Source organism: Oryza brachyantha, chromosome 1 (genome assembly GCF_000231095.2).
Source record: "Oryza brachyantha chromosome 1, ObraRS2, whole genome shotgun sequence".
In the NCBI taxonomy this organism is placed as follows: Eukaryota; Viridiplantae; Streptophyta; class Magnoliopsida; order Poales; family Poaceae; genus Oryza; species Oryza brachyantha.
In genome coordinates, this window is record NC_023163.2 from 4086988 (window position 1) to 4223189 (window position 136202).

A 136202-nucleotide genomic window follows, 5' to 3' on the forward strand; every position below is an offset into this window, starting at 1 on the left:
TACGCCCTGCAGCCTAATTACGCTGCTGCCTGGGCTGCATCTTCGATCGATGCAGACTAGCACCTCGTGGTGCTCCGGGATTCAGAGTAAAGGATCCACCTGTTCCTTCTCTCTTTTCTTCTTTCAGTTCTTCCTCCAACTTGTTTCTTACCGCAGTGAAAAAAAGAAACAGCAATGCTGTAAATTCTCCATCTTAATGCAATTAGGGTGATCTGTCTTCGATCATCCTGGCAAAAAAGAACAAGGAAACACCAAGAAGATTCCGCAGGAATGCAGCGGAAACAACGAGGGATCAGTTGAACAACAGTTCGTCAGGATCAGATTGAAGATGGATGGATTATCGATTGCATGACCGACCATCAGTTTAGTTTGGATCGATTTCTCGTTCGGATTGAGTGAGCCAAATCGGTAATGAGAATGGAATGGACTGGCTAACCATATAGCCAATCAATCATCATACATGATGCATGGATCGATGCTGTTCCACGTACCTCGCCAACCAGCATTTTTTTTTTTTGGCTTTTGCTTATAAGCAAAGTTTAAATTTTTAATCTTAAATTGAAGTAGATTTTAGGATTTTTTTCACTGAAGTTTTTTTCAGCCTTACTTTTAAATCAGTAAGAATACGTATATAAAATTTTTATTTATAAATTATTTTTTATTTGTAGATATGTCGTTTGGTTTTTCCCACGAACAAACCAAAAAAAAACAACCCCAAGGTTTCTTGCCCAAACCTCCATTCGTGATCTTGTCTATCTCCAGCAGCATCATATCACAGAATCATCACGCACGAATAGTAAACATGCTTTGAAAATGGAATTTTTTAATCAGCTTTGGATCATCGTTACGTACAGGTGTAGTCGTACTTCGCCACGGGTGCCTTTGAAAAGTTTTGAGTATGATGAGACGCATTGAATTTCAGTTAGTGAAAGGTACATCATACATACATACAGAATGCTAGCTACTGTTTGATCAGATAATACGATAATGTGGCTGCATGGGTTTAAGAGATATAGGGTTAATTAGTTCCAAAATCAGAAAATAAAAATGAATATATACTAATCTGCATGGATTTCTCTGTGTATATATATAGTTTGTTAGGATATGGAAATGCATGGACACATGTCTGTTGGAGGAGGACTGGAGGAGATACGATAGCTCACTAGCTAGCTCGTTTTCAATCCCCATGAATTGTATATATCACCTCTTGTAGGTTATACACGTATTGCTTAGCTTGTTTCCATCCGAAGACTTTGAAGCTGGCTGTGTGCCCAACAAATGGGGCAACATACACATGCTGATCCTATGCTCTGATGCATATATAGTAGGACCCAAAGCATATAAGATCCACGTATCAGTGATATATAGGGTCTGTTTAGGAAAACTTTTCTCAGCTGCAGCTTCTCTCGAAAGTTGCTTCTGCCAAAAGCTGTCCCAAACGGTCCACAGCTTCTGAGAATATGTAGTTACAGATTCTGGAAAATAAACTAAGAATCCAGAAGCTGAAGAAGCTAGGTTTAGGAGCTTTTCTAGATTCTCAGAAGCTGGCTACCAAGCAGCTGCTTCTTAGAATCTAAAGCTCCCTAAACAGGCCCATAGTCTCTCTACATTGGTTAGTTCAAACCAATGTCATATATTTGCATATAGAGAGAGTACTATGTGTTACTATGCCTAATCGTACCAATCTCCTATAACTTCAACATTGAGGGGGGTTTTAATTTACTTTCTCATACATATAAACATGTTATTACTCATATATATCCATTGTGATTGTTTTACTGAAATCATATAAACAATTATGGTAACTAACACGTAATCACAATTATCTTTCGTTTGTACATATGTCGTTTGGCAATCACCCCTAGCATTTTCATATCCTCATCAGCTACAGATTATCGGATGATTGATCAATGGATCGAAGAAACTGTGCATGCACACTACTATGCGTGATCGGACCAATCTTCTATGACTTCAACATTGAGGGCGTTTTAATTTGCTTTCTCATACATACAAACATGTTACTACCCATGTATATCCATGGGCATTGTTACGGTACATTCGGTAGAAAGGGTACTAGTGTAGTAAAATTTAAATCTAACCATATATTTTTATAAGTATATTAATATATTTTATTTGAAATTTTATTAAGATATACTTAGCAATTTATCTATTTTAATATGAAATATTATACATAAATTTATTGCAATGTTATATATTTTAACTCTAATTTTATCTCAATAAAATTTTTACTACACTATTACACAACGTAGTATAAGAAAATCAGATCCATTGGATCTAAAGTAACGGACGGCTCACAGTTACGAAATGGTACCTTAAAAAAATTCATATCCATTGTAATTGTTTTACTAAAATCATATAAAGAATTATAGTAACTAACACGTAATTATAAATTATCTTTCGTTTACAAATATGTTGTTTGCCTTTTTTCTTAAAAATGCCAAACAATCACCCTCTAGCATTTTCAGATCCTCATCAATTCTCAGACGATTGATCAATGGATCGAAGAAGCTGTGCATGCAAACTACATCTCTCGTCTTTTCTCTTATATTTATCTTATAACCCAAAATTTAAATTCAAAAACTTAAATTTAGAATAAATTTAAGATTTTTTCATCGTAGTTTATATTCTCCTTTGGTTTTAGATCGCCAAGAACATGTATATAAAAGTTTTGATCATAAATTATTTTTTAATCAGCATATGTTTATTAAAAGCAAAACGATAATGCTATGTATGTATATACCATCATTAAACAACAGGACGTAGTGCCGTAAGTACTTCTCATTTGTATATAGAGACAGACTAGTTTTTATTGACTTGTACATGCGCGTGATCCATGCGCTCGTTCGTTATACAAACATGGATATTTGTTTTAGTAGAGTGCCCATGCATCCATTCATCATCATCATCAGAGTACAGAACAACATAATCCACGTGTCCTTTTATGGGCTTCTTCAGTTTGGAGAAAAAACATAAACGGTTTGAACTTTAAAGGCTTAGGCCCCTTCCAATAACAGGAATGAAAAAACGGAGGAATAGGAAAAACATAGGATTCTGACAGCAATGTAAGTGTAAAACAAATGATTGCAAAACATAGGAAAAATATAGAAATGACCATTTGATTAGATCATAGAAAAAACATAAAAATTTAAGAAGAGATAAAGACTCATAGTATTTTTTCCATGAGGTTCTACATCTTCTTAAATTTCCTTCAAAACTTGTATGGGAAGAGACATTCCGTTGGAATTTGATAGGATTTTATAGGGTTCATTTCTTTGATTCAAAGGGATTTGTAGAAAAAATTTATATAGAAATAAAATCCTCTAAAAATTCCTATAAATTTCCTTTGAACCAAAGGGGGCCTTTTCTATAAGTGCCACTTCCAATATCTTTCCAATCAGTTTGTAGGAATAAAATGTAAGTAGGAAATGAAAGGAAATTTTCCTTTTCTACAAATCGTAGAGAGAAACAGAGTACATTTTGCATCCACTCCAATATCTTTAAAAAAATCCTATAAATTAATATTATATTGTATTTCTATTTACTTTTCCCATATAGGTTAGAATTCATCCATTCCTCCATGCCGAACAAACCCTAATACTGTAATTAATTAATTAATTAATTAATTAATTAATTAATTAATGTGCAGTTGCAGGCCGTCATGACCCACGGCCCAGGCGGACAACCCTAATCCTGTAATTAATTAATGTGGGCTTGACGAATTGGGCCTGCAGCCGCCTTTACGGGCTTGCAGTGCAAATACCCTGGCCCATATAAAATACCAAAAATCAGTCCATGACGGCCCATATAGAAGTCTAAAAACGTGAACCAAAATTGGCCTTGAATAACAAAAACGGGGGTGCCAAAAAGGGTACATGTGGACAAGCTTAAATTTGGACGGCAAATGGCAAAGGCGACCTGTCACGTAACTGGAGTGGCAAAAATAACAAAATTTTCAAAAAAAAAATTACGGGCAAAATATTCTTCTGAACAAGAGCAAAAATACAAAATGTTGCCATCAAGCTTTAGTCCCTCTTTTAACTTTCCAAATCTTTAATTATTGGCAAGTGCTAAGCTATTATGAGATTCGTCCTCATCACATCGAAATGACAAAGATTGCTGAAATATTCACATTACCAAAACTTAGCATATCCAAATTACCAAAAATGTTTCTGAAAGAAAAGACAAAACAAAACATCTAGCATCGATCTCGTGAGTTTGAAAAGGAATGAAGAAAGAAGAGGAATACATCCATGATGTTTTTAAATATTTTTGTGCTCACAACGCCACATAATTCTGCTGCAGCAAAGCCGTTCGCAAAACGTACATGAATTTGGATTCGATTTAGGATACCACTGTTGTCCCGATCCAAAAAAAAAAATGGGGAAAATTCAGATTTAGGGGAGCATATATGCATTTGGATTTCATGTGCCGATTTGAAAAAATCCTCACTGATTGCAGGTGGATCGAGCCGGACGGCGATGGTCGAGGGAGACCCAGCAGGAGGGGAGCACTGTAAAATCTCGACAAGACGCCAAAGGCGATGATAATGCCGCTGATATGTACAGCCACAACAAAATTCTTTGGATTTCCTGCCTAGTTTTTTGATCGGTCAAGTAAAAAAAAATATCACTAGATTATTGTGGCAACTCACGATGGGTCTGTTTGGACCAAACACCGTGTTGTACTAGTTACTTGGCCTATTACACGTCGTAAGACTTTAATTTTACTTAAATTTATTTATTAGCACATAAAACATATATATTAATACATGGATAAATATAGATAAACTTAGAAAAATTTATAATACAGAACGGATGAAGCAGCAATTAAAGATACATACAAACTAATTACTTATTAAAAGTCGAAGATTTATTTTAGAAAAAGTTTATAAAAAGCCTTTTTTTTTGCAACATTACCACAAACCCCCTCATGATATTGCAACCTAAAGGATCGAGGCTATGTGCCCAGAAAAATAAAATCACAAGATTATTGCAACATACTAAGGCTGCGTTTAGTTGACAAAAAAAATTTTAGGAGATATGTCACATCGACGTGTACGGTTATATATTTAAAGTATTAAACGTAGTCTAATTACAAAACAAATTTTAAATTCCACTTGAAAACTGCGAGACGAATTTTTCGAGTCTAATTAATCTGTTATTAGCAAATATTGGTTACTGTAGCACATATGGCTAATCATATACTAATTAAGCTTAAGATTCGTCTCATGATTTTCTCTATAACTGTGTAATTAGTTTTAATATTCATGTATATTAATACTTTATTTAGGTGTCTAAAGATTCGATGCGATGTTTTTAGAAAAAAAAATTAGGAACAGCCTAAAGGAAATTAAAGTTTGGAGTTATCCGGTGCATGCGCGAGGGAGATTCGTTTCGTGAGTCGGATGCCGCCTTTGAAGCGCGTGCCTCTCGATCAGCCACCGGCGGGAGGCGCGTGCCGTTCGTACGTGTGCGAGCCGCCTCCACCAAATGCGATTTTAAACTCTTGTGAGAAAATTTCCTTCACCACTTACTATATGGTATTTAAATATGGTATTTAAATAGTTATAAAAACATTACGAAGATAAACTAATATGAGATATATTACTACATATATATAAATATGTAAATTCAAATATAAGTTCTAACCAAATATTACAAATTATACTCTGAACAGTGTACGTATACTCACCGTTATATTTGTTGTGGATTGTATAGGTTATATTTAAAGTTGGCATGTTTATGGAGTTGTATATTTATAAAGTAATTAATTTATGTTCATATTTTTTAAAAAAATTTATAGTAACTATTTAGATTTAGATGATATACAGTAATAAATACGAGGATGTCACGAGTTTAAAATACTTTCCCATGTACGACTTCTTCCTCGTCCCTGCATCCAGCCTCCCTCTCGATCGCTATATATAGCTCCAGCCGCGGCAGCCATTGCTCCTCACCACATCGAGCTACACACAAGCAGCAGCAGCAGCACAGGGAGGAGTTTCTTGGAGACTTGGGGCGCCATGTCGGACAAGTGCGGCAACTGCGACTGCGCTGACAAGTCCCAGTGCGTGTAAGTGCCTGCCTGATCAGCTCAGCTCGATCGATCGATCTGCTAGCTGCATGCTACCCTAGACTATACTGATCGATCCAACCAGGAAACCTCAGTTGATTAATTAACTAATCGTCGAACAGATGAACTGTGTTGTTGTCATTCGATCGCCTTGGACTGTCAGCTATCGATCTGCATGCAGGAACTGAAAGTACCTTGAATGATTAAACATCAGCTGCTGCTTAATTTGCTTTGCGGTGTGCATGCAGGAAGAAGGGAAACAGCTATGGTGTCGTCCTAGTCGACACCCAGGAGAGGTACATATATATCTCTAGCTTTGATTATCCATACCCTCTCCGGTGTTAATTGTGTGCTGATTATATATATAAATTCGCCGGGCGACGCCTTGTTTGATTGCTTCTGTACGTGCAGCCGCTTGGAGGAGATCGCCGGCGCCGGAGCTGAGAACGGCGGGTGCAACTGCGGCTCCAACTGCACCTGCACCGACTGCAAGTGCGGCAAGTGATCAAGCCGTCGTCATGCACTGATCCGATCCATGCACTACCTCAATTAATTAATTAACTAGTCTATATACACAATAAAATTCGCCCAATTATACGTGTATGTGGTTTTTGTGTGTTCATTGCTCATCAACTAGTTAATTAAACCCCTGGATCTATATATCGATCAAGGTATATATGCCTATCTGTGTGATGTGTGTACGGGTACCAGTGTGCCATACGCCGTGAAGACGTGAAGTTAATGCATATCGTGTATTCGTGTGGTTTGTCTCTAGTAAAACTAATTTTCTATTTGTCATACCTCTCCCTTCAAACACACGACACTTTTGGCACTGACATGTGGATCTACGATTTATATATCTCGGGTTTCACATGCCAGTGGTAAAATCACGTGTCTTTAAACAACCTGATTGATTGTCTCTTCACTAGGACGTATGGACGGTGAGAAGATATAAAAACCAATTTCAATCCCTTTGAACTAGAGAATAAATATTCTTAAATGTATCATCCTTCAATCTATCTACATGTAGGAACTTTGAGGAGACAAACTGTTGTCTACTCCCTTATGTCTACTCAATTTTGGATTGGCCAAAATAAAGAATCCGTTGGAGTTTCGTTTCACACTATCACTTAATGGCACTTGGCAGACGCCTTTGCCCATATAAATTGGGCTAAAACTTGATCGATGCATATACGTGGCCTTATATATATTGGGCCTAGCTTCAAAAATATATATTGGGCCTGACCGCCTGAACTAGAGTTTGCAATTTAGGTGCATAAAAATTGAAAAAAAAAGAGAGTACATTTTAAACAAGCCACGGACATGTGAAGATCATTTATTTGAACTACTTGGACAGTTGGGCTTGGCATTATCATTTATATTTTTCAGTTGAATTTGGTGAGAAAATGATCGTTATCGACATTTGGATTTGGAAAATATCCGAAATTCTCGGTAACCGGGAATTTCGCTCCCTCCCACCGGTTATAGAAGTGTTTACCGAAATTGCAAACCCTGCCCTAAACGAACTCATATGGCCCATATAGGTTGGTTAGGATCTAAAGAGAGCGCAAAGTGAAGTACTTAATCGCTTCGATTGCCATCTGACAGTGGTCCAAAATTATGCAAATAGGCCACACTATACTTAAGTCTTTTCGGTATTGTCTAAATTTATTTATGGATGAATGTATATAATTTATATATGTGTCTAGATTCATTAGTATCCATAGAAATCTAGACAATACTAGAAAGATTTATATTGTGAACCGGAGAGAGTACCGTAAAAGTGAAAAAAAAAGACTTTTTGGCACATCTGATCCTCAATCATAAAATCGTATAGTTAACCTCGTATTAATTAATATTAACAAGGCTCACGTGGTGGCGTTAATCCTGCGTGCTAGTAAGGCCTTGTTTAGTTTTTTAATTTTTTTTCTAAAAACATCACATCGAATTTTTAGACAAATAAAGCACTAAACATAGATGAACCAAAAAACTAATTGCATAGTTATGAAAGAAATCTTGAGACGAATCTTTTTAGCCTAATTAGTCCATGATTAGACATAAGTACTACCGTAACCAACATGTGCTAGTGACGGATTAATTAGACTCAAAAGATTCGTCTCGCGGTTTCTAGGCTAGCCGTGAAATTCGTTTTTTCATTCGTGTTCAAAAACCCCTTCCGACAACCGATCAAACATTTGACATGACACTTTTCCTAAAATTTTTCTCAATCTAAACATCCCTAAGAGCATCCCCAACAGCTCATCTATTCCATCCTCTATCTTAAAAATAGAGGATGAAGACTACAAATTGAGCTCCAACAGAACGGCTATCCTATTATTTATTTTTAGATGTCATCCATATTAGGAGAGAGAACCTTCATATTTAGATGAACTCTCTCCGTCCTCTAAAAAATATAGAGGATGTCATATATATGGATGATCTAGTGGAGTACATGGAGATATGAAGGATGAAACTAGTTTAGATGATCATCCAAATAAATTATGAATGACCAAATTTAGATGAGCTATTAGGATGCTCGAAGAATAGCTAGCGGCCTTGGAACGATCATCCAGGACGTACGTACGTCGACTCTGGAATAGTGGACGACCGGACACACGCTGTTCTTTCTTCAGAGCTCGTATGGTGGTACTGGGCTACTTGTAGCACGTATCGTGACCAGAAACTGCCCAAAAATAATACTTATAAAAACTGGTTTATTGGTACGTGCGAAATAGATGAAAAATTAATTAAGTATTTAAGAATGGAGGGAGTGGTACTTATGACCTGGCATTGCCGAGCACTCGTGATGAATGTCATATTTAACCTTTTTGTTGGAAATTATAGATTTAAATTTACATTTTTTTAGTGTGATATATTAAGTATTGACCTATTTTGTCCAATCATTTTAAAATGGTCTGTGGCTATTTGAATGACATGGAAGAAAAGAAAAGGGCATCTCATCTTAAGTGGAGAAATGATCTGGCTAGCTGGAACCAAAAAATTGAACCACACAACCGGCAAATGATCATTGTCCAGTTCATTTTTGCTATGAAGTTTGAATGATTTGGCTGATGTGGAAGAGAGTACCATCCGTCCCATGACACAAGGGATCTCGTCTCTTTTGTTTGTTTCAAAATATAAGATGTTTTTTAATACTAGTTTTATCAATTAATTCTAATTTATGGATAAGAGTGAGTACAATGAAATGATAAAAGCGGGTTATTAAGACTTATATTAGACTTGTGGTTAGGTGGAGTTAAGAGGAGAGCACATATAAGAAAAACAGAGTTCAATAAGCTACATGAGATAGATGTGCATTGTATATTAATAGTGTAGTATTACATCCTATGCTTAACTATTATTATATAAGTGAGTGATTACATTCACTTCACTACTCATGATGTATCGATTTTTAAAGTCTGCTACCAGTTGGATGTATTAGTGATCATGGTGTTACTTCTGTTTTATATTATAAAATATTTTTAGCTATTTATAGATTTACATAAATACTAACAAATTTAGACACATATATAAAAGGGGCTATTTCGTTTCTACCCCTATTTTAGGTTCTAATACTGATTTTACTCCTTCTTTTTAGGGTTTTTGTTTTGCCCTTACTTTTTTTAATTGAACGAACCAATTGCCTCTCCTTTGGATGGAATAACTAACGATGTTAAATGACACGTTAAAGGACTATTTTACCCCTGCACGAGAATATCATTTTGATTTTTTTAGTCATTTATATTGTTACCCTCTATTCTAAATCATAGAAATATACAAAAGCAATATATTATTAATTCAAATGACATGTTTAAAATCTTGTATTTTTTAAAAAATATTTGACAGAGTTTCAAAACTATGTCAAACTTTTTAAAAAATTATAAGTTTCATATAAATATACAAAAGCAATATATTATTAATTCAAATGACATGTTTAAAAACTTATAATTTTTTAAACAGGGGTAATTTTGTCATTAACTATTTCGGAAATTAAATCTTTTATTTTTTAAACTAAATATATTGGTCAACTAATAGCTAACATAACCTCCATCCAAAATAGGGGCAAACGATTTATTCGGTTTAAAAAAGAGGGGCAAAAACGAAAACACTAACAAGAAGTGGTAAAATTAATATTAGACTTGAAAATCAGGGCATAAACGAAATTGTCTCTGTATAAAACATAAATATTAATTTATTGATAAATGTAGATAGGTTTGTAACATCAAACGGAGTGAGTATAAAGAAACTTAAACTACTGGGAACAGGGAACACAAAGAAGCTTTTTTCAGTCGCTGCTGGTTAGTTGCAGGTGACCTTGGTTAGAGAGAGTGATCGCGTTGATAAGTATGGTTACATATTTAAAGTATTAAACGTAGTCTAATTATAAAATCAATTTTAAATTCTACATGGAAACCGCGAGACAAATCTTTTTAGTCTAATTAATCTGTCGTTAGCACATATTGGTTACTGTAGCACTTATAGCTAATCATGTACTAATAAGGCTTAAAAGATTCGTTTCATGATTTCCCCTATAACTATGTAATTAGTTTTAGTTTTTCATCAGTATTTAATATCTGTATAAAGATTCAACGTTATGTTTTTGGGAAATGATTTTGGGAACTAAACGGGTCTTACGCAGAAGCACGCGTGATAGCTAGATATATAGGGGTGTTTGTTTCTAAGGGCTAAAGTTTAACCCCTAGTCACATCAAATATTTGGACACTTATTATAAATAGTAAACGTAGTCTATTAATAAAACTCATCCATAATCTTGGGCTAATTCGCGAGATGAATCTAATGAGCCTAATTAATCCATGATTAGCCTACGTGGTGCTACAGTAAACATTTGTTAATTATGGATTAATTAGGCTTAAAAAATTCGTCTCATGGATTAGCTCTCATTTATAAAATTAATTTTTTATTAGTCTATATTTAATACTTTAAATTAATGTTCAAACATCGCTAAACCTAAACAACCCTATATATATATATATATATATATATATATATATATATATATATATATATATATATATATATATATATATATATATATATATATATCGAACTGCATTGTGCTGCTCCACGGCATGTGACCACCTACCTGTGTTCTTGTGCAGCCTGAGCCTACGCTACGCATGGCGCCATTGCGTTGCAGCTTCTCTCTTCCTCTCGTCTAGTCGTCGTCTGCGTCGGGACAAGAGCATGCTGTGCAGTGCAGTGCACACTGCAGACCCGATCAGAGCTACTACGACTATGCGAGTAGGTCGTCGCCCAAATCAACCCGTACCACCATTGCATGCGTTTGCTAGACTTTTCTCTCGGGCAACTGTGTATCTAATCCGATATATATATATATATAATCTCTTTAAAAATATAAACTTAGTCTGTTAGTCGAAAACTTAGGGCATGTTTGGATCACAGGAATGAAAAAACGGAAAAATAGAAAAAACATAGAATTCTGGTAAGAATGCAAGTGTAAAATATAGAATTGTAAAATTATCCAGGAATGTGTCTCTGCTATTCACTCGTAAACACATCCTTTTGCTTCTGCTCTTCACAGCATGTACTTACCTAGTTCAAATTTAAAATTTTCAATGTTGAACTTAGAGTAGATTTTGGATTTTTACATTATGGGGTTTATTTTCAACTTTGACTTTTATATTATTAATATATAATACGTATATAAAATTTTTATTTATAAATACGTCGTTTGACCTTGGCGTAAACTAAGTCCAACAATCACCCAAATGATCTCCGGTCAAATTAACCAGCATCGTATCTGTACGCACGTGCCATGCATACTCTGTTCATGTTGGGATTGCAGGCAGTGCTGTGATCGATACTAGCTCCAGTATATATTCCATACACACACATGATCGAATTCATGCTTGGAAACAGAAAAGAAATCAATATAAATAGCAGCTGAAACGTTCTCGATTATTCAGAATTCTTGCCCTTGTTATCTTTTTTGTTTACAGATATTACCTTTCCAGAATGAATTCATGTATACAATGGGAGATGTTTGAGGTAATTGTGATTTTAGGATTAAAGGATCATCATGTTTTTCTATAGTTATTTAAGGGTTTAAACAACTAAATTAACTATTATAGAGTGAAATTCTTGTCTTAGAAAGATCAGACGAGGAACTTTCTTATAGAAAATTTTACACGAAAAATATAGTTTAGAAGCTTAGGAAGCGTGTCCGCCAAAATCTACAATTGGATTAAAACAACCAATAAGAAGGGAGAATCTGTTTGAGTAATATATAACTATATGCTTCATCTGTTCTAAAACATAAATAATTATATAATTAGTCTAAATATTATACCGCAGTATAAGTACTTTTGCACTGACTTCTATGATTGTCATCACATCAATAATTTCCCAATTAACCAATCGGAAGCTTGGAAAGGGAATCCAAACCACTCAAAATTCAAAAGTTAACCACTAAAATAAATGACTAAAAAGATATCGTTCGATTCAATCTTAATATTTACTTAAACAATCTAAAAACAAAAATACTTATATTTTGGATCAAGGACAATAGTATACACAGGTATAGCGTACGTGCATTAATCATCTGGAAGCTAGGGCTACTCCAGCGGTGGTTGGCTAGATATCTACTTCCTCCGTCCCAAAATAAACTAATTTTTTATTTTTGACTTTTATTTTTTGATTCTTCGTCTTATTAAAAAAACTTTATGATTAATATTTTTATTTTTATTAGATGATAAATTATGAATAGTATTTTGCTTGTGACTAAATTTTTTTTCCTAATTTTCTAAAAAAATTTTAAATAAGACGGATGATCAAACGTTGAACACGAAAACCGAAGATTTCGTTTTTTTGACAGAGGAAAGAGCTTCTTGCATCAGATCCAACTAATCGTTTGCTCACGCATGTGCTCTGATTGCAGCAAGATCGAGCTAGAAACTGGTAGCAATGGCCATTCGTCGTCTATGCTGCCCTACCATACCTGTCCGTACACGCCACATGCAGACAGAACACGACACTGCCGATTAATCAAGGTATCAACCAATCAACCAAATCTTTCCGTTTTCGTTTATTCTTATAAGTTAACATTTAAAATTTTGACCTTAAATTTAATGGGTCTTTTTATCGCAGCTTATTTCTTGCACTTTTCTTATAAACTACTAATTAATAACACACGTATAAAATTTTATTCGTAAATTATTTTTCGTTTGTAAATTATATGTTTCGTTTTTTTTTCTTCAAAAGCTAAACGATGACCACCTGTATATACAGCCTACAGGTTTACAGGGGTGATTGCATGATTAAACCATCACACGCAAATTAAACCCAGCTGCTACTCGTGTTAATAATTAATTACCTGCAGCATGCATGCTTTGTGGTGTCGCTTCAGGTAACAGGAGCTTAATTAGCTAGCTAGAGGTTAGCTACTGTAACGATGAGTTCATCATCGACTACGGATGGACAAAAAGACACGTACGGGCCCAACTAGTTAGCATGGAGTATAGCTAGCTAGTAGGAGTACATATACTGTTGGGTACTTTGGCATATGCCTGTGTGTAATAATTGCGATTTGGACCTATATATATCTCGAGGATAATAATGTATGTAATCTAGCTGTTCAGTTTGTTTCATATGACATGAATGTATGATATGATGTATGTCCCTCAACCTGTTTCTTAATTAGGTCACCCGGCCAGTTGGATTGTCCATGCATGATTTGTTCTATATGTACTACTCTCTCAGTCCCAAATGCCATACTTGCATATTTAAAAGCTCCCTCGGATTAGCAGGTGATCGATCTGCTAGAGAAACACTATATAATAGCATCATTTGGTGAGATATATGAGCAAGATGCTTCAAGGAAACTTGTGTTTTTTTTCATAATCATATGAAGCCAGTAACAAACAAAAAAAATCCGTGGGTAAAGGAGGAAAAATAGCATAATCAAGGCACAAATTCTTTTACGTACTACTGATTATTTTTTGTTAAGTATTTGATCACGATCATATTTGGTCAAATACCTAACGAAAAAATCATAATTTCCTTTCATTAAGGTAAAGGGCTTTTTTATTCCACAAGAAAAGAATGAAAGCACATTTTTACTGTGTCATATACTGGGGGCTTTTGTTTGAAAAGACAATGTTCCATATTAAATGATTTGGGTTCATAAACACGAGTTCCACTGCACTAGATCTTGTAGCTCTTATTACAAGGCCCTATGAATAGACATATCGGACTTTTGGTGGTGATTTTCAAATGAATCATTGAGTACAAAAGTAGCAAAGAATGACAGAATTCATTAGACCTTCGTAGCATAGTTACTAAGACTGTAAATTAGGTAACTGAGTCAGATGAGAGTTTCATGGGGATGAAACTTCTCTCTCATCTCATGAAACTCCCTCATTTAATGACCCTGCCAAGTTATCAATTTTACTGATGTGACACCCTATTTAATATGCATGACACTCCATAAAACATGCATTAAGACTATCCTTAGTGATCACTCATGTGGTTTCCTCGATTTTTGTTTTATTATTGTGATCTTGCTTTTTATGGTTCTCATATCTGCACACGTTATTTTCGTGAGAGACCAAATTCAAGTTGTGAAGAAAAACAAATCCACAGACAATCTTATTCAATAGGACCAGGACAATTGAATCCATTTTTTTACATTATTTGACTATCCATAGTAGTATGGAAAGAGAGCGTGGAGGAAGAGTGGACTTTCTCACCGTTTGCAAAAGGATTATTTAGAGCATCCCTATAGCTCATCTAAATTTGGTCATTTATATCTTTATTTGGATGATCATCTAAACTAGTTTCATCTTCGTATCATTATACACTCCACTAGATCATCCATATATGATATCCTCTATATCTTTAGAGGATAGAAAGATCATTCAAATATGAAGTTTGCCTCTCCTAATATGGATGATATCTAAAATAGATGATAGGATAGCCGTTCTGTTAGAGTTTAATTTGTAGTCTTCATCCTTTATTTTCAGAATAGATGATGAGATAGATGAGCTGCTGAGGATTCTCTTAGTTCTCTTTGTTGAGGGGATGGAGAAAGGATATAACTCAGTATAGAACGCCACCTTGACATATATGGTGGAAGTCATCGGGTCAAGTCTCATTATCTCTAAACCCATTGAAACAGAAATATGAATTTACGATGGAGCATGTATGTTTTCACCGTAGTTTATTTTTTATATTGATTTTTAGTTCATAAAAATATATAAAAATATTTATAATTTTTTTAGTTATAAATATATCGGTTGATTTTTCTCTTGTAAATGCTAAACAATCACCCCATCGATGCTGCAAAGTTAATCGTAACTGATTAAAGAATGGAGTGGGTGAAACAAAACCTGGATTCTACGTGCAATCTCGCGTTGTCTCCCCGAATTCTCGTGAATTTTCTTTGGCATTGTGTTGACTACGCACAGTAGCTAGCTGTCTTTCTGTGATTTGTTGGTCTTAGAGAGGTAATAGCATGCTATAAGCCAAGCCAAACATATTTTAAAGAGATAAGAGATGAGAGAGAAGAGAAGTGGACTACTAATTTATAGCCAGCTGCACATCAACTCCAAGACACAGTGTGTATGACATGTGAGACCATGCACTAATATTTTATTGACAACTATTATATAAATTGACTATTAGATCGACTATAGATAAATTGGAGCTAGTATAACTTGCTCTTACTTTTATATGGATATCCCTGCTGGCCTGTAGAGACGACATTTCGAGCAGCAAGATGTCAGTGCCAGAAAAACAGACATTCTCTTACTTCCAAAAATACATTACGTAGAGTAGGGCTGTCTATAAAAGAAATCAGAAAAATGAGAAGGTGAGATTAAAACCCGTTCATTTCTAACTATGGATTTTGGATATTCAGTTGTACGCTTACAGAGCTTCTAAATAATACGATCCATACAGACATTTTCTATAAGAAGTTTTTGTTAATCAAATGGGCTAGGCTAATTAAGGTTAATTAAAATTCCACTAGCCTACCATGAATGATAGAGACAATAATACCACATTGGAAAATCAAAATGGAGAACTTCAACTTAAATAGAGAGGTAGAAGAGACTCTCTGTTGACTGGTTGAAACGGAAGGGAGACCGCCACACGCGCGCGCACCGGCCGTTTGACGGCTGGGAATTGAAGGAAAGAATATTCGAATCCTCGTGATTGCCTCCCATAAAGTCCATAGCGATAATTGCGCGATTTGATTGCGTCGGAATTGAAGGAAAGAATATTCGAATCCCCGTTATTGTCTCCCGTAAAGTCCGCACGTAACGTAATCGGGGGGCGTGGATTCGGATTTCCATATTCTTCTCCTTCTTCTTCCCGAGGCCAGAACAGTTCCTCTCCATTGTTTTTCTCCTCTCTCGCTTGCGCGTACGAGCGATCGAAACGAGCAGGCCTCTGGAACCCCTCTCGCCATAGTAACTGGGTAGGTAGGTGCTATTTTGAGGAATGCATTCGCACGACTGCTCGGATCATTCCACCATGTCGACTGACGGAAACGGCAATGGGAGTGGGAGCGGTGGCACGCACGGCGACGACGGCGGAGCGCATAGCGACGACAACGTTAACGGGAACAACAACACCAACGTAGACATTACTGCCTCAAACACCAGCGGAGGGCCATTTTCAGGGTACTGTATTCTTCTCCATTCTGTTCAATGTTTTAGAATGTCTGTTAGCAATGGTTTCATTGCTATATCATGATCAAATGGATGCTTGTGCTTATCATATATTAAGCATGCTGTCAAATGTTTTGTTCCTAATTTTTAGATTATTCCCTATGAATGTAATGCCTATTGTCTTATTATTTTGGATTAAAATATGTCGAAATGTGACCATATTTCCAACAGTTTTGTCGCCCGATTTTGATAGAATAAAATTTTTACTCTCTAATAGTTAAATCATTTATTTATATCCAATTATCACATAATCAGATAATTCTTCGATTCCTCGTCGATTTCATATCTCACAAATTGGGTCTAACTAATTAAAAAAATTCTCTGGGACATACACGTACAATTATTCCCCCGTGACAAATACTCCACTCCATATGCATATCATTCTCCACACGAGGATTGTCGATTAATTTGCCCTCGATCTCGATCCCATCGTGAAAAGAAGCTTTGCACAGCCACCTGCCAAATCAGCACAGTATCCACAATCATCCGGGCCCACCTGTCATAGGGCTCCGAACGCAATCCTGTGTACGCGTAGCAGCAGCGCCCTCCTGCGCGAGCCCAATTGGCAGCTAGCGCAGTTGCACAGTTTAACGGCCGGCGCCGTTCTCCAAGATCCACACCGGGAGGTCTACCCCCTCCGCCGCTGATTGTCTCACTGACAGGTGGGTCCCTGGTTCTGTGGAATGAAATGTCAGTGAGGAGTGAAGGGGTAGAAAGCGGTGGGAAAAGTTCCCGAGACGGTGCAGAGACACCCCAGCGAAGAACAGCTTCCGTATTTATTATAAATATATATATATATATTATTAAAGAAGTAGGTGCAGGAAAAGAATATGCATATATGTCCCCCAAAGCTAGACTATTCGGATTTAGTTTGTCCCAAGCTCCATGTGTTGGAGGTCAAAAAAATGTCACAGTAATTCTAAGCCCCTAAGATAAATAAGGACACGTTCTTTTTTAGTTGAAGATAAAATATTACTACCTCCGTTTCATAATGTAAGACATTTAATTTTTTTACAACGTTTGACTATTCGTCTTATTCAAAAGTTTAGTATAAATATAAAAAATGATAAGTCGTACTTAAAATTCTTTTGATAATAAAGTAAGCCACAAGCAAAACAAATGGTATTTTCATAATTTTTTGAATAAGACAAATTGTTAAACATTGCAAGCAAAAAAGTCAAACATCTTACATTATGGAACGGAGGGAGTATATGATTTTTATAATAGCTACTTTCTCTGTTTTATATTATAAGACTTTATGAGTTTATCTAAATTTATACATATATCATGTATATGTTTTGTATATATGTCTAGATTCATTACCACCCATATAAATCTAAGCAATGCCTGAAAGTCTTATAATATAAAAAGAAGAGGGTATTTTAATAGTGCAAACGATGAAATTAACAATTATAAAGTTAAAAATCTATATAAAAAATATAAGAACATAACATTCTATATAGAAAACTTTTGGTAAAACATTCGGGATACGTGTGAACAAAAAGTAAGAAAAACAACTGAGAATAATCTAGAAGAAGAACACAACCTCAATATTGTAAATTCTGATATATGTGTTGTTTGGTTGGTAATAGCAAATTATAAAGATTATGATTATACAAGTTGGATCAATATGGCATGCTGTCATAATTTTTTCCAATTAATTGATTTATTGCTCTCTCTGAGACGATCACTGCTCCTGGCCGACATTGGCAAGAAAGTTACTAAATATTGTCCTCATTTAGCAAACATTCAGGCTTCCAACAATATTGTTATTTTTTCAACAGAACTGATTTTGCAAGCTTTAATCTGACCATTTTGTCTATAGGTGGAAACTTATAAATGTGAAAATTGTTAAGGTTTTATGTTTCCTACACAATTATTGATAAAAGGCTCTTAGCCTTACTAACTAATCAAATTACAGGAACAGAGAGAGGAGCGGAGAGAAAAACATCCACTCTTAGCCTCTATTAGAATAAATTTTCCTTCGAAACATAGAAAAAAGTAATAAAATATATACTGGTCGATTAATTACCACACTTTCAACATGTAAGACAAATCCAGTTATTACCCCTAGCTGAAAAATGCAAAAAAAAAAAAAAAGATAACACTATAGTGAAGCCATTAAGCAGAAACACCCTTGCAAAAAGCAAATGTAAAAACACAAAATTACAAACAGGTCCCTCTAGTCTCCTCTCCTCTCGCTGTCTTCTTCTTCTCCTCTTCCTGGCCGTTGCTGCCTGCCACACTCGCTTGCTACTCTACGCTCCACTTCCGCCCCACTCCTCCCTCCCCTTCCTCCTCCAAACCCTAACCGCCCCCCAATTCGCGGGGACCGAACCCCACCCTACCCTGCCCAGGATATCTGCGGCTCCCGCATGCCGCACCTGTCCCGGCGGCGGGCGAGGTGACGACGGGGCCCCTGCGGTTGTGGAGGCGGCGCCATGGGCTGCGTCTGCGGCCGCCCCTCGGCGGTGGATGACGGGAGGTGCGGCGCGGCGCGGACGCCGCCGCCGCAGGTGGCGGCGGCGGCGGCGGCGAAGCTGTCGGCGTCGGGGGCGGCGATGGTGAGGAGGGAGGAGGAGGCGAGGAAGCACGCGAGGGCGGCGGGGAGCGGCGGAGGGAGGGAGGAGGCGGTGGAGAGGAGGAGGGCGGCCGCGGCGGCGGCCATGGCGATGGCAGCGTGCCGGGTGAGGAGCCCCGTGCCGAGGGCGGTGGAGGGGGAGCAGGTGGCGGCCGGGTGGCCGCCGTGGCTCGTCGCCGTCGCGGCCGAGGCCGTGCGCGGGTGGGTGCCCCGCCGCGCCGAGTCGTTCGAGAAGCTCGACAAGGTCACACCCTCGTCTCCTCTCCATCTCGTCCTCTTCACATCCGGCTCCTAGCTTTCAATTCATCTCTAGTTTGGAATCTCCAAACAGTAAGAATTTCTAACAATGCGCTGTAAATTCCCCCTTTTGGCATTACCCATTTGCTCCCCCATACCTAATGGGTTTATGGAGTTAGGAGAGGGAATGAAGAAAGGTAAAATCGTGCGTTTAAAATGTTGGGTATTTACCATTTTTATCGGGTATATACTGATGGGGAACGGTACTGTCTTGATATTTTTATCTGGGTTAATTAAGTGGATTCTTGGTAGCTAGGACGACTGGGAACAGTAAAAATCTGTTATTAGTGGGAGGTGCCTTTTACGTTGGATGCGGAAATGTGGTGGCATTTTCTTTATTTTGGATTTTTCGGTGGACCTTGGAACCTGGGAACAGTGGGCATTCCTAGCAAGTCATGTGCCCTGCTATTAATGGAGATGAACATTGTTATTCACTTATTCTGCTTTACCGCAATGGGATCTGAGAGTAAAGGTGGCAACATTCAATCTATAGATATTTTACCTGCAAAGTTGGTTTAAATTGCAATAGTAAAATATTCTACTGACAATTGATCCAATTTCTGTTTTGCTGAACCACTGGTTCTTTTAGATGTTAGAATAGAGCGGTGTCCTGTTTTGTGTGCTCTGGCTTTAATTCTTTCAACTTGAAGAAGATTTTAGGTACTGCTATTTGGTTGAGAATTATGTCCCCTTTGTTTGATACTAGATTGTGCGCTATTAAACTCTTACTTTTATCCTGGACTGATTGTGCCCTTTATACCATGGTGTGTTCAGTTGTTGTTATTTTGTTTCTACAGATTGGTCAGGGAACATACAGCAATGTTTACAGAGCTCGCGATCTTGAAAAGGAGAAGATTGTTGCCCTAAAGAAAGTGCGGTTTGATAATTTGGAACCTGAGAGTGTGAGATTTATGGCCAGGGAAATCCTTATTTTGCGACGACTTGATCATCCAAATATTATTAAGCTGGAGGGTCTAGTAACTTCAAGAATGTCTTGTAGCTTATACCTTGTTTTTGAGTACATGGAGCATGACCTAGCTGGACTAGCTTCTTTTCCTGGAGTGAAATTTACTGAGTCTCAGGTATATTGATAACCTCTTCTGAAATCTGTATTCATCTATTGAATCTTATTAGTTCTAAAGAAGACTAAATAAACTAAGGGTACTGTAAACAAATCTATACAGAATATATATGTTGCGCTCCGTGATAGTCCGTGAAGAAAGTCAGAGGTAGCTATTAAAAAACATGCTGACAATGTTTATACTATTTTTGCAGGTGAAATGTTACATGCAGCAGCTACTCTGCGGCCTTGAGCATTGTCATAGTCGTCACATTCTGCACCGTGACATTAAGGGTTCCAATCTTTTGATTGACAATCGAGGCATACTGAAGATAGCCGATTTTGGCCTAGCAAGCTTCTTTGATCCTGAACAACGTCACCCTTTGACTAGTCGTGTGGTCACACTATGGTATAGACCACCAGAACTTCTGCTTGGTGCCACAAATTATGGTGTTTCTGTAGACCTTTGGAGTACTGGCTGCATTCTTGCCGAGTTATATGCTGGCAAACCTATCATGCCTGGTAGAACTGAGGTATGCTATCAACCTCTCCTTCAACCGAACTACTCCCTCCGTTCATTTTTATAAGGTGTTTTAATTTCACAAAGTTTTTAAGACTAAACTTTAACCATTATTTTTTCATAAAATATAATCCTAATAGCTATAAAACCAATATTTTGTGACACTTTGAAGTGTGAATCTAATGGTATAAGTTTTATACACTAAATGTGCTTGTATGTTAACCAATTATTGGCCAAATATTTCAAATTTGAATTTCTATTCATCAAAGTACACCTTATAAAAGTGGGCGGAGGGAGTAAGAGTTATTAGAGAATGCTTTGAGTTTGGATTAAAAGAATGTCCATATTGTTATTTTTGTAGGTTGAGCAGTTACATAAAATATTTAAACTCTGTGGTTCGCCATCGGAGGACTATTGGAGGAAGTCTAAACTTCCTCATGCCACAATATTTAAGCCACAACATCCATATCCAAGGCGTGTGTCAGAAACATTTAAAGATTTTCCTCTGCCTGCTGTCGCATTAGTGGATGTTCTTCTTTCAATTGATCCGGCAGATCGAGGAACAGCATCCTCTGCACTGCAAAGCGAGGTATTCAAATTCCTTCTACTTTTCTTGAGCTGCAGGAGACATTCCTGTTTATTCCATATAGTGAGTTTTATCGAGAGAATCCATATGGAGATTCTATTTGATTATATGTTACTCCATTTCAACTCTCAGTTATCCCCTCTGTTTACAAATGTATGTCAACGTACTATGCATGCTGTGAACTCTCAGACAATGAACGTTAAACCCAAAGAAAACTATCATAATTAATCAGATGAAAGTCCATAACATTCTTCAAAAACAAATTTTATCATTACATGTACTGTAAAAACAATATTTTCAGAATATAATTTAAAAGTAACAGTCAAAGGTACACATTGCAGTAAGATTTTAAAAATACAGGAGATTTGTAAACGGAGGGATTAATGCACTACATTCAAATAGTCTACTGTTTGAAGTTTTAAAATAGCAAAGCATCACTGTTAAACCTTCATTCCATTTTCTTTTAAACTACAGATCAGCTGTATTTGTTTGGAAGTAAATACCTTTAACAAAACAATCCCCCCTGAACCGTTTCTAGTGTCTGCCAAACTCAACATTGCCTAGTTGGATCAAGACTTTGGATTTAGAAGCATGAACTATTCATTTCTGTGTGTACCACGACAGCCACTTGACGATATGTTAAAGGAGGTTGCTAAACTTTCACAATACATCACAAAAGTTGACTTTTGACCATCTAATTGTTGAGCAGAATATCCAATTTTGTTACACTTGTAGTACACAATCTTTAGGATATTAATAATGTGCTTATTATTATTTTTAGTTTTTTGCAACAAAGCCATATGCTTGCAATCCTTCAAGTCTGCCAAGATATCCCCCAAGCAAAGAGTTTGATGCAAAACGGCGAGAGGAGGAAGCTCGGAGGTACTTAAGACAAACTTTTTGTTTGCATCATTGCATCCTATCTTTGAATCATAAAACTTGTTACAGAACTTGGATCAGTGTTCTGCTGACCTATTGTCATACCTTCATAATAGAACTTAAAGGAAAACACAGTCGGTTTCGAAAAAAAGGAAAACACACTCTTGCAAAGAGGCAAGATTAGTATCTTTTCACGAGAAAAATTAGAGTTTTAAAGTCAACTAACAGGTGTATCATGAATGATGAATCTGACCTTATCAGTGATATTGCACCTGGCTTGTTGTAAGGTATCAGCTGGACAGATTTATATATGATTGGACCCATTCCTGTTCTGGTATTCTTCATTTCACACTGGAACCTTACCTCCCCCATTAGTTCGATGTACTTCCCTGTTTGTAGACATGCTTTTACACATGAATTTACTCTTAATTCCTATAGTTCTACTTCTTGCCTGCGTTTATTTTTATTTATACTTTAATTGCTTAAATGGAATAGAAAATAATCTTGTCGAATCTGCAATGCTTGCATTTGTTTCAAAATTGGCATTTGCACATTTCTCTAGGCAAGGTATTGCTGGAGGAAAGCAACACAAGTATGATCCTCAAAAACGGGCAAGAGAGTCAAGAGCTGTTCCTGCACCTGATGCAAATGCAGAATTAGTGTCATCTTTGCAGGTAATACCTTGTTGACTATTATTGAATATATTGTACTATTCGTATTTAGGTTGATGAGGTATATGGCTACATACAGTCTTATCTTTGTTTTAAGTTATCACATACATAGTGATCACTAGCCCTATATCCTGATTTTTCATATATGTCTAAGCTATTTTCTTTCTCTTTCTCACTCTCTCTCTCTCGCTCACATGCACACGTGCACACACACATGTACATGAAGTCTTTAAATGCCAGCAAGCATGCCGAGTGTATTTTTCCTCTACAATCATGCTATCCCAAGTTCTATTTTTCAAGATTAATAGAATTCATTTTGTGTAAATTTCAGAAAAGGCAAAACCAAGTCAATACCAAGAGCAGGAGTGAGATGTTCAATCCCAGCAAAGAAGATTCCGCGTCCGGATTTCCAATTGATCCACCCAGGCCAACCCATGCTGTTGAATCGTCTCAAGACTCTCACCGTGTCTACTCCACAAGAACCTTTCATTCTGGGCCTCTAGTTAATCAAAATAATCCTTCAAAGGCTGGACAGAGTGAAAATGGTGAGCTTCATCTTTCTGGTATTGCAAACACATTGAATTTCCGTTTGGTTGTATCAACAAGATCAAATCTTCATTCAGATAATCGCCACGGAACAGTGGTTACTCAAGCTGAAGCCTTTCCTCATGAACGGAGGCTGTCTGAATCTATAAATGAGCGTTTCAGTAGTAGCGGAAAGTATGATCAAGTATTTCAGCAGAAAGATGAAAGGAGTAGCAGGGTGGATGGAGCTATTGTAAGTATCTCCAGACCTAAGTAGCAAAAGGATGCAAACAGTTTGTTGTATCATTTAATTTATAGTTGTTTTTTTTTTTTTTGCAAATCTCAGTGGTCAAGGTATATTATGTGTTTTAGCAAATCCAATGTCATCAGGGTATATTATGTGTTTGGTCCAGCAGGTTATTATGAGGTTTACCTAGCATTATTTGTAGTTCACTATTATCACATTTGGAAAAATGTTCTAGTGCTATCTTTTGATGTCAGTTAACCTTCCTGCTTTCCCTGTCTAGATTTCTCATTGACTAGTTGTTGTCTGAACAGGGCTATGGATCCAAGGGTAACAAGATCCACCATTCTGGGCCTCTAAACTGCCCTTCAGGAAACGTCGATCAGATGCTGAAGGAAAATGACCGCCAAATACAAGAAGTTTTCCGGCGAACCCGGGTTGAGAAGTCCAGAGCAAGGAGGGGCCATGGGCACTCTGGGGATGGGCACCATCAATTTGGCCTAAGACCCAGCGACTTTGGTGCTGCCCCGGTCTTTCCTTCAAGCCGCTCCAGCTATCGGGCTGCGCAGCAGTAAGATCAATGCTCAGCCAGTAATTTGGTAGTTTAGGCGCAAATTCGACGTGATTTTGCAAGAGGAGTTCGATTGGCTTCATTTCCCCCATATTTTGGGGGATACATGTCACGCTATGTACAGGAAAGTCTAGCTGTGAAATGCCTTTCTTATTGGGAAAACTTTGGAGGAGAGGGAAGAAGGCTATTTGTTAATTGAGCGGTGATTTGGGCGTTCTACAGATGTTATTATCATCAGGCTGGCAGTTCTCCATGTTCTAGTTTCAGATTTGCTGAAATTATAGCTCAAATGTATATTTCAGATTGCTAGGTATCCTGTGAGGATTAGATCTTATGAAGTTTTGGGCATGGTTGGTTCCTTGCTTCTGTATAGTGTATACCCCATGATAGTGGGTTGCACGCACTGCATGTTGGCAAGTTATTGAGAAAAATCTTGCTCACTCCTTGCTAAGTCAGGCTGTGCTATGAACCAAACATGACCAGAACTTGTCAGGTAGGTAGGTTCCAAGTTGCATTCAGGGGTATTCATTGTCAGATATTTGCTAAAATTTAAGTGGACTAGCTCAGATCTTGTGCATGAATCCCTTGTAAAACCAGTTCAGCAACCTTGATGATCCAACAATTGATAGCTAGCTCTGGTTTAACTGTTTGATATTAATTCATGGGTAAATTCTTAATTAAACCTACTTTGGGCACACGGTTCTATTATGCTCGAGAACTGTTTACTACCACTTCAACGTGATTAGGTCGTCGTTAGTAGATGGAATGCTTATCGTTGCTGACCAACTGCTCGGGTTGACCTTAATTAGCCAGTCAAATTAAGTTCAAACTTGCTCCTCATCTCTTTTGGTGTTGCAATTTCGAATTAAAATTTCCGAAATTTCAGTGACTTCGGAAGCCAGCCCCCTCAATGGGAAAAATATTTCACCCATTTTAATTGAATTTTGTGAAATAATTTAAATTTGTTCAAATTTCAAATTATTTCAGATCGAAATATCTGTCGTATCGGAGACGCCCTTTGTTGCAAAGTGTCGCTTAGGCAACTTCCAATAAAAACCCCTTCAATTTGATGGATAATCTCGGACATTACACTATCGGAATAATTAATTTTTGTATTCTCAATTTTTGTTCTTTCGATTACACGAATACATGTAGACAAGAGGGTGGATGAACCTACGATGAGCCTTGCAGCACTTGTGCTCATTAATGCCCAAACATATATTCCCAACATATATATATGCTGATCTCTGAACGTTTGACCTGCAGAAGGAAGCAAATAAAATTTTAAAAATATGTGTTAGCCACAGTTTAAAAGCCAGCGTGGAGAGTATACTACAAGAAAATTAAAAAGGAACAAAATTTATGTGCTCATTTCCGGGCGGCTTTGAAGACTTTGGATTTAGATTTAGATTTAGATACAGCACATGTAGGCTCTGCATATGGCCAAGTTAATGAGAAATCTCGCTCACTTCCTGTTGAAGATTGACTGTGCAATGGAACCAAACATGGCCAGTATTTATCAACTAGGTTTCAAGTTGCACTTAGGATATTCATTTTCGGTGAAATTTGCCAAAGTTCAGTGGTTACGGTGAGTCCCAAGATGCTGAAATTGCGTGTCCAAGAAATCCAAAAGTTCAGACTAGACCTGCACGGTTACGGATCAGCTGCAGCTACGGATAGTACCAATAGCAATTCAGAGGTGTGAAAAAGTCAAACAACATATTTCCAAACGAAAAATAGTTTATTTCCAAACGAAAAATAGTTTATAAAAAATTACATACGTATTCCTAGTGATCTACTAGTGATCTAAAAGACAAGACTAAAAAATAATCTTTGATGAAAAAAAAAACTTTAAATCGACTAAGTTTAAAGATGAAAATTTTAAATTTTGGCCTATAAACCAAAACAAAGATACGTGTCAGATTAGCGTGGCACTGTAGCACCTATTTACTCTAGCGGAAGAATTAAGAATAGGCCTTTCTATCCATGAATCTGAACCATTTGATCCGAATTTTGATAGGGTGTAGAATTAAGAATATAAAAATTTTATTCACAGATTATTTTATTTATAAATATGTCCAAACAATCACAGCTTACTCTTGACTAACAGCGCAATGAGATAGTATGGTCGACCCCTTTCAGAAGGCAGCTTATGTGTCAAGCTTTTATGTGGATAATTCATAACTTGAGGTATGAAAAAAAAATCATAGCATAATACTGAAAGCTACTGTTAGTGATTTGAATTTTGAATATGACCATTACTCACCTGGTCAAAAGATGATGGGTTCTTTAGAATGAATAAGTTCTCTTAAGAGTTAAGACATTGAAGATGCAGGACATATTTATACTTAAAAACAAATTCATTGACCAATTTTCTTGGGTAACGAATGATTCAACGAAGCAAACTACTATAAAACTTGTAATAATAACTGTTCGAAGTTGATCACTCGCACGCATATTCGAGTATATTAGTTAGGATTAAATAGAATCCGAATGCTATGGTAGGATATGATTAGTTTAATTTCATCTTATTTCAGTGAATTACCGGAGGCCCAAGTCATGTACCAATTCAGACGAAAGCACACCCTAGATCTCACACGTTGGAGTTCACTTCTTTTTCTCTAATATATTGACGTTGGTATACAATAAACCGTAAACTTTACTATCTCTCTAGTTTAAATACGAAAGGGATTGTACTTAGAATTGAATTCTCTAAATATCTATATTATGTGAGCTACTCTTTTTTCTTCATTCTATATTATATATAAAACTTTCTCGTACAACATATATTTATATGACTACGTAAAAATAAATCTAAACACACACACATATATATGATCGACGGTTTTCATAATACTAATACGCTGCAGTCATATCGTGTCTATGGAATATGATTCCAATCTACACTGGATATTGTGAACCAATACATATATCCTTGGATCTCTAGTGGCTTATTGTTACACTATGAAGATCTCAAACCATTTTCTATAACATAATACAATGTATGTATGGATATAACCATCTCAAACGGTTTTCAGCGAGCCATTGGAGATTGTTATTTTATTTTAAGTCTCATCGCTTTGCTTTCAAAAAACATAAGCGAAACCATATATTATTGACTAAAAAATAATTTAAGAACAAAACTATACGTACGTGTTTCTTAGCGAAAAGATAAGAATGGTTTGTGTTTTTTCTTAAGCGGTGGATGCAAGTGGAGACGATCAGAGGAGCATAGAAGCTTGAAAAAAAAAACGTGTCTATACCACAATGATTGATTTGTGAGGAATTCAACAACACCCGTATCGTATGGCTGGTACAGTTGGGCAGGCGGCGTTTGACTGTAGCAGCGTAACCTCATCCGTCCGATGACAAGATCGGACGGTCCTGACGCCGCCTGACGCTCACCGCCGATCCGTAGAAGCTTTCCCATTTCGGCATAAAAACATCCCAATCGTACGCGCACGCGGGTACACGTACGCAGGAGGTTGGCCGCTGGATGACCACCTCGATCACAAGGCGGCCGGCTGGCGACGGCGACACGGGAGGGGCTAAGCGCCTACTCCTTCCGTACCATCCATCTTATTTAAAAATTTTCTAAATAAATTTAAAATAAATTAATTACATGTAAATTATTATTCATGTTTTATCATCTAATAAAAATAAAATTATTAATCGTAAAATTATTTTAATAAGACAAAGAGTCAAACATGGTACCTGAAAACTAAAAAGTTGATTTGTTTTGGGACGGAGGAGTTGTCTTTTCGTTTTTGATTAGCTTTATGATACAAATTTTAAATTTTCAATGTTAATTTAAAATTAATTTCAGATATTTTTTCACATATTTATTTTTTAGTATTTGCTTTTAGAACGATAAAAATACGTATATAAAGCTTTATTTATAATTTATTTTTATTGTAAATATGTCGTTTGGATTTTTTTTAAAAAACAAGTGATGCGACTAAGTTTCTCTCGACGGGTCGTCCTCAGCTCCAGCCATCCGGGATAATTCACCTCGTCTTTTGCTTTTATTTTTGTAATTCTTTAACTTTGAATTTGAATTTGATTTTCAGAGGTTTTTTATTATAGTTTATTTTACAAGGTTAAATTTTATATAATTATGAACACATGTATAAAAGTTTTTATTTATAATTTCTATTCTATTTACAAATATATTATTTGTTTTTACTGAAAAAAGCGAAAAGATGGTCCTAATAATTCCGGTGGTCAAAGAGCTAGCTTAGCCACCGTGCCATCGACGGCGCCATCGTTGGACGTACGTACGTACGCCTCCGTACGCGTACTGGAGCTGCTTCGCGTCGCCTCGCCGGAAGCTAGCTAGCAAGCTGACACGTACGGCATATATGCAGCGTACGAGTTTAATTTTTCTCCTCTGAATCTACGTTTTTCAATTCTACGGTCATACCTACAGTGCGTGCGTTTTGTACTCCCTCCCTTAAAAAAAAAATAGACACACATATTTGTATATTCGCCTTATTTAAGATCACGTAATACTTTAGTTTGTTTTATTACTATAGACGCTTTAAACTTAACCATATATTTTTCAAACTGTTTGCATATGATTCTTAAATAATAAAAATAATTAAATACATAAAAAATCAACAAGATTGTCTATTAAAAACCGGACACGATAGTAATAATAATCCTTTATCCTAGCACTCCAAAGGACACCACAACACGGCAACCTGACGTTTTTTTTAATCTTTCATAAAAGCATTTCGATACAGACGTTTACCAGACTAATGTACTATTAAATTCTCCATCCATTTTTAATATTTGATACGGTTGATATTTAATTTTTTTATCGCTTCATATTTAAAGTTTATTTAATAATAAAATAATTAACATTAAAGTAAATAATAATTACATAATTTTTTTTATAAAACGAATAGTCAAACGTAGATAGAAAAGTTAACAATCAAACATAAACCGGGAGTACTACACGTCTAAACCCGCTCCTATTTCAATGTTGTTTGGCAAACACTAAGATTTAGCCAAAAGAATAACTTTTAGTCACTTTAAAGGTTAAATTTTGAATTTTTAATTACTGAGATTCTCTTTTCAATCAACTGGTTGGCTGATTGGCTGTATAATCATTTGAATAGGGAAAATCGATCATGGGAATCAAAAATATATATTTATATTATGGTAAAACATTTAAATTCAATAAATGCTTATATTTTGGAATACATAGAGTAAGTGCTAAGCTACACTGCATCCGTTCACAAATATATACAAGGGATTTATACTTCAAAATTACCCGCAATAATAATTGATTTAATTTGGACCATATGATTTGTATGATTTCATACTAAATGTTTTAGGAGCTAGATGCTTAAATTTTTAAATTTTGGACCAAATAATATCAATATTATCATCATATACTACTTTTGTTTTATATTGCGAAACTTTTTAGTCTTGTCTGACTCACGAATTAATCCATGTACATATTTATATTTATTATTATCCATACGGTATAGATAAAGCTACAAAATATTATATCTAATAAAAGATGAAATATTTAAATATGCGCGTGGTAGAGGTAGCCACACTCATCGGAAAAGTATAGGTCCACACTGGGTTCGGACAAAATTAGGTTTCTACGAAACGTCGTGTTACCAACGCAGCTACCCATCTTAATTATCAGTTAGAAATATTTGCAACAACGTTAATTAGGCGCCAAGACCGGTAGAGACCGCTCACTGACACCCCATTGTTTAAGAAAAAGTCAAACAATATATTTATAAACAAAAAATAATTTATAAATATAACTTTTATATATGTGTTCTTATAGATATAAAAATAAAGGCTGGAAAATAGATTACGATAACAATCCTCAAAATCAACTTAAATAAGATTAAAATTTTAAAGTTTAGCTTATAAAACAAAAGCGAAAAGACGAGACCAAAGTCTCCATGCAGAGTATAAATATTAATCAAACATCGTTTGGACACTGTTAGACTTTTCTTAAGATACTCCAAGTTTTGTTTGGACTGTTTGTTAGGCATGGATCCAATGGTTGATAATATTTGTCTCACCCCCATGGAAGGTAAGGCCTAGTAATTAGAAAATGTAACAATGATTTTGCACCTAGTTTAAACATTACAGTGTGTTGTCAATATGGTAACAGTAACATGATATTGCATACCGTGTTTTACAATTCATATTTAATATTAAAACACCAATTTCCTAATGCTATAACCATTTTTTCAATTTAAAAAAGCATTTAAAATGTTCAAAGAAGCCAAATATTTGAATCATTTATTTAACTATCGCTTATTACATTTCCTTTTGAGGAAATCTCATGTCTTATAAACTTCAAAATATTGTAATAGTGACTCGCATACCTAAAGAGACTCAGTGCGTCCTTATCAACCTTGATCATAGACTTCTTCTCCAGAGCTCCGTTTAACTCTATTTTTTTAGATAAAAGAAGTTTTTATTTATCTCAGATGATTACATCAAGATGATATAATCACTCGAAGACCACTTCCGGCCTCTGCTCGATTTAACTCCATGCGGGTAGGTGTTTTAAATCAATCTCTACCATGGATAGTTAATACTATTTTAAATATGTTTGCTTGACAGAAATTAAAACAGACAGGTCTCTGTTCAATAATCTCCTCACGACTGAACCATTGGCATGCATTCACATGTGAAACGCATATGGATATCCTAATTCCAAATTTGTCTCAATTATAGAGCGTTTTTTAAAGCGAAATTATTATTCCATGTGCTTTATAGGTCAGACTCGTTTTTCGACATCCTCAAGAGTTTCCTCTTAGGACGTCAAAAATCGAGCATGACCTATATATCATTTAAGTTGAAATTCAAAACACAATTTAAATCAGACGGTCTGCTTTGCTGAGATCAAATTCTCAATTACACTAAACAAGAATATATATATCTAAGTAAATCTGAACCTTTATGTTTAGAAAAAAATTGCTATAGTGCTCTCTGCTTAGTATAAATCTAAACCATTATACTACCAGTAAAATTGATCTGGACCATCGGTTTATATGGACACATGTGTACTTCTTGGTGATTAGGGGTAATATTGATATTTAAGATTTTATCAATTATTTATAAGAGTTTTTATCCATTTATCAGATAGTATCCCGGCTTAGCACGTACTAGACGACACACCCTTCCGCACGCGGTAAATGCACGATTTTACCCCATGCACATATGTTTTTTCTTTGTTTCTACTACATATATTAAGTAAGGTAGTGTAAGAAATATATTCTGAACCTTACGATAAAATTAGATCAATGGATTAGATTTATTTCTATCAGTGGTAGAGAGGGACCATATAGTCAGTATTATAGCCGTATTATGATCTATATATACGGATGGAGAGTCTGAGTCAGGAGCTAACAGACGTTTGCACATGAAAAAGTCTGCCTAGCACGTGCAGGAAGGAAAATTTGTGAAGAGAAAGTCTCCTAAACATCCCCATCAAAAGAAAAAATCCGAGGAAACTTGTGCCAAACACTTCTTAAGCCAGTGTAGTGTCTATCAAATGTCCCTGTTTAGGATCGCTTAATTATTATGTCTTAACTCTTAAGGTGGTATACATAAGCGACTTGGGCAATTAATATTTTGGTGTTCGTATGAGTGTGAAGAGTGTGCTCATTTCGCCGGTACTAAAAGGGTGAGAGAGTTCCAGTAGCTTGGTACATGAGTATATACCAAAACACTATACCTCGTATTCCAAAATTTAACTTTTAAAATTTAAATTTAGAGTTGAATTTATAATTTTTTTAATCATGACATGTTTTCTACTCTTTTATTTTTAATCACTAAAAACTTGTATATAAATATTTTACTTATAAATTATTTTTTACTTATTAATAAGTTGTTTCACTTACGCTCAATTTCAAGGAAATGATAAAGGTGTAAAAAAGGCAGCCACCGCCCTAGGTTGACATGGATAAAATTAAAGCCAACAATTGACTTTCGTATTAAACTTGCTCTAATTAATGTGCGTTTTTATGTGATATTTCTTAGCTTTGGCAGAGGCGATAGTTAATTAGTTACATATTAACGCTCGTTTTGTTTTCAATATCGATGCTCTGAAATCGCTAGAAAAAAGATGGACTCTTCTCTAGTGCCTGTCTGATGTAGTACTTGTTAGGTTCAGTGGTGATGACGCTACATAGTGTTCATGCTCTAAGACGATTTCGTGTGCTCGTTTTCTTTCAACATCGATGCTCTAAAATCGATTGAAAAAGTTTGGACCCTGCAGGTGTCTGTCTGATGTAATATTTCCTAGATACAAATTGGTCATGCTCTGAGACAATTTCTTGGGCTCATTTTGTTTCAGTATTAATTAATGATCTATCTTGTTTGGTAGGTTGTTGTGGTTGCTTTTGGTTAGTGTTCTATTTCCTCCGGTTTGCCCTTCGGTACAGGAGCTTTAAGCCTGAAATTAACCTTACTGTTAATCGGTAATTCCGTTTTATATTATAAGATTTTTTAACCCTATTTATAGTAATCTATGAATTAATGTATATATTTTATATATGTGTTCATATTTATTAGCATCTATTTCCCTAACAGAAAGAATATAACATCTTAATTGTGAAAGGAGAGTAATATATCTAATATCTCTCTTGCCAATTTACGTAATAAAATAGTAGCATAACTTTGCGAGGTTCGGGTGACAATGGAGTTAGCTTAATTGCAAAACTGAGCAAAAGACGGACTTTTACCTATTTAATTACTTGTGTTTGGTTGGGGAGTTTTTAAGCAGGTTTGGGAGTTTAGAAGAACAAGATCATTGAATGCTTTGTTTGATAATCAGCTGGTTAGGAATTTTTGGCTAGAGAAAATTAGGAATTGAGAGGGAGCTCCTCTACTTTTTAATACTATGTCCACTCTACGTGATGTAGATAAATCTTAGCCATCTATTACCACTTAAGATTTAGTTTTCACTTAAACTCACTACTGATTCTCACTATTTATGGCACATACAAAGGTATTTATTATCTGATTTTTTTCTATCATCGCACAAACAAATACGATGATATGGAGGAAGAGAAGGTAGAAAAAAGAAAAAAAAAACCATTCTTATATCTGACAATGGCTTAGGATCGACTTTAGCATTTACTAAAGATTATTTTATACTACGAAGGTAGATATAAAAAGAAAAGAACGATAATAAAATTATTTTACTGTATTAATTAACAGACAATACTTGATTATACATGCTTTGTAAGAATGAATAGTCGATCCTAGGCTATACCTTTCAACACGCTAAGTATACATACGAAGAGAGCTGACAGTCAAATTCTCGTGTTCAATAATCTGCAACCCCCTTCCGTTCCTAAAGTTGCGAACACGCTGGAGTTTCAGACAACGGCGGCGACGATTAAAATACCATGATACACAAACCAAGCAGATCTTCTGGGCCATACATGGAGTCTTCCCATCACCCTCTCCAATATCGCTGTCACACACACGACAATTAACTTCCAGACAGTTGTACAATCCCGTGACGAGGCAACGAGATCATCGACCTAGTGTTGCCGTGCCTGCTCGATCAAGCTAGCTCAGGAGACCAATGGTGACCACACCACATCGCCATTGCGTACGGCGACGAGACAAAGTAGAAGAAAGAAGAAGAAGAAGAAGAAAGCATCCGTTGCTGCTGATTATATGTAAATTATAATTATAAAAAAGTATAATTAGTGGGGGATGAGGAGAGGTTATGTCCGTGTTAGCCGGGGAGTTCTCGCCACTTGTTCTTCTTCTACGACATGTCTCCTCTTCCTCTCTTCCACTCCACGCTATATATAACACCCGTTCCCCGGGTTATCTGCTCGATCTCCTCTCCTCTTATCATCAATTAATTTGATTTGATTTGATTTGATCGCCCAGTTCTTCTTCTCATCAATGGATCGATGGATCTCTTGCATTGAGCATCGCAAGTGATTGCGATGAATGCATGGACGACGGCCTGGCCTGCTGCATGACCTGTTCATGTGATCGATCGACTGTTTCTCTTCGATTCTGTCCCTTTCTATGTCCCGAGTTGTTTGATTAGTCTCGTCGTTTGAAGAGGTCGTGTTCTTTAATTAGTCTTTTTTTTTTATTTGTGATCGATCGTGTTGTCTTAATTCTCTCTCCCTGGATAGTGGGTCAAGGTGCAGTGTTCAGATCGCTTTGCCAATAAGGTGTTTAAGGTCTCTGTGTTGGTTGCACTTGCATCAGCATCGTCTTTGATTTCCACTCGTTTTCTTGGGTTAAGGTCGCGATCGATCTCTTTGATCGGGTTCTTTGCGCGATCTTGACATCAAAAATTTGAATTTTTTTTCCCCTGTGTTGGATTAGTCGCATATATATCCATCCATCCGCTTATTCGTGGCAAGTTCTTTGAGAAAGATTTGTTCTTTGCTGCATCCATAAAGAGTTTGTGGCGAGATCGAGCCATGGAGTTTGTATAGCGTCGTGGTGGTGGTTGTGTTGTGTTGTTGTGGTTTTATGCCGGCGAGCAGCATGCACGGGGGTGGCGGGAGTGAGCAGCAGCACTCGCCGACGACGTCGGGGATGACGCCGCGCGGTGGCAGTGACCATTACTCGCCGCTGGCGACGTCGACGCCGACCAAGCAGTCGCCGCGCGGGGGAGGGGTGGCGGCGTGGTCGTCCCTCCTGCCGAGCGGCGCCGCGGCGGCGTTGGAGAGCCGGGGCGCGCTGGCGGCGGCGTTCTCCGTGTTCCTCTTCCTCGCCGTCACGCTGACGGTGACCACGTCGTCGTCGCTGTCCGTCGCGGCGTCGCTCTCCGCCTTCTTCCCGTCGAGCCGCGGCGCCGGCTTCGTGGAGGCGCACGCCCAGCAGCAGCAGCAGGCGCCCCCGTCGCCGCCTCCCGGCGCCGGCGTGGCGCGGCTGGCGTACCTGGTGTCCGGCTCCAAGGGCGACCTCGACCGGCTATGGCGGACCCTCCACGCGCTCTACCACCCGCGCAACCTCTACGTGGTCCACCTCGACCGCGAGGCCCCGGTGGCGGAGCGGCTGGAGCTGGCGGCGCGCGTCGCCAACAGCTCCATGTTCCGCCGCGTCGGCAACGTGGAGGTGATCCGCCGCGCCAACATGGTGACCTACCGCGGCCCGACCATGGTCTCCAACACCCTCCACGCCTGCGCCATCCTCCTCCGCCGCAGCCGCGACTGGGACTGGTTCATCAACCTCTCCGCCTCCGACTACCCTCTCATGACCCAGGACGGTACGCACCTTCGCCACATTGTTCGTCAGTTACTGCAGTAACAGAGACTGATATATATAGCTCTATGGGATATAGAGCCCACATGTCAGCTACAGCTACTACATAGCAGTATCCGCAGGCAATCCATGTCGCTCAACACAACGCAACCGAGCTTGCTAAGAGCAAGTTTAACAGTACAGCCAACTACTAGCTCCAATTTATCTATAGTCAATCTAATAGCCAATTTATATAATAGTTATCTACAAAATATTAATATATGGTCTTACATGTCATACACACGCTGTATCTTAAAGCCCGTGGTATAGCTGGCTACAAATTAGTAGTTTACTTCTCTTCTCTCTTTAAATATGTTTATAGCTGGCTTATAGCCTGCTATTGTACCTGCTCTAATTGAAAATTCCAATTCCTCCAGATATACTCCACGTGTTCTCGTTGATCCCGAGGAACGTGAACTTCATCGAGCACACCGGCTACCTAGGCTGGAAAGAGTGAGTACAACCACAACCACACAACTGATAGTTTTGACAAAATAGTTATCATCATCGTATGGTCGTGTTCCGACAAACAGGACATTCGATAGTTTTGACAGAATAGTTAACAAATACGTGATGAAATGGGGGTGCAGGGGGCAGAGGGCGAGGCCGGTGATCGTGGACCCGGGGCTGTACATGGCGCAGAAGCAGGACATCTTCTACGTGGCGCAGCGGCGGGAGCTGCCGACGGCGTTCAAGCTGTTCACCGGGTCGGCGTGGGTGGGGCTCAGCCGGGACTTCGCCGAGTTCATCGTGTGGGGGTGGGACAACCTGCCCCGGACGCTGCTCATGTACTACGCCAACTTCGTCTCCTCGCCGGAGGGCTACTTCCAGACCGTGCTCTGCAACGCGCCGCGCTTCGTGCCCACGGCCGCCAACCACGACCTCCACCACATCCAGTGGGACACGCCGCCGCGCCAGCACCCGCGCGCGCTCACCCTCGCCGACCGCCCCGCCATGGACCGCAGCGGCGCGCCGTTCGCCCGCAAGTTCGCGCGCGACGACCCGGCGCTCGACGCCATCGACGCCGACCTGCTCGGCGGCCGCGGCGGCGGCCACGGCGGCAACGGCACGGCCGACGACGCCGACGCCGACATGTTCGTCCGCGGTGGGTGGTGCGTCGGCGCCGGAGGGGGATGCGACGAGGTCGGCGACGACTGGGTGCTCCGGCCGGGGCCCGGCGCCGCCAGGCTCGACAGGCTCATGGACAGGATCGTCAGGTCGGAGGCCTTCGCCAACAGCCAGTGCAAGTAGCCGAAAGCTAGCTTAGCTTAGCTGCAGCTCAAGCTCTGATCAGACAAAATCACCATGGTTAATCTGCATCGTGTAATCACTTCGCTTGCCGATTTCCTTGCAAGTTTGTACAAATCATCCAATTAAGCATACTACGTATAGAGACACAGAACAATTGAGAAAGAGAGTATATATGTACTTGGGAATTAACTGTAATCCACTCTGATAATCCGGTCTCAGAAAGGACGAGTGTTTTTGTGGTTCTTTGCTTTACACAACTCTGACGAACAACAGCTGAAAAATGTTAAATTTCGTACTAACTACGAGTCTGCGACTAGAGCAAGTATAATAGTAGGCTATAAACTGGTTAAATACTTATATAGAGATGGGGATGAGAGAGAGCTTAAACAGGTTGTAAGCTTGTAGCCAGCTCGGTCACAGGAACCAAGAAACTTTGTGAGAGTGACATATAGATTCTGCATTAATAATGAAGAGCTAACTGCTATATGAGTAGGCTAAGAGAAGTCTATAAAAAATCTTATAGCTAGCTTGTTGACTATATTATTAACCTTGCTCTAAGCGTACTCCATTCTGACGTCGACAAGCTGAAAAATTGCTGCACTCCACGTTGAAACGGTTTAACGTGGCCCCTATGTGCTGGATTAGATTTCTCCGTCAGACATGTGACTTTATCACTAACATGTAAGTCCAACGACACGTCAGTGACAAAGTTACCATATCTTTGAAGACGAGGGATCTTGATCCGTGCAGGATCAGTTTTGCTAGTTTTCGATGCTGATAGGCGCCTGAACCTGAATTTCTGCCCTTTTCGATGGTAACGGGCCACTGAAGAACTCCAACGGTTTTGGGCGAACTGGTGCCCAGTTTTTGTTCCCCCAAAGGTGCTGCTCTCAATTCCAGAGTTTTGGTCAGTTTCAAACAAAAATTCCAGAATCTTTGACTTCTAATTGGTGTGCTAAACTACTCCTTTAGAGCAAGTACAATAGCACGCTATAAGCGAGCTATAAACATATTTTAAGAAGATAAGAGAGGAGAAAGAAGAGGAGTGGGCAGAAAGGAGAGAGAAGAGGAGTATGCTACTAATTTAGCAGCTGCAGCACAGACTCCAATACACAATGTGTGTATGACATGTGGGATATGATGGTATATGTTTTGTAGGTAACTATTGTATGGGTTGGCTATTACATTAGCTATAAATAAATTAGAGCTAATAGTTGGCTATAATATTGAACTTGCTCTTAGGACTCCTCAAAAATGTCGAGGAGTTCCTCCAAACCAAGTAGGCAATTTCAGAGTAAAACTTTTCAGTGGTCTGAATATCCTACTCATCACGGGAGGGGCAACTTCAGACTTTCAGAGTAGAGCTTTACAGTGGGATAAATTCAGCAAACAGCTAATCATGGAGATATGTTTCTGAATAAAAAGGGCTTCATATGAACCCAAGTTATCATTTGTATCTGGGACACATTCAAAAAATCAACCCAACTTCCACATACCTACTTGTTTCAGACTTTAACCAAGGTTTCAGGTAAAATGCTACTGAACAAAAAACTACCTGAAACTGACATCAGGCTACAATCTTTTAACCAAGGTTTCAGGTAAAAAATGCTACTGAACAAAAAACTCCCAGAAACTGACATCAGGCTACAATCTTTCAACCAAGGTTTCAGGTAAAAAAAATGCTACTGAACAAAAAAACTCCAGAAACTGACATCAGGCTACAATCTTTCAAGAAAAAGGAACATCACAAGGATAACCCAGAATTTTAGCAAGCAGTGATGTTGATTTCTCAAAAGTAGCATCATACTTAGGAGGACATAATAATAAAAGGTACAATAATTGTATTAACAACGCCATTTTTCCTGTCCTTGACGGCCTGGAGTCAACTCTGCATAAGTTTGTTTTATAAAATCTTAATATAAATGAGTGATTACGATATATGTAGGCTAATAATGCTGCTTTTTTTAAAGTAAGGCACCTGAATGTGAATGATCTGACACTAAATTTAACAAAATAGAAAAGTAAAAGGGAATCACCATATACAGCTACTATAAACCTGATAAACATCTCCAAGCATCCTACTAGAATACAGGTTCACCCTTTCTATTCAAAAGAACAAAAGGTAAATCTCATGCTAAACTAGGGGGCTTACAGAACCTGATAAAATATCGGCATACAGGATGCTAGTCTACAAGAACTCAGGTGCTATGTGAGGGCTTCAGCTTTTGAATCCAATGCAGAAGTCGCTTTTTCTGATCCTGGCAGGTGCTGTTCTTCAGTGAGTCAAGGCAGCCACCTTGCAAGAGAACAGAATGAAATTCCTCCAGAATTTTAACAATCTGCCAGAAATCAGGCCTCTTCTCAGGCTGCAATGCGCAACATTGCTCAATCAACGGTCTGAGAGCCATTGGACATTCTGGAGGAATTACTGGTCTCGCATGCTGAAAAATTAAACAGAAGGAGAAAAGGGTCACATACGTTTTTAGACATCTGCTCAGCAACAAAATTACTCTTAGGTGTACTCAAATTGAGAAAGAAACAGTTACCCTAGTGGCAACAGCATAAGCCGCCTGGAGAGGGGTTAAGTCATCAAAAGGAATTCTTCCAGATACCATTTCCCACAGGAGTAATCCAAAGCTATAGACGTCAACCTTCCGGTTGTATGCCTTACGCTTGATCATCTCAGGGGCCATCCACCGGTAAGTGCCTTCATCCTCCACTAGAACATCGCACAATGCCTCCTCACAGGCAATCCCAAAATCAGCAATCTTTACACAGAAGTTCTCATCAAAGAGAATGTTCTCTGGCTTAATGTCACGGTGTACAACCCCTTGAGAGTGAATGTACTCCAACCCACGGGCAACATCAAGAGCAATGGATATGATTTTCTCCAGAGGGATAGGGTGATGCTCTGTGCTGTTTAGGTATGACCTCAGGGAACCTCCAGGAAGGAACTCAGTAATGATGTAAAAAACTGGCAGGCATTTATAGAATGCTACTAGCTGCATCACATAAATAAGATCATAAAAGTTAGTCACTATTAGCACAACAACAGTTATTTAGCATTGCAGAGGAATTATCTAGTGTTGTCAGGTAATGGCAAGTAATCAAGCCGACCAGATAAACAGAAAGAATACACTAGCACTCTATAAGCTGAAATATTGAATGAGTGTATGAGTTATCCAGTGGCTTTTTATCTATGAAATGGAGGCTGCAGTACTAATTTAACCTGATCACAGTATCAAACTACAGGGTCATTAGAAGTAATAAAAGTAAAACCAGAGAACGTACCTTGACATATTTATTCTAAAAAAGATTGCAATATATGGCAGATACAATGCAATATAAAAGCTGTTATTTGTTACCTTGATCACATTCCTGTGATACAGGTGAGATAGAGCATTGATCTCACTATTATACTGCTTTTCAAGTTTTGCAGCCATCTTCCCATTGTCGTCATCATCAGGTTGCCGAATAAATTTAATAGCAACCGGTTTATCATCATAGAGACCTTTGTACAGTCGGCTATATGCCCCACAAGCAAATCTGTGCCCAACGAGCAGTTTGGATGGATCGAGTGTCCAATCAACTGTAGTTTGAACTGCCTGAGCCATGCTAACCCCATGGTTTCTCCGAGCATCAGTAGGATCCACCGCACTAACTCTTCTCCTTCCACCATTGTCAAAATATCGCTTTGTCCATGAGCTATCCTTTACAGATTTGTGCTTATCAGAGGCCACTGGACTTGAACACAGATCAGGGCTTTGGCTAATATCAGACACTTGTCTACCAAACGATTTGCCATAGATGTTTCTTTCAGATCCTCTATGCTTTGGGGGAGGGCTTGTAAACCTCCTGCTACTTGCTCTTGCTTCTCTGAACACATCAGAAGGCACTACACTTGGAAGAGGTGACTTTGACCTCTGCTTGTGCTGAGATCCATCAGCCTTCTTGAGACTATAATCCCGGTTCGGGTGTGCCTTGTTTAAGTAGCTGAGTAGCATCGCAGAGCTTGGGCTCTTGACCAGACTCTTTGCCTTCAGGCCCTTCGAATTAACAGAGTTCACGGGAGGGCTTGAAGGAATATCGAAATCTGCCTTCTGCTTGTTGGCCTTATTCTTATCAAGCTGAAGCGAGGAGCGGGCTGTTGGCAAGCTCACAGAGTGCTTGAATGCAGCCTCTGCATCCTCGTCCCGGTTAACAGGCATCGACACAGACTTTCCCATACTTACAAATCTCTGCAGTTTCTGCTCCACATCCCTGCCAAGGGGAGCAATAGGTGACCAGTGGTGATCCAACCTAGTGTACACAGTGTGGGAGAACTTGGCTCTCCTCAGCCATGAATTCTCTTTCTCCATTCTGGCAAATACGAAAGCAAAGAGAAGCTATCTCACAGGTGATCAAATTCCAACTTTGGATGCCTGGATTAGCAGAAACCACATATTGAAGTAGAATTCCGCGAAGGAGAAAAGGAATCTGTCAGAGGAAACGCCTCCAAGAGACCTAAGGCCAGGAATTGCTGTGATTCCTTGGCCCATCTGAAGTTGAATTCTCACAAGTCACAACAGCTTGCTTATATGATGGCTGAACTACAAGAATCTATGGTTTGTGTAAATATCGAAAATTGGAACTTTAGAACTTGTCGAGGTCGATGAAGAACAAGCAATTGGATAGGCTACTCAAGAATCCTGAAAGATAAACAGAATAGGGTGAGCAACATGCAGTATTGTATTGGCAATTATTGGTCATAGAATATTTTTGGTTCAATGGACAGAGCCAAAACGAGTATTAATTATTATTAGACTGAAATGTTAGACAAACATATTTGCAATATACTAATAAAGACTTGACTTTTTGTTAGCAGCGTTGGAGAACAACTCGCATGAACAGTGTTACTGTTAACACGCTGGTTTTGACAAATTGAAGCGTCACAACAATGGCAGGATTATGACCAGATCGAGCAGGAAACATGGAAACAACAGTTGGATTAGCCTGACTGATTGGTATACTACACATATATCAATCTTTTTCAATAAAAATCCGATAGTTCTTGCACGAAATCTTTGAACAGAACCAGAGAAAGACATCTCTTCTTTTGCTACAATTAGCAAAACAGACCTACCTAGATTACGACTTCTCCTAACAAAACCCAAAAAAAAAACTACTGTTCATCTATTCAAAAATCAACATCCAACTCCTAAAATTTTCAACATAACAGCAGCAGGGAGAGGGAGACCAAAAAAATAAAAAACAATCCAAAGGATGAACCTGATGAGAACCTGGAACAGATTAGCACACTGATGGCATCAACACCTGAGGCGTACATATGAACACAAAACCAATCTACAACATAAAGGTCGATGCTTTAGCTCTAACCAACAAAAAAAATCGCAACCAAACGACAAACCATCCTCTAAAAAACTTGCCTTTTTCAACAGAAATCGATCTGAAAAAGAAAAACGCAACGCATAACACCAACCCATCCCGCAGAAAAGTCGAACAAGAAAACAAGAAGGAGATCAATCTCCGCAGCAAAAGCAAGAAGAAACGAACCTCCCAGAGACCGCTGCCGGTTGAATCGGGCAGAGAAGAGAAGGCGCACGGGAGCCGGATCAAAATGCCAACTTCTCTACCCCCGAAAGGAACAAAAAAAAATCCCGAGTAGCCGATGAAGCCGAAGTGAATCGAGAAGGAGGAGGAGAAGACGGGAGAGATGCAGCTGGTATCGGATCGAGATGGCATTGAAGGCTGCCACCGGAAAGAGGGCCCGTGCTACACCCTGGAAACGCGGCCGTGCTCCGGTGGCATCGGTCTCCTCCCCTCCCCTCCCCTCTCTGCGCCGCAGCCCAACCTCCTGCCCTGCTGCTGCTGCTGCTGCTGCTCTCTCTCTCTCTCTCTGTTCACTGCAGCATTGGAGGGTTTGGTTCAGAATAAGGATAGCTACAGGGGGTGGCGAAAATTCTGGCAGTAACAGAAAGGTAGAATTTTTTGGGGGAAACTGCGGATTTTTCTTGCCTTCTCCTCACGGGGTACGAAACCACCATACGTCTGCACACATTGGAAGGTGGTGGTGGTGATGCTACTACAGATGTGAACAGGTGCCTGAAAATATTCAGGTCAGAGATAAGGGCGTGGATGGAAATGCAGATAAATTCAGGGGTGTGAAGAAGTGATGAATCGGTTTGAGGTTGAGGAGGAAGAAGTCAATGCAGAAGGGGAGAGGGGAAGAGGGGTTGTGGTGGAGTGTGGGGCTGGGGCTGGTAGCATAGCATGCAGGCAGAGGTGGAGAGAGGGACAGCAGAATTGAGAATGTCAGCTTTGCACAAAAAAGTGGTTAGGGTTTTTTTAAGCCTACATGACCCTCTCCTTTTCCTTCTTTTTCTTCGTTCTTTTCTTCCATTATTGGTGCTTGGGATCCTCCATGGCTAGGTTTTCATGTATCACTTTCTTTTTTTTCTTTTTTCAACTATGAGCATGCATAAATGAGTTGCGGCATCAACCGATAGGCTCATCATTAGGCTTATATTAATCATAAATTGAACGACTTATTTACGATTAAAAAAATTATACATAAAATTTATATATGTGTTCTTAGCAAGACTGAAAAATAAAGTATGATAAAAAAAAACCTCAAAATCAACTCAAAAACTAAGCTTTTGGATTCAACTTTTGGCTTATATGCATTAGAATAAGTGAACAGATAAGGCCGTGAGTTTTTCTTTCTAGTAAAATTGTTGTTCTCTTCTGTATAGGATTGTATATGATGGTGAAATGTAAAATTCTCTCCCCTCTACTTCTCTAATATTTTTTAGTCGTTTGATTTATGTAACATAAGAATAATAATGTTATCAAAGTGGATAATCATAAAAATTGTTGAACTATTTCTATAGATCGTGGCACTAATGGGGCTATATACACAAAGATACCTGATTTTTAAAATACACCCTAAACATTGCATTAACTCTTCCATGACTAGTGTGATGATATCATGTGAGCCCATGGGCCAAAGAAGACATAAGCGTGCTAGGATATCGACGATATCGATAAAGAGGATTCAGGTCAAATAGGACACGGAAGCAACAAGTAAACAACCATACATGGTGACATAAAGATAGAGCCGTAGTAAAGATCCTAGTTGTGCCCTTCATGGGGGTGAAAATAACAAACTAATCAAGGATATGTTTGGAATGAAGAAAACACAAAGGATCTTGAACGTATAGTATTCTCACAATTCCATCATCCAAAACATATGATTGATGAATGCTATTCATAAGGAAAGGTTTTGAAGCATAGAAGACCTATATGTAACTAAAGGAAAATTCCATTGCTTGTGTATCAGGTTTTAATGTTTTAATACTCATGTTTTATCGTTACTATATAGTCTAAAAATAAAAGAAGAACAATATCTACCGATCATGTTCTAGGACATATGCTAGATAGGCGAAAATGATTTATGAGTGTCAAATATGAGTTTATGCATGGAGAGGGTAGTGATTTCTCGATTAGTTGTCTTCGATGGTGAGGGAGATTCATTCTCCCACTGGGTTCATCTTGTTATCATCATTAATGCATTTATGTAACACAAAGTAACGCTATCACACAGAGACAACAACATAATCTATTAATATTTTCGAAACCATAGAAAAGGGAAAACCATTGAACTATGAAATTGATAATCAGATGCACAAAATACCTTATTTTGAAGAGGAATTACTCGTCAATGTCCACTACTTGAAATAGGTTCTTAAGCTCACATGTATCAATATAGTAATGTCTCTTCCCCTTCCCCTCCTGGCTCGGCCTTATATCTTCCACAATGGATGGATGTCATCGTGTAGGTAGGAAGACACGTGGGAGCAGGGGTGATGACTAAGAGGTATCGGGTCAAAATTGGCGAGAATACCAAGAGATAGGGTGAGGATGCAACAAATATGTAGATACATGTGTTAGTGTCGACGACGTGACGTAGAGGATGAAATAAAGTTATGAGGTAGGTGTGGCCTTCAAGCATGGTAAGATCAACTAAAGAGGCGACAAACGAACAAAGTGTTTTTTCAAGAGATGTTTTCAATCAATCATGTGAATACTAGCCTCCTTGCCGAAAGGCCAAGATCCACCTCTTGACTTTCTTCTCACATCGGGTTCTCCTCTCCAAGAAAATTCCTTTTGTGACCGTCAGTTTTCACGCTATCCCTTCTATGCCATTAATTTTTTTTGTTATCCCTTCCATACAGTTATTTTTATTGCAAATTTAGAAATCAAAATTTCAATGAATTTTAATTGATTTTGACAAAATTTTAAATGCCCATCCCATTTCCATGTAAATCTCCTCAAACTATGGCTAAAGGTGAATAAAAATATATATGATTTGGTTTTGAATAGTCAACTAAAGGTCAATTGATGGGACGACGTAGAAGGAATCTCAATTGATGGGACGACGTAGAAGGAATCAACATAAAAACTCAAAAACATGTAGGGGATAAGGAAAAAAGCTTAGGGGCATAAAAGATACGAGGGCAAGAATTTGGAAGGGCACATAAGGAAATTTCTCTCTCATCTAAGCAAGGATGAAGCCATAGCCTTGTAAGAGAGCGAAACATTAATGAAAGATTTGGGTTGCTCGGACATTAACTAATGCACATCATGGTTTAAAAATGGCATCAAAAGATGGAAATTAAAAGGTTTTCTCCCACCCTTGGAGATGTATATACCTCCTGACACTTGAGATATAGTTCTTCATGAAAGGAGGTAACAAAATTAATCTGAATAGGATTGCATTGGAAACTCACCTTTACAAATGCTTCTGGTTTATCTACCTCTTTTATAGGTATTGCTGTTTGTATTATCTATACTAGCATATTGCCTATACATTGCAACGAGATTTTATCAAAGAAAATTATTATTAACATGTTATCACTATTTTTATGTACATAATCTCTTAATTGCTTTATATATCTATTACTGACATGTGGGGCCGTTGGCCCCACAACCTCTTTCTCTTCCTAAAAAAATAGAGCTAGTCAGGTGGTTGGCATTTGGGTCGTACAATAGTTTTTATTTTAAAATCAGGGAGTTGGTGGTGGGATGGGTGACAGATCCACTACAATTAACTTTTCTTTATAAGACTATAGATAGAGAAAACAAAGAGAGGAGGGGGGAGCTCGGCTCCGGCTGAAGCAGAGGAGGGAGGGTGCGGCCGAGCGATAGCGTGGCGGTGGTCAACGACCGGCGACGACGCGGTTAGCAGTGGCGGTGACTAGGCGGTGCGTGAGGGGGGAGAGGACGAGGAGCGGAGGAAGAGGCAGCGGCCTTGGCCGAGCGACAGCCAAGCGGGACGGCGGCGAGCACCGACGGTGGCAACGATGATCGACGGACAGCGGCGACAGTGGCGCATCTACGCCGGCGAGCGACGGCGCGAGGCAACGCTAAGCGGTGAGTGGTGGCACAAGACCGTCGCGCGCGACGGCAATGAGCGGCGAGGCGCAGTGGTGCGCGCGAGGCATGTGCACGTGCAACGGCAACGCGACATCCCGGTGGTGACAGCGATGGCTAGCACGCGACGGCGGCGGTTACGCAGCATGGCGGCAACCCGAGAGCGGCGGCGGCATGGGAGAACAGAGGAAGGGAGAGGGGAGTGCCCTACCGACAACAACGACGATGGTGGCAGCGCGAGAAAGAGGAGAGGAAGGGGGCAGAAGGATGCTCATCGGCGCAAGGGCGAGGGCGGCGACGACGCAAGACTGATGATGACAGCGCGGGACCGTTGGCGGCAAAGCGCGACGATGAGGCAGAGGGGCGCAGAGGGTGAGCGCGAGGGAACGACGGAGGGGAAACGATGGTGGCGACTAAGGGGGGATTTATAGGGGAGGCGGGCGCGACGGTGGTGCACGAATGGCAGGGAAGTGGTTGGCGACTGATGGTTGTGGCGCGTGTGTGCGGGATAAGTGGCGGGCTCGACTGCGGGCGAGCGATAGTGGTGGTGTCGCGATGCAATGACGTGGAGGCGAGGCGATGTGGCGGCACAGGATTGGTGAGACGAGGAAGACGATGAGGCGTGGGCGCGACAGACGTTGACACGGTGCGGTGGACGCGGGGGAAGGCGGCGAGAACGCGGAGGGCAGCCAATAGTGCGGCGGCGCGGCACCGTGGTGTGGCTCGAACATAGGTGGGCACGCGCGCGACGAACGGAGGGTGGGCCCCACCTGTCAGTCTCATGCGGAAGGAGAAGGAGGTAGCGTGGACTCTGGCGCGAGCAGGCCACGGCCCAAGAGGAGGGAGAAAAAGAGGGAGGGAGAGGGGAGAGCGAGAGGGCCGAGAGGGGTAGATGGGCCGAGCGAGGAGAGGAGAGGGGAAGGTGGCAGGCCCGCTGGGAAGGAGGGAAGGGGAGGTGGGCCGCCGTCCCAACCGACTGGAAAAGAGGAAGAAAAATAAAAAAGAGAGTAAGGAGGAGGGAAAAGGAGAAAAAAGAGAGTGAAAAAAAGAAAAACGGGAAATAGAAGGGGAAAAGGAATTTGCCTCCAATTTCGCCGATTTTTATTAACTTTATTTAAGCAAATTTTATTCACTAAAATTCGAATTTAAAACTTGTTAATTATTTTGAGCGCTTCCGGGACATTTTAAAATATTCGAAAAGATTAGGGATTTTTTCCTGAACTTAATTAAACAAATTGATTTTCGAGGATTTATTTAATTATTTTCGATAAGGTAAAACTCAAGATGTGATACAGTGTGTCTTGCACACCACTAACAATGACATGGCCAAAAGCTTTATATGATGAAAATATTTTTCTCCGAGGTTTAGTAATAAAATTATTTATTAAAGAAGTTTAAAAAATAAAAAAAAATGAAATCTGCTAGTTATAAAAGAAATTAATTTTGTGAGTTTGTCATGCCATTACCACCACCTCAGAATTTTTTGTACAGATACATACATGTGATTTTTTAGATCCAAACGCCAAAAAAAATGTAAATTTTGAATCATCTAAAATTGCAAATTGCTAAGCACGCATCTGAGACTGCAATTTACAGTTAACTGCAATTTCGTTGCTATATATGTTTTTGTTTTACTTTATCCAAGTGTGATTTTTCATCATGTATTTTTTTTCAAAATTTTCACATATTAGAATAATTTATTCTTCAACCATTGGAAGTAAAATGTAATAAATATTATGGCACCGATGATAACCATAGGTAATCATCCGAATGAAGAGAAAAGTGGCTTCTATTTTTTTTTTTAAAAAAAAAGGTGCCTGAAATCTAGACAGTTTATACGTATATTTATTATTTAAATAATCTCTTTTATATAGTTATATAATTGTGTATTTCTGGCTCCTAAAATAATTTATTTAGCTCTTGTAAAATACTAAATCTCTATCCCAGAATAACTCCATCTTTAGCGATTGGAATGCAAATTAAGGAGAAGTAAAAATGAACATAGTGTTTATTGTTAATAAGAAAATAGTACTGGTGGTTGGGTTGGTAGGATTTAAAACTCATCGAATTGCGACTAGAGTTAGTTAAAAGCGGAGATGTGAACTTAATTTGGGATCAATGTTGGATGCTCATCGCTAAAGATAGACTTATTTAGGATATAAAGGGCATTTTTCCAAGTACATAATTTATGATATGCTACTAAGTTTAAATCGTGGAAACACCACTATATTGATAAATGTAAAGTTTAAGTGAAATTTTGCAAGTTCGGCGCAAAAGTAGTACGGTGGTCGGTACATGGAACAAATTAAACTATTGATCATCCTCATGAGCGGTGGAATAGCTAATAGTTTCTGTAGGTTACAACATCTTTTCTATCCATCTAACACCATATAAATATGGAGTAGATATTGCATGTTGACTTGATGCCAGCAATAACCAAGACCATAATGGACTAATCACATGCTCAATCTCAGTGCTGACAAAAAAATGGAAAAAAAAAAAACTATTGTGTGCCTGACTTGCAGGAGCATGAACATGACACCTCACACCTGCAAGCAAGCCTGTTCACACACCTCAAGATCCATGCCATGGAAGATCACACAGCTAATCCAATTAGAACTAATTTCTTTTCCCTAATCTAACCAAGCATTTTTCCTATGTACTTCCCAGCTTTGTCTCACCTCTAATTGCATCATCCAAAAGGAGGAGGAAGATGAAGAAGAAGGATAAAGAAACAAAACTCTGCACACACCCCTTGCTTTGTCACCTGTCCCAGTGGCCACTATCCAATGCCAAAAGCTGATAGATCTTCAGGCTGAAATGAAATGGACATCTTCAGAAATGGACAGGTAGCAGCAGTAATACAGACAGAAGAAGAGCAGAAAAATGAACAAGTGAAATGGCATTTGGAGTGCAGAGAAACGTCAAGTGCCTAATTTGGCTGGATGGATGCACGTCGGCGTTACGGGAATCTCGTATTTTTTTTGTCTGAACTTTGCTCGGCGACAAAGTCACGGCGCCTGAAAATCGCCTGCCATCACATGTTCCCTCTGAATTTTCAGCAGCGACAATAATTCGGCAAATTTCGGTCAATTTTTCCCTTGTTTTTTGCAAGGCATTGGATGATGGTTTATTTGTAAAAATCTTGGAGAACACACCTGATACTGCATATGAACAAAAAAATTGATAAATTTCTAGTCATATGGAATTAAAACAAGTTGGAGGACCAAATTTTGAGTAGTCCCAGTTTGGGACGAAATCCCTTGGCATAATACCAGAATCTAAGAGGGATTATCAAATGCTTCACGGCACTAAGATTCACTTCTGTTTTCTTTAAAGAACACAAAATTTTAAGTTATCAATTGATCCCCTTCTCCAATCTCCATCAACCAAAGGACCGGCCAAATTAACCAAACGTGGGGACAAATGAAAAATTCAGTCCATGATAAGTTTGATAATGATTTATATTATAACAATAAAAAGACAGACGTCAGAAACAAAGTAAAACCAAATTATTATAAGAAGAAATTACCCGACTATCACTGTCAATCTGTCATGGTAGAATGAATCAAAGTAGAAGGAAACCGGGTGTAGAAATAGATCGCCCACAGTTTCATCATGTAATGATATGATATATAAAAATAATCTGCTCTGCTCGACTCCAAGTGCTCTCTGATGTATGCAGCAATTGCAATCTTTCTTTGCAGAGAGAGATAAAATTGTATTTATTGGATCATCCCACCTGAAGATTTGAAAAGAAAATTAAGGTTTGAGGCACTGAACTGAAGATGAACAGAAGAAGGTGCTGATGGCTCAAAAGAAGCCCACTAGGCCCATTTTTTCAGTCATCTTTATAGGCTTCAAAAACCATTACAATGTCGACAAAATCATGGGCCATAAATACATGGTACAGCAATGAAGGCCCAAAGATGAAACGTACCAAGCCCACTTGGATTTGCAGGATTTTTCACATAAAACCATTTCGAATCTCACTGTAATTGCATGGCAAAGAAAAAAAGTCAAACAGTGCTTAAACTTGCAGCCCCCTCTTTTCATTTTTGCTTAATACTTATAAGCCAAAATTTGAATTTTCAATATGAAATTGGGATAGATTTTGAGGTTTTTCATCGTAGTTTATCGCTAATAGCACATATATAAAAATTTTACGTATAAATTATTTTTATTTGTAAATATGGTTGATTCCTCCTAGACAAGCTGATCGAGGGTAACAGCTGCCCTCCATCATGATGATATGGCAACGAAACAGCAGTGTTTAGTGTGCTAATCAGCCAAAGGAGGAGAAAGGCTTTGATTTGACAGACGGCAGGTTAGTGACCAAATGGTAATCAAGCAGGCGAATTAGCTGCTGCTGTGCTTGTGGGGGGAAAGGCAATTAGGGACGGGAAGGTGGGTCACTCACATGGCACGGCACTTGCATTGGCTGCGTTGGTCCACTCCACTCCGGGTTGGACCCCCCCACACTTGGGTCAGGCTCCACACTGCACTGCACTTCACTTCCTCCCGTTTCTCCTCCTCCTCCTCCTCCTGTCATGTTTCAAATGGCTACTCTGCCTTGCCTGTCTTCTGCTAGCCTTACAAGATGACACAAACTCCTTTTTTTTTTGTTGAAATTATCATCATTTGTCATCCAATTGACATGTCTTTGAGGAATTGTTGCCTAGGAGGGGTTAAGGCCCCAAGCCCAGCTGTGAGCCTCTTGGGTTCGGAGTGAAAAATAAAGGATAAGGTACACAAGCTATGCGGAGGAGACGAGCATGGAGATACTCTATCTGTCCAAAAAAACGAATTCTTCGGTTTCCGTATCCAACGTTTGACCATACGTCTTATTTAAAAAATTTTCAGGAAATTAAAAAAAAACTAGTCACACGTAAAGTACTATTCATGATTTATCATCTAATAAAAACAAAAATATCAATTGCAAAAAAAATTAAATAAGACAAAGAATTAAAAATTAAAGGTAAAAAATAAAAAATTAGTTTATTTTGGGACGGAGGGAGTAGACACGAGTGTGCATAGTTAATACGTAGGCCGCAGTGGTGCATGGTGATTGGACTTGCCAACGGTAGGGCGAACTGATGGAGGGATGATGGGAGTGGCATCTAACAAAGAAATTCTCAAATTCGAATAACAATATGTGAAAGACTTACTGATTGACTGACCGTGGTAATTTAAAAAACATGTGAATTGAATGCCAAATAAGTGCAGTTTCTCTTTTTGGTGTGTGCCATAGAACCTTTGAAACTTTGTTGAAATTCTATCCGTAATATCGCTCGCTCATTTTTCACAAAATAAACCCGCTATGTTGTTGTATTATGCTATATATCAGACAGCCAACTCACAGCTTGGCTCCACCGCCAAGATTTTGAGAAATGATCAATAAAAGTAATGATGACGACTGCGAAATAATCCCTTCATATTTTTTATATGACGTACTTAACTTTTAGATTCACGTTTGACCTTTTGTCTTATTCAAAAAAAATTATATAATTATTAATTATTTTGTTATATATTATTATAGAAACTTTAAGTATGCTTTATAATTTTTTATATTAAGATATAAATTTTGAATGAGACAAACGGTTAAACGTAGATTCAAAAGTGAACGGCGTCATATAAAAATATGGAGAGAGTATAATTTATCATCAACTCCAGCAGCTGCGATGTGTTGTATATATTTGATTATAAGGTAACGATAACGAATTTATTCACATCCCGTATACATAATAATTAATCCATCCATTCACAACCGGTGTTTCTCTTTTCCCCCCGACCCGTGGTTAAAACATGCACATTTATGCAAACAAAACTTACACTACGTGGCAGTCAAATTGAGCCACCGACAGATGCTGTAGCAGTGAGACGAAGAAGAAAAAGCTCTGTTTATATCATCATCATCAAACGATCTACCGTTGAGATTTGAGAAACCTCTCATCATAAGACGTTGCAAAAGATGTCTTGAGGTTAATTTGTTTGGGGAGTTATAGATTCTGAAAAGAGCTATTTGGTAGTCAGCTTTTGAGAATTTGAAAAAACTCTTAAACCCAACTTCTCCATCTGTAACTACAGGTTCTCGTAAGAACCATTTGGGACAGTTTCTAAAAAAAAGTGGCTTCTGAGAGAAGCTGCCGTTGGCCGTTGGAACCAAATTAAAGAAAAGAAGAGGTGTTGGTAGAAGCTTGCAAAGGAGAGTGTTGGGTGTACGTAGGCTTAAGTGCGTTGCAGGGGTGTACGGGACGTCCTTGGAAAGGCGCTGCTCCCCGGAATTTATACCCCAAAACCCAGCCGCATTCATATTCATGTCATGTGCGTGCGTACGCTCGACCCAGTCTACAGGCCGTTGCTCCCCAGTTCTTCTAATATCTCAATCTAGTACCGGCATCCAATCTTCAATGTACTGTACATCATTTTCTTCTGAATGCTTCCTCTTTTTTGGTTTTGTTTGGTCTTAATGAATTTCGATTTGCGTCGGTTTTGTGTTTTTTTTTCTTTCTGAATAGAATTATTTGCTTGAGTTTCTTATGAACTATATGTATCTTTCACTTGAATAGATATCTAAATACGGCACATTGTTCGAGCTAGCTTATTCTTCTTTTTTTTTCTTCTGTTTTTACACGGACGTTTCTTCATCGGCTTAAATTAAATAGTATGTTTTTTTTGAAAAAAGGTGTTCATGTCCAAATTCATTATCTTACATTTATGAATTAACTTTTAACTTTATAGCGGTTAATTTCATTGTTTATACCTAATTTTCAGGAAGAAATAACACACCTCAAGTATCTCGTATATATGTTTGGTTGCTTAAATTTAAAAATATTAATTTTTGTATCTTTGTAATTAACTTTTATAAGTAACACAAGGCTCATACCGATGGATCGAGTCGAAGATGATGTAGCGATAACATATAAAATAAGATTATGCGGTAGATATTGATATCCTTTTTGGGACCACGTCACGAAGCTGCAAAAAATTCTATATATAAAACCCATGACTTGACATCAATAATAAGGTTGCTATTTATTCTCCATTAAACCCGTGCTAGCCATTTCATATGCATCACTAATGGTGGGGGATTCATGCATCGAGCTACCTAGTAAAAAGGTTAAAACGATGTGGAGATGTGGGCATATGCCTTAGCACTCGTATTGGCTTCCCTTGTTAAGTCAAACATATTGGTTATTACACATACAACAAACACAAGATTCTTACACCGTTGGCAACTCATAAAAAATATCCCCTTCGACTTACCAAAGGTATATTGAAAGGTGCAAAGACGTAAGACGAGCGATTAGATGGATCAAACAGAGGGTGCATATATATGATGTAGGTACTTCTAATAATCAATAGGCAATCTAAGTTATATAAAGAAATTTTAGCCTATCCTTGGCGTGATTTGATCGTCCGATCTTGATCTAACGGTTCAAAAGTGTCACGATTGAATCCAACCTACTGATATTGTTGGTGTTCTAAGGGCATATACGGTATGCCACATAAAGATGTGGCTACTAGTTTCACAGGGAAAGCCACTTTATGTACGTTTTATATTTTAGCCCTTGCATTTTTATATGTCAGTCATTCCCTTTTCTTTATGAGGCAAATCGATTGAATATTTTGTATTTAAACACCTGTGAGAAAAAGAGCAGGTATATACATGCCCTCATATCAAGCGGGCCCACATGTCAGCCCACTTATATTTCTCCCCTTTCACCTGCCCCCCTCTCTACCCTTAGCCCGTCGCAGATCCAAGTGCCGCTGCCACGTCCGCCGTTGTCACCGCGTGCGCGTCCTCCACCGTCTCCCCGTGCACGCCCGCCATCATCACCGCTTCCTCCACTGCCATGGTTGCTTCCTCCAATGCCGTCATCGCCATGGCGTGCGGATCTACTCGAGCACCAGCGAGATCGATGTCCTCAGTGAGCGGATCCAAGTGGGCGGCGACGGCACAGATCGGGCATGGCGGTGCAGCTCGGGTGGTGGTGACGGAGCTCACGCGGCAACAACGAGCTAGGGTAGGCCCTTCTGCTCCCCTCCATCGCTGCTGCACCACTTTCTTCTTGCGAATCCTAGGGCACGACAGATGATGTGGAGCTGAGGCTCATGTACACTCTGCAAGAGACGCTGAGCTCTGCGGGAGGCATGTCAGAAGCTAATCTAAAGATATGGATATGATGTGGCGACACGGAACCACTCATCGTATCATCGCATTGTGCATGCCGTAACATACAGAGCCAGAGGAGGGATCCCAGATGGTGGCATCTTTACCTAACCTTTTGGTCGTTTTAAGTTGTGCTTTATATGGCAATCGTTTCTGTCGCTGTGGGTGCATGCTGACATGAGATTCCGAACACATCTTCTGCTTTGAACAAAATTTCGTTTTGCATCCATCTCCACTCTCACCCTCTCGTGTAAACGGCATGTGGCAGCTTTAATTCTTATTTATTTATTTATTTAGTTTCTTTTTTTCTGCTGCCTCATTTCTTTGTGATGGGAAACAAGGATCAGATGCCACACTGTTAATTAATTAAATCGTACATCAATTAGAGAGCACCGGAGACTCGGTTGACCTCTCACAAGAAAAAGGGAAGGAGGGGAAAGACACCCTAGAAAAACTTAACATTGCAATGATTTGACCCATTTTCACCACAATCAGCTGCGCTTAGGCCATATTTGAAATAATTAGTGTTCGCTTGCTTTAAATTTCAGTGCTTAATTTTACAATTAACTTGAGCTTTTAATTTTCCGTTGTTTTTATCATTCAGCCGTAGCTTTTAAACCTGTAATGCTGCAGTGCAAATTAAATACAAAAACCTTCGAAACAGGCCCTTAATTTGTCTGCAGTAAAAAAAAGGAAGCGAGTATTTTTACCGTCGGTGACTAAACGGAGCAGTCGGTAACATCGGATCCCCGTAACGGGCACAGCAAGAGCAACGGCTTAATTTGCGGCTAGCTTAGCTCCGACCAATTTAATTGGACAGTACACTCTACTGCACACATAACACACGAAATTAACTGCTCCATCCGTTCATAAATAAACAAAAAAGTTCAATGCCTCCATCACTATCGGATACGTACTTATAAAGATTTTTCATGTATATATACCTGTTCAATTCCTCCCAAATTTCCATCAAATTATTCTAAGCTAAACATTGTTATAAATAAATAATTGTTAAGAGTGAGTGAACAGTTCGATCTAAAGAAAAGATAGAGAAGAAACTTAAATCAGACAAATAGTGCTACACAATTTCTTGTATTTATGGGCGAAAGTAGAGCCAAAATATATTGTAATCTATGGGTGAAGGGAGCACACCACTGCCTATTTCATTTCCTTGAAGTAGCTACGACTAGCAAGCTGATGCTATACTGGGACTCGTACATCATGGCATTCAAAATTCAAACTGTTTCTACAAGCCGTAGCAGCAGTGCAGCGACGAGGACACAGGGGGTGGGGGTAGAAATGAGTCAAGATCCATGGATTCTTTCATAACCCTATTTAATTTTTAAAATTTTTTAGCTCAAAACTTTATACAATTTTATTTTTAATATGTTTTGAACCTGACGCTTAAATTTTATAGGCAAAATAGTTAGGCTCATTACTACCCCTACGTACGCATGCTCATATATGCAGCGAAGCCATGAACCGTACGTGAAAAAGTCGGCTGCAATGCGCGGTTCTACCACCTCTCTAGCGCATGCGGAAGCGGGAATTTTCTAAGCCTATAACTTAACGAAATAGTATAATTTTTTTGATAAATTTTACCTAAAACTTAGAATTTTTCTAATGTAATTTTTTAGCCATGCTTAGGGCTTAAGCCTAAGGCTACCCCATAACTGGTTTCACTATTGCCCTGTAGGCTGCAGCGAGTGCTACAATATTTCTGTTGTGCAAGCTCGTGTCGAATGGATCGATATAGGATGATGAACTGTGTTGTGACGACAAGACGACAGGGAGATAAATAAGATATGATGCAGAGAGAGGAGAAAAAAATTGAAAATCTTGGCGGAGTTTTCCCTGTTGTTGACGGTGTGTGATGACGAAGAACATCAATCACCGCAACATGGTTGCGTTGGATTCCCGTGTTAGTGGTAACTTTGCTCCAGTTTACAGTTTAGTACTCTCTTCATTTCACACGGTAAGAGTTTCTAGTCTTATCTAGATTCATACAGATATTAATAAATTTAAACACATATACAAACTATATGTACACGAATCACCGGCAGAGTTTTCACCGTTGGTGATAGTGTTTGATGACAAAGAACATCAATCACCACAAGAGAGTTGTGTTCGATGTGCATGTTAGTGGTAAATTTGCTCTATTTTAGTACTCCCTTCATTTCATACCGTAGAACCTTTTAGTCTTATATAGATTCATATAAATACTAATAGAATCTAGACACATATACAAATATATATATAAATCAATGGATGGATGTAGGTAAGGGTAGAAAGTCTGTAGTTAAGAAAAATAGATGTAGGCACGTCATTAAGTGTATTACACATGCTAGATCATAACATGGAAATCTTTGCGAAATAGACTCCATAGGCAACTGTGTATCATTGAAGCTATCATATTTATTAACATTGAATAATTTTACAGTCCTTGAATAGATACTGAGATGTACTAATATTTTATTGTAAAATTTGGTATCTTTTAGTACTTAAGATACCAAAATTTACATAGAAAAAAGTTGTACCTCCTGGTACCTTCTCAAGGACGGACTGTAAAATTACTCATCAACATTTTAAATAGTCACTATTAAGTTTATCCATAATTAGAAACATATGTTCTATACATCAGTTTGAATTATGTTGGTATAGGGTCCACCTTGCTTCCTATCTGTTAAAATGCTCTTTGAATCAGAATAGAATGTTATGTATCAGAATATAAGCATTTCTGTCGCATGCAGTACTACCTTTGTCATCAACCACTTCTCATTTTACCCCTACTTACCCTGTCACCCCATTCATTCATTATTTTTAAGAGGCAACATAGTCTTTTCTTCTCAAACTTAATCCCTACTAAAAAAACCCTAGAACCACTTACATTTTGGGATGGAGCTAGTATTCCAAATCATCTAGTGAAATAGAAGTAGAATGTGGCTCTACGGTGAGTTACTTCTCTATGAATAATTCAGCGGGGACGTATTCAGTTATGACAGATAAAGAAGTCATATATGCTACGCTACCAAAAGGAAATATGTCTCCAAAATACCTAGGGATAATCAAGTATGAAAGTCAACTTAGAGAGTGGTCAAAATCACCTCGGGTTATCATTGTGCACATGTGATCCCCTACCCTTTTTGGAGGGCATTTCTGTAACTTCTATATGTACTTCTGAGACTATAAAAGCTAGATGAAGCCCACCGTAACAAGGGGATTATATTTTATTAGAAATATTACCGTGATTATTAAACATCGTACTCAAATTTACACCTTACATGGATAGACGGGAAATCTCCTGCTCGTCACCTATCCCATTTTCTTGCTTGTGACGTAAGGTCGCAACAAATTAATTTAATTCCGATTTAAATTTGATTGAAACATGAGCAAAGATGGTTATCACATGCATATACCTATTAAAAACAGAACTTATTTCTTACTCAATTTTCTATAAGTTTACTAAACTGCTAAACGGTGTAATTTAAAAAAAACTCTTTGCTAGTAGCATTTCTTGAAATATTTTTCCATTTTCCAACTTTATGATAATACTTAATTAATCTTAACTAATTAGTCGTTGAAAAATGTGCTTGACTAATCCGCTCAGCCGAGCAGCACAAGTTTAAGCATTTGCAAAACAACACATGCACGCATGTAGTAGACCCTTATGGTGCATTGGCGCTTAAACATGTAAAACAAATAAAATAATTAGGAAGGGCGACAAGTTTAAGCAGAGTGTGGATTAACGCCCTTAAATTCTATTGTTATGTCTCCACTGAAATAGTGAAATCCGAATAGCGATATCCGGAGACGAGGAGGTGGTGTTTAGATTCCAAAATTTGTTGGAACAAATGTTACGTCAGACGTTTGACCAGATGTCAGAATAGATTTTTGAACATAAATGAAAAACAAATTACAGATTCTGCCAAGAAACTGTGTGACGAATTTGAGTCTAATTAATCTATAATTAGCACATGTTGGTTACTGTAGTACTTATAACTAATCATGATTTAATTAGGCTCAAAAGATTTGTTTCACGATTTTTCTCGTAACTGCGCAATTAATTTTTTGGATGTGGTGTTTTTGGAAAAATTTTTAGGAGCTGAACAGGGCCTCATGAATAGGTTAAGCAAAGCGTTAGCCGAGTGATGAGTCCCCAGCTTAAGTGCGGCTGCGACTGCGAGCGACAGATCTGAGAATCTGAGATAATCCCCGCTCGATTTCTGACAGGCCAGAGCAGCTCCACACTGTTTCTGCTACAGTGCCCACACCCATGTAGGATTATGCATGCGTTCCCATTTGCATCCAATTGAACCTTTGGCTGCGTTATTAGGGCAGTTTTTTCTGGACTTTTGCACCTATGTTTTCAAACTACTAAACATGTACTTTTTTAATGAAAGAATTCCATATATAAGTTTATCAACCGACAATTATAAAATAGATTTTAACTTAATTTTATTATTTATATTATTAAATAGATCTTTTTGTCGATAATCTTCATAAGGACACGGACTGTGACAGGTGATGAAGATGAGTCCAGATCAGATGAGAGTGCAGTGTGGGCGCAGGAACTGAGCTCGGGAGACTGACGGGTGTGGGTCACCCCCATGCCCTCCAAAGGAAAATTCAGGCAGAAATCCCCCCCCCCCCCCCCAAAATCCAAAAGCTGTCACCTTTCCCCCCCAAATTCAGTTTCTTTTTCAGCAATGCTCCCCGCCTCCAATGCAAAATGGTGGAGCTCACTCGCCGCCGCCACCACCACCACCGGGTTTATGTATTGTTTTTCCTCTCCTCCTTTTGATCAAGTCTCATATTCCCCACTCCCACCACCACCATCACCAATAGCAGCAGCAGCAAAGATGATGCTTTTATTATCAAAAAGGTGATGAAGAGAAGAAAAATATATACTACGCAGCATTTGTTTTTCACTTTGTGTTTTGCATCTCCTCCTGCTGCTGCTGCCGCCGCCGCTTTTGGCGCACTCTCGAGCTGTTCTTTCTCAGGGCCACGACTGCGCAGATCAAAATGTCGCCGGTTTTTCAACCAGATTCTGCCAAGATTTCGCAGGAAGAAGGGAGAGCAATTATTGATGAAGAGCTGTGCTTCGGTTTCTGGAGCATCCAGCCTCCTGCTCCGATGAAGTGTCAGTGGGCAAGTGTGAGTGAGAGCCCTCTCTGTTCATCAGATCAATCTCCTGCCTGATCTTGATGAGAACGAGTGAATAATGCTGGCTTATTACAAACAAAAAAGATGTCACCTTTAGCACGTAGCAGCACGTTGAATTTGCCATGAATCTAAGCATTGTTCCAAATGAGACCAGTTCTAAGCAAAGTAAAAAAAGAGTTCGTGCCTGTGTGTACTAGTAGTAACTAATGCGCGTGAATTTTACCTGCCATATAAGAATGTCAACTTGGAGCATCCACTTGGCTCGCATATAACTCAATTAAGAGAAAGTTTAATGTACAAGATTTGGACTCTACCCAAATTACTCCTACTGTTTCAATTGTCAAAGCAAGCTTCTGAAGCAAGAGAAGGAGAGGAAAGAAAATGGCAAGCTCTAACCTATGGAAATCAAGATTGGGTGAAGAAACAGAAAAAAAAAAGGGAGGGGGAGGAAAGAAGAACAGTTTAAGCTCGGAGATCAATTAATCCCTCTTAAGCGCCAAATTTACTGTTACAAACACTAAGATTACAACATGACGACATACACGGATCCTCCCAGAGCTGGCTCACAGGAGACAGGGAAGATGATGCAGACAATCCGGAGATGAAATCATCGCGCTCCAGGAGCCAAAGTAATTAGAGCATCAAGCAGACAAGCAGAGCATACCATGGAGGAGGAGGAGATGAGCCTAGAGGAGGAGGAGGAAGAAGCGGAGATCACTGGGGCATGGTCACTGCCGGCCCGGCGACTGGAGAGGGAAGAGCGGGAGCAGCCTGGGCGGAGGCTGCAGCTCGCCGCCGGCGCCGGCATTGCCGCGCGGGGAAGGGTGGAGGTAGAACCCCTTCTCGGCGATGGCGCGGTCCTCGGCCGCGGCGGCCTCGTCCGACCCGGGCAGCGGCGGGAGCGGCGTCACGGGGCTCCCCAGCGCCAGCGACGGGAAGTCGAGCATGCTCGGCGACAGCACCTCCAGCCCTCGCGGGGAGAACCCCCGGGGGGAGAACCCGCCGCCGCCGCCGCCGCCGGGGCCGAAGGCGGCCGCGGCCGGGAGGAGCGGGCAGAGCATCTTGAGGCTCTTCATGCTGCTCCGCCGCTCGTACAGCTTGAAGGCCGGCTTCTTGGGCCCCGGCGGCGCGGGCGCCGGCTTCGAAGCCGGCGGGGACGCGGCGGCGGCGCCACCCGCCGCCGCCGCGGCCGCGGTCTCCGGCGTGCCGGTGAGGATCTGGACCACCTGCTTGAACGACGTGGTGTCCGCCTGCACGAAGGTGGTGGGGAAAGGATTCGAAGGGTCGGCGGCCGCCGCCGCCGCCGGCTGCGGCAGAGGCGGCGCGAGGGGGCGCTCCTGGGTGGAGGTGGTGGCCATGATAAAAATGTCGCCTTTGGCTCCGCGAGAGAGAGAGAGAGAGAGAGAGAGAGCGAGGGGACGAAGGGGGAGAGGAGGAGAGGGGGTTTTATTGGGCTTTTGGATTGGAGCTTTGGGATCTGGATTTCCAACTCTCCCTCCCTCACTCTCACTCTGAAATAATATGTTTGTGTGTGACTTGGCTGGCTATAGATCTGAATTCTGACCTGACCTCTTGAGAAATGTGGTCATACTTGTACTACTATAGCTTTGAGGAGATCAGTTTGTGCTGGGTGACCAAACAGGTCAGCTGGATGTGTGTTTGAATTCTTTGGTGTGGATCTTGTGCTCCTCAGAAAATGTGGACAATTCTAGGGTGAATTTATTGCCATATCTATAGTGTAAGAAGATTTGATTGTATTTGTGAGAGGAGGATCAATGGGCATCTATGTGGTCCTATAGTCATTTCCATGATGGTGGATGTAGTTTATCACGTTTTCTATGGTTCATTTCATACAAATTTTAAACTGAAAGTTCTTTTTTTTCCATAAAAAGTTTGTGAAATTTCAAGTATAGAGTTGTCCGTTTAGCTGGGACGGTTTTCAAAAGTATTATGTCGTATTACAAAAGATACAATGTATGAACGGTTTATAAACTCCTCGTAACGGCTACACCGTAGAACACGTCAAATTTTGTTGTTATTGGGTTCACAAGAAGAGTGTTCGTTTTTGTGGGTCATGTAAAGCGTGCTTCTTTTTCTTTACGTATGCATACAACTATTTTTAGAATTATTTATCCTTATTATTCTTCCTTTGAGTCCTGGAACATTGCATGGCATGAGTTTGATCTCCAGAGGAAAAGATAAGGTAACGTGTCGATTTTAAAACAAAGTATGCAAATTCTTTTGTTATTGGATTCACTCTAGAAGAGTGATCTTTTGTATGGGTTCATATGAAGCGTGCTCATTTTTCTTCACCACATGCGTAGGACGGTTTCTAATTTTTTTTCTCATAAAATTTCTCTTCATTTTATACACGATATCACGTGAGTATGAATTTTATGAGCAAAATATTAAACTTTATGGAAGAAAAATGGTGCACGGACGGTTTTGCAACCTTGTATGAATTTCCATTATTCATACGAGTTCATGTGCAGTTTGCTCCTTTTTCTTCTCTATATGTGTGTATGAAATGTTTTACATATAATCATTTATGAACCTTGTCTCCTTTTTATGCGGTCGTGCCTAGTTGAAAAACCACTTGTGAATTATATTTCAACAAAGAAAAAAAAACGAGTGTGTCATGCGCAGCCGTAAAACATAATATTCATCGTTGGATCCATATACGACTAAGAGGTTGTTTAGATGGGGCTAAACTTTTTAGTCTCATGTCACATCGGATGTTTGATACTAATTTGATACATAATCTTGGACTAATTCGCGAGACGAATCTAATAAGCCTAATTAATCCATGATTAGCCTATGTGATGCTACAGTAAACATTTGCTATTATGGATTAATTAGGCTTAAAAAATTCGTCTCGCGGACTAGCTCTCATTTATGAAATTATTTTTTATTAGTCTATGTTTAATGCTTCAAATCAGTGTCCAAACATCCGATATGACTAGGGACTAAAAATAAGTCCCTATAGACAAACACCCCTAAGTTTGATCAATGGGTATACCATGTGTATGAACTTCAACCCCTATCACTGATGTACGTACAACCGTGACGACGGATATAGAATGAAAATCTTTGGTTACTCACAATTAATTGTTGATTTTGTGTGTAGTGTAATAATTGACAGTAGCTTTTTGAAAAGAAGACAGAATTGATCCCACAATCTTAAAAAGATAACATTGTAACAAACTAATCGATCTCAAAATTGCTACTAGATGATGTACCACACAAAGTTAACACACACATGTCGTTGTCACGGCAGTAGTCCACTAAGTCGACCGAAAAAACAAACAATTAGGAGCGTGTCAAGCAGATTTAGAAAGATCGAGCGATCAGTCAGTTGGATTGACCACAAGATCGAGTCTTTCCTCCTCCTTTACGGCGTAACTTACCCAGCTTCTTCCTACTGATGACCATAATAATAATAATATTAAGGACAGAGATCTCAATAACAACAATCCAAAAGGACCCCATCAAACTGCTTAACACACCGTGATTACTTAGGCCTTATTCAGTTCTTAAAATTTTTTTCCAAAAACATTACATCGAATTTTTAGACACCTAAATAAAGCAGTAAACATAGATGAATAAAAAAACTAATTACACAGTTATGGAAGAAATCTTGAGACGAATCTTTTAAGCCTAATTAGTCCATGATTAGTCATAAGTGCTACAGTAACCAATATGTGCTAATGATGGATTAATTAGGCTCAAAAGATTCGTCTCGCGGTTTCTAGGCTAGCCGTAAAATTCGTTTTTTCATTCGTGTCCGAAATCCCCTTCCGACGTCTAGTCAAATGTTCGATGTGGTGTTTTTGCCAAAAAATTTTGGCAACTAAACACCACCTTACTTAATTGTCTTGCTCCATACACAGGTGACACACTGATCTTTTTATTGCAGTGAGGAGAGAGAGAGTGAGTGTGTGTGTGTGTCTGTGCATGTGTGAACTGAAGAAAAAGGCAAGAGCAAATGTGGGATGAGTTGCCATATTTGCTGCCGGTCGTCGAGATGATCGATGGCATTGCTTTTGCAGGTTTTGCATGCGATGCGTCGTGTGAAATGTGAGACGAGAGGCATGGGCAAATGGCAATGGGTGGCTGTGTTATTTTTTTTTATTGTTCTTACCATTTTGTTCGCATTTTCACGCATGTTCTTTTTTGAATTGATAAATATGGTGATTTTTTTTATAAAATGTTTTTATATATAAGTTTATTATCTTATATTTCTATAATTTTTTTAATTTTATACTAATTAATGTTATGATTTACAGTATTAATAACTTAAAAAATAAATATTTTATACTTTATTTTCGGCTAAAAAACGAACACAGAATGAATAGGCCCTTGACTTGGAGACGACCTCCCCTGCTCCCCTTCTCTGCGACTGCGCGTGCCCTAATCAGATCCCAAGAATCGTGATGCGTTTGGTGATATTGCTGCGCGCACACAGCTTACATCTGCCCCTATCCTTTACCATACACTGATAATAGCAAGCTCACACCATTGAACATATATAAGACATGACATGTTATCCAAAAATTTCACAACTTATTGAACATCTTAATCCAAAAAGTAAGGTTTAAAATTTAAATTTCAACTATAACTAAAGGGGTGGAGCTAGCCCTATCTGAGATGACTCTCGATGAAATTTCTAAAATTTCTACTAAAACACTATTCCGATCCATAAATCACGTGCTATGCAATGGAGATAACTTTCATGCTTCGTCTCATAAGCTATTAAGTGTACGGTGACTCAATAAAAGGAGAGAGAAAACCCAAGTAGGTACTCCATTAGTCCTTCCATGAAAATGGTCGAACTCCAAGCAAGGTTTACATTACAACTGCACACTAGATTTCGAGTAGGGATGGCAATGGGCCGGTCAGATATGGGCGGAGCAGGAACATGCTCGATCAGATACCCTCCCATGCATGCATATCTGACCTGTACCTGAATTGATTAGCGGTCAAAATATTATGACCAGACACATGCTCGACGAGCACCCGGTATCCACGGGTACCCAATGAGTATTTTGGAATAAACACATCCTTAATTCCTTATCCAATATATATACAAATAATAAAAGGAACAATGAACTTAAAATTACAAATAAAAAGAATAATTTTATCAAAATCGTAGTGTCACACTTAAAAACAATGAACTACCAACCAATTATAGTATCACAATGATATATACAGTTTTTTTATAGGGACAATTGGACCAAAGAAAAAGTCTATTGATCATCCTATATATATATATTCAGGCCGGACATAGATTACCCATGGGTAAAAATAAAAACCCGGTTGCTATCCATTAGATAGTCAGGTTGCCGGCGGACACGTCCATAGACAAAAAATTATGCCTATACCCATGCCCGTGAGCAAAATTGCCATTTTTTCTAATTTCAAGCCCTACCAGTATCACGGTTTTCAAAGAATTTTGATAGCTTTTTGACAAATTCTAGCCAAATTTTGATCTAATCTACCACACTTTGACACTCGAATTTGTAAAAAAAAAACAGTTCTAACATTCCAACCACAAAACCAATCCCCTTTTGTCCGCTACGTGAACCCAGTCTCCAAGAGGTGATTGTATGACTTTTCGTTAGAAAGTCAAACGACATATTTACAAAGAAAAATAATTTATAAATAAAATTATATATATATAACTATCTAAAAGTTAAGGCTAAAAAATAAGTTTTAATAAAAAACCTTAAAATCAACTATAAATTTAAAGTTCAAATGTTGATTTACAAGTAAAGATAGAAGCAAAAAGATGAGATGCAACTAGCTTGCTCTCGAGCGTAGTACTCCCTCCGTCCCAAATAAACCAATTTTTCACTTCTTACCTATAATTTTTTACTCTTCGTCTTATTCAAAAATTTGTTGCGATTGATATTTTTGTTTTTATTAGATGATAAATCATGAATAATACTTTACGTGTGACTAATTTTTTTTTAAATTTTTTGAAATTTTTTAAATAAGACGAATGATCAAACGTCGGACATGGAAACCGGAGAATTGGTTTTTTTTAACGGGAGTACATTATAACCTTGGTACTCTTTCCAGTCCTCGTGTTCCTGAGCATGTCGAAAGTGTGTGCGTGCGTGTACACAAGGTGTGGTACGCGTAGGCGGCCGTAGCCGTGAGCGTGATGGCGCGCGTGGGGGTGGAGATAGTATTTATTATATATTATAGCAGTAGGACAAATAAAAAGCACGTAGGAGTAGTACTTTTCAACGTGCGCCAGTGCGCGATTTGACTTTTGAAGTCTTGTGTTCCTCCTCGCCTCTCCTTGTGGGGCTCTCCCTTCCTCACACGCCAACGCCATGCATCTCTCGAGCTGTATAGTATTTGAGATTTTTTTTAATAGTTAGTATTTTGTAGTATAAAAATAGAATTAACTGCTAGCATAAAATTAAAAACATAAGATGATAAATTTATGCATAATATTTTTTTAAAAAAATATCATTTAACATTTTAGGAAATTGTACGTATAAAAGTTGAGAAAAATAACAAAAATACGAGGGAAAAACGCAGCCCTAGCTTTGCCACCTTTCTTTCTCCCCGTCAGTCCAGTAGAATTATTCAGAATTCAGAGATGCCCGTGCTGTGCAGGGCTCATCAGTGCATTGCATGGAAGGCTTCTCTCCGGACAGGCACGATGTCCGAGGACATATTCGGCTCAGCTTTTCCACGCCCCTCGTCCCACGATTGCTCTATTGGTTCCACGATAGCAGTGCGGTTAAAAGATCCAATTATCACTAATTAGTGAGGCCTTCTTTAGTTTTTAAATTTTTTTTTTCAAAAATATCACATCGAATTTTTGGACATCTAAATAAAATATTAAACATAGATGAACCAAAAAACTAATTGCATAGTTATGAAAGAAATCTTGAGACGAATCTTTTAAGCCTAATTAGCCCATGATTAGCCATAAGTGTTACAGTAACCAATATGTGCTAATGACGGATTAATTAGGCTCAAAAGATTCGTCTCACGTTTCTAGGCTAGCTGTGAAATTCGTTTTTTCATTTGTGTCCGAAAACCCCTTCCGATATCTGGTCAAACATTTAACGTGATAGTTGTCACAAAAATTTTCTCAATCTAAACACCTCCTGCTGAGGAAGTAGTACTGGGATGTGAGATGAGAGGATTGAATGAGTAGGTAAGAAGAAAAAGAAATAAAGTTCTTTTTTAAAACTTACTATCACCGTTTTAAAATATAATTATTTTCTAGTTTGTTTAGCATAAACTAAACACACGTTAAAGGATTTCTTTTTAGTCGCTCCAATGATTTTTGAATTGATTCGATTCTCTTTCTGGACATCTGATTGACTCTAGAAATCATTAGAATGATTAAAATCATAGGAATCAGTGCAAAGTTGCTTATATTGTGTATAAAATTTAAATTGTAGAAATATTTGTATTTTGGAATGGATGGAGTACACCTTACCGATAGTCATTTTTAGACACAGGCGGCAGTGTAATGCACTTAGCTCAGCAACTAATGAGAGAAAACTGAGGAGAGTGGCAGCGGTGGAAAGTGGATTTTCATTACTCGAGTGCACATCCTATTACAAATTGTAATAAATAAAAAAATAAATTATATTGAAACTAGTTTACGCATCGTCATAGTTATATTTGTTTTTTTACGTCATAGTTATATTTGTTTTTTTACGCCACGTAAAAGTTAAATTTAAACTTATATATCTAGAGTGATATACCTCCTATTAATCCATCTTATATATTTTTTAAAATATTTTATAACTATTTATATATCAATTAAACCAGGGGACATCCACTCAAGGATGAAAACACTTTTCCAGCGTTCAGACTCAAGCAGAAAAGAAATGGGCGGAGAGAATCTATGTGCAGGCTCTGAACTGTCCGGTGTTGTGCTGCGAGCGATTTTTTGGGCTTGTTTTAAAAAATTATGAATAAAAATTTTATATATGTGTTCTGAGTGATTTAAAAGCCACTGAAAAATAATCTACAACAAAAAACCTTAAAATCTACGTTAAATTTAGGGAAATTATAACCGTGCCATTATAATTTAAATTTTAAGGTTAAAAATTTAAATTTAGTTTATAAACATAAGCATAATCGACGAGATAGGGATGATAGTCCCTCGGTACTGGAAAGACTTTGTCTGTAGAAAAAAAAAAGTCCTACAAAGACTACTCCCTCTAATTCTATAATACTCATTGTTCCGAACAAAGATATGATCTTTAAAAAACAACTTTGACCAATATTATTCTATTTCAATACATAAATAATTATATGAATTTATTGAGATATATTTCAAGAAAGTGATGTATAAATGCAATTGGAAATTGAAAAAGTGAAGAACATTTTAATCTTTTGGTTGTGTATTGTTATATGTGTGGTAGGAGTTGATAAAGATTATCTTTTTTGGGAGGGAGGTATTATATGTGTGTCAGCGTGATGGACGGAGGCATGCAATGCAAACAAACTGTTTTTTACTCCTAGTACGTTTTAAACTGAAATAGAGCGGCTAAAACTCTATACTATCCAAACTTCACCAGTTCACCTCCATGGCTTCATATTCATACTAGTGCTAGGCCACTGATTACATCAACAGACAACAAGACCAACAAAGCACCATAGAAAATCACATGGTAGGCTGCGTTCTCTTCGTAGCAGCAGTATCTTTTCTCCAAAAAAAATTAAAATTTTAAACCTTAAACTTATATTAGATTTTAGTTTTTTACCATTTTATTTTTCAGCCTTAGCTTTTAGGTCGTTAAGAACATGTGTATATAAAAGTTATATATACAAATTATTTTTTATTTACAAATATGCCGTAAAAAAAACCCCAAACAATCACCTCCCAGATTTTTTCTTGTCATTTGCGCAAATGCTTTCTAAACCGCTAAGCGGTGATTTTTTGGAAAAAAATATTCTATATAAAAATTCATCATCTCAATAGATTTTTAACTTTTAATTGCATAATTAATAGCTATAATAAATTAGATAATCTTTTATCTTTTAGCTAAAAAAGAACAACCATGTTACTGTCAAACTTCTACTACTACCACAAGCACTGCTTAGCTTCTACTGCTGCAGACTGATCTGAATAATCAAGTGGGGGATCGAGCAATTAAACTATACTGTAAGCAAGCTATGATAGTATGATGTTACCAGTATTAATATGATAACAATCTCCCAGCGGTCCACACACACATGCATTTCATTTCGTCTCCTACACCTCCTACAGACGGCAGCAGCTGCGGCGCAGAGCTGAAACAGATTGAGAAAACAACAAAATCACCAAAGCATTATTAGCACCAGAAACAGACATGGACCTACTTTGTTAATAGCCTAGTTTAATTAAGTGCTGGGCCTGCTTAGCTTAATTTTCTCTTTTGTGTTTTATTCAGGGCTTTTTGTTCATTGCATGCACTTGTTGTTGAGTGCACGCAGAGAGGACGATTGGATGGACATGAGATGGGAGCAGAGAAAAGCATCCTGCATCATCTGCAGTTCTGCATTGCATGTCTGAATGCTTAATTACTACTGGACGCTGGCAAAGTGACAGCATTGGCTTTTTTTCATAAAAAAAGGTGTCCTTTAAAAAAAAATTGGGCCCTATTTAGAGGAAGTTGGAATGATAAATGACAAATGACAAATGTTTTGGTGACAAAAGTTTTGGTATTTTTTTTACAAGCTGGTGTTTAGAGGCATGTAAAAGTTGCCATTTTTTAAAAAGTGAGAGGTGGTCCACATCCCTATGTATTTTTTAGCGAAACTCGCTAATTCATATTACTAAATACAAAATTGTCATATTCTTACCCTAGTGTTTGGATCTATTCTGCCAAAAAGTGCTTTAAAATAACAAAAAATTTGTCAGGGCCTTAGAAAGATACTAAGATGTAAAGTGACTTTGATGTTGCCATTGCAATGATCAGCGGCCTGTTCAGTGCACGGTTGTGCTTGTGCAAGGTGACAAAACACTGACAGAGTTTGATACATCAACTCTGCCTAATTGAGATATGGACTAACGAGGCTTTTCCGGTCACCTGCAAAAGCTTTTTCTTGTCTGGCCGGGCCCATGAGCAAGGCCCATTTGTCTGGGCCTTCAAAAGAAAAGGGCACGCGATACTCACTTGACAAAAGGTCATTTTGTCACCCTTAACAACATGGCGAGTTCGGTTTTTTTGTCCCTAACCACAAATCCGATACAAGACATCTCTAGTCTCTCGAAACCGATGCAAATAAAGTTCTGATAAATTTTATTGAGTCCGGTTTTTCTGATATAGCACTGATGTGGCTAGTTTAACTCGGTTGTAGTCCCATACAACGTTGACGTGACATTAGAAGCATAATTAAAATATTAAAAATTAGTAAAATATGCATCGAAAAATATAAAAATATTATGGGTCTACACGTCAGTGGGTCCCACCCCATGCCTCGCTATTTCCCACAAAAATTAGAAAGATGGAGGGGGGAGAGGAGGACCCACGATATTTTTACCTTTTTTATTGACATGAGTCCTGCATATTTTATTTTATTTTATTTTTTCTTCTAATGTCATGTCAACAAAATCGGACTTCATTCAGCCAAAATTTGTTGTTGAGGGAAAAAAATCGAATTCATGCACTCTACAGTTGAAGGAGGCAAAATGACCTTCAACTATGTAAGATTTTCTAATCTTACCTAGATTCATATGGATGCTAATAAATCTAGACATATATATATATATATATATATAAATTATATACATTCATCAATAGGTGAATTTTGATAAGGCTAGAAAATCTTACAATATAAAACAGAGGTAGTAATAGATTTGTATATGATTAATTAATTATCAGGTGTAAAAAATAAAAAAAATAGGTTAATATGATTTTTTAAAGTAACTTTTCTATAAAGAAAATTGAAAAAAATATATCATTTAACGGTTTGAGAAGTATGCGTGTGAAGAAAGATGGTATTTGGCTTACTTTGCCCAAAAGAAACGAACGCGGTCCTAGTACTCTGTTCATTTCTTGGTAATGGGCATTTTTTGATTTTCCTGCTTGCAAAGACGAGTGGGTCGAAGTTCAAAATTGAATAGTGTTCCGTCTCAGTTAGTGGGAAACGGAGATGGTACGTACTACGTAGAGTGCTCTAGTGAGGAACATGAATTGATATTGATCAAGACGTGCGCGCATTCCCTCGATCATTTTCCAACATTTGAAAACACAATTTAATTTGATGATGAATAATAATGCATGCTACGTACATGGCTGGTACGGATCGATCGAGCTGTGAGAGATCAGGATATATACACGCAAGACACAGAATCAGCAGCAGCTAGCTGCTCAGATCGATCACGCGCGCTTCGAGCAGTCGCCGTACCGGTGATGGCGGCGGCGGCGGGAGGGATGATCAGTTCATGGTGCGAGCGCACCGGGTGATGGCGGAGCAGCCGCGGCGGTAGGGGTTGGCGGGCTTCTGCGACGCGCAGTTCTGGTAGTAGGACTGGCCCCTCTTGTTGCACGGCACCTTGTTCGCGTCCAGCGCCGCGTAGCTCACGTACCGGTTCGTCGGCCGCCGGGCCGCCAGCGACCGCCGCATTGCCTCGCCGGCGCTGGCGCCGGCCCCCAGCAGCGCCAGCTCCTCCACGTCCTCCTCGTCGTCCACGTCGCACTCCCCGATGGCGCCGTCGCAGGACGCCATCAGCCTCCGCCGCCCCGACGCCGACGACGCCGCCACCACCAGCGCGTCGAGGTCGGTGCCCCCCGCGGCCGCCGGCGCCGGGAGCAAGGCCACCGCCGCCACGACGGTCGCGAGCACGGCGACGCCGAGGCGAAGCGCCATGCCGACGCGGATGACCTGTCCCTGCTCTACTGCGCCTCTGGTTCCTCTTGCCGGCGACGACTAGGTTTTGGCCCACAGGCTCGACCGATACGATCTCTCCCTCCCTTCCCTTCCTCCCGGCCAGCAGATCGACCCAACCCTTGGCGTCTTCTTTGAAGGGGAGAGTAGAGGAGGCGGAGGGGGAGACGAAGGGGCGGCGAAGAAGATGGAGGGGATATGGAGGGAGGCGGGCTGGAGGGGAGACGAGCCCGGCCGGCCGCACGTTGGGGTGGCCGGTGCCGCCGCGCGTTGCGGCGGCGCTCTCTGCATGCTCGCCTCGGCGTTCGCGCATGTCTCGTTTTGTGCTCAAATCTATATTATTATAAAAAGCGGTAACGATTCGGCCGAGAATTTTCGTCCGTCTATAACGTCATCCGTACGTCATGCTGACATCAGCAGCAGCAGCAAAGCCTTGGTTAGGAACAGCAGCAACGCGTGGTCGTTTTTGTCAGCAGCAACAGCTACAACGCGCGTGGGTCACGTATCCCGTCCAGACTCCTGCGGCGCCCGCGTGGTCGGCTACGTCTCGGTGTTGGTACACGCGCAGGTTAGCAACAGCAGCAGCAGAGACGACGTCATCTCCCCTCCAGACCGTTTGATCGGATTCTTTCTCAAGACTATCTATGTATGCTCTTCGTGCTTTACACGGATATAACAGCTTCATAGTTCAATGGACAGGGCACTGTCCACCAAGCTTTTGGTGCTGTTGTTAAAAATTTTATAAAACCAAAATTTTGTCACCTAAATATATTCTAAAAGAAATATTATTGTGATTTTAGGTTAGATTATTTTGATTTTAGGGTAGAAAAGCCCGAACTGGTGTTTTGGTATTATGTTGTGAGGCTTTCTATTATTGTCTATATTTATTAATTTATCAATATATATTAATATATATAATTTGTATATTTGTCAATTTATTAGTATCCGTATTAATCTAAGCTTTTTAGATTGTGAAACAAAGTGAGTCTTTAGTTCAGATTAGTTGTATGGCAATTCTCATTGTGACTTTTTGACACAAATTTAATTAATTACAAATTTTGTGTAAATATGTGAAATATAATTTATAACTAAAATTTATTTAGTACAAAATAACTAATAATAATGTAAGTTTTTAATAAGACGAATAGGTAAACCCGAGCAAGAATATTAATGATATTATTTATTAAAATACATATGGAGTATATATTTTTATCGGACTTGACTATATATTAAATATGTACACATGAAACATATATATATATATGCTTTAATGTAATTTTATGTGGAATTATTCTTTTTAATCCCGTGGCAAAGCACGGGCTAAAAAAAAAAGAGAGGATTGGCCCATTGAATGGTGGGCTTAATCGAACGAGTATATGGGCTGGAGCATTTTGGGCCTTGTGGGCCCTAGGTTGTGTGTATTCGGCCCAATTACATGCTCATACAGCAGTGTATTTTTTTTTCTCTTTTAGGCAAGAATAGCTGTTGCATATCTCATTTTGTATTATCCAATGCAATAATGCGTAGGTTTTTTCCAGCCTAAAAAGCTAATGTCACAAATTTAGTGAGTATTCATTCATGGAGTTTTAGCATTATGTCGATTAATTATGGAGGATAACTCTGTAGTGGTAATGTTTATGAGTATAAACGGCAACTTATGCGTTAACATTGGAAGGAAGTAAATGGCATGTTAAATCCCGAATTGAATGCATGAATCAGTTTCATGTAAATTAGTCGTATTTAAGTAAAATGGCCCCCGTGTCATCGTGTACTTATCCTTTTGGTGATAGATAAATGGGCTAAAATTGGTTCCCAACACGTTCAATAATCGTGTATGCTCATATTTGCTCTGTTTCTTTTCATGTATATTTCAAAGTAGTCACTAGTTTTGAAACAAAAGTTTTGACTAAAGTGATTATTCACTCCATTCCATATTATCCATGTATATGTACATGTATATGTATATGTGACATTGAATCTAAACAAACGCATAAAATTTTATAATATCAAACATAGTATTATTTTGAAGAAGAGACCATGGGACAGAGGATGTAAAATCTACTAGGAATAGCTATTTGGGCCAATTAATTAACACATTGTGCAAATGATAAATATTGATCGAACCAAAACGCATAACGGAGCAAAAATCATTTCCTTAATGTAATTACCTATAAATGAAAATATTATGAGTACATCTGAGAGATTTTGACGACCAAACAAATTAAAGCAGCAATGTTATTTTGGCCCGAACGAATCCTATAGATTTCAAACGAAATTTGGCACGACTCACCTGCAAAATGGAAATGCATCGAACATTATAGTGGAACTAGGCTCAGCTAAACATTAATGCTCCGGCTATCACGGCGAGCAGCAGCAAGGCGCCACCCCGATGAGATGACGCCGACGACGGCCGCGGCGGCGGCGGCGACGATGACGTCCCATTCGTTCCCGTTGGCGCCGGCGACGTAGAGTTTCCCCCGGCCGGAGACGGCGGCGCGCCAGGGGCTGGGGCTGGGGCTGGAACGGGTGGCGCCGTCCCGTTCGTTCCCGCGGCCGGGGGAGGCGGCGAGCGAGGGGTCGGGGCTGGAACGGCGGGCGGCGGCGGCGGCGGCGAAGGCGAGGTCGTGGCGTTGCTGCGGACGGCGAGGACGACGACGATGAGGCGCTCGCCGGCCTGGCAGCGGGCGGCGTCGCCGCTGATGAAGAAGAAGGGGCCGGAGCTGTCGAAGACGAAGGTGGAGTCGCCGCCGACGTCGCGGAGGATGGGGTCGGTGGCGTTGCAGGCGTCGTAGTGGCTCTGGCTCACCACCACCACCGAGTCCTTCTCCTTGCTGTACCTGAACACTGCGGCGCGCGCATCCATGCATGCCAAACAAACAAACAAACACATTACGCCCACGCGCGACGCCGGCCGGCGCCGGAATGAACGAATCGACGGACGGACGTACCGAGGCGGTCGTTGACCTGGAAGCGGTTGCGCTCGGCCCACCGGTTGTACGGCTCGGCGGGGTTGGCCGTCCACCCGTCGCGCCCGCCCACGTAGAAGTCGCGCGCCTCGCAGCAGCTCGCCGCAAGCACGCCGGTGACGGCGACGGCGATGGCGACGGCGAGACGACGCTGCTGCTGCGCCGACATTGCCTCGATTCCACACGTACGTGCACACGAGTAGTACACCGATCGACGACAGATATATGAAGCTTTTTGATCCGTATGAAACTTAATTACACGAAGAACACAGACGCGCACACAGTCGTATATATACACACACGGGGTGAATGAGTGATATATAGCTAGCCAAACTAACATATTTGCAAAAAAAAATTATAAGCAAAAATTTCATATACGTAATTTTAGCTATCTAAATACCAAAGCTAAAAATAAATTTCGATAGAAAAAATAAAAATCAACTCCAAATTAAAAATAAAATTTAAATTTTAGCTTATAAGTATAAGAAAAGACGAAAAGATGAGAGTGACACCTACGAAAGAAGGGTGATTGTTTGGCTTTTTCATGGGAAAAAACCAAACGATATACTTGTAAACAAAAAATAATTTGTGAATAAAACTTTTATATACGTATTCTTAGTGATCTAGAAATCAATGCTGAAAAATAAACTTCAGTGAAATATCTCAAAAATAAACTACAGTGAAAAATTTCAAAATCAACTTCAAATTTAAGGTTAAAAATCAAAATTTTGACATATAAATATAAGTATAAACAAAAAGACGGGGTGAAAGGGTGGAGGTTACCGTTGGATCAATCAATTAGTGGTGGAGCAATTAGCTGTGACAGCCGTTTCAACCTAGCTAGCATGGCATGCATGCAGGAGTTACACCATTCTTTTGTTCGTGCTGGGGGTTTGGTTTAGGCATGGAATTAAGTTCATAAATGCACTGGTATCCTAGGAGAGGATATTTGATTTGTTAAAAATATTGCATATTTTTGGCGGTATCATATCGAATCTTGGTGAGTAATTAATAGGCCAAGCATGTTCTAACTGTCGAATTTACAAATTTCTTCTCTAATAACGTCACCAAAAATTAGTATGGCTTTAAGCCGAATGATACCTTCACATATTACTAATATTTTTTTGGCATTACCAAAAATATTGCTCCCTCTAATTTAGTATTACTTGCCTTTTTTGACAGGGGCACATTTTTTTAAGAGCAAGTATAATAACAGGCTATAAGCTGGCTATATGTTTATGTGGAGGAAAGAGGGGAGGAGAGAGAGTGTAAGCAGGCTGTAAGCTCGTAGCCAGCTTGGGCACAGGAACCAAGAAACTCTATGAGAGTGACATGTGGGCCCTGCATTAATGATGAAGAGCTAACCAGCATATGGGTGGGCTAAGGGAAAGCTATAAAAAATCTTATAGTTAGCTTGTTGGCTATATTATTAGCCTTTCTCTAATCAATCTTTGGGCCTACATAGATAGCTTTGGGTAGGCTGGGCCTAGATAGATACTAGCTAGATGGACCAAGAACAAGGGTTGGTTAACAAGAGAATTGCATTTTGTACCGTGCTAGTTGGGCCAGGCCAAACATTGGACTAAATGGTCAATTTTACACCCATTTACATGGCCCATATTTAACAAGAAACGACTGATTGAAATCACAAAGGGAATAATGTTACTTGTACTTGTGAGTCATTAGTCACTGGAATGTTTTAAAGAGGCAGACACAAGCATGGATCCCCCATTCCCCCTCCACGCCATGCAAGCTTTCAACCTTTCTGCAGCTGCCTAAAATTCTTTTGTTCCCAGCTGCTCCTGACATTTCTCAGCTAACAACAACCCTGTCACTCCACACATGGTTGTTGCTTGCTACTGATCAGGATGGATGCACACTGTACAGTGTACAATCACTGGCAGACAGTATAATCCCCCCCCCCCTCCCATTCCTCTCACAAATCCCATTCCCTATACACTAGTATCACCCTTTAGAGATACTCCCTCTATCCCTATTTGACGTCGTTGGCTTTTTTATATATGTTTAACCGTTCGTCTTATTCAAAAAATTTACTATTATTAATTATTTTTATATCATTTTGTGTATTGTTAAATACATTTTTATGCATATATATAGTTTTACATAATTGATAATTTTTTTAAAATAAGACGAATAGTCAAACATGTATAAAAAATTAACGACGTTAAATATTTAAGTACAAAGGTAGTATATAGAGACGGTGTTTATAAATTACTCATCCTCTTGCTTTGAGACGAGAGGTGAGAGTGGTGGTAGAGCAGTGCAGTTGTAGCAGCATTTACACTGTAGCATGGTTCCGTCCCCATGACAACTTTAACTGTTGCTCTTCAGAGGTGAAGTAAATGCGCATTCATGGCCGGTGGATCTACGCTCCTGCCTCAGCCTCAGCCTCAGCTCACCCTCATGGCTGCCTCGTCGACCAACCGCGCGGCAACTCGATCCGGCCATGGATGGATCGAGAGCGATTTACCGTCAAGATTTCTGAGAGATGTGCAATCCTGCACTGAATTTCTTTTCCTGTCCAGTGACGACGAACAGCGATATTTCTTCAGAGACTAGTTCAGATTCTTGGGGGGAGAAGAGGAAGACAAACAGAGCAAGCAAAGCGCGCCATTGATGAGCAGTACGTGGGTCTAGTAGCTCGACTACGTACGTACGTACGGACATGCGAGCTGGCAAGCCTAAATAACAGCGAGATTTGTCAGGGCCCTTGCAAGCAAGCAAGCAGCTGCAGCTGCTGCTGCAACGACGGACGGAGGATCGCCGGCCATTTGCAACTCCTCCCGATCGTCGGCATCGATCGCGTCGTCGTCGTCGATCTTCTCGCTGCCACTCAATGCTCGATCACTGGTCTCATCGATCCGATCAGCGAGCTATACGTACGCACGCGACGCGGTTGAGTGTTCTGGTAGCTTGCACTGGTAGCTAGCTAGGTACGTCCATGGCGCAGGATCGGGCCGGATCGCGCGTACGTACGTACGCCATGTACACCGTTCGATCGGTGGAGAAGAAGAGACCACGCATGTTCTGGTTTGTATCGGCACGAGCCCCGGACAGAAAATCCAGCGGCAATCTGTCCTAGCAAGTGGTACTCCTGTGTCATGGTCCAGTTTAGGGTGCTGACATTATAAGATGTAACCCAATGAGTGGCGACCTGATGAGAATGTGGAAAAAAATTGGTTTGGTTACTGGCTTACTTTATAGTTTCTATAACTATATATTTTAATTTTAAAATTTGCTCCTTCATTTTCATAATGTAAGATTTTTCTAGCCATGTTTAGATTCATCCAATATATATATATACATACGTACGTACATATATATGTGTGTGTTGGATTTTTTATTATCTTTAAAAAGTATGTGAATTCCTGACTGCTCTATAGGCCCATAAAGCCCCATGTATCTCCACTAAAATTTTCTACCATAGGTCTATATAAAGAGGGTCTAAAGTTGGTCCAAATGTTAAATATTATTTTCACCCTCCACTACTATTTTCTTTTCATATATATATACTTCGGTTAATATGAATTTATTAAAACTAGAAAGTCTTACATTATAAAACTAATGGATAGAAAGGATACATGCATAACAGATCTTTAACTAAAACAACTTATAACTAAAGCTCACTCAAACAAATCTTTAATATATCCATCTTCCTAACTGTTCATGCAGAACAAGATTCAGTTTTATTTCTGTTGATCGATTTTGCTTCCCAACAAATATATACAAAAGGAATCGTTAATTAAGAGCAAGTTTAACAGTAGAGTCAATTACTAGCTTCTATTGAAACTAACATGTATAATAAGTTAGCTATAAGGTTGGCTCTAATATCTTTCTGCTATTTATTTTTTTCACTTATATATTTAATGTATCTGTTTTGGAGCATATGTAGAGCTAGCTCTTGCACAAGAGCTAACACCTTTTATTTTTTTTATTTTGTCTTTCCTCCACATAGACTTATAGTTTGACTTATAGTCTGCTACTGTACATGCTTTAACACTTGACGGTTTTTTTCTTGGTTGATTTTGGACCATCAGATCAGCTAACGTGATACGTGCTTAGGTTTTTCATGCATCAACTCCAGCGAGGTATAATAACTCTGACAAGATGGTCATGGCCTAACCAGTTAGATTTTGATGTTACGGTTGGTGTCTGGTGTTTGTGTTATTAGAGAGTGAGGTCGAGGATACACCGAGCATGGGGCATTTAACTTTTTGCCACTCTTATGAATGTTTATAACAGATTTGAAACTGGACCCACCTGTCATAGATTCGTGAGCGCTCACATGTTATAGACAGCGAGTGGCAAATCTGTTTTGGTCATTCATAAAAGTGGAAAAAAGTTAAATCCCCCCTTAAAAGGAGGTTGTGGAGGGCTTGTTATGAGGCGGCGGCAAGTAGGGGTTGCCATTCGGTTAGTTGGTTAATTTGGTATCGATCTTTTGATCTTCAACTAAATTGTAGTTATTACAAACTTGGATCGATTCGATCTTGAGAAAAAATGACTGAGAAATTCGAACAATTCGGTCTCAATCTCTATTAATTTGATTTATTTAGTCTTTCTGGTTAAGTGGACTAGCCAAAATGATCAAACATAACTCATAAGACTAAATTGATGACTGGATTTCTCAGTCTCGGTCTCAATTTTTTCAGGCTCAGTCTTTTTTTATCCACCCCAAGTGTCACGCGTTGTGTAGCTTGAGGAAGAGAACAATGAGAAGAAGAGTGAGATGGCCACGGAGCATAGGATTTTAATCCAACGGTCTGCAATTCACAAGATTTATTGGACGGTTTTTTTGTCAAATCCGGCCACATATATAGGCAACCCCATATACAAATTAATCGCATGCGTTTCAGCTCTAATCAGATTGCTAACTATACCTTGAGAACTGAGAAAGAAAAATCCATGCAGATAAGATGGAATCAGAGCGGATTAAATTATACGTGAACAGCTGATTTATACGTGTGCTAATAAATAAGGTGAACAGCTGATTGCTTGCAAGCTCGATCAAATCGGTCGATGAGGAGCATGGTTAATTGCACTTGCAGTCTTGCGCTACTACACAACAAGGACTCGATCGATCTGCTTTTGGGGGAGGGAGACGCATGTGAAGTCCACATGGAGAGGCTCGTGCCACTGTAAATGTAAATGCCCCCACAACCACACGCCCAATTCAGTACTCCCCTCTCTCTTGCATGCTCTCTCTCTCATATATACTTCCTTTTCTATTTTTCGTCGTTCAGATTGGGATGGATGGACTTTGAGATGATACACGTTGATTAGTGTAGCCATGACTTGTGTCCTACGGTAGATGGAGTGTTTTCAGACAAATTAGCATCACGAAATGGCATTTAGGACATGGTTTTGTTGCTCTCTTGTAATGTGGAAATTGTTCTTCCTTTCTAATACTGAACCAATTTCTCTTAGGGATTAGATACTCTCTCCGTTCCATACTATAAGACTTTTTGAATTTGTCTAGATTCATCCATGTATCAATGTATATGTTTTATATGTGTGTCTAGATTCATTAGCACACGTATGAATCTAGCCAAAATCAGAAAATCTTATAATATGAAATTATAATATGAAACGGAGGAAATATTTTGCACATATATTTCTCACATATACATGCATGCAAACAATATCTGAAGGTGAAGGTGGATTCCTATGATTCTTTGGAGACTAACCTGCACTATGTCACTGTTATATTAATTCCTAATACAAATGCAAATAATATATGAACAAGCAAGACGAGCTATATATATATCTCTCCCAAAGCAACAAAAGGTAAGGTGTTGTTTAGTTACTAAATTTTTTGGCAAAAACATCACATCGAACATTTGACCGGATGCCGGAAGGAGTTTTTGGACACGTATGAAAAAACGAATTTCACGGTTAGCCTAGAAACCGTTTTACGAATCTTTTGAGCCTAATTAATCCGTCATTAGCATATGTTGGTTACTATAGCACTTATGACTAATCATGGACTAATTAGGCTCAAAAGATTCGTCTCAAGATTTTTTTCATAACTGTGTAATTAGTTTTTTGGTTCATCTATGTTTAATGCTTTATTTAGCTATCTAAAAATTCGATGCGATGTTTTTTGGAAAAAATTTGAGAACTAAACAAGGCCTTACTATATATCAGATTCAGGACATACTAATAAATGTTATGTACCTGTAGATGCTATTGCCTACATACTGACGATGGATCTATAGACTTTTTTTGGAGGGTCCGAAATATCCAAGAATGTTTGTGTTCTCGAGTGTGACAAACTGACAATCCCTCTGCACTATTTCAGCTCTGCAAATCTTCTCTCTTTTCCTTGTGATTAATTGTTTCACTGCTGCTGTTTTGATTTTTCCATAGAAATTCCTCAGCTTTGTTTAACTACCAGCTGCTAAATGCCCGCACGTTGTCATGAAATTAAAAAATCGCATCGACACATTGCAGAGAACATATATTTCAAATTTTAGAGCTTAATTATTAAATTAATTAGAGGTTTTTGTTTATCAAGTTTTTTACTCCCATAAAAAAGCTCTAATTATTGTTAATATGTAAGAGTTATCTTGATTGATATTTCTAGGATTTATCATTGACTTATAAAGTTATAAGTTATATATAACCGAACGTTTAGTTTGGAGAGGGAGAAGAAGAGTAGTCCACCATATCAGAATTTGAGAGTACGAGTTGGTGGTGCGATGGTGATAAATTCATAGCTCATCATCACCACCACTCCTCGTGAATGTATGATATATATTATCAGTGTAAGTTTTTTAGCATTATTTAGATTTATATAAATGATATATATATATATATATAATATGTATTTGTTAATAGATGAATCTAAATATAAACAAAATGTCCTACCATATGTATACCTAAAGTGCCTTCAAATATGAAGAGAGTAAGTTCTCTGTGAACCGTACTTATTACTGCATATTGCACATGCATGCTACTGTGATGATACAAAATAACCATGATTGTTCCAAACAGAGCTGGGTCGTTTTTGCAGATGAAAAACAAAGGCCCCAGAACAAAACACTTGTGAGGAGCCCCGTACGGCTAGGAGTGGGAATGGGCCAAGACCTATGGTTCACAATCCTATTTAAATCTTAAAAAAAGTTTAGCTCAAAACTCTATCTAGTTTTATTTTCTAACCCGTTTTAAACTTAATCGTTAATTTTTATAGGCAAAATGGTTGGAGTGATTACCGCCCATACGTCCCCAACACAGGTAGCTAGCTAGCCTTCATTAACTTGAGCTGCTGCATCCATGGCTCATGGCTCTTCGTAGTACAGGCCGATGGCGATCGACGCCAACTCATCAAGATCTCACGACCAGCATACAGCAAACGTCAACTTGCTCTGTCTGTGTCTGCAGGGATCGATCAATGCATGCTGCCTGGGAGGCGGGAGCTAGCTTCAATGAAACTACTTAGGTGTTTGTTTTTAGGGGCTAAAGTTTAGCTCCTAGTCACATCGAATGTTTGGATACTTATTATAAATAGTAAACATAGTCTATTAATAAAACCCATTCATAATCTTAGTCTAATTCACGAGACGAATCTAATGAGCCTAATTAATCCATGATTAGCCTATATGATGCTACAGTAAACATTTGCTAATTATGGATTAATTAGGCTCAAAAAATTCGTCTCGCGGATTAGCACTCATTTATGAAATTGGTTTTTTATTAGTGTATGTTTAATGCTTTAAATTAGTGTTCAAACATCCGATGTGACACGGGGCTAAAAAATTTAGCCCCATCTAAACAACCCCTTAATTTGCTAACTAAGGACAGCCATTTTCAGTGGAATGCGGTTAGTATATTTTCCATAAGCATCAATCACTGTCACAAGATACTGATGTTTACAGGTAGTGCATGCCATCTAAAAAATTCCATTTTTTTGAAAAAAAAATACTATACATATATACATATATCACCAAGAATTAAAGCAACTCTGATTTAATTGTGCCTTATTAGATCAAGCCTCCATCCCATGATCATGAGACCGGCCTTTGGTCAATATACAATAGGCCCGTCTTGATCAAATTGAATACTCTGCTTACGCTCACAAACCAAAATTTAAATTTTTAACTTTAAATTTAAGTTAATTTTATGTTTTCAGTGAAGTTTATTTTTTAGCTATGTCTTTTATATCGTTAAGAATATTTATTTACAAATTATTTTTATTTACAAATATATTATTTATGTTTTTCTATTGAAAAACCAAACAATCAGCCCAATATACATGCATGCATCTCTGGATCAAAAATGACAAAGGTCGAAAAAGCTGAGAAAAAAAAAATGAAAGCTGGTCTCAAGAGGGAAAGAAGTAAAAGCCACAGGAGAATCGTCAGTCCAGCGCCTCACTCCAGCTATCTATGGCCACCTTGACCTAGCTTGGCCTGTCCAATCGATCGTCTTCTTCATCTCTCCGCTGCAATTGCAAAAAATGCAAAGCCAGCATTGAATGCCCTCGCCAACCACCCGCTGTGTCATCTGCGACCTCAATTTAACCTCGCCATCAATTCCCATGGCGCCAGCCAGCCAGCTAGCCACCCTTCTCTGTAGCTTCTTCTGCCTCCCCGCTATTTATATCCCCCGTGTCCTTCCACGCTTCTCTCCACCACTTCACTCCACTCCACTCCACTGCACTGATTCACTACAGCAGCAGCAGCGGCAGCCATGGTGGCAAGGATGAAGCGCGCGAGGGGTGTCTTCGTGCTCGCTGCGGCGTTTGCCATGGCGGCCTTCGTCTCCGTCGTCGAGTCGAGGACCGGCCCCGTGGAGAAGACGAGCCAAGGTACGTACCGTGGAGGTTTTGCGACGTTGATGGCGCGGGGGAGTAGCTTGCATGCTGCACAGTTGCTTTAGGTTGGGTGGTAAATGTCTGTGTTGCAGAGGATGGGGTGAAGAAGCCGGACTGCGTGCCGGCGTTCGACCCGCGCTCGTTCCCCGGCCACGGCGGCACGACGACGCCCCTCCCCGGGCACGGGGGCTCCGGCGGGAGCACGTCGCCGCCGTCTCACGGCGGTACCGGCGGCGGGTACGGCTCTACCCCGGCTGCGCCGTCGCATGGGGGCTCCGGGGCGTTGCCTGCCCCGTCCCACGGCGGCGGGTATGGGTCTTCCCCGGTGACCCCGTCCCCTGGCGGTGGCTACGGCGGCGGCTCTCCGGCGACCCCGTCGCACGGTGGTGGTGGATACGGGAGCTCCCCTTCCACGCCGTCCCCGTCCCACGGAGGCGGCGCCTACGGCGGCAGCTCCCCGACGCCGTCCCATGGTGGCGGCGGCGCCTACGGCGGCGGCGCCTACGGCGGCGGAGCTCCGACGACGCCGTCGTCGCACGACAGCCACGGCCTCGTCCCCGTCGTCCCCACCAGCCCCGGGACCTGCGAGTAAGCCACGTGGCACATCAAAATAATAAACATTAATTCTGTTGCAACAAACAGCGATGTGATTTCTCACTGACGCCGCGGGCCCATCCCGTCGTACAGCTACTGGAGGTCGCACCCGATGGAGATATGGTCGGCGCTGGGCCGGCTGCCGAGCTCGGTGGGCCACTTCTTCGGCGCGGCGGGCGGCGCGGCCGCCGGCGGCACGGGCGCGACCATCCAGGACGCGCTCTCCAGCACCCGCGGCGACGGCGCCGGCGCGCTGCTCCGCGAGGGCGCCGCCGCGCTGCTCAACTCGATGGCCCGCTCCGGCTTCCCCTACACGACCGAGCAGGTGAGGGACGCCTTCGCGGCCGCGGCCGCCGCTGGCTCCGACAGCGCCGCCTCGTTGCAGGCGGCGGCGTTCAAGAAGGCCAACGAGGGCCGCGCGTAGACGACGACGGCGACCGACGTACGTACCTGCACGCGCATGCATGCATGCATGCATGTACGTCTATTTAGGCGGGAAGGAAGGAAAGGGGAGCCCAGCCCGTGTGTTTGTTGCTAGTAGCTTGCTTATGTTTTGTTCGATTTGATCATGTGTGAGTACGTGTTTAGCTGGTTGATCTATGGTGTAATGATGTGATCACTTGGCTGGTTGATCTATGGTGTAATGATGTGATCACTTGGGTCATGTTGTGTTCAAGTTTTGTTGTTTCCTGTCGATCGAGCAATGAAGTGAAGTGAGAAGCTTAATTATCCTAGATGATCACTGTCCAATATGTCTTCCCACTTTTTTTTTCCCTTTTTATGTTCCTTTTGGCATTCTGGGCCTGTTTGGGAGAGCTTTAAATTCTGAGAAACAGCTGCTTGGTAGCCAGCTTCTGAGAATCTGAAAAAAGCTCCTAAACCCAGCTTTTGTATTCTTAGTTCATTTTGCAGAATCCGTAACTATAAATTAAATTTATAAGAGATGTGGACCATTTAGTACAGCTTCTGACAGAAGCAGCTCTTAAGAAAAACTACAGAAGCTCCCTAAACAGGCCTTCAATTGGTACTCATAATTTGCCCCAACTAATTGAACATGACCGTGAACATAGTGAATTCTGGGCCTTTTCTTTTTGGGCCAATTCCCTACATACCCATATAATTTCACCCAATCCTCTCTAATTTTACTTGATCTCTTATATTCCCCTGAGTTTTCATATTACTAAAAGCTAGAAATGTTTTACGTGTAAATTATTCTCAACCTGTGCACGCACGAGTGAATTCTGGGCCTTTTCCTCTCCTGTGAAAAATCACAGCGGGCCTCGTCGGCTGGAGAAACATGGGCCACGGTGACGTCAGGTCCAAATAGAGATGTGAGGCCCATCAACATTTGCGTCGAGGGCCAGGCCGCAAATTGGGCTGATTGCCGCAACGCCATTTATGGGCTGTACTATCCTTGTTGGGCCTGCGACGATTCGGCGTCTGGTTGGGCCTACCCACCCACTGTTGTTGAGTTGCACATGAAATTTGCACAGCACACTGCAGCCGAACCCAACATTGCAACTGAATTTTATTAAAAAATAACATTGCCATGTTATTAAAGTAGAGTTAATAAAAATAGTTTGACATATAGATCTCAGTTAAATAGTTGATATATAGACCCCAGCTACTTTTCTTTCAAAAATTAGAAGGGGGTTGGTGGTGGGGTGATGGTAAATTCACCACCATTGCTGCTCTTTACCGGAGTCAAGTCAAATTTGTAAAACTTGATATAATATTATGTTATTGTCTCCTTTGGATAAATATTTAAAATAATTTCATTTCTATTAATTAAATTTACATTTTTTGACATCTTTATTTTGCAAGCTGTTAGCTAGACTTAATTCAACCAGGAGGATTAACACAAAGCTACACACAATAAATTAATTGGCAACACAAAACCAGAACAAGAGTAACTCTCATCTAGCTAGCAAAAACGACGGTTGATATATATGTTAATTCAACATGAAGATCAATGACATAATGTATGAATAATCCCTTAATCCTCACATAATTAATCACATATATATAGGTGGTGGTACAATATTTGATCTGCTGCTGAGTTCCACACAAATCAGAGCGCGCACACACACACATGCACGCACGTGCTGTGATCATAAACGTACGTGACACAGACAGATCGATACAACACACGACGCATGCAAGCATATGTATGCATGCATGCAAACGCCTGATCGAGCCACAAACGAACGCTAGCTTGCTTGAAATGCATACTGGTACAATTTAATTTGTCACACACCTAGTGAAAATTACTGGTTATGATCGATCTGACGAACATAGAATTACTGCATGTCGATCTGCTCAGGCTGATTCGACGCCTTCAGATCCCAACCGCAACGGATAGATAGATAGATTCGCAGTAAATTTTCAGAGTTCAACTGCAAGATAGAGAGAGATACAAGAAAGGGCACTGAATTAATTAATTTATAGAGACCACTATAAAAACTGTTTATATGTATACATAATTGCATAATTGAATGGTATATATCAACAGTCCTGAGTGTATTTAGTTACGTACCTAGGCCAAAACTAATTGAAGGCTGACTGCTGGCTGCAGAGTAGAGAGAACTGAAATTATTAGCATATGTAGTGACTGGATAAACAGCAGAAAACACAAAAAATACTACCAAAAGTGTAAGCTCTTCTCTTGAGTATGAAATTAAAGTATTCTTGGTGAACTGCGTTGATCAAACGCATACATAACATAATTAAATAGGGGGAGCTTAATTTACCCGAGTTGAAGGGTAGTTGGCTGCATCTGATGGGAGTAATGCTGAGGTTGCTGCATGATGTTGACCTGAAGAAAGTTTCTGGAATCATATGGGTTGTTAACCATATGATCATATTCACTTGTTGATGCTGCCCCCATCATGTTCAGTGGCTGCTGCTGCCCCCTCTCGTTCTCAGCAACCTACATATATAATAAATATTGAGATATCAGAGGCACACAGCTCAGAAAAGAACGAATTAGTTGGAAATTTTAGCATTCAGTAACTTGATCTCAATGGATGACAAAGCTTGGTAGGTGTGTAATTTTACCTTGCTCCTCAGGTACATGTTGTCATTCTGCAGCTCAACTTCCTGAAAATAACATGTGACATTTCATTTTGTCTCAACAAAGAAGATAAAAGAAACAAATGTTGGAATATGAGGAGTTCTTGGTGAGATTTTTTTACTTACTCTTTTCTGCATGTACTCGACTTCAGCATATAGCAGTTCATTCTGCATGGAAGAAATGTTAATTGGGTTGATTAGAACGATCTAAATGAAGTAGATATATATGCAGAGGAGGTCGAGACCTCATGCATGGAACGAATCAAAGAACATAGTTGATGTAACTGAGTTATACATAACGATTTAAAGTTGAACTATATGCATACCTTTCTAGCCCTTATCTTGGCTATGCCTTTCTCCAGCCTGGTCTCTACCTGCTTAAGCTCCCTGGGGCTCATGGTGTTGATAGAATCGCCCACTATGGTCCTACTAGATTTTTAGGCGAGCTGAGTTAGACTGCAATACAGAACATTTGGGTTCGGCTCAAATTATAAGTCAAAAATATCTGGACTATACATATATAACCTGTTTGCGTTCTGTAAGCTACTGATTTGTTGACGCAGCTTTGAGGACTCCTGCTGGTAGTGCTGTATAGAATGCAATATGAGAGCAATATTCACCGGTAAAAAAAAACTTTTAACATGTAAAAACATATTCTGGCTGAAATAATGTTCAATCGAACAGTTGCAGAAAAAAACTCCTGTTTGGTTTTACGTACTCTAATTCATTTTTCACTTAATTATTAAACATGGCTTTGTTTTAAAAGTTTTATGTTATCTTGTATCATGGAAAAACTACATAATCTCTAAGATTTTACCTGTATCAAATTTTACAGTACACCTTTTTTAATAAAAGAAATTAACTGTATAACACCAGTCTAAGCAGTCCATGTAGAGGAAACAAACACTGCAGTCTGAAGCTCCATATTATAGCTTACTGTGCTGGGAAAGAATCATCAGAATTATTGAAGTTAGGAAATAGAATGGTGGTAGTGTATAAATTAAAATTCTTTCTAACTCAGTTTATTTTTTATATAATTATTACATTTGTTCGTTAATATTTCATGTGGTCCAGGAAACTATTATTTTTTATACCGAGTATAAACACTAGTTTTGTTCAACGGGACACATACTGTTTTTTACGATTCAAGTTGTAAGATTAATTCATGGCTGGTGTGTTGTACAATCAAGTTGTAAGGATGAATACTGGGGGTTTTAATTGTTCTTTGTTTTTTCTATATTAATCCACTAAATTTATTTTTCTATATTCTATATTCCTATAGACATCCTCAATGATGGTGGCTGGTGGCAGTTAATCTGCCACCACCATCACCAACTTCTTGTTTTTTATCTATACTCTCTTTTTTAAGAAAAAATAATTGTAAATCCTACATGTTAATCACTCTCACTGACTTACTTTTGTTTGAAGAAAAAAGACTATAGAACCAATAGACTCACATATCAATAACAAATATATACAACAATTAAGAAATGATACATACAAAAGTAATAATATTAGTAACATGTTAATGATATTTTTTAAATAAAATCCTGTTGTAACGCACAACAGTTCGCTAGGTCGTCCAAAATTTTGCATCTCTATCGTCATGAAATTATGATTTTGGTCCAGTAAACAAACGCGCGTGATCCGCTGGACCAAACAGAGGATCCTGACTCCTCAGAGTACTGGTTGACTGCAATTACCCCTGTGTAATGTCCATGACTTTCTGCTCAGGATTTCTTGTCTGATGATTTCTTTGCTCATCTTTGCGTTGCACAACAGTAACTAAGAATGTTGACAGTACTTGCATTTAAAGATTTGCTCCTATACATACCACAGTTATAGTCCCTCGTCTTTTGCTTTTTTATCTTAAAAAACCAAATATCATATTTGCAAACGAATTTATGAATAAAACTTTTATATACATGTTTCTAACGATTTAAAAACAAGGTTGAAATAAACCATGAGAAAAAACTCTAAATTAACTCTAAATTTAAAAATTTAAGATTAAGTATTTAGATTTAATAAAAGAAAGATGAGGCCAATATATTCTAATACTGTTTGCCATGTCCACATCTTGGAGTCAATTCGGAAAATTAGTTTGTTGTAGACTGAAAGAATGACATGATGTTACCTGGGCACTGACTTCTGCAACTGTACCGGAGTTAGTGGTGTCGCTGTTTGCCTTCTTGTACCTCTCAACGGTGGATTTCACGCTGCAACGAACACAAGTTAAGAGCTATTCTACTGAAGGAAAAATAAATGATTAAATTCCTAAGAAGTTGATTACTTTAGAAGATACTTGATTTATATGGATGAAGTAGAGGAAAATCAAAGGAAACTTTACTATAAAAGTTGCAGAGAGAAACATAAATTTTTTTCATCTAGTCAAACCTTTTGAAAAAAAATTCCTAGAGATTAATGTTGTCATATATTTCGACTCCTACACTTTTTCTTATTTCTATGTGTTAAAATTTCTTCAAACTGAATAGACACTAAGGACTAGTATGTTTAATCACTCTTACACACAAGCAAGTAGGAGTATACTATAATACTCAACTACTAGTGTCAGAAGGTAAGACATGAAAATTCATATTCTCCTTCAGTCAATTCCAAAAAAAAGTGTGACTGATGATGTCTGAAATTAGATCTAACTAATGACTTACGGAGCTAAATGATACTAGTGTGGTATAATATATGTACACACCATATATTAATGAACTTTACTCGATCCCAAAACATTGTAGTTATTTTTTTATACAGAGCATGTCAATATCTTTTTAAGTTATTAACTAGTATTGAAGGGACGAAATACAGCATCAATTAGCAATGGAAGTTGAAACTGGACGTTATTCTGTGTGGCTCTATGCTGATTTTCTGCCTTCTCAAAGAGGGAAAGTTACATATTTATATCGTTGCATTTAGTAGAAAACTGGCATGCAAGGGCAAGAGGCCACAGTAAAACACAACATGAAACATTGGTCCGAACCGTGCTCCATCACAAGTCTCCCATGCATGCATGAACAGTAGTGTAGCTGCAGGACAGAGTGTCTGCAACAGTGCCGTTCCTCTTTACCGAGGAGCTAGCTTTTCCTGTCATCGCTCTAGGGGTTTTGATGCACAAAATGAGTCTACAACAGGTGTGATGTGTTCTGTTATCCATGTATGATTCCTGGTACGGCACAATAAGCTGTGATATACGGAACAGAGGTGATGGGTTGGTTGTTGCACAGAAAAATCCAAACGGTATAATCGTAAATAAAAATAATTTGTGAATGAAAGTTTTATATATAGATATTCTTAGTAATCTAAAACCAAAACTAAAAAATTAAAATTTAGTAAAAACTCTACAATCAACTCTAAATTTAAGGTAGAAAATTAAGTTTTGGCTTATAAACATAAGTATAAATGAAAAGATGGGTGCGGTAGTAATATCGAATGGACAAGTGAACACAAACGCTGGTCCCTCCGGACTAACAAAGCAAAACCAAACAATGATGCATATGATGTCCAGACGCCAGAGCATTCATAAATGATCTTTGCCAATATTTCATGGGTTATATTTACATCGTTATTTTGCACTTACAGATTGTTAAGCTCGTTTATTATATTTCCATCTTGTAATGACTGGAACTTAAAAACCACTGTTAAGTGCCTCTAATATATTAATGAAAATAGACCTAAGGCTTACCAAAATCAAAGAATAGAAAAACGAGAAGGTAAGCAAGCTAACCGTCAAGTTACACATTTTTTAGACTTTTAGCATATGCCATGAGCATAATATAGAGCAGAAAACATATAAAAATATTTTCCTTTGAAAAAAGCATATATGAGACTATGTATTATGATTAGTATATGTGTTTTTCTCTAAATTTTGTAACTCGTTGAAGTCAATATAAAGACAAGACTTTAGTGTAGATTGACCTTTTACCTTCATTCAAAACTCTCTGAAATACTCTAATTAACAAACAAAACCATAGAACAGTGGCCCTACTATACCAAATCAATCATATATTCTGCTCTATTTTCACTATAAATCAACAAATCATAATATGCCTTGGGCTTGAACTTTCTTCTGTAGCTCCGCTCACAAGGACTTCTTTTCGTCCACACTAGATCTTATGTATAAAACTTGGTAGGAACACTATTACTAGTTAATCTTGTACGCATCTGAGTAGTAGAGCTAAGTTAATATACACCTTAAGTAGGGTACAGTTAGGACAATACAAGAAACTAATGTGATGACTTCACAAAATTGCTCTCTTATATTTGGTATAAACAATTATGAGTATTGGAGCCAAGAGAAAGAGCTAGGGAACCCCAATAAGTACTGATCTGAAACAAATTAAAGGTACAAAAATTAAGGTCTACTACATATATGTAGCAGGGATATAGAGCTTGGTTTGAAAAATAAACAAAACTTAAAATATAATTGTATATATGAATGATAATATATATTTAAGTTCAGTTCCATTGTTAGCCTACAGACTCATATCTCGTGCTTTTACCCCCACATGTTTTTTTGGTGTGTTTGTTGAGTATCATTCTCGACATTAACATATGCAAAGCCAAGCATGTATCTAGGCAATAAACTTATTTTGGACTCATAAATCTTGATTTTATTGCACTGTCATTAAGAAAAACATATCCATACCTCTTGCTCGAAAAAACAGGGCATGCGGCAATAGGAACAGAGAGCCTATGATGACGAATATGATCAAGGAAACAACAAATATCCTATTTTCTGAAGCAATCTATAAACTCTCTCCAGCAGTAGTACTCTCATCTCAAAAATTCTAGTCCCGGTTTTTAAGCAGACCGATGCTTATGACATGCTAATGTTTGCAAGGTTGCACTCACTAATGTAACCACTGTACGTCAGCTCCACAAATTTTATTTCCACAAAAGAATCTTGGTTATGTCTTATTGGAGGTTCCATATAATTAAGCATATACTTAGACACAGAAAATTATGGAAGACGATTTCCAAAATGGTGTGCTTAAATTACTACACCAGCCAATCACCATTAAGTTAATAACACAAACTAATGAGAGTACGTACTTGAGCAGAAACAAGAGTGTCATAAATCCATGAGAATTTAACAAAACGTTTTCCAAGAATCGACATATGTATATACTACGACCCAGTGACCTAGAGATCACTGTACACCAAAGATAGTATTCCCAAAAGTTTCTCCAAAAATATTCTTCAAAGATCTTCTGGTCATGCATGCTACTGTGAAGTGACTCGTAGCAAGCTCATCTCCTGTCACCGCAACCGTTGAACTTTCTATTGTCCAAAAACACAAAGCGTAGTGCAATCGCTGCATAAAATAACTGGTTGTAACAAACAATCATATCAAGCAGCGAGTACTGTCAATCCCCTCCAACCCAAATGAAAATCATCTCCCCAAGAAATTACTCCAGTATATATACTTGAGTTACTAGGAAAAGCTTAAAGGACATCACATCACAAGAAATAAACCCGGTTATTTGTCCAAAAAAATCAACCTTTTGGATTTAAGCCTATAAACATGTTGTCTTGAACGGAGAAATTAGATAACATAACACCCCGCTTAAAATATAAGAAATTCTGGTACCAATATTGTATATCAAAATTTCTTATATTTTAGAACAAAAATATCAACACTCAAGAAACCAGAGAATTTCATGGTTTACTACTGTAAACTCTACAGACACCCGTTCAAATTTTGCCGGCAAGAAAGAGATGAAACCTTAGGATTCTCGACAACGCCTCCGGGCTGCCCAATGTTGAGGCTGGCACAGGATTTTACATGATTGGGCAGCAGCTAGCAGTGACACTAGTTTGTACCCAATGGGCAAACGAGGGCAGCAACACAAACTACTGTACCCAGCACAACAGTAAAAAAAGCTCATGGCTTTTACCCACTCCCATTCCTCTGACCAACTCACCAGCTTTCCTTCGCTCCTCTTGTAGTCTCCCAATACAAATGCAGGCCCCGCTGTTGTACCATTTCTGCCACGCCATTGGCCTGGCCTCCAGCACCCACAACACATACGAACCTATGAAAAAAGAAAAAAAACAAATTGGCCAGTTCTCTACTGCGACCCTGGCTACATGGACACGTGTCCCCCGTACAAAAGGTTTTTTTTTTCTTTCTTTCTTCGTTTTGTTGTTTTGCGATTATAAACGGGACGTTCTTCTGATCTCTCATCCATGTGTTCAGCAGTGCAAGAAAGTGTATATGCTCCGAATTTCCTTTTCAAGAAAGATTAATCAACACAAGAAATACCATTACTTGTTCTTAGTTGATTTTCGTGCAGACACCATAATTTATCATGGTTTTGTTTAACATCACAGCCATGTGTGTATAATTTCTTTTATGTCATGCATGCATGCCCTATTTTTACATAGCACTAAAACTGACATTTATTTAAAAAGAATTAGTATTCTTTAAATACCTTATATATGTGCATACATGGTTCAAAAAAGCATGCTTACTCTTTTTCCACTTAGTGAAAAACAGATAAAACTTTAAAAATATATATACACCTATAACTAAATTAATAGTCATAATAAAACTAATTTTTTTAAATGACTATCCAAGATATTTGTATAATCACATTATTGAGTTAGCTTTGGTTGCGGTAAAAGGATCCATATAGGCAAAATTATACACTATGTACCTTAATACAACTAACTGAGAGAGGGTGAAAAATCTAGTCTTCTGTGCGTAAATCCTGTCAGTAAGATCAAATTTCACGCATGTACCCTCTAGCTTTACTGCATTTTTTCTTCTTTGCTGCTGTTTCTTTTTTTTGGATCCTTTTTATTTGTATTTGGTTCCTGTTCAAAAGTACAGTGATGCTGTCAGGCATCACCTGCTCTCGTGAAGTTGCTCAGGAGTAAAATTTGCACCGCACACATGAGAGAGATAAGAGTAGAGAGAAGTAGAGAGAGAGAGAGAGAGAGAGAGATGCACATGGGATGAAACTCTAACCCTAGCAACTCATTGGTTAGAACAGGAGATGATGCAAAAGAAACTGAAAAGGAGGGAAGTGCTCTATCATCCGCTTCTTTATCCCTCTGCCTTATTACCTCATCAAACATACATGCACTTACACTGGAAACATACATATGTACAGCACAACTAGTACTACCCCTACATCAATGGGCAACCATCCTCTATACCAAGACACAAGCAAAGCTTACACAAAAGGGAAAGATGAACAAGGGAGCCCCAGGATGCCCTATATTTTCTGTGCAAATATATGTGTGTGTGATATGAATCATGAGGTGTGAGAGATCTAAAGATCACCTCACCTCACACAGACTCTCTCTCTCTCTCCCCCTCTCTCTCTCTACAGCTAGCTCTGCCACACACACATACAAGTGTACAGCTTGCTACAGGGGAGAGAGGAAGGAAAGAGCATAAATACAGCAAGAAAAGATCAGGACCACCAAGCCAAAGAAGCTCTCTCTCTCTCTCTCTCTCTCTCTCTCTCTCTCTCTCTCTCTCTCTCCCTCTCTCTCTCTCACATACACACACAAGAAGGAGAGAAAGAAAGGGCTCAGGGCATGTACACACACAGCATACACATACTACACACAGCAAGCACTGTCCTAGATCTATCTCAAACATCTAGCTCACCTCACCAGAAGCACAAAGGAAAGCAGCAAAGAAGCACACACATACACAAGAGAAACTGTTGCAATTTCTTTCCCCTTGTTACTCCCCCCCAGAAACACCAAAATAACACAAGACAGTTAATAACAGAAGTAACAAAAGATGCATCTCCCATTTGACCCTCCCCACTCTTTGCCCCATGAAAAGCTACGAGCATACTTGCTCCAATTTGGACATGAAACTGAACCAGCAAACAACAACAGATAAATAAAAAAGGAGAAGATTTTTAGAGCTAGCAGCAGCATATGTTGTAGGATCTATGGTATGCATATTTTCATAGCCTTTTTTTCTCTTGGCTGATTTTATAGATATACAGTACATGGCAATATGACATGTACTGATCTTATATATGGAGGAGCTGCAGCAGCAGCAGCAGCAGCAGCAGCAGAAGCAGAAGCAGGAGAAGGAGAAGAAGAAAAAAAGAGAGAGAGGCCAAGATGAGATCGCATTGGGTCACCTGTTGTTGGCGTACTCGTAGAGGCGGCCGCGGCTGGAGAAGACGATGAGCGCGACCTCGGCGTCGCAGAGGACGGACAGCTCGTACGCCTTCTTGAGAAGGCCATTGCGGCGCTTGCAGAAGGTCACCTGCCGGTTCGTCGTGTTCTCGATGCGCTTGATCTCGATCTTGCCCCTCCCCATCTTCTCGCTCCCCGCCGCCGCCGCCGCCGCCACAGCCGACGATGCCGACCCCGCCGCCGCCGCCATCTCCGTCACCGACGAAGGCCCGCAGCTCAGATCGGTCTGGAGACACCAAGGCAACCAAAAATCTTAAGAACAGCGCGCAAGAAACACACATGGCGAATCAAGAAGTGCGTCGTCGTGCCATGCATGCGCAGGGCGATGAAGCTGCTGCCATCTCTCCCTGCCTTTTTTTCTTGATCATGAGAAATTTATCAAGAAGTAGTGCCCTCCCCTCTCCTGTTCTGATCTTTGCTTTTCATGGTGAAGCTCAAAAGATCAGAGATCGATCCTACTCCCATCTCCCTAGCCAAATATACGCACATCTTCCTCTTCTTGCTACTCAACCTAAATCCTCACAACATGGCAACCAAGATTCCACCCCTCATATGCACAAAAGCTTGTGCACAAGTTAAGAAAGGACGCAAATTTCTAGTAAAAGAAACCAAATTTATCCAAAAGCAAGAAAGATCAGGCAAGATACATAGCCAGAATTTACCATCATGTTCATCAGGATGGTATGCTAGCTAGTGCTGCCCCTCTGCTGGAGAAGGAAGATATCCAGAGAGGGAAAGAAGAGTGTGTGGCATATATGAGAGAGAGAGGCAAGAGAAGGAGAGGTATTAAAGAGAAAGAGAGAGAGAGAGAGAGAGAGAGAGAGAGAGAGAGAGAGAGAGAGGAGGAGGAGGAGGGAAAGGGGAAGAAGAAATGTAAGGTGCATATAGTTAGCAGTAGCTGTTGTGACCAATTTCCTATCTATCTAGCTAGCTTGTGGTCTCTTCTGACTGCAAATCCACAACCTTTCTGAATTACCAGCTCTTTCTTCCTCTCATCAGTCTTCACTCCTTGATCCTCTTGTGATGTCCTAGCAGTGCTGTCAGATATGCATGTCTCCATATCCATTTACCTCTTCATTGTGTAAATAAGTAAACTCTGATGTAAACTCTGCTTGCAAAAGCTTTGCTCTTGTTGCTGTAGTAAGTCTGGAACAAACCTTGGAGGATTGCTTTGTTTGGTCTGGTAAGCTGCCTTGTTATTCTTCTTGCTTATTGAGTAGTATTGACTCCTTTTTTTGTTTCACTTTAGCACAGTTATGTATGGAAGCTTATAAGGTGATCCATTATTAGTTACAACAATGCCACAGTTGTTGATGTAAAGCCTTCAATTTGTTTTGCCTATGAAGGTCAGCATTGACACTTTTTCATCAGAGTTCTTGACTGTTACCCGTTCAATGCCAGCATGATTCTAGCTTGGAATTGATCTTGGATAATTGCCTCACAAACTTAATTGTAGTTTCCAATCCAGCAAACCAAATTAATTTACTTTCCCTGTTTAACTTTGTGTGTTACTAGCCGATATATAGGTACCTTCTTCTACTGATCAGATCACCAGAGAGTGAAAAAAAAACAAGTCAAAATATATATACACGGACATTTTTACCATCCTTGAGAGTATCTTGAGGTAAAAAAATTAGTATAAAATTTTGGTACCTTAAAATACTTAAGGTATTAACTTTTTACACTGAAAAATATGATAAAAAAAACTCTATATACACAGCATAGATGATTCATTATATGCTGTGTATACAACCACGTGACACCTCACATATATACACTGTCCAGTTTCTGTTTGTCACATAGGATGTAGAGATAATGGCTAAGTACTCACCAGCAGCAACCTCCTATTAATTCAGCACTCCCTTTCAGTTGCTCTCATGGGGCCCTATCTCTACCCCAGTCCCCCCCCCCCCCCCCCCCTCTTCCTCCTCACATAATGTGATGCATCATGCTTGCTGCCAACCCCCTCTCCACTCACTCCACCGCCATATATCACCATCACTGGCCTGGGCCACCGCGCCACGGTGTGGTGCGGTGCACGATGATGGTTTTTGTACATTTGTAGTACCGCCATTGTTCTTCTTCGACCCGTCGATCGACGAAGATCTACCCTTGCCTATCAAAACCTAGGGTGATTTGCGCATTGGTGATGCGATTTTTCGCATAGTGAAACCAGAGCTTTTACATGTGCCATTGTGGAGCCAGCTGCTACCATTACCATGAGAGGTTCCTGCATTGGCACTATCTCAAGATAGGTTGGTGTAATGGATCCATCAGAGTTGGGACATGATCCTAGATGTGTTGTCAACTACAGCATTTCCTGTTTCTATACTAGATGGTGTATATGAATTACTCCCAACGTCGCAGCAAAGGTCTGGGCATTTTTGGTGCACATGTTGTAACTGCTAAAGGCATTTGACAAGGTATAAACTATTAAATTTCACCCCTAGTGGAATGTTGCAAGAAATAATCTTTATCTAGAAAGTTGTGAATTTGCAAGCATATATGGTTTCTTCTAGTGTTCTTGTCTACCTGACTTTTGCAGAGCTACCTTTCCAGTGTATGCATAAGGAGAAATGCAATGAAGAACGGTTGGAAATGGCCAGAATTATTCAGCCAAAAGCAGGCACCTCTGATTTTGTTTCTGTGAGAATACTTGCAAAAGTCTTTCAAGTCACTAGATCCTTGTTGCTGTATATGTCAATTACATATGTGCCAAAATTCAGTACCTCACTCTTCGGGGGTTTTTTTTTATTTCTTTAAAAGCTCATTAGCTTCATGCCTTATGGCAGAGGCCAGGGACGCTAAACATTTCCATTATTAAAAAAATCAGTACCTAAGAAGAACAAGAAACTACTAATACCTCTTAACTATAGGATATAAGATATATCACTTTACAAATATGAAAGTTAAATTTGACTTCTATAATTTGCAACCAAAAAAACTAAAACTACTATGCGTAAATTCATAGTTAAATTTATTATTTTTGTTATAACTTGTAGAAGTTGAATTTGAACTTGCTTATTTGCAAAGTGATATATCTTATATTAGAGCAATTTTATAGTCCTTAAGTAGGTACTAAGAGGTACCAAAATTTTAGTGTAAAATTTGGTATCCCATAGTACCTAGGTACCAAGAGGTACCAAAATTTTACGAGATTTACTTCAGTCCAACAAAAAGTAACTCGAGGTACTGGTACCTCGTGGTACCAAATTGTTTTTGATCGTTGGATCTAACGGTGTATATCCCACTCAGCTAAATCCAATGGTGGGAAATGATTTGGTACCTCAAGGTACCGGCACCTCGAGGTACTTTTTGTTGGACCAGAGCAAATCTTAAATTTTACACTGAATTTTTAGTACCTCATGGTACCTTCTCAAAGATGTAAAATTGCTCCTCATATTAACCTATTTTGTTATTTTTTTTCAAACTTTGTGATGACTATTTATGTGACATGAAAAAAAAGTAGATATCCAATGGAATGATGGAAATACTTTCCCATATATATTCACATGAAAAAGAACAGCTCAATTAGTATGAGTTTAGGAACAAGCAAGCGAAAAAAAAATAATAAAAGAAAACAATTCTATCAAATCATTTTACTTGTACTACTAACTTGCAAGTAATGATCAAATCAGAAAAGGCTCTCCTTCTACATTTGGTACCGGCCAGAAGGACTGAAAAGTACTCTACACTGATTGAACCATGGTGATATGAAACCTAAACGTCCAATCAAACCCTGGAGACCGAGGTGGTTGACTTGAGCACACTTGCTATTAACTGCAGGTGCATCTGGAACATGGGAGATATTTTGTATCTTGCCTACAAACCTGAAGCCCACTGCTTCAGTTGATCCACTAAGAAAAAATATCTTGGATTGGTAGTTTTTTTTTCCCATCGAGATTACACAGGAATTTGAGTTTAATTTGCCTAATTTTGATGTAGTTTGAATGATGAGGAGTGAAATAATAGTTTATATGATGATTTTGGCCTTATCTGGATAGATTTTACATACTGGAATCAACACCAGATCAGTTGTTGTTTCTGAAACATGAACAAACAAACACCAGAAGCTGTGAACTTTCAGACCACAAATTGCTGAACTTTTTTGACTTTGCACTGCTATAAAGCATATTGCAGCAAATAGAATCTAAGCTATATAGGGCCTGTTTGGGGGAGTTTCTTCCAGCTGCAGCTTTTTCTAAAAGCTGCTTCTGCCAGAAGCTGTCCTAAATGGTCCACAACTTCTGAAAATCTGGAAAAGTTCCTAAACCCAGCTTCTAGATTCTTAGTTCATTTCATAGAATCTGTAACTACAGATTCTCAAAAGCTAGCTATCAAGCAGCAGCTTCTTAGAATCTAAAACTCCCCCAAACAGGCCATAGTTTCCTTTATGAACTCATAATATCAATGGAATGATAAGCATTACGCCATTGAGATATTAGATTCTTTAATTTGGCTAATATCTTTGCCACCTTAATTAAATGGTTCTCGTGTGATATATAAAATCCAAATTAAGATGTTAACAAAGTTCTCCATGGGGCTATTGAATTTCATGTGACTTAAGTATAGGTCAATCGATTTTTTTTCTGAAGTACCTGTGTTTTGTGCAATGCTTGTTTTCCACCTGCTGTCAGTGTAACTGTCTGAAGCTTTAACTGGGATACTAATCCAACGGAAATATCTGCTCCACTGCAAAAAAAAAAAAAAGATTAAGCAAACAAAAGTTTCTCTGGAATCTGAATTTAACACAAAAGAATTAGGTTAGTATGTGCTTTCTATCAGGTTATGACAGCACACTAATTTCAGGGGGGTGCGAATGTTACACATTGACGTACTATGGCTGAGAAAAAAGGGTAGCCTCAAGGTCTTTCAGCCCCAGCTGGGGCTCACAGCAGCAGCTTTGAGCCAATTATTAGAGCACTGTGCCATTCTGTGGTGATCCAGGCACAGCGTAGTGTTCTTCGGATGGTAATGCAGGGCTAGTTCCTGATTGGCAAGGCATGGGTTCACTTCACTGCAGCTTCAGAGATGATAGCGAGCGAACTATAGTCAGGCGAGTGGGTGCATGGCTCTGAACTCTTTGCTTGTTGGGAATAATGATTTTGATTTCATAAATTTTTGGAGTTATTACCAGATTTTTCTCTATGTTTTGTGTCATGACCGAAGAATTGATGGAAAATTAGGGAAAAGAATTAGAACAATATTTTTCTATAGATTTATAATCAGGTGAAAATATCATCGCGAGAAGACGACGAAAATGATATATAGGATTTGGGCATTGTTACGATACATTCTAGTATGAAGGGTAGTAATGTAGTAAAATTTAAATTTAATCATATATTTTTATAAGTATATTAAAAATTTTATTCAAAACTTCAATAAGATATATTTAGCAATTCATCTATTTTAATATGAAATATTATACGCAAATTTATTACAATGTTATATATTTTAGTTTAAATTTTACCCCTATAAAATTTCTAATACACTACTATTAGCGTAGTATAAGAAAATCAGATCCGTTAAATCTCAAATAACGGACGTCACAGTTATCGAAGGGTACCTTAAAAAAATCCATAGGATTTAGCTGTCTATACTGTTGATGTTTAGGATACAAGTAATGTGCAGGTACATGTTGGCTCCATAGACTGCAGAGTCACAAGGACAACTGATGCCAACAGGGTCTTTTTTTTGTTTTTTTAATAAACATTTAATTTTTTTGTTGTTTCTTCAGTGAAAAATAGCAAGTCGGTGCTCCAGTCTTCCTGTCAGAATTAGTAGGTCAGAGAAAACAATTAATGTGGATAGATGATTTGGTGAAGATGAAGAGATGAATGCTACCTTCCAGATATCAGAGGACAAACATCATACCACACAGTTCTGAAATCACAAACTCAGAGAACACACACATAACCATCAACTTTAACCAAAGCTTTATGGGTGGAAAGAAGAGTGCAATTGTATATGCATTCTTCATGCATCAAGAGAGCACAGCAAATTGAAAGGGAGATGATGACCAAATGGAGAAGCCATTGGAGAAGATGCCATGGTGAGAACATTGATTGCTTGCCTGAAATGAGGATGCTCCCACATGAAGAAAAAGATCTTTAGCTGGTCTGCTAGAGGTTTCACCCCTTAAGCAATGGTTGTTCTTGCTGAAAGAGACTGGCATAATGACACACACTACTACTACCACCACTGATACTCAAGTTGGCATGTGACACTTTCCTAAACACATATATAACTGCCTCTCACATGTTGAAGCTTTATGACAGGATATGATTCACCTCCTGACCAAATGTTTGATTTGATTTTCACCAAAATATGTATAGATTGCTATATATGCTACACAAACTTGCAGAAATAAGTACTAAACTGTATAGGTAACAGCAGGAGTTAATTTCCCCCCCAATTTTGACAAACACTTCAGTATTTCAGGCAAGAATTTTTGTGCCCTCTAGGAGCAATTGTTCAGGTAGCTGCATGGAGAAGAAATGCTCACAAAAAGCTACCCGATCCTATAACTGATAAAACGGAGTGGTAAGAGAACCTTAACCTGAAGCTTGTCGAGAAGGGCAACAAATGTCTGGTCAAGTTGAGAAAAGCTTAAGCAACACGATCAGCAGGTTATCCAGCAGCAGTTAACCATGACGCATGCATCTGGAGGAATCATCTGCACTAGCTATCACATTTGGAGGAAAAATTAATTAGTTCATGCATGACTCAATCAAGCACAATCAGTACTATGACTCGGAGAATAATTAGTTAAGATCGAATCAGATACGGTACTACTCCTATCGATTCATTAACCCATTCATGCATGCCAAATTAATTAACCATGCTTGCCACGGCGCCTTTCTGTTAGGACGTACCGTACCTCACCGGCCGCCGTCGCCGTCGTCGTCGACGACGACGACGACAGACACGGCGGCCGGCCGTCCGGCCAAAGGCGAGATCAGTGGTGGTGCGTTGGACGACGACGATGATATTTGTGAAAGGGACACAAAGATTCTGAGATGGATGGATGCATGCATATGCAGGCAGGCAGGCATGTGGTCCATTGCAATGTTTGTTTCCTTTCCCTTTCAGCTAGCTCGATGAACATCCATCCCAGCTTAGCTGATGAAGCATCTAGAACAACCTGTGCATCCATCTGCATCTGCATGCATGGCAATGGCACCCACTTCTTCTTCTTCTTCTCCATCATCTCTACCCACTTGCAAACTGTTGCACTTGCACACCATGCATGGATGGATACATCACTTTAAAATTAACCAGTGTATATATATATCTTTCAGCAGCAAAGCACAAAGTGCAGATAGAGGGGTTCAGGTTGCCTCTACATGCTGTGGCAATGCAACAGTATATGTGCATCAGCTAGGTAGCTGTTCGATCTTCAGGTGCAGACAGACTTGCATGTACGTACAGTGGAACTAGCAGCACAGGGAAACGCCGATCCAATGGCCAAAGTTTGTTCTTGGATACATTTTCAGATTAAGATACATACGTACGTCCAACAGGATTAGTCAACTTCTCTGAATAAAGGCATATTTCTTCCCACAAAAATCAACTTATTTTTTAACAACATCAGGAAAAGTTTATACTTGGCCTTGCCCTAATTTGTGTGATTCTGGACGATCACTAAACTGTTCAGAACCTTGAATACATACCTTTTCAATTGTATATATACTTGCATACTTGAATTCAGATCAATATACATTCCATAGAAATCAACCGAGGTAGTCGCACTGTAATTATTTCAGATCTGTTATTAACTTCCATGAACATAATTCTGCTAGCTCATTAATTAATTAATGCTGTACTACTGCTGGGTGATCGAGCACGGATGGTGGTTGGATTCTTGATCCGGGATCGCGGCAGGGGGGAACAGCAGAATCTGAAGGGATCCAGCGATGACGTCGGTCTGCCTGCCTGAAGGAGCAACAACAGCAAATGACCACGAGCGGTGATTATTGATTTTCAGTGTGAAAAAACTAAACGATATATTTATAAATAAAAAGTAGTTTGTGAATAAAGTTTTTATACGTATATTTAGCGATCTAAAAGCCAATGCTAGAAAATAATCTTTGGTGAGAAAAACTTCGAAATCAACTTTAAATTTAAGTTAGAGATTCAAATTTCGTCGAAAGAGCAAAATCGAAAAGAAAGGGTGCTAGCATGCAGCTACTGCCTGCAGCCGTGTACATATATACCATTTACCACACGTACTCTCTCGTGTCAATGCACTGTCCATGCATGCATCATCGAACAGCAATATATGTCACGACCGTTTCTACTCCGATCTTAGCGTGCACGCATTGATCTCGCCGACATATACTATATTATAGTATTACATTACATATACGTATATGTATGGGTCGTGATTATCAACTGGGCACGTGTAATTAATTTGGCAAGGGAGAAATTAATGTGGTGCTAATAATTAACTGCGGCAAACGTCAGATTTTTCGTGCTAATAATGTGGTGCTAATAATTATCAGCTGGGCATGGCCCGATGTTTGTTCTCAGATGTAAGGACGAATTGAAATACGTGCGCTCATTAGTCATTATTTAAATGTCAATCTATATCCATATTTGGGATACATGCTGCTCCTCCATCTTAGAATATAAATATTTTTAATATTATAATCTTATACTAAAATATAACTATTATTTTAGTACTACTCGATCTTTTCTATTTTATTCTCACCGACCTTTCTAGCCATATTCATTTATTAAAGATATAGTAGGTTTTAAACTTCAAACTTACCGAATTATATAAATAACTGTTTATATTTTGGAATGGAGATAATACTCTATTTAATACTACCTCCGTTTCATAATATAAGATGTTTTACTTTTTTTGGTTATAACGGTTGACCATTCGTCTTATTAAAAATTTAGTACAAATATAAAAATAATAAGTTGTACTTAAAATTCTTTTGATAATAAAGTAAGTCATAAGCAAAATAAATAAGATTTTAATAATTTTTTAAATAAAACAAATGATCAAATATTCTAACCAGAAAAATCAAATATTACATTATGAAATGGAGGGAGTACTTTGCAATTTGGCGGAGCTTTGTAGCTGGCGAGGGAGTCGGGGGCTACAGAAGTGACCTAGGAACTGGTCATTGTCTCGAAGTCAAAATAGTGCTAACGGAGGAGGGCCGGAATCAATCGCTCGTATAATCGTATTATGGAATGGCAATTCAGGATTTGACATTTTTTTACTTGAAGTACTTTGGATGGCAGAGTTCAGTGGATTCGTCCATCGGCAAGCATATGGTAGCTCATGCTTTAGCAAATGATTTGTTCTCGGTTCCTCCGGGTTGCCTAACGCATTATTTGGCTCTTTTGGCTAGCATATGCATGCACCTATTAAATTTTCGGTTTTAAAACATAATGTGTGTTTCACACAAACGCATGTTATATATAAAGAAAATGGAAATTTTATCATCTTAAAAAATTTCAAGTACCAAAATTAATACTAGAAATTATAATACCTCATGCTGTCTTTCTAAGAAGAGCAATTTTACCATCCTTAAGAAGGTACTACTGTTTCTACGTAAAATTTAATACCTCTTACTACTTTAGATACTAGTAGGTATCAAATTTTACGTAGAAAATAGCCGTACCTCATGGTACCTACTTAAAGATAAAAAAAATATTTTTTTACGAATGGTAAAATTGTTCAGAAAGAAAATAATATATACCTAGATTTAAATACTAATTTAATATGAATGAGCATATTTATGATTATTTTTTTAAATGTGTACCCATTGATAACACGATGCCGGTGATGACTTTATCAATATCAAGATATATTAGTATAATTTATAGAGATGCTCGTAACGGTAGAATGTGCATGTGTGCGTTGATAAAGGTAAGTGTATATATATATTACAAACTTATAAATATTGTGTTTTTATAAGAAAAAAATTAAACCTGGAATTCGATCTCCTAGACTAGCTCCTACTACATGACGTACAATCTTTCTTGTTGACTCCTCAACTAGCTAATAAGGTTTCACGGATTAATTACACCGTACCATAAGGGTGAGCATAAACTACCCTACACCTAAATGTTACCATCCTAAGCTTTGTTTCGCGGGTTTCCGCAACACTAAATTTTATTGAATTTTCACACGAAACATTTCAGTTCCTCTAAAATTTCCACGAAATTCCTGCAACCCAGCCCTTAATTATGTCCGGTTTAGTGGTTTAGTAGGATGATTAGCGTTAAGTTTCCAGATTAACCGCGGGGAATCATTTCCACAAATAAAATTAATTTGCCCATAATTTCCAAAGACCTTTAGCGAGTGCATCAGACACAACTTCTTCGAATTGGCAAGGAAACTGCTACACATGTCACGTAGGTCCCAACCAAAATCTGAAGAGATTTGTGTCCAACACTCTAAACCCCATCCATTCAAAAAGCAAAATTTGGTAGGGATGCAAAAAGAGGCACACGACCTCCCTTTAGGCATAGCTTACGGATGCCACACCACACACACCATTGTACCAGACACCGACTTTTTCGACGAGCCTATGCCTTTACCCACTCTAACTAGAGCCCCCCAATTCTCCAGGTATATGATTCAGAAAATAAATTAACAAGCACATGTCCTTCACATTCAAGCCTGCCTGCATTTTTTTTTCTGTCATCTCTCTTAAGGCGAAGAATTAACAAAGTTAAGTGCTGCAAGACTTCTAAGTTAAGCTAGGGACGGCAAGCAGGGGTATCTGAAAGTGTCTTTGCATTTTGATCCACAAAGTCATCTCGATCTCTGTTTGCCTCTTGCTATATGTCCTCCAGACGTTACGCTGTGTCTTGCCCATTACCGTCCACGGTCTATTGCTTCTCCACCATCTTCAACTCCTGCAAAACATGATGAGAAAAACATGTTAGTTTTCATATTAGACTTCCCTTTTAAGAACATAAATTGCTGCTTGTTGCTATGGCATAGTAAGAAAGGAAGACTCGGTCAAGGAAAAGGAAAAATAGTATGAAGCAAAAACAAGAGGTGGTGGAAAATTTTCACCAGTTGGGAGCTACTAATTGGCTCAGGATGGAGGAGATTGTTAGCTACCAGAAAATGTTATTAATTTTCACGCTGATACTAATATACTATATATAGTGGGCATATTCATTTGGTTGACACTTAGTTTGTTAGTTTGTTTATTAATTGACACTTAATTTTGTGAACTGTGTGTAACTTATATAATCATAAGCCAACTCCGATGCCCTATCAACAGCCGAATGCAGCTGCACATGCAGCCAGATTCCGAGGTACGGTCATGACCGTGACCAAATGTGAGCAAATTAAACTTGATATTTTTCTTAACAACCCTAGCTACCAACTAAACCTAACTACCCAAGTACCCACAAAAACAATAAGGGTGAACGTGCTGGTGATTAAAGATGGATGTCAAGGATTGGTTACCGGCCCGACGATATTGACCGGGCCTTGCATCCCTAAAATTACTGGGTCGATCGTGAAGTTTTTTTAGAGTACGCGCCACCGTCTTGAATAAGTACCCGTCTGAACTAATGCGCTTTGCATTCTAACGAATATCTACCCACAAAATAAAGAAAAAAGGAAAAGAGGATAGAATTTTGCATTATCACTTTGTGGGTCACACACACAACCCCCACAAACACAGTTAAAAAAAAATGTATAACCAAGTTAGTTTGGGCCTGCTTCAAACCATCACAGGAATTTATATACTAGTAATATTTTGCGAGGAATAGATGCATTGAACTAAAAACGACTTTAGGAAACATCATCTAGCATGGAAATGAGTAGCTGAGATATTACTATTCATAGGGGGAAAAAATCCACATATGTGTTGAAAACACGCAAATTAAAGGCGAAGAGCTAAACATGGAAAAACAAACATACCTTGAACAGCTTACTCCTCGGCAACAGCTCAGAAAATACATGTTCAAGTTAAGCATTTGGGCTATAACTTGTATAGTTCTGCTCCCATGTTCTGAGTGGCTGAAACATTTCCTCTCCTGCTTCCGAAGGAAACACGGGAATACACTGGCATGGAGGTGCCATCCCCTGTAGTTTCACTCGGCATCAGGATATGCTTGGCCCCAGGAGTGAGCTTCATCGGACCAGTTCTTTGCACATACCGGCCACCAGAGGAAGAGTTGGATATATCAGGAATGGAAGCTCTTGCAGTAACACTTTCTGCATTTCTAGATGGAAGGGCTGCACCTCTTCTACTGTCAGAAGCTTCTTCAGCCATCTGGACTGGATGAGTGAATGTAAAGCCGGCAGAGATGTGGGGATGCATCGATGATCCAGCTGAGATCACACCATATGACCGAGGCAAATTACCATGATAAACTGAAGATGGTGGTGACACATGCTGTGCAGTTGTAGGCAAAATGGGTGCCGATGGTGATGCCGTCCTAGATGAAAGATCAGAGTAACGAAGCCAAAGAGATGACGTATTCTGATGGAGCGCTGTACTACCATGATTTGTACGAGATGGACTCCCCAGCAAAACATTTCCATGAGGCCGCGAGTCTGACAAGTAGCTGAACCGATCTCCAGATAATGCATTAGCAGTGGAGAATGGCTGGCTGGAATTATGTGGGGCTGTGTACCTGATATGTGATTGACTTGAGCTTGCAGAATTTGCTGGAACATTGGGAAAACTTTGAGCCTGTAAAGAGAGATAAGGTCGGCCTTCTCGTGGCAATTCCAAGAACAATTTTGTGGAATGGCCTTCAGTATAGGAATGTGTTTGTTCCTGTGCCATCTCAGCCAAATACTCTCCTCTGGTTGTAGATACTGCAAGATCTTTGCCCATAAGACGCACAGTTTGTCCTGCAGAAGGCCTGCACTCCTGCTGCACGCCCATTCCAGAATGAACACTTGAACCCACTCTGCTTGATGCATTACACTCTCGAGGTTGACAAAGAGGAAATTCCCCTTCACTGGAAAGCTGGATGTCATCAAGATTCAGATTGAAGGAGTAACACTTTTGGTGCTGCTGAAGTGAGTCTTGAACTGTACGAGTGGGCAACACACAAGTTGACTGTCCCTTCGCCGTAGCATCTTTAACCGAACCACTGCTGCAATCACCATGAGACTCAGCAAGGTCTCCTGTCAACTTCAGTGAAGGACCAACAATATCTGTGTCAGAAACTTCCATCAACTCACTGCGCAAAAATGTACCTGACGATATAGAATTCCTAGCTCTTCCTAAGCTAGACTCAGGAAGGGCCTGGCATTCCAGTCCATGTGAATCAAAAGACAGGTCCTGCCGGTTTTGCCTGCCTTCATGAATAACTTGTACATCAGAGTCAAGCTGTGTAGGCTCAGGATTTTGTACCTCGGAATCTGACACATATGGGTAGTTCAAATCAGTGGATTCTGGGAGTGCCTCATTCAGATCAATCAAGTTAGAAGACAACTCTGTGCTAGTAAGCTCAAGAGAACCCTCATGATCTGTATTCTTGCTTGCTTCCTTAGAGAAGGCTTTCTCAGGCATATGAGAACTACTACTTTCTGCAGCTATGTTCTTGTCCCCTTCACTGGACATGTCCGTGGATGATGACGATGATGAAGCCAAAGCATCCGAGAACAGCTTGCAGATACTTTGCTTGTTAATGCCAAGTACATCATTAACTTCTGAGAATTTGACACGCTTCACTGATTTGCGGCAGACTTCAATGACTTCTGTGCCTTTTGTGTCACCATGTTTCTCCTTGACCATTTTGACGGATGTGTGCTTTGTGTATTTCTTCAGAATACTGTGCAAAGGAAGCATTTTCTTCAGGTCATGCTGTTTCCCCACCTTGGTAGCCCTTCTACTCTCGCTGTTCCTTTTCTTATCAATCTTATTGTTGTTCTTCTTCTCTAAGCTAGTGATCTTTACCTTCTTCCTTCTCTTTAAGTCTGGACACCTTTCTTCACTGGTTCTTGCATGATGTACACTACCAGGTTTCTTTGATGCCTGAGGAGTATCCAATCCACCAGGCAAATGTATCTCGTCATGTGTTTCCTACATAATCCAGCAACATCAGTGGATAATGTGGAATATAAATAAAAGGTAAACACAATAGCATAGAACAGCCAGATTATCACACACATATAAATAGCCAGATTGTGTAAATTACACAAGAATTAGATTGTGTAAATTACATAAGGACAATTATATTGCATACATTTAGAATGGGATAATAGTCCGATGCATCCTCACAGAACTTTGAAAAGGCAAACAAGGATCACGAATTCTCAAGGGCACAAATCCGCCAAGGGAAGTACATAGACCACCAAGTAAAAGATGTTTGGTTGCGAACCTTCAAGAACAAACCACCAAGTATAGAGCGCAAGAGAAATACGTTTTGCATTTCCATGGGCCGTTAGGGGAACTTATCTTGGCAGTCAACCCGCCAATAGAAACAATGCCAAGGTTTCACGACAAGAAATTATTTCTTGTTGGTTGTAATCACCAAATGCTTGTCATTCCTTGGTAGCCAAACACCACCAAGGTAATGTGTCTTTCCTCATAAGCACCAAGCTAAATTAAAACTGATAATAGAAGCAAAATTCCTGTTTTAGTGATGAATCTTTTTAAGTTTGCAGTTCTGCAAAAGTAAGTAAAGTAAAATAATTACCCGACGAATGCAAAAAGAATAAAGCTCGAGGGAAACTTATGTTAGTTTTAATTAAATTTAGGATTATGGGAATCTAAAACATGTGCACCATACAAAAATGATGTTGGTACCAAGACAGCTAATGTCAACAGATATTTCAACCTTTGATAAACTCACAACTTAAAAAATTAGCTGGTGCCAATCTATTAAATCATTTATCTGAGTCTCATATGTCATCATCAAGGGAAAACTTAGTCTTAGAATGAGACCACAACAAGGCCCTAGGCCAAAAGGTTCTGATACCATATAGAATTATAAGAACTGCGATGATGTATGCTAACAATGATTTTTAATACTATATGCATGAGGAAGTTTGAGCAATAACATGGTTGTGTCAAATGTCAGAAAAGTAACTCCACTTGTCAATAACTTGATACAAACATATCAATTACAGGCAATGTCAAATGAAGCATGGATAAGAATATTCTAGCTAGGTGTGCTGTTATAATAGCTCTAAGTTTGTTTATTAGAGAGAGCTTAAAGATTGATGAGATACAAGTTCGATTGTTATCATAAAATTCAAAGATCCCATGAATAATTATGGAACTAATCTTCGAGGGATAAAACACATGACCGTGTACGTGTGTACACATACAGTACTCACAAGCAAAACGATAGCAAAAGCAACATGCGGTACAATACATTTTGATGACTAGCTCTATTTAAAATATATTCACAGGGAAGGAGCTTAAATTAATCCTATCCTTTCTATCTGGTCAACTAGCTAATCGGGAGGGGCACGTACGAACAGTGTAGACCATCATATCGAGCATACGGCGACAGGCTGACAGTGATAACCACCACCAACAAAGCATGCTTTGACGGTATGTGGACAGACCATAGCTATGTGCACAATTTTTACGGGCCATAGCTACGTGCACCAGTACACGTACCACATGCACTCACAAAAGAGTCTTTTTTGTTTTGTTGCCTAGACCAAATCAAATGAAACACCACATGCAGGTCATGATGGAGATCCAAGAGAGAATAGCGCAAAACAATCTCGATCTACTGGTAATTGCCTGCTCCACGTTGATCGGTTTTTCCGACGATAAAGCCTCTCTCTCTTGTACATGGGTCCGGCCGGCCGGACCCGGAAATATGTGCCGGCCACCGGCCGGACGCAAAAAAAGTACGCAGCTCACAATTCACACAGTAGCAACCTAGCAACCTGCCGCACAGCACAGGCTACCACCTGTTACCACGGTCCGCCAAAAAGGCGACGCGACACGCCAAACGCAAGATAGGCATAACGTGCATGCATGCATGCACACTCCAGTACAATGAATTACTGCTGCCTATTTTAATTAGTTACCACTACTGGCTAGTAGTATATTAGCCATTAATATTAACTATTGATGGCTTAACATTCTACTACCGCTACTGTCTTCAATCTCTGCATGAATGCTCATGTCAGCAGTTAGTGATACTGTAATAACTAAACTCACTCCGACCCAAGCATGCATGCACAACGGGAACGAGACCGATGTCCCGCCACGACTCCGGGACGTCCGGCCGATTTACCGCCAAAAGGAATCCCCAGCATGAAATAACACGACCGACGCATCCCCAAACAGTCACGCATGAACGACTGACTAGCAGTCATCCAGCGATGTAATGATGTAGACCAAGAAAGAAAACACGATGATCGAGCCAGCTTTAGTTTAGCACCTGACACAAGTATAATCCCCCGTACGTACAGCTAGCTAGCCTTGACCTACAAATCATGGTGTACCCGCAACCAATTAAGCAAGCAATCATCGTGTGCCTGAGCTAGGATGAGATATAATTACCAATATATGTGTTATTGAGGACCAGTTAAATGGTTGAAGATATGTGTAGCTGGTAGATTTTAGCACGGACAAACGCAGCGAGCGTTACTACATAAAATATGCTGCACCGGGCACGTCGGGTCAACAAATAAAGCAACAGCTAATTAGCACCATAATAAGCACGCGGAATCCACGCGGAACGGCCAAAAATGACAATGAATATAGCGGCTGCTGCGGCTAATACTACTGAACAGCTAATGACAACAAGTTATAAATAAGCACCCGTCGATCTATTGGACGGTAGTAGTTTATAAAGTGATTTATGACTCATCAGATATGTATGCTGCATTGTGCACAGCCAACCAAAATGAGACGTAATCATGGTATTCCATCCCAATCCGATGAGAAAAATCCGAGCAAATTCTACCAAAGCAATCAATCAGTGGGAAACATATTGGAATGAGACCACAGGTGACAGGTGATATCATCATGGCATTTGCAGGGAAAGGGAGGGGTTGGGCTGGGCTGGGCTTGGGCTGGACCACGTACCTTTCTGGGGAAATTCCCCTCGGATTCACGCGCCTCCGCCGCCGCCGCCGCTGCCGCCGCCTCCTCCAGCCTCCGCTTCCTCTTCTGCTCCCTGGTGCGCCGCATGATCGCGCACAGCGCCTCGTCGTCCTCCGCCTCGTTTCCGCCGCCCGAATCGGCCGCGCGGGGGAGAGCGAAGGGAGGCGCCGCGGCGAAGAGATCCGAGATGGACCTCTTCTTCGGCGCCCTCGCCTTCCCCAGCGTCCTCCTCGACGGCTTCGGCTGCGGAGAAGGAGAACGGGACGGAGACGGAGGCGGAGGAGGGGGCTCCGCCACCGCCGCCGCGGCGGCCAGCTCGTCCGCCCACCACCTGAACCTCGTCGCGTCCATCGGCGGCAGATCCTCCACCCCGAACAGCCTCCTCCCCTCCGCCGCCGCGCCGCCCCTCATGCTCGCCGCGTACCCCCTTCATCACAAATCCCCCCGCGCGCACACCCAATCAGAAACAGAAAAAAAACAAAAACAAAAACAATCAGACCCACCCACCGGGCCACCCACCCACCTGATGGAGAACCCGGCGACGACCGCCATGGACGTGCTCCTCGCCCGAATCCGCGCACCCCGCGACTGGGGAAGAAGAAGAAGATAGAGAGGGAGGGAGAGGAAGGGGACGGGAGGAATGGTGAGGTGAGGTGAGGGAAGCCTAGCAACACTAGTAGTATTTAAATGGCACGCCGATTTAGAAGGTAATTAGAAGTGTATTATTTTTTCTCTAATCATCGCACGCAGAGGATGGAATTATCTACTAACTACCCGCTTTCCCGCTCTTCTAATCTAATCGCCTTATTATTTTTTTTATTAATCAATCGCTCGCTGGCCGTGCTGGCCTCGATCGGTGTCGTGCCGGGGCTGCGTGGGGCCCACGCCTCCACCATTTACTACTGCTGACTGCGACGTGTGAGTGACGGCCATCGGCCAGACTGAAGAGGAGAGGGGGGCGCCTTTTCTCTCTCTCTCTCCCTTTTTTTTTCCCTCCTCCTTTTAATCCAGGCGCGAGCGGGTGACGTGGCGCGCTACGGGAGCCGTCGGATTGGGTGGGCTGGCTTCGAATTGGTGGGTGACGGCCGAGCGCCTGGCCTCGCACGCCACCGTCGTCTCCCACCGTCGCCAAGTCGGTTTCGCTACGTCCACGCGGCGACTGCGACGGCCGACGGCGAGACTTCTCCTGTGATAATACAGACTGCTGCAACAAAAATATGATGCGAGCGATCTAGGCGTACTGCCTTTTTTCTTTTTCTTTTGGGTCATAATCAGAAGGGACAATACTGTATGTGTTAGTGTACCGTTGCGTGAAGTTATCGTGTATTTTCTTTTGTGTTTTTGGTGGGCTGGTTTGGTTTTCCTTTTTCGACGGACCAAAGAATGGGTTCCGTTAAGTTATTACTATATATTTTCTTTTGTATTTTATACGCTATTGGACACATATGCGGATTTCACGTGGTCGCCTGTTTGGTTAAACCAGTGACCACGTCGTCCAAACATGAGCTGGCGTGTAAAGTCTCTTTTCACTTTTAGAAATAGCAAAGCACCTGTTTATACAACATTTTATGACTTAACAATCTTCTAATCTAAACATTACTTCGAAAATCCCACTTGTACCATAGCAATTTTTCTTTGTCAACTTTTCATTCATGTTTCTACAAAATTTCTTCGGTTCTAGTGCGCACGCACACTTGTGAAGCCTATTACGCATTCATCTCGTTACATACCATGTTTCTCCGGTATCTTTTCACCACGTATCACTTTATATCTAACACCATCACCCAGTATTTTTGATTGTTGGACCTCAGCTTCTCTCTGAGCCTAGTCCTGATCCCGCCATCGACTGATGTTAACCTCCATGGATCCTGACTCTATTCCAACTATGTCACATGATATCCTGACTACAATAGACATCGGTTCCTCCCTAAACCTAATCACGGTCCTTACCATTAACTAGGGTTGAACTCAAGTTATCTACACACAGATATAAACCAACCAAATCTAAACACAGAGATCATAACATGAGCCATATTATTTACACACGTCGACACCAACACAAATATTTTCAAACTGGTTTCTATTAATAAATCATTTTGCAAGCCAAATATTCATCCTAAAATATTAATCATGACTATGGTTTTATAGGATATTATTTTTTCTTAAAAAGTAATTTCATATGCTAGAAGTAATTACACTGTTAAAGGGAATTAACTCGTCCTAATATTAGAAGCAATTACACTACTAAAGGAAAGTAACCTTTGAAAAAAATTCACATTGTTACATATAATTGTATTTCTAGATAAAAGTACCTCTAAAAAATAATTCCTTATATAGTATTAGAAGTAATTATACTAATACATGGAAGTAACTCTATATAGTAGTAGAAGTGGCTACACTGCTAGAGCAATTAATAACAAGAACAAAATTTAAATAATTTGAATATATTCAATACTAGACTCATTTTATCACATATTTTAAATGGATTATAGTGGTTCAAACAATTTTTAAAAATATTATACAATTTGAATATATAAGTCGTCAATGGTTCTCTCCAAAAAAAAAATAACATTGTAATAATGTTAGCTTCTATCTATATCATGTGAATTAGTAAGAGGAGAGCCGAACGCAGTCATGGTACTCCTTGATAAGTGTTCACATTAGTTATATATATAATTTTGATCATGTCTTTTTGGTTGACGAAAGATGAAAGGTGATTTGATTTTTTGATATATTTAATAGTATAACAATAATTTAACCGTAAGATTAACTTCTATAGAATTAAATGATGACTTTTTATATATATAGAAATATTTTATAAAAAATACATTGTTTATTAGTTCGAAAAGCACATACATAGAAGCCGAGAAATAATCTGGGCTAAAAGAACACTAACCATACTCGTGATGCAACAAGTTTATTTTGTTTGCTCATTAACCCGAAAAAAATGAACAAATGGAGATAAACTTGCTGTGAACAAATCAAAGGGGAGCGGGTCAACAGGGCTCAAACCATGCTCCCTAGCTACCAATGCGCCGGCAAACACATATCATGAAATTTGGTTCTTGTTTCAACGAGAAAAAAGAGATACTACCTTCTTCCTCCCTAAATGCTTAACGCTGTTAACCTTTTTTATACGTTTGACTATTTATTTTATTTTAAAAATTTACATAATTATCAAATAATTTTATATCATTTCATTTATTGTTAAATATACTTTTATGCATATATATAGCTTTACATATTTGATAAAAAAATTAAATAAGACGAATAGTCAAACGTGTATAAAAAAGTGAACGGCGTCAAATATTTAGGGACGGAGGGTGTAATTAATAATTCTCCGTATAAATCGATTGCACTGACTTAATCAACTAATGCGGTTTCACCTATTCTAGATTAATGGACTACATTAATGACCCCGCATAACAGATATGATGACATTTGTAGTTTAATATTAGCCAATCTATTTCTACTGCTAGAATTTTTGGTAGCATTTTTAGAACAATATTTACAGAAGGTTCATGTTATTTCCTACGAATCTGTACGTTTAAAAGGATGGGGTTCACTAGTACTGTAGCTATTTAAGATGGATTTTTTTGTGATATATTTTAAAAAATGCAACACACGCTTTTTTCACATAATATATATAGATCAAATTGACGAGAAGGTATTTATGCTATTAAACTGTGTAAGTAATATGAATAGTTAATTATGTTAGTGTCTATTTACTTCCATAATGGTCATGGAAAAGCTATTGAAAAAGTGTAACACAATAATAACAATGGTGGTATCACGATATATTTAACAGACTAAAATACACCATAATGGCCAAACACATGTGTCAGACATATTGAATAGCTTTGCTGACAAATTAATTTAAAGAACAATCAAGATATATGCACAACATTATACATAATGCTAGTATTATATGCATTTATATAGCAACAATAAGTTGCCTCTGTGCTGATCTCATGATTCAACATTTTCTATGCAGTATTTTTGTTATCTTTCCTCTATTAAAGAAGCGTCCACTAGGATGCATGTATGGTGCATCTTGGTCTTACCGTGGTTAATTAATGCATGATTAATAGAATTCGTAGCGATAGAAATAACGAATTAACTTTGAGGTACTCGCATATATAGAGATTAGCTCAATGCATGATTTTGTCGCACATAAACAATACGTATTAACATGTATATATAATTAGGAAAAAATGGAGCTATTTCCTAGCTAATGACGTAACATATATAATTTCATGTTGGAAAGCAGCTGTAATGAAGAGCACAAAATATTTATGTGCATGTTGCTCTTTAGTTCTTAATTAGTATGCTACTATATGTATATATATTCTTCATATATATGGACAATAATTTTGCCATATATGACATGCATGCATGGACAAAACAAAACCATCATATATAAATTATTTACTATATATATGAATTTGGTTACACGAGTCAAAAAATAAAAATTTTATTTTCTAACATATGCTAACTTCAAAAGGGATATGCCATTAGTATCAAAGCTAATTAAAATTAAAATGATACTAGTGGTAATTAGGGGTGGATAACGAGCCATCTCGGCTCGGCTCGGTCTGGCTCGTTAAGATAATGAGTTGGCTCGGCTCAGCTCGTTATCGTAACGAGCTAAAAACCCAGCTCGGCTCGGCTCGTTACAAAGCTCGAGCTGGTTCGTTAGGCTCGCGAGCCATGCATGAAAAGTTAATTTAAACAATTTTTTAATAGATTATATAAGCAAATTTTCAGTTCAAACATGCAAATCATATGAAATTGTATCTAAATATTAAAGTTTGAACCAACAAATCACATGGTGAACCTATAAAGCATTGAACACATGCTTTCCAGGGTGGAATCAATGAATGCCGATAAATCGCGTATCTTTGATCTAGCTCGTTAGGCTCGCGAGTAGCTCACGAGCCAGCTCGAGCTGGCTCATTATCTCTAACGAGCTGAAATGCTAGCTCGGCTCGTTAGAAAAATGAAACGAGCCGAGCCGAGCCGAGCCGAGTTTATCGCGAGTCGAGCAAGCTAACGAGCCACGAGCTTTCTGTCCACCCCTAGTGGCAATGGTCGACAAGAATGGCGGAATATATATACGTACAGCCCAATAAATATAATGTACTCATTACATGTGGGAATCATTACTTACAAAAATATCTCAATATATAAAAATTAAATTAAGATGAGGGGATCAAGGTTCTTCCGACATACGGAAGAAATGATTAGTTATTTGCATGTCTGAAAATTTTTTGGGGGGGGGGGGGGGTAATTCCGTGGTTCTTTAAGAGAAAGTTAAAGAGTATAGCCAACTATCTCCAATTCATCTATAGCCAATTTAAAAGCAGGTACAATATATAGCCAGCTATAAGCATATTTTAAAGAGACAAGAGGGGAGAGAAGAGAGGTGGACTACTAATCTGTAGCCAAGTGCACACGGACTCCAAGACAAAATGTGTGTATGACATGTGAGACCATATATTGATGTTTTGTAGGTAACTATTGTAGGAGTTAGCTATTAAATTGACTATAGATGAATTGGAGCTATTAGTTGGCTATACTATTGAACTTACTCTAATAGTCAATTCATACAATAGTTACCTACAAAATATATACTACTATGCCTCACCTATCATACACACATTATGTTTTGGAGTCCGTACTGCAGCTAGCTACAAATCTATAGCCCGCTGCTCTTCTCTCTCATCTCTTATCTCATTAAAATATATTTATAGTTATAGCCTGCTATTATACCTGCTCTAAATGGGCCTCTATTCATGATTGATCACCACTACTATACCACTTACTTTAATTTGATCCCCTTCTCAACATTAAATCTCCTATTTTGGTGTACTACAAACCAATCGATAGTATTAATTAATTTGTTGGGTGGTATATTTTGAGGACTGAGTTTGCATGCCATGTTTGTGACAGAAATAAAAAAAGGCATCCAACTATATATATACCCACATGACACACGTTTTGTATGATTTACACCATCGAAACAAAATAAGCAACACGTTTGAGCAGTTTGTTAATTACTTACTCCCGTATATATGTAGCATTATTATTATTATATATCTCCACAAGCGAAAAGATGTGCTAACCTATCAACCTTCGTTCCTCACCAAGTCACCATTAATTAGACGCAATCTCTTTCTTCTTAATTAATTTAGAAAAAAAAACTTACTCGATTATCCAGTTGTTTTCTCTATGTATATGTATATAAACTAAACAGAAATCGATCTGGACAAGAACAGCTAGTCGGAACCATCGTAAGATCATAAATTATGCAAACCTCCCTCTTCAAATTACACTTAAGGACACAGTTACTACTTTAAATATCTCCAACATACCCGTATGGCATACCCTACACTCCATCCTACACTCCACACACACACACACACACTATATATATATATATATATATATATATATATATATATATATATATATATATATATATATATATATATATATATATATATATATATATTATTCAGTGCATATATACTGAATCATGCTGCTAATTATATAATTATTACCAAATTGTATATATATGATAATTTTAGACGGGTATATCCTTAACTAAAATTGTAGATTGTTGTTGTCTCCGATAATGATATTAGTAAATCTATCGTTTCACTGCTTTCTATAATTTTTTACAAAGTTTAGCCCATAATATTTTTGATACTATAGAATAGTTCAGTGTGTATTTCAGACAAATGATATTAATATATCTATATATCTAGCATTATCTACTCCCTCTCTCTAAAAAAACCAATTCTCCGGTTTCTGTATCCAACGTTTGACCATCGTCTTATTTAAAAAACTTTCAGAAAATTAGAAAAAATTAGTCACACATAAAGTACTATTCATGATTTATCATCTAATAAAAAAATATCAATCGTAAAAAAATTTGAATAAGACGAAGAGTCAAAAATTATGGTAAAAAATGAAAAATTGGTTTATTTTGGGACGGAGGGAGTATGTACATACGGTGGCAAATGCAAACTGCATACATATACTGTGTGCATGTATCAATAACATCATCAATCGTACGGTACTCATCTGTAGTGTATATGGCGCCAGAGAGAGAGAATGCGGGCCCCGGTACCTGCCGGCTGTCTGGCTGTCGGCGATCGATCAATATCATTGATCTAGCTTAGGGGCCATATCGATACGTACCCCCTAAATATTCTAACCCTTTGATTTTTTTATATATACGTTAGTCTGTTCATCTTATTTAATAATTTTAAAAAATTAAAGTTATATATATATGTATAAAAATATATTTAATAATAAATAAAATGATATAAAACTAATTAATAGTTATGTAAATATTTTGAATGAGAAAATAGTCAAAAGTGTATAAAAAATCAACGTTTTTAAATATTTAGAAAAAGAGGGAGTAGTAGCTAGTGTAATATTTTCCATTCCTAGCTCAATTAATAGTATTGCTTGCGTAGGTAGCTTTAAATCTTTAGGCCAGTTTCATGATTACCGAGACGGTAAACTAAGTAACCAATCCAGATAAATTTTATGGGAATGAAACTCTCTCATTTAATGGCTCTGCTAAGTCAGTAATTTTACCGATATGACATTATATTTAATGTGTATGATACCAAAAACATATATTAAGACTGAACTTATAATTATTTGCATGTGACGAGTGAGTGCGTGGTTCCCCGGCTGGCCTCCTTTTGCTATGTGGTTTCCTGGTTGGAGATTCTTTCTGTGATATCGATCACTGGGCTAGCTAGGTTGGCCCGCGCGCCATCGGTAGATCATCAGGTGAGGGGGACAGATTCACCATGCAAGATCCCTCTACCCTTCTGTCCACAAAAAGTTAAAGCTTTTTAATCGAGGCCAAAACAGTGTCACTTTATCTTTTTCTTCCATTTATACTTAATTATAAACCAAAATTTAAAATTTTAACCTTAAATTTAGAGTTGATTTTAGAGATTTTGTTTATCGTGGTTTATTTTCCAGCATTGACTTTTAGATCGCTAAGAATACATATATAAACATTTTATACAAATTATTTTTAGTTTCAAATATGTCGTTTAACAATTACTCCTGTAACATTTGCATGATACATACATAATATTATTCTCTCATTTTTTTTTGGTTAGCGTAGAAACGTCAAACGGAAAAGAATAGATCGAGCAGCACAAATTATTGAGCTTTATGCATTATTCTTCCTCATCTCTGAGCCAAAATGCCACATTTAGCCATTTATATATAATAATTAAGCAACTATAAAAATCTGGAAAGAGCCAGCAAAGTTAGTACAATGTATATGGTGCAGAAACATGGACATGTACTATGTACGAATATCTCTATTGTATAATAAGTTAGTACAATGTATGCAATTAAAACAATTTATCCGCTTATCTAATTTTATATTAAGTTCTATCGGATAATATAAGATATTTTTACTGTATTCATTGATATATATATATATATATATATGTCTGAATTTATTAGTATATCTGTAGATCTAACAAGAAAAACCAGAACGATTATAACGTGAAACGAATTAATATGCAGCTAGACTAATTGAAGGGTAAAAGATCGATCAATGAGAGCAGCTGTGTCTAGCTAGCTAATTCATTTCTCGAGGAAGCGTGCACGTATGGCTATATATATGTGTGTGTGTGTGTGTTGATATGTTCCACCCGATATTAATTAATCTGTTATTATTTCATGCATGCTTCTCAGTTGGTACAAGCTAGTAGTGCAATACTCAATTGAACTGAATACTAATTAGGTTGGCCCGGAGTAATTAGAATTTGTGGAACATTTCACCGATCGATCGACGTACGTACGTACGTGTTTGACCCAGCTGCTTGCATATCACCGATCGAACACAGTGCGTACGTACGTTGCTTCTAATTAATTTAATGGTAATGAGAACTTGTGGAACATTTCGACCATATATAACACAATGTTGTACAGCCAGATAATAAATATATTTATATATGCAGCATTTTGTAACAAGTCACGCATCATCAGTACCAGTAGTACTTCACAATAATGAATACTACTAATTCTTTGGTACTTTTCGTGATTATTCAGCTGGGTGTTTTCTTTTGAAAGAAAAATTGTGCTGTTATTTACTACTGGACCAAGCCAATATGCACTAGGTACGATTGTTTTCTTCTTTTAAAAGAAAAATAACTGTTATTTGCTACATTAGACTACCCAGTACTACAAATATATAAGATAACCGATCCAACGATCACGAAAATTAATTGGGTGGAGTGGACCCAACAGAGCGGTTACTCGTAAACACTGTGATGCAAAAGATTCTTTTCCATATATGTTAAATAAATATAGACAATATGTGGGTATTATTGCGTTGGACTCATTAGAGTCATTAATCGTAATAAAAAATAGCATGGCGTGTGAGAATTTTTTTTCCCCACATACGCTAATTAATAAAATAATGAGTCATATGTGAGTGCTAGCGAATTCGGCTTAACAAAACACGTTTAATAGTAAAAACCATGGTGACAGAGATTATTTTCCTTACATACGCTTGTTAAAATAAAAAAAGCTTAACCAGATGTTTTTAATATTAGATCATACGGTATAGTATAACAGAGTTTATCGGCCAATATATGCATGGACATGCAACGGCACATGAATTAAACCTTTTAATTTCTCCGAAAAAGCAACCATTCTGATCAGTCAGTCGGTGTACTTAATTATATACTAATTAATAAATCTATTACAATTATAATATTAGATTATGCACATGTTTTTTTTTCTTCTAGGAAGGAGCGCAACTAGCATCAGACATAGTTAATTTGATTCCATGCAAATTAAGCTGGGAAATGATGAATTAGCTAGAAAGTGCGTCCATGCCTCGATGAGCTTTTGCAACAAGGGGACATATATATATATATTATCGGTAGGATCTTAATTAGATCTGTACTTCTGTCTGTCTTGTTCTCTAGTTGCGTGAGCAGATGTAAGTATATATTATGTGTTTATATGCTCTATTCATCGTCGATCATTGGTAATAGATACGGACATACGGTATGAATTAAATTAATTATAACAGTTGATCACATGTGTTAAGTTAATTAGCTCGCTGTATATAAAACAAGTAATTGATATAATATACTCCATTCGAGCCGTCTAAATATAGATCGTCGTGTTAACGACCATTTTAATCAAGTACTCTTTAAGGTATCTTTACTAAATATAAGTTGTGCCGAGACTTTTAGATAACATTTCTGCTATTATTTCTTTGTTTGTACTCTGTCCTTGATAAATAAATTATCATCTCGCTCATATACACTCTCTGCTGTCAAGGAAAAAAATTTTGTCCAAGGTTTTTTTTACAAAGGGAGTATAATTTTATTTATGTTTCTCCTAATACAGTATAAATGAAGGATAACAAAGTCATTAATTGTTTTCTTAGTTCAGCTGCCCAAGTTTGAAATAACCAATATTTTAGATTACTAGTTAAATTATTATTTTTAGTATTATGAACATCTAATCATGGAAATTAAAATAGCTATGTTGACCGTTAGTGGTAATTAAATGATAAAAGGTATAGGGATGATTTTATAGCGACTGTTCATATTTGTTAATTAAAGAGATGGATGCGGCAGCATGCATCATGTAATATTCAGTTCAAATGACCGGGCCAACCTAGTTACTAGTATCCTAGCTAATAGCAGCCCATGACACAATTAGCAGGTTCTTAATTATTACTTGTTTGACCTAACATCAAGCTAAAGCAAGGACATTTTAGTTTGGTTTGACCCATGCATTAATTATTTCACATATTAAAACATTTCGTTTCGGCTGAGATGGATCGAGTCCAACTTAGTGACTGTTTGGATACGGAGAATTTTTTTTCCTTTGTCACATTAAATGTTTGGACGTTAGTTAGGAGTAATAAATATAGACTGATAACAAAACTAATTGTATAGATAATGTTATTCTATTAGATAAATTTTTTAAGCCTAATTAAGCCACAATTATCAAATATTTACTGTAGCATCACATTCGCTAATCATGGATTAATTAGGCTCAATAGATTCGTTTCGTGAAATAGTCCAGAGTGTAGGGTGAGTTTTATTAATAGTCTATATTTAATGCTTCTAATTAGTATCAAATATTCGATATGACAGTGATTTTAAAAAAATTATGTGAAACAAACAGGTCCTTAAAACTATGTCAGAATAGACCCAGGTGACCCATCGATATGAAACTGATCAAATCAAGGCAAGAGTCTTGATTCAAAAAGTAGAAAAGAAAATTAAACCAGAAAGAGGTATTGTCAGTTGAACAGGCTTGAACCAGAGCATATATCTTAGGTTTTGTTGATTTATTGCGTGTATATATATATATATATATATATATATATATATATATATATATATATATATATATATATATATATATATATATATATATATATATATATATATATATATATATATATATATATATATATATATCAAGACTAATACGCGCATCCCTTTAGTATAATCTATTATACACCCCTCTCTCTTCCCAGTCCTCTCAAGGCACATCCCACCTCCCACCCCTCTTTCAGTTTTTTCTAGGCCCAAAAATCATCCCCACCATAATTAAAGGTTGGTCAAAGAGTTCCCATATGGGTCAACCCCTTATGGGCTTCCCCTCTTGTCTATCTAAGCCCACCTCTCGTCTCTCAGGAATTCGGCAGTAACACGAAGAAAAAAAATACAGTAACACGATAACTAATTCGCACTAACAACATCGAAACATACCCATGAAAGATCTACTTTTTAAAGCACTTTTTTCTAATAATTCGGTAGAAACGTTTTTAAAAAATAATATATGAGATGAAAGATAAAATTGTTTAAAGTTTGAAATCTTAAGAAATATCTATAGGATTTGTATTAGTATACACTAATATTATGGCAATAGCTGCAGTAACGCTATACATTCTATGTAGCAATAATGTCATGTTATTATAAAATATGAGTATTGTTACTAATGATATAAATACAGTAACATGTGCGTTGTTACTGCATAATTACAGTAACATCATGGTATAAGTATAATAGCATCATGATCGAAGGGCAGTAACACGAGGTGTGACTGCATACTGGTGCTACAATACAATTAATACATGTGGGATAGCTAAAAGGTTGTATTTTCAATCTTTAGAGAGCAATATCTTATGTGTCTTATATTATTTTTTAAAACCGTTTTCACTATCGTGATTAAAAAAATGTGATTTGAAAAACTAGATCCGTTATGATGTTGTTACTGTATTTTATAAGGCATGTTACTGTATTTTTGCCTTCGTGTTACTGTACTAGACAGACGAGACTAGACAAATGTGAAGTGTGGAGAAAAGTCAAAGACAGGTTTGACCAACGTGGGAGAGCTTTAACTAGGTAAGGATTGAGGTTTTGGGCCCTTAGAATGAGGTGGGAGGTGAGTTTAGGCCTTTTAAGTGGAGAGAGTATAGAATAGCTCATTCTATAGGGTGCATATATTAGTTTATATATATATATATATAATAGTAGTTTTGCTATATATATAATCAATGTGTTATGTATCAATTTTAAAAATCTTAAAAAATACTTAAAAATCTTCAAAAATAAAAAAAATTACGTGCTACAAGATTTTGATATGAAGAATCTAGTAAGCCATATAAATCGAAATTTAGAGGTGATTTGATATGTTTTTGAGCCTGACTCATAGAGCAACCCGTCAGTTGCAACTCACCGTAGCTATATATATATATATATATCGGTTCGATCGGAACGTGGGTAAAAGCCAAAGAAAAAAAAAACTGCCGTGCATCCAGTACTGAAATACTATGAATTCCGATAAATATCTATCCAGATTTATATTATTAATTATGCTGGTATTTTTAGTGTTTTGAAACAGCGGACTCGATTAGTAAGAAAGTTAACACGCTAGGATGTGCATTCGAGAACAATAAAAAAATTAAATACAAATTGGTTTGGCCTCAAATCACATTTCCCATAAAGGTCTAAGAGAATAGTTCGTTATATCATTGTTCATTTAAAGAAAGTTGCATTTTTTTTCAATACACATAAATGTACCCTGTCGAAATTAAGGTGTGTAAACAATCTGATGAACTCCATATATATGGCAATTACTGAATTACATATTCGACGAAAATCAGGTCTAGTAGTTGTTCTGGATGAATATTTATGGAACGTAACTACGTACCGATGATGTTGGGAACCATAATCCAACCAATCTCATCCATCCGTCCACTTGAAATCTAACGGCACACACAGTATCAATGTCAGGATATTCCTTAATTACCAACTGTTCGTTTTGTAGCTCAAATCGCTAGCTGTATTGAAATATACCCCTCTTTCCCAAAATATAATAACATCTACTGACTTTCTAGTGATCGATCGATAAATGTTCATACAAAAGATTATTCTAAAATATAACAAATTATATGTCTATATTTTTAACTAATATCATCCAATCACAAAGTTCCACCATTAAAGTTTTCTACGTACTTATATTTTCAACCAATCATAACATTTCACCGTTTAATTTTACCATCTTTATTAATACGCATAACCAGTTATATGAACTTTTGGCTATCAAAGGATTACTAGAGAAATTTCACCGGCTTCAGATCACGTATGAATTTTTCCTACGTGTCTCTTAGAAATAAAGGGTTTGAGTTATCAAATCCTATGACATTCCTAAGAAATGACCTTGTGCAAGCATGCTGTGCAGGTAGGTTTTGGAGAAAATTTATCATGAACTCAATTTACTCAAAAATCACCTCTTATCAAATCCGGCCGTGTGTTTTTCTACGGTCTATTCAGACAATCATTTCTACTCTGTTTTACAAATCATGTTTTATATGCATTTATGTTAAAATTCTTTAAAACCAAAAGATCTAACCGAACTATCCGCATCCATCCGATGTGGAGTAGTAATCCCCCATTTTATTTATATATCACAGTTGACTTTTAAATTCATATTTAATCATTTTTTATTATAAAAAATATATAATTATTAATTATTTTATTATAATTTAATTTTTTATTGTTATAGAAACTTTAAATATGACTTATAAGTTTTATATTTTGATAAAAAAATTAAAATAAAAATCATGAATCTAAAAGTTAACTACGGTTGACGATGCAAAGGTGGGGAGTGTGAGAGGCGACACACCGTACCTGAGACAATGGAACGGGCATCGCTACTACTCCTACCCGGATGGGCACCACTGTACTAGTAGTAGCCTGTATGAGTACTGTCCGTGGCAGCGCCTAGATGTGTGAGCGAGTACAATAGCAGGCTATAAGTCAGCAATATGTATATTTTAAATAGTTAAGAAAGAGAAGAGAAATAAACTACTAATTTATAACCAGCTCCATATGAGCTCTAAGATAAAATATATGTATGATATCTATATATTGATGTTTTATAATAAATTAAAGTCATTAGTTGGCTATACCGTTGAACTTGCTCTGATGAGATGCCAACTGCACGTGTACGCCCCACCGCCCGCTGCAGATCGCTGATGTAATTGTAATTGCACGGTAAAATTCTCCCTGTCATTTGTCTCATAATAACTTATTTTTTGTTTTTTTGTGTCTAACATTTGACCATTTATCTTATTTAAAAAATTTATACAGAAACTTAAAAAAATTAGTCACGCATAAAGTATTATTCATGTTTTATCAACCAGTAAGAATATAAATATTAATCGTAAAAGAATTTCAAATAAGATGAAGAGTCAAATCATTATATCAAAAAACTGAAAAATGATCTTATTTCAGGACGGAGGCAGTAGCTCCCGCCGGCAACCGATGATTCCTAGATGGCTTCGTCTGATCGTCTCGGCAATGGCGATGATGACTGCAGCGAAGAGAACAACCGTTCCATGGTGCCGACGACTGGTACGTACACCAACTCTCGTTTGAATCGTTCATCTTCCAATAGCTTGAGCGTACGTACTACGTGTTCTTGACCAGCAATTGGATCTCATTTCTTTCTTTTTGCAGACATATTGACTACATCAACTAAGACGTACGAGTTGTGTGGGATTTTTGTTTGTCTACCTCTCGCCAATAGCTGTTCAGATAGAAGCCAATAATAGCTGCTCTAATCAAAACCAAATCGTGATAGGATATAAAATTTCTGAACCTATTTGTTCGAATGAATTCTTCTCATCCATTTGTTCAGAAATAATGTTCACCAGAAAGTTGTGTTTGTTCTGAATTTGTTGCATGTTGCTCTGAAAATCGATACTATAATAAGCATGGGCCGGCATTACATAGCATATTGGTTTATTATAGTCCTCTACTTTATTTTATTTAATGTCATTTACTTTCGAGTCTATACTTAACTATTTATCTCATAAGTCATCTCTCATTTAAATTTCTTCCTGTTATATCCCTAACTACTCACTTCTAATCATATAATATTTAATAAGAAATTATAATATTTTTTCAATTCTTAGTATATGCTAAACATGCTAGAATAACAAGTACTGTGGGAAGGAGAGCAAGTATACAATTAGCTAGTATCTGTAGACAAGCTAGTACCAGTAGTACATAAAATGCGCACATTACCAGCTGGCCCAGTTTTGATCATCAAAGCAATTCAATATTATAGCCAACACCTTGTTATAAATTATCTATAGCAAACTTAATAGCTAATTCATACAATAGTTATATACTATACAATTGATATCCAATCCCACTTGTTATACGCACATGTATCTTGGAGTCCGTGCTATAGCTGCCCCTAAATTTATAGCACGCTGCTATTCTCTCTTATCAGCTTAAAATATACTTATAGTTGGCTTATAGTCTGCTATTATACCTGCTCTAAGATCAGTCGCAATGCATAATTTTATGACATAGTTATTAAGGCTGTAAACTAGGTAACCGAACTAGATGAGTTTCATAGAGATAAAACTACTCTCTCATCTCATAAAACTCTCTTATTTAGTGACCCTGCTAAATCAGTAATTTTGCTAATATAATATTTTATTTAATGTGTATGATACCTTGAGATTGGCCTAAGAGTAAAGCAATGGAGTGCTACTACTACTGTAGTTGTAGGAGCTAACGTGTCGGTTCAGGCCTTTCAGCAGTTCAGCAGCAATACGTAGCAGCTAGCGCATGCAGCTGCAGGAAGCTAGCTAGCTAAGCTAGGACCCAGTCACTCCGCACAATAATACAGGGTTATCTTTTGGGCTTTTAAAAGAAAAATCTAAAAAAATATATTTGTGAATCAAACTTTATATATATATATATATATTTATAGCGATATAAAATTGATGAAAAATAAATTACAATAAAATGAAAGAACTACAAAATCAACTCGATCCCAATTTAAAATTAAAAAATCAAAAATTTAATTTATAAACATAAGCAAAATCCAAAAGGTAGGGATGATAGATTAAGAAAATCTATAGTATTTAAAAAAGATTATGTAGTGATCGATTCAAGAAAATAAATAAAAATAAGAAGATTGGAAAGCATAGATCTTTCGGGTTCTAATCGATTATTTCTTTAAGTTCACCCAACATAGTCTAAGAGTGTTTAATGTTTCCCATAAAGATTAGGACTAAGATGACAGAAAGATGCCGGCGATTGAGACCTTGAGTTGAGAAGGTGAGAAAAAAAAAGTTCAATAATAAACTATTCCGATTAGTTGAGATGATGATGCGGTTAGTTGAGATGATGATGCGGTTAGTGATGTGCTTACATCGTTGGTAAAAATAGAAAATAATTATGATTGATTGAGATAAGGATTTAGCCAGAGATGTTGTTATATTATATTATTAGATAAAAATAGAAAATGATAATGATTGAGCAGAACATGGTGAGGATCGTACAGCAGTACTGTCATTGACAGTTCATACTTGTCCCAAAAAATCAATTCTCCGGTGTTCGTATCCAACGTTTGATCATCCGTCTTATTTAAAAAAAATAGAAAATTAAAAAAAATTAGTCACACGTAAAGTACTTTATGATTTATCATCTAATAAAAATAAAAAATATCAATCGTAAAAAGTTTTTGAATAAGACGAAAAGTCAAAAATTATAAGTAAAAAAATGAAAAATTAGTTTATTTTGGGGACGGAGGGAGTATACCTGACGGCATGTTTAAATGCTGGATATAATAGCTAGGCGTCAGAGAAAATACTTGAATACCATACAGTGTACGGGGACAGATGCATAAGCTTTGATCATTCCGGTTGTTGGTTGAGGAGATTTGTAGGAACAATATAATGGTTACTCCCTCATTTCTCATATTCTTACGTGTGTATATATATTTATATATTAGTATCTATATGGATCTAGACAATACTAAAATATAGGCGGAGGTAATAACAAATTTAAAAAAAAACAAGTATATATATGTCCTTTGTTTCAAAAATGAGCTTACTAATAGTGATGATAATGTGAATATATCATGCATCTAATTGTCTGCTTGTTGGCTTATCATCTATAATCAAAATTTATTCTTAGAACTTAATATAATTTCGAATTGTTTATCGTCTTATTTCAAGCATGGCTTTTTAAACTATAAACAGCACAAATATAAAAGTTTGTCAATAAATATTTGCTTCGTTCATTTTTTTTTTCAGATTAATTTACCAGCCATACCTTAAATGACCTGGGTGCTCCTAAGGTTAGCTTTTCCACTGTCCGTTGGAGTGGATTTAATGGGATGGACCGCATATTGACCAGCCGAAAAATCATTCTTTATGACGAAATTTACAAATAATGATAAAAGCATACTACCTTCATCCCAAATTACTGTCTTTATAGAATATAAATTTGTCCAAAATAGTTGTCTCTCTAAAGTATTACCCCCTCCATCGATCCCATGTTAACTTTATCTTTATCTCGCCTATTTATTTGTCACAAAGACTTTCTTTTTTATAATCATTGTACTTAAGTTTAAGAAAATAGTGCGTAAGAGATTCACTAGAGTCTAGAAAAATGATAGATGTGTTCATTTGAATTTGAGAAAGTGAAGGGCATTTGACTTTTGGTTGTACATCGGTTCGTGTGGGATAAAAGAAAGATGATGTCTTTTTAAGATGCAGTACTTGGCCTGTTAATTAATCATCCCACATCTAAATTTGTTCGTACTATACTCCAATCACCCGTTCCTTTTAACCATAAACCGTACAATATTTAATAAGGAGTTTCTATATATAGTTTTTCTTCCAAAGCTTAATATACACGGAGTACCAAACAACATATAAAGACAAGTTTTGAAACGGAGGAAATTAAATACTCTCTGCAACTAGCAATTAATATATGGTGTTGATATATTCTTGAAAATAAAATGCAATACACAACCAAACATTTTGGCAACTTCCCGTACCATAGTCTAGTACCCTCACTTCCTAAAAAAAAAAACTGTCATCTGTTGTAATGTTGATACTAAAAGTTTTTAATTAAATGACTGGGTTAGCCAGGACGAGAGAAAGTTTACAATACTATATGGTGAACTTATCTAGATTCACCGTGCTACTGTGATGCATGTTCCATTCATGGTTATAGTTTTAGACGAATAAAATAGGTAATACACTTTAATAAAATGTCATATATTTGAGTAGTATCTATTTTAGTACCATAAATCCAGACAACCAATTTTCGTCGAAGTATGATATGTAATAATAATTTGACATAAAAGAAAGCATACTAGGAAAACATTCATAAAAAATGAATGGCCAAGTATTCGGGGGAGAAAGGAGGGAGTATATATATGTACTCCTACTGTTCATATACAAGCAATCCGGATTCTCTGATTTGGTGGAGAAAAGTCAAAAAAACACAAAGTAACATGAGTTTTGCACTAGGGTACTCTGATTTTGAACACTATAGCAACAATAAAATATAGTATTTCACCAGTACTCTAGCAATCAATCTCATATGCTCGTTGCAAATAGGATGACTGATGACACACCCAAAGTCATGGTATTATACGTGTCTGACTTTTGAACCAAACGTTAGGTATTCACAGTGGGGTACACTCCCCAGATACCACGTAGACCATACAACTCCATGTCTCCAGAAGTCACGACTTTCACAGTGAAGGCTATTTGAAGTGGGACCCACGACAGCTTTAAGTGGGGCCAATGACTTTTAATGCCCCTCTCCCCCATCATTCACTGCCCCTCAACTCTACCGCCGAACTCCTCTCTCTCCCCGCTGGAGCTCTCTCTCCCTCACCGTCAGTGCTCTCTCTCCCGTTCCCTCCTCTCTCTCCCCATCAGCGCTCCTCTTCTGCCGCTCTCTCCCCGGCAGCGGTGAACCTAGAACAAAAATTACCGGGGTTCCTTTACATGTCGTACATATATAATATTCTAATTTTCAACTAATTATATGATTAATATATATACTAAAACAAATAAATATTAGAATTCTACTAGACCCCGGGTAGCTACACCTAATAACGCCTCTGCTCCTCGGTGCTCTGTCCTCTCGCGGGCGCTCACTCCTCTCTTTCTCCTGTCTCTCCCTCCCTTGAGCCAGATGTACGGGGCGGCGGCGACGCCCTCGGCGGCCGCGGGTGGAGCGCGAGGTGGCGGTGGCTGTGGGCGAAGCACGGGGGCAACAGCGGCTCCGTCGGTCATGGGCGGAGTGCAAGGCGTCGGCAGCCATGGGTGGAGCGCGGGGCGGCAGCAGCCGCGGGCGGAGCAAGGGGCGTTGGCGGATGCGTCCGTGGCGGTAGCAGGCAGGCGACAGATGGTCCTCTTTCTCTCTTCCCACGGCCCACGCCGAGGCACGAGCCGGCAGTGCGTTCCTCTGCGCTCTCCTCGCTGTGCCCGAGGCGAAGATCCTCGCACCCTCGCGAGGAGACGCGGAGCTTGACAGGTCGAGCAAAATGCTTGATTTCTCTTCCTCTCTACACCGTGGCATCCTGGGGCTAAACACAACATCAGCTTAGTGTAACTGCCCTCTAGAGAATTCCGTTTGATATATATATAGGTAGGCAGCGCATGCTGCATTGCACGGGCAAAACCACGCCCACAGCCACAGGACTGTCACACCAAAAGGTAAGCTAGGAGGAGAAAATGGAGAATCCGGCCCTTTGCTCCTCTCATCAGCTTTCCCATCACATCTATCAGCCCGGTCATGACCATGGCCTCCCTCTCCCTGCAAAAAGTTGCAAGCACACAGCTTCACTACTCCTCCCATAGCTAGCTAGGAGCACACCAATGCAGCACAGTACATTGGCTGAGTAGTTCATTATTTCTTGGTTTTTTACCAGCACAGCACGTTTTGAAATTGTTAAACGGTATAATTTTTTATAAAAATAGTTTTATATAAAAGTTGATTATTTTATATTTCTGAAGTATATTTTTAACTTTAAGTTTAATTAATTTCATTATTTATAGCATAAAATAATTATTATTAAAATTAAATAATATTTCACCGGCCGTGTGGCTCTCTACTGTGGCCTCTGCTTTTGGGGTAGCTTGAACCACCGGAAATTTCGTTTTTTTTTCTTGAAAACAGGGAAGTTTTGGAGGTGGATGAAGTAGCCCCCCCCCCCCCTCCAGCTCCGGAGACTCACATTCTAGATTATAAGAGTTTTTGACTTTTGTTTGTAATCTTTGACTACTTGTCTTATTAAAAAAATTGAAAGTATTATTTTTTTATTATTATTTTCTTTATTATTAAATGTAGTTTAAGTATTAGTTATAAATTTTTATATTTATACTAAATTTTTATATAAGATAAATGGTCAAAAATTATAAGTGAATAGTGCGAATCTCTTGTAATCTGGGAGGACCGAGGTAGTACAAAGGTTTCAGCCACTGTTGTGGTTTCAGCCTCTGGATGTGCTTGCTGACCCACGTCCATCATGAAGGGCTCCAGGGAGAGGGGGTTTGGTTTCTTGTGAAAGCAATCATGCAGTTTATTACCGTTTATTCCCGATACTAAATAGTCTTTTAATTTTACTATACGATACTACTATAGATTCTTTAGAAGTATAAATGAGTAAGACGAGATTTAAAAAACAACAAAACACTTGTAGGACAGAGATACCGAGATAGATAGAATTGAAATAAACGCTGGGCTAGTTCATATGTTGAAAACTCTATATAATGCTAGATTTAATATATGTAAATTACCATCTTAGCCTAGCGTAGATTAGGCAGGCTAAAAATCCAGCTTAATCCTTAGCCCAGCCCTGTATAGTGTTGGACACGCAAATAGAATCGGACGATGATAATCATAGCCATTCAGGTTCAGAGAAGAGGGTTTTCAGGTGACTTTCTAATATTATTTGAATATATCCTAAATTGACTAGTTTTTGTTAGGAAAATACTTATCGCGCATGAAGTACTATATCGCCGATGTGGCTATTTTAGGCACCACCTTGAATAACCACTATTTTTTAAATGATCATTTTGTTTTTTCAGGGAGTGTATTAATTACCGCAACATACAACATTGGCATGTTCAATTTGGTATACCTTAAAATCTATGGGAAAAAATATGGAGTAAATTTCGTGTGAGCATTTCTTTGGAGTTTTTGTTAATATTTAAAAACACTAAGCATATGGTATGTATTAACCCGCTATATAAAATGTGGTTTATATGGGTATTACATGTGTATGTGTCTATAGTTAGACCCCTTGTGTTAGCAAATTTTGTATACTAGAAACTATTAGCTCTACGTGTTATGACATATATATTTGACAATGTTAGCACTTCACTTTTTTTTCCTTAACATGGATTGCTTTGTTTTCTGAACATGGAAGGGAGAGATGAATTCCTACGTCCCGTGAGACAATCCCAACAAAAAATAAAACCAAAGGTTGATAAAAGTTCTTATAATTAACATTGGAGTAAGTGTCATACCGTAATCTCTTGCTAAGTTGCTATCAGTACTGTTATTGGACAACATTAAAGTTCAAGTAAACTTAATTTAGGTTTTTTTTTGAAAAAACTATGGCTAGGTGCCAGCAGCATAAAACAAAACAAAAGTACCTGTGATATACTCTTAGGGGTGGTTATTTAGCCTTTTCAGATCAAACATCATGTTTACAAACGAAAAATAATTTGCGTATAAAATTTTATAGACGTGTTCTTAGTGTTCTAAAAGTTAATGCTATAAAGTAAATATGATGAAAAACTTCAAATTTAGGCTCATAACTATAAGCAGAAGCGAAAATATAAGTGTGTCAGTGTTTTTATAAATGGGGACGGTTGGGACGACAGAGAAGATAGATATATCAAATATAATTATAGATAACCGTGATTGGTGACGATGACGATGTAGGTAGAATAGTTGATATACCAATTTTAATATTAAGGGCTTTTCTGTTTTGAGAACAAAAATCAAAGAAATGGAATTAATAACTATAAAAACCCTATAAAAAATTTTGTATTCCTTGGAAGCCTTACAAATGGATCAACCTCATCTTTTCTCAATTACTGATGTACTCATAAAAATATGACTTTTTTTATCCTCTTTCCACTAAACTCATCTTACTCAATCCAACCCAAAATGAATAAATCTAATACTTTACGTTTCAACTTGTATATTGATCCCTCTGTCGTAAAATAAGTTTATATTTTAAATTTTGGATACAATGTTTAACTCCTCGTTTTATTTAAAAAATTACGATTAAAATATTTATATTGTTATTAATTGATAAAACATGAATATTACGCGTGACTAATTTTTTAAAAATTTTAACAAAACTTTTAAATGAAATGGATAATCAAAGGCTGGATAATGTAGAAAAAATGAATTTTTTTTAATGGAGGAAGTATTTATTTTGGTAGAGAGCGAGTACTCTAGATCGAATGGAATCAAGTTTAAACATCTTACATTATTCGGGGGTAGAAAGGGGGAGTATATATGTACTCCTACTGGTACATATTAAACTCCTACTGTTATTGGAAATATTAAACTTCAGGTAAACTTAATTTAGGTTTTTTTGAGAAAAACCTATGGCTAGGTACGAGCAGCAGCATAAAACAAAACAAAACTACATGTGATCTACTTTCTGGGGTAATTGTTTGGGTTTCTTTTCAAATCAAATGGCATATTTGCAAACGAAAAATAATTTATATATATAATTTTATAGATGTGTCTTACGACCTAAAAGTCAGGGTTAAAAAATAAATTACGATGAAAAGAACTCTAAATTTAAGGTTAAAAATTTAAATTTAGGCTTAGAAGCATAGGCAGAATTACGCGAAAATATGAGTGTGTTAGTTTTTTTAATCTATGGGGACGGTTAGGATGAGAGAGAAGATAGATCTATCAAATATAATTATAGATAACCATGATCGGTGGAGATGATGATATAGGTAGAGAAGTTGATATATTTCCAAATTTAATATTAAGGGCCTTTCGGTTTTGAGAACTAACATTGAAGAAATTGAATTAATAACTTAATCCTATAATTTTTTGCATTCCTCGGAAGCCTTAAAAGTGGATCAACCTCATCTTTCCATTTTTATTGATGTACTCAGAAAAATGACGATTTTTTATCCTCTTTCCACTAAACTCATTTTACTCAGTCCAATCCAAAATGAATAAATATAATATTATACGTTTCAACTTGTATATTACTCTCTCTATCCTA

The 136202-nt window shown here is 38.5% G+C and overlaps 9 protein-coding genes and 1 long non-coding RNA gene across 16 annotated transcripts; 4 read left to right on the forward strand and 6 right to left on the reverse strand.

Annotated features, from left to right (window-relative positions):
- Positions 1-5956: 5956 nt before the first annotated feature.
- LOC102704557 lies at positions 5957-6891 on the forward strand. The gene is made up of 3 exons (XR_422969.3): positions 5957-6093; positions 6342-6389; positions 6505-6891. It is a non-coding gene; the product is annotated as an uncharacterized LOC102704557 (long non-coding RNA).
- Positions 6892-19069: 12178 nt separating this feature from the next.
- Positions 19070-25097, forward strand: LOC102704744 (probable serine/threonine-protein kinase At1g54610). 3 transcript variants are annotated; one of them, XM_006643815.2, is made up of 9 exons: positions 19419-19631; positions 20482-20766; positions 20960-21277; positions 21626-21853; positions 22632-22732; positions 23292-23403; positions 23732-23945; positions 24024-24178; positions 24484-25097. In XM_006643815.2, the coding sequence occupies exons 1-9, from the start codon at positions 19473-19475 to the stop codon at positions 24742-24744; spliced, it is 1833 nt and encodes a 610-aa protein (XP_006643878.2). In that variant the 5' UTR covers positions 19419-19472; the 3' UTR covers positions 24745-25097. The 3 variants fall into 3 exon arrangements, with proteins under 3 accessions (XP_015688226.2, XP_006643878.2, XP_015688227.1); XM_015832740.2 differs by having other exon boundaries at positions 19070-19631; positions 23732-24178; XM_015832741.2 differs by having other exon boundaries at positions 20459-20766; positions 23732-24178.
- Positions 25098-34499: 9402 nt separating this feature from the next.
- LOC102703917 (beta-glucuronosyltransferase GlcAT14A-like) lies at positions 34500-37510 on the forward strand. The gene is made up of 3 exons (XM_040520188.1): positions 34500-35982; positions 36395-36470; positions 36608-37510. The coding sequence occupies exons 1-3, from the start codon at positions 35244-35246 to the stop codon at positions 37266-37268; spliced, it is 1476 nt and encodes a 491-aa protein (XP_040376122.1). The 5' UTR covers positions 34500-35243; the 3' UTR covers positions 37269-37510.
- A 1556-nt stretch (positions 37511-39066) lies between these two features.
- Positions 39067-43504, reverse strand: LOC102705015 (serine/threonine/tyrosine-protein kinase HT1-like). Its single transcript, XM_006643816.3, has 4 exons — positions 42822-43504; positions 40634-41956; positions 39815-40270; positions 39067-39709 (listed from the first exon to the last, which is right to left on the reverse strand). The coding sequence occupies exons 2-4, from the start codon at positions 41624-41626 to the stop codon at positions 39467-39469; spliced, it is 1692 nt and encodes a 563-aa protein (XP_006643879.1). The 5' UTR covers positions 41627-41956; positions 42822-43504; the 3' UTR covers positions 39067-39466.
- Positions 43505-60271: 16767 nt separating this feature from the next.
- On the reverse strand, positions 60272-61578 carry LOC121053258 (VQ motif-containing protein 4-like). Its single transcript, XM_040519892.1, has one exon. The coding sequence runs from the start codon at positions 61395-61397 to the stop codon at positions 60768-60770; it is 630 nt and encodes a 209-aa protein (XP_040375826.1). The 5' UTR covers positions 61398-61578; the 3' UTR covers positions 60272-60767.
- Positions 61579-71188: 9610 nt separating this feature from the next.
- On the reverse strand, positions 71189-72075 carry LOC121053266 (protein RALF-like 19). The gene has a single exon (XM_040519927.1). It carries the CDS (start codon positions 71875-71877, stop codon positions 71446-71448), a length of 432 nt encoding a protein of 143 aa, XP_040375861.1. The 5' UTR covers positions 71878-72075; the 3' UTR covers positions 71189-71445.
- Positions 72076-74227: 2152 nt separating this feature from the next.
- LOC121055526 (early nodulin-like protein 1) lies at positions 74228-74997 on the reverse strand (the record flags this gene model as incomplete). Its single annotated transcript, XM_040528113.1, has 2 exons — positions 74228-74739; positions 74844-74997. Coding segments are annotated over 2 exons (666 nt in total), but the record flags the coding sequence as incomplete, so codon positions are not given.
- Positions 74998-83523: 8526 nt separating this feature from the next.
- LOC121055755 (protodermal factor 1-like) lies at positions 83524-85038 on the forward strand. Its single transcript, XM_040528834.1, has 3 exons — positions 83524-83691; positions 83790-84285; positions 84385-85038. Exons 1-3 carry the CDS (start codon positions 83574-83576, stop codon positions 84713-84715), a joined length of 945 nt encoding a protein of 314 aa, XP_040384768.1. The 5' UTR covers positions 83524-83573; the 3' UTR covers positions 84716-85038.
- A 1242-nt stretch (positions 85039-86280) lies between these two features.
- Positions 86281-96343, reverse strand: LOC102705291 (MADS-box transcription factor 3). Of its 4 annotated transcripts, none has more exons than XM_015832605.2 (10): positions 96210-96343; positions 95490-95773; positions 89498-89579; positions 87889-87950; positions 87690-87792; positions 87490-87531; positions 87349-87390; positions 87042-87220; positions 86828-86877; positions 86281-86687 (listed from the first exon to the last, which is right to left on the reverse strand). In XM_015832605.2, the coding sequence occupies exons 1-10, from the start codon at positions 96219-96221 to the stop codon at positions 86677-86679; spliced, it is 867 nt and encodes a 288-aa protein (XP_015688091.1). In that variant the 5' UTR covers positions 96222-96343; the 3' UTR covers positions 86281-86676. The 4 variants fall into 4 exon arrangements, with proteins under 4 accessions (XP_015688091.1, XP_015688089.1, XP_015688090.1 ...); XM_015832603.2 differs by lacking the exon at positions 96210-96343 and adding an exon at positions 95856-96117; XM_015832604.2 differs by lacking the exon at positions 96210-96343 and adding an exon at positions 95856-96116 and having other exon boundaries at positions 87690-87789.
- Positions 96344-105849: 9506 nt separating this feature from the next.
- On the reverse strand, positions 105850-113383 carry LOC102705569. Of its 2 annotated transcripts, XM_040519902.1 has the most exons (5): positions 113095-113383; positions 112554-112998; positions 108906-109577; positions 107456-108683; positions 105850-106431 (listed from the first exon to the last, which is right to left on the reverse strand). In XM_040519902.1, the coding sequence occupies exons 1-4, from the start codon at positions 113121-113123 to the stop codon at positions 107517-107519; spliced, it is 2313 nt and encodes a 770-aa protein (XP_040375836.1). In that variant the 5' UTR covers positions 113124-113383; the 3' UTR covers positions 105850-106431; positions 107456-107516. The 2 variants fall into 2 exon arrangements, with proteins under 2 accessions (XP_040375836.1, XP_006643881.3); XM_006643818.3 differs by having other exon boundaries at positions 107456-109577.
- Between the last annotated feature and the right edge of the window lie 22819 nt (positions 113384-136202).

Coding starts and splice junctions, on each gene's coding strand:
- LOC121055755 (XM_040528834.1), top strand. CDS start 83,574: ATGGTGGCAAGGATGAAGCGCGCGAGGGGTGTCTTCGTGCTCGCTGCG. Junction 83,692..83,789: donor CGTGGAGAAGACGAGCCAAG/GTACGTACCGTG, acceptor TCTGTGTTGCAG/AGGATGGGGTGAAGAAGCCG. Junction 84,286..84,384: donor ACCAGCCCCGGGACCTGCGA/GTAAGCCACGTG, acceptor CCCGTCGTACAG/CTACTGGAGGTCGCACCCGA.
- LOC121053266 (XM_040519927.1), bottom strand. CDS start 71,877: ATGGCGCTTCGCCTCGGCGTCGCCGTGCTCGCGACCGTCGTGGCGGCG.
- LOC121053258 (XM_040519892.1), bottom strand. CDS start 61,397: ATGGCCACCACCTCCACCCAGGAGCGCCCCCTCGCGCCGCCTCTGCCG.
- LOC102705291 (XM_015832603.2), bottom strand. CDS start 95,915: ATGATCAAGAAAAAAAGGCAGGGAGAGATGGCAGCAGCTTCATCGCCC. Junction 89,580..95,489: donor TACGAGTACGCCAACAACAG/GTGACCCAATGC, acceptor TGTTCGTTGCAG/CGTGAAATCCACCGTTGAGA. Junction 86,878..87,041: donor CCAACTACCCTTCAACTCGG/GTAAATTAAGCT, acceptor TAATAATTTCAG/TTCTCTCTACTCTGCAGCCA.
- LOC102705569 (XM_006643818.3), bottom strand. CDS start 113,123: ATGGCGGTCGTCGCCGGGTTCTCCATCAG. Junction 112,999..113,094: donor GTCGCCGGGTTCTCCATCAG/GTGGGTGGGTGG, acceptor TTTGTGATGAAG/GGGGTACGCGGCGAGCATGA. Junction 109,578..112,553: donor AGGGGAATTTCCCCAGAAAG/GTACGTGGTCCA, acceptor TGGATTATGTAG/GAAACACATGACGAGATACA.
- LOC102704744 (XM_015832740.2), top strand. CDS start 19,248: ATGGGCTGCGTCTGCGGCCGCCCCTCGGCGGTGGATGACGGGAGGTGC. Junction 19,632..20,481: donor CGTTCGAGAAGCTCGACAAG/GTCACACCCTCG, acceptor TTGTTTCTACAG/ATTGGTCAGGGAACATACAG. Junction 23,404..23,731: donor AATTAGTGTCATCTTTGCAG/GTAATACCTTGT, acceptor TGTAAATTTCAG/AAAAGGCAAAACCAAGTCAA.
- LOC102703917 (XM_040520188.1), top strand. CDS start 35,244: ATGCCGGCGAGCAGCATGCACGGGGGTGGCGGGAGTGAGCAGCAGCAC. Junction 35,983..36,394: donor CCCTCTCATGACCCAGGACG/GTACGCACCTTC, acceptor CAATTCCTCCAG/ATATACTCCACGTGTTCTCG. Junction 36,471..36,607: donor GGCTACCTAGGCTGGAAAGA/GTGAGTACAACC, acceptor ATGGGGGTGCAG/GGGGCAGAGGGCGAGGCCGG.
- LOC102705015 (XM_006643816.3), bottom strand. CDS start 41,626: ATGGAGAAAGAGAATTCATGGCTGAGGAGAGCCAAGTTCTCCCACACT. Junction 40,271..40,633: donor ATCACAGGAATGTGATCAAG/GTAACAAATAAC, acceptor TATGTGATGCAG/CTAGTAGCATTCTATAAATG. Junction 39,710..39,814: donor CTTATGCTGTTGCCACTAGG/GTAACTGTTTCT, acceptor TTAATTTTTCAG/CATGCGAGACCAGTAATTCC.